The following is a 144179-nucleotide window of genomic DNA, read 5'->3' as shown; positions in this document are numbered from 1 at the left end:
TTTTAAATGTTTTATATATAGGATAACACACACACATAAATAAATAAATAAATAATAAATATATATACATAATTATCATATATATATAATTGTTTATTTTTATTTATTTTAATTATTTAAAACTATATATATAGTTTTATTGTTTTTAAATGTCTTATCCTATTTATAGGATATATTTATAGACATTTAAAACACAATAAAACTTGAATCCCCATTAAAATAAGTTCATAAAAAGCACCATCCCCCTCCCCCCATGTCAGTATAAAAAAGCTTTGCTAAATAAAAAGGTCTTAAGACTCTGTTGAGAGGACTCTAAAGAGGGAGGTGTTCTCAATTCCAGGGGGAGGGGTTTCCACAGACAGAGAGCCACCATGGAGAAGGCCCTCTTTCTTGCTGCCATCCCCATCACATCTGCTGGTGGTGGAACAGTTAGAAGGACTCTCTCTGATGACCTGAGAAGATGGGTTGGATTGTATGGAAGGAGGCAGTTCCTCAAATACTCTGGACTCAAGGGAGGAGGAGCAACCAACAGTGGATGATCAGACATGTCTCCAGGGGCTCCTAAGAGACAGTCTGTTTTCCCCCCAAAACTGCAGGTCTGAAGAGGATCTGAAGATCTTTATCGGGAGAGATAAGATCTTTCCATTGTGCAGGTATATGAGATTTTGAAAGCCTGACCGGGGGTGGGGGGTGGGGCTTTCTTCTTGGAAACCTAATCATCAGGGACAGTACTGGGGGAGGTGCAGTGTCTACAATCAAGCTGCTGGCTCCGTGCTAAGATACCATATGGAAGAAAAAGCATGAAGTGTAAAGTTTAAGTTGGAAATTTAAGAGAAGTATGTGTTAATATTGTCCCTGGCTTTGATTGACTGATTTGGCTAAAAGCCCTGGATACTCTGAAAGCATTAATGAGAAACTTTTTAAGGATGTTGAAAGTGCTCTTCATCTTTGTAGTGGAATAAATTGGTCGTGGATTATAATTATAAATATAATTTGGTGCGTGGACTAAAATCCAGAGTTGCTTGTCGACATAATTTTCATTTAACTTGAAAGAGTTTTGTCTTCTTGAGACTGTTTCTTTCATTTTGTTTTTCTCCATTAACCACACTGTTATCTGTAAGAAAAATTTGAAGAATGCCTGATTGAAAAAACAAGTGGTGGAAGTAAGGAGAATAATATGCTGTGGACATATTGTGGATTAGAGAGAAATTGCAAGATGGAGCCTGTTCCAGATATTTGGACTCAAATGAGACTTAAAAATTTGGAAAAATTGCTCACAATGAGAAGACGGCAGTTGAGTTGGTCCTTGCAGATTCAGGCTTGTTTAAAGACTCTCTCTCAACAGATAGATGTGTGCAAGGAGCAACTGGAAGATGTGAAGAAAACAGAAGATAAACAGAAGGAGAAAGCAGAAAAGATGATGATGAGGGATGAAATCATCATCAGAAGAGTGGATACAGAAATTAGAAGAGTGGAAAATCAACAGGATCTAGAGGGGACGCTAATGGAGATTGAAATAGAGAAGATGGACAGAGTAACATGGGTGCACAAAATACAAAATTTGTTGGAACAAGAAGAAGAAAACATATCCCAGTTAACTGGAAGAATGAACATACCTTATACAAGAAAGTGTGGGCTTATTGGATTCCGTTATGGAGATATATTATTAAAGATATTACAGGAGAAAAAATGGAAAGAAAGAAAAAGAAATCTGAGAGTTAACCTGAGGATTAAAGAAAATTGGAGGATTTTATTTAGTTAATAACTGGTTTAAATTTACTTTAAAAAACACATACGAAACTGATATATATGAATTTGAATGAATTAGAAAAAATAGCTGGAAATGTTAGCGAGTGGATGAATTGTTTTATAGGTGGTTATTATGTTAAATGATAAAAAGTGAATATTTAGATAATACATTATAGGGAATTAGGAAAAATCTATTATATTTGATATAAGAAATATATAAATGAGTAGGAGAGTTAGAAGTAGATGGAAGAATTGTTTTATATTGTTATATTTTGGTAATTAGATTAATTTGTTTTAATATTAATGAGTAATTGAAGTCAGTTTATGTTTGATAGAAAATGAAAATTTAGAAAATATAGTACAGGGCATTAGGGAAAATTTAATATATATTATATATATAAATAAATGGATAAACTAATAAGAGACAGAAGTAGATGAGTAGTAGATTAGGAGATATAGTATGATTAATGAGTAATGGTATATGGTATTTAGCACTCCTAAATGTATGTTATATGTTTGTATGTTTGTGTGTGTTAATTAAAAATAGATAAATAAAAATGGAAAAAAAAAACTCTGGACTCAAATACTCTGGACCCATATTTAGCGTATGGCATATAATACATGGACTTATATCAATTAGACTACATCAAATGTCAGTGTCCAGTTTTCCAGCCATACAAGAACAGAGTTACCTTCTTTGAAAAAGTCAGACCATGGGACAGTATACGTCCTCAGTTTGCAGCCAGACACAATGTGATATACGGTTTGACTGGAGAACCCGCAATCACACTGTGGGGTAGAAACTAGCCCCCATTTAAACACTGAGTCCTGACTAACACCATGTAGGGTACAGATCCTGTTCAAAATTTCCAGTGCTGGTGAGGTAAGTCGAAACCTGGCACCATAAGAGTAGGATCGTCTATATAACTACCCGTTTCTGGGCATTCAACTGCCCATTTAGCTTTCCATTGGGCATTGATGTTAAAATTGTTGTGCAGATGTTGTGCAAGTGCCAGAGAAGTGTTCCTGGATTTGAGCCTACCAATTGATAGATGAGGAAGATCGGCATGTACTGGTAAAAGTGGGTTGTTAGTGATTTTTCTATATTCTTTCACTAAATAATAATAAACTTTATTTATATCCTGCCCTTCTCCCCAAAGGGACCCAGGGCAGCTTACCACATGTTAAAAACAGATTAAAACATAAAGAACCCACAACATATAAGGATAGCATATATCTGTAAAGGGAAGTTATGTTTAGGCTGAATCAGTGAAAGGAAATAAAATACATAGCAAAAGTTTTCTTTACTTACCTCTCCTGGCCAGCCTGGTCCCTGGTGTGTGGGATTTAGGGAAAGCTACTCTGGAGGCCCTAAATCCTGCACACCAGTTGGGCTGGGAAGGTGATAAAGTCATCTGCCTCACTTCTTAACATTGGCATCGATTTTCCTTTGTTTTCTCAGAGAGGCTTCTGTAAAGTCCATTGTTCCATTTTCTACTAATCTTCTTGGGGCCACTATTGCCTCCCCACACTGGATGCAAGAAATCTGCGTACCCCATGGTGCACATTACACTATCCTGTGTGATCTGTAACCATTACCACCATCTCCAGTGCCTATTACTGAGCCAATTTGACATCCAATTGAGTATTTCACCATCAATGCTCTACCTGCTAACCTTATAAATGAATGTGTTATATGGTACCATATTGAAAGTCCTTTCAAGTCCAAGTGAATTATGTCTAGTTCTTCACTCTTGTCCACTCTCATTGCTACTTCCTCAAAGAAATGAATCAAGTTTGTTAAGCATGACGTCCCTTTGGTAAATCCAGGCTGACTATCTCTAACCACTCTATATTAGATTGGTATTAAATCCAGACTCCAAGGAGGCCTGCTACATAAATATGTCCTGAGGATGCTTCACAAGGAGCCAAGACAAGGGAAGTTCAGCAAAAGCAAGCTGTGTTTTTGGTACTCCATAACCTTTTATATTGACTTGGACTATGAGTTATTTTAATTGTACATTAATCAGCCCAAAGCATTTAGGGGCCAATTTCAATCAGCAGAGGAGAAAGTAACATTGTTTTAAAATTACTTTTGAGTTTATTTTGATACCAGTGTGTTACTGCAATAGCCAATACCAGAAAAAATTTTATTTCCCTGCAAAAGTGAATGGTAATTTTCCTTTAAGAAATAGTTTTCTTGCACTTCGTTCAATATCTTTAAAAAATCACTTATTTTGAGCTGTTATTAAGATACAGGCTGAGTGTGACTGACTGAGATCAATTATTTGGTTAAAAGGCAGATGAGTAATTAACTAAACATTTTTGAATCAGTTGGTAGGGCACAAAAGTGGGATATTCGCTGCTCTCAACTAACCCCTTTCTGCCCAGCCCACAGGGGTTCACATTTGATCCTGGTTGCATATATGCAATGTTGGGCAGAAATGGCTTAAGAAAACAAACTGTGATCATCTCCCCCTCCCCTACCTATGTGGCAACACCAAATGGCTATTGATGCTTCCTGTGGGAGGGGGCAGTTGGTAAGGTCTCTTTTGAGTAAGAAAACACTAATTCCCTTACGTGGTGTTAGCCCTTACTTGAGCCTGCATGGTGCAGAGAGGTCTACTTGGACCTGTACAAGCAAAATTGCTGGTGCAGATCCATGTGGTCTTGTGCCACAGGATCAGATTCAGGAAGTAGGATAGGATTTGGCAGCTCCTGCTACCATCAACCCCACTCCTTTCCAGAGCTATTCCACTCTCCCCCCACTCCTGTCACCACCCCGTTTCATGCTCCCTTCCCCATTCCATCTCCCACTGCCCTGTCCTGCCTCCCCCAGCCCACACAGAGTGTTTGTTATGACTTCTGTAAGGCAGTCTATGCTGGCGGAACACAGCAGTCTATGTTGTTGTGACATCATACAGCCCCAATAGGATTGAGTTGTTAATCTTTGATGAAATTGTTATTCTGCCATTTTATTAGTGGTTTTGAATCTATTTTTTAAATATAATATAAAGTTATTTTAATGACTTGATTGCTTGTTTAAATATTTTATATTGAAGTATGGGAGGGGATCTTTAAATAAATCCATACAATATTAGACCAATCAAGCTTATAAGAAATGTGCAAAGAACTTAGTTCTCCTCGTCAAATGTGTAACAGCCAACACAATTCACAGAGAATTTAAGTTCCATACATTTGCATTTCACTTGGAGATGCATTTATGATTATCATTAAAATAATTCTGATTATTTCTTGAATGCTTATTAGGAATGAGCAAGAACTTCACCCGTCGCAATATCTTTTTGCAATGAATTTCTAGTAATGACTCTGCAAACCTAACTTCAGCTTGTAAAATCCTGGCTGGCCACTGATTCATAGCAAGTAATTCTTTTGATTGACAGATGAAACAGCTTTGTAATGTTCAGCCCCATCAATGAATCATCCTTCTTAAGGCCAGAGAGTTTGGTTATTAGACAGTTATGGCAAAGATAATCTAACTGTTAGATTAGGAAGTTTCAGAGTTGATAACCAGAATGATTTTTTAGGAGTTGTAGTAAATATTTCTCTTGTCTAAACCTGATTCTCCAAAACCTAAATGTTCTCCCTGTCTGTGTAAAATTATTTCCACATATTAATTAAGGTGATGGAAAAATCTGTGATACACAGATATAAAAAAAATGAAGCAAGCCTGCAGCCATTTTGTTTTCTAAATAGGTGTTCTTGGACTCCTCTGCCAGAAAGCTTCTTTAGCATATGGTATCATATAAATGTAGCTGCCTAGTGCTGCATTCCCTAGTGTTTCTCAAACTGTGGGTCGGGACCCACTAGGTGGGTCATGAGCAAATTCCAAGTGGGTCCCCATTCATTTCAATATTTTATTTTTAATAGATTAGACTTGATGCTCCCATGGTAGGTGACTGCCTTTAGGAAAATGTTACAGACCTGTACTTTTAACAAGCTCCTATGTATATTTAAAATCCCCACCTTTAAAAGGGGATTGGACAAGTTTCTGGAGGAAAAATCCATTACGGGTTACAAGCCATGATGTGCATGTGCAACCTCCTGATTTTAGAAATGGGCTATGTCAGAATGCCAGATGCAAGGGAGGGCACCAGGATGAGGTCTCTTGTTATCTGGTGTGCTCCCTGGGGGCATTTGGTGGGCTGCTGTGAGATACAGGAAGCTGAACTAGATGGGCCTATGGCCTGATCCAGTGGGGCTGTTCTTATGTTCTTATATTCTTTTAACAATGATAGTCAATGGGACTTACTCCTGGGTAAGTGTGGGTAGGATTGCAGTCTAAGATTGTTAAAAATTTTTCCTGCTTGATGATGTCACTTCCAGTCATGACATCACTTCCAGTGGGTCCTGGGCAGATTCTCATTCTAAAAAGTGGGTCCTGGTGCTTAATGTGTGAGAACCACTGCCCTATAAGAGCCCAGCTGTCTAATCGGACTGAGGGCCCAATCCTATCCAATTTTCCAGTGCTGTTGCAGTTGTGCCAGTGGGGTGTACGCTGCGTTCTGTGGTGGTGGGGCAGTCACTGGAGCCTTCTCAAGGTATGGAAACGTGTTCCCTTACCATGAGCTGCAGTGTGGCTACACCAGACCTGGAAAGTTGGATAGGATTGGGCCCTGGGTCAGTTGCGATGATTTTCAGGCTTCATTAACTAGAACTGTGATTTTCAACCACTGTACTGAGGCACACTGATGTGCTAAAAATGGTCTGCAGGTATACACTGGAAGTTGGGGGAGGGTCATTTTCAGTAGGGCCATTGGGGGATATGAGCTCCTCCTTGGCAGTGCAGTGTGCCTTGTCAATTGCCAAAAAACATGTGCCTTGACAATTTTAGTGGCTTCTCAGTGTGCTGTGAGATGAAAAAGGATGAAAATTGCTAATCTAGAAAATGAAATATATCAGTTTCAGGATGTGCTCCAGTATCATTCAATCTTTCTTTGCAAATCATCTCTCTCTCTTTCTCTCATGAATGCATATCAAAGTGCGCGCATGACTGAACACTCTTGCTGCCCACTTCCTATATCTAATGAAGTAGGTTCTTAACCATGAGACTTTATGCTACCCCCAAAAATGTTCCTGTTTCTTGTGCTTCTCTTCACAAATTTGACAGAATTCAGAGTGCCGTCTGGTTTAACATGGTCGCGCGGAAATCATTTTTCCATAGCATTACTTGGGTGAAGTTTGGAAGGTTGGACTTGCATGGATGGATCTTTGCCACCATATTGCTCAAGTGCCAATGGTGAGAAGAAGATGCTTAATTAGTTTTGCCCGTGCAGATTCTGGTCTTTTGGATTAGAGTGTGGGTGGAAACAATAGCAAAGGGGCTTCCAGGTTGCAGCAGGAATGTAGTGAGGAGCTGTAAGAAAATCCCAAATGAGATCAGTGTGGGTGGGGGTTGGCGGCCTTGACTGGCAGTGTTCGGTTTGTGTATCCATTTAGCATTGTTCCAAAGAGAAGCTGAATGATGCACAGCAAGGAGCACAGAAGAGGTTCTTTTTGGAAGCTCACCATTCCAGCAGTCAGTTGCAGTCCTCCACTAGCTTCTTGACGTTTGTGATTGACATGTAACCCTTTTCTCTCTTAAGCATCATCAAGAACTCTCTAGTGTAAGTGGAAAATAATTTACCCTAAATATGCTGTCTTGAGCTTCTTTGGCAACATATAAATTGCATTGTCTCAGACCTAGAGTAGGTCAAGGATTCTTTGGGCAATACTAGCCTTTGACCTCACAACTCACAATGTACCCTGGCAGCTTACTAATAGGCTCACTGTTGTGGCCTATTCCAACAACAACAGTTTCAATTTCCCTTCTGTTTTGTATTGAGAAATAAGGAAGTGAATGTATTCTTGACATACGTTGCTTTGAAAGATAAAAAAATCAGATGGCTATTTTAATGAGTTCAGCATCACAGACCCTGGAAAGCAGGAAATGATCCACCGGAACAATTTAAGGGGTCCCAAATCTGTTTGACCTGAATTCAAGGCCTCAAACCACTTGAACAATGTATGTGCCCAGAAAATAAGATGATAAACAATGGATGAGTTAAGAAATATGCAATTTAAGTTGAATAAGGATATAGAACAATCCAGAGTCTTCCTTATACTGCATGATTGCTAAAGAAAAGGAAAGGAAAGGATGGTTGCTTTGCTGTCACCATCTTAATTTATGAATGAAGTGGAGCCCTGGTAATTCTGGTAACAAGTGATTAGTCAAGAAAATAAGGAAGTAGAAAAGCAAAGAATAAGTCCAGGCACTAGTCCAGGGAGAAAGAGAAAGAGACACGAGTATCTAAAATACACTGATAGAAGTTTGTTACCACAACCAGTTAATCAGTATCCATTGTCATTATCAGAGTCATTACCAGGAACATACATCCATTATCTGCAAACAGTAATACAGCAAATCAAGGACTCTTCCTGAAAGCTTGGCCCTGTTCAATAAACACTGAAGTTTTCTGGAGCAAATCTGTGATATTTAAAGGTGTTTATTCCTCGAATCATTACATTTTTTGACCTCTATTCAGCGCTCAAGCATGTGATCCATATTTATTGAGACTCAAATTGCTTCAGGTTTTCGGTTTTTAAATGTTTGAGGGTTGGTTGAGCCAGATAGTAGCAGATGAACTGAAACCAGGGCTGACTCATCCATGTGGCCAACTCTTGTGTTCACAGACAGCAGGCAGGGCAAGGACCCACATCCATCCCCCCACTCACCTGTTCCTCCTCAGCCTGCATCCTAATTTGGAAGAAGAAGAAGAAGAAGAAGAAGAAGAAGAAGAAGAAGAAGAAGACGACGACGACGACGACGACGACGACGACGACGACGACGAGGAAGAGGAAGAGGAAGAGGAAGAGGAAGAGGAAGAGGAAGAGGGGAGGAGAGAGGAGTCTAGTGCACCACTCACCTCTTCTCCACTTTCTCATCTGTTCCCAGCCCTCTTGCTTTTCCAATCCAGGGAGTGAAAGCAACAGAATTTAGCACATCACCAAGCACCAGACATGCTGAGTTAGCTCTGCCTGAAAGTTTTGTGCACCCAAAAACACACAAATGAAGCAGTCCTTGTGGAGCCCCTCAACTACTCATGTGACTGTGGACTGTTCAGTCCTCACAGGGTGCCCACAGTAAGAGGCTACCACATGGCTGAACCAGGCTTCAACATATTTGATGTGTAGTTTGCAAATTAAACCGACCCACTCAGTGATAAATTAGAAGCATGGAAGGCTAGGGTATATATAAGCACTGCTCTCTAACCCACCAAACTTTCCCATTCATTTTAATGGATTGAACTGACTGTGTGCCTGCAAGCCTTCATACACAGACTCAGCCCCTCTGTTGAAATAATTGGGCAGAGGTCTCCATGTACAAGAGATCTATGTTTGTGTAGAGAGTCACATAGCATCTTTGGCTTGGGATGGTCTCTTAAACTAAGCCAACGCATTAACAATCAGTTGTTACAAATTATTATTATTATTATTATTATTATTATTATTATTATTATTATTATTATTATTATTAATTTATACCCCGCCTTTTTACCCAACGGGCACACAAGGCGGCTAACAAACAATTTAAAAATACAACATGAAAAACAGTTAAAAACAATTTACAATGATTAAAAAGCTAAAAAACAAAACAAACCCCGTGGATTCATATAAAAAGCAAGAATGCCAGCCAGCCTGTCAACAATTAAAAGCTTTTTGAAATAAAAAGGTCTTCAGTCCACGCCAAAACGTTAGCAACGTTAGCAAATTACTAATTAGAGTTACAAAGAGGATCAACTGATAGCAAATTACATCGTCCGTTCTCAGTAACATTCTTTGGATCTATTGCTAGACATGAGACTAAGGGGAAACTGGCAATTCACTCTCACCTAAATCTGTCAGAAACAGAAGCAGACATTCTTGACTAAATGTTCGGTCTCCCATAGGACAATTAATTTACTGGAAAACACTTCTCAGTTTGTTTCTTCTCAAAATAGTCATATCCCTGCTTCCACTTTCAGGTCGAGAAATCGAAAGGCGTTGATCTAAACTGGATTGGGATACTAAAAGATATAGAATATAGTGTAGGTGCCAAGATCTGTGATAGGCACCAAGAAGACAAATGACGAGGGTGATAATTTAATAATATAATAATGATTCTTGTCTTGCATCTCTGGATGGGGCTTGCCACACAATTTCTTCTGTTCATATATTTTCAGCAAGTTTTTCAGCGATCTACGGAGAAATAGAGATGGGTGGGACACGCTTGGTGAACCTGACCCGGACAATGAAACCGTTTATGAGAAATTATGATCTATGATGAAAATACAAAACCCTGCTGTTAATGGGCTTATTTATTGATTGCAAATAAAATCCATGAAGTGTGAAGTCAAAAAAACACAAAAAACCGGTGCTGCAGGGAATTGGGCCAGAAGGACGTTAGCCAGAGAGTGTGCATTTCACATAAATGAAGTGAAAGGTTGCCTACAGGCATCGGATTCCAGGAGCAAAGCCTCTGAGGATACCACAGGAAAGCCTTTAATGCAGCGAAAGCTCAGTCAAGCCACTATTTGCATATTTTGCCTACAAAAGGGAAATGCGGTATTAATTCGTTTTTATTTACCTTTCCGAGCCGTCCAAAAGAAACCTCACAGGAAACCCATTCATAGTGCAGCTTTATGAGATAATTTTGAGAGAGGCTTTGCAGGGAGTGTCAGGCAGGGAGGGGAACATGTGAGTCAAATTTAGATTATTAACAGCATAATCCTTCAACAGACGGCATCGTGGAATCTAATTCAGCTTCACATTTAAATGTACAAATGATTTGAGCCTTCCCTGTTTCTTTACATGCCCTTCTCTCTCTCTCTCTCTCTCTCTCTCTCTCTCTCTCTCTCACACACACACACACACACACACACACACACACATTTTTTTCTTTTGTTCACAGTTGTGTTGAAGAGGATTTTTAAAACCTGTTGCCTATTTAAAAAAATGAAATGCAACAAAGAACAGCCACTGATTCCAGCAGACCCTGGCTCTGTTACCAATTCATCTGCATCTTACTTGCCATCTGTGAACTAGCAATGCAATTTCTTTCCCCCCCCCCCCGAAGCGGGGGGGGGACGGACTGTGTGGTAAGTAGAGTAGGCACCATGTATTGTATTGGCAACCTTCAGTCTCGAAAGACTCTGGTATCGCGCTCTGAAAGGTGGTTCTGGCACAGCGTCTAGTGTGGCTGAAAAGGCCAATTTGGGAGTGACAATCCCTTCCACACCGGGAGCAAGTGCAGTCTGTCCCTGGTCTGTCTCCCTGGCTATGGGCCTTCCTTCTTTGCCTCTTAGCCTCAGACTGTTGGCCAAGTGTCTCTTCAAACTGGGAAAGGCCATGCTGCACAGCCTGCCTCCAAGCGGGCCGCTCAGAGGCCAGGGTTTCCTACCTGTTGAGGTCCATCCCTAAGGCCTTCAGATCCCTCTTGCAGATGTCCTTGTATCGCAGCTGTGGTCTACCTGTAGGGCGCTTTCCTTGCACGAGTTCTCCATAGAGGAGATCCTTTGGGATCCGGTCATCATCCATTCTCACGACATGACCAAGCCAACGCAGGCGTCTCTGTTTCAGCAGTGAATACATGCTAGGGATTCCAGCACGTTCCAGGACTGTGTCGTTTGGAACTTTGTCCTGCCAGGTGATGCTGAGGATGCGTCGGAGGCAGCGCATGTGGAAAGCGCTCAGTTTCATCTCCTGTTGTGAGCGAAGAGTCCATGACTCGCTGCAGTACAGAAGTGTACTCAGGACGCAAGCTCTGTAGACCTGGATCTTGGTATGTTCCATCAGCTTCTTGTTGGACCAGACTCTCTTTGTGAGTCTGGAAAACGTGGTAGCTGCTTTACCGATGCGCTTGTTTAGCTCGGTATCGAGAGAAAGAGTGTCGGAGATCGTTGAGCCAAGGTACACAAAGTCATGGACAACCTCCAGTTCATGCGCAGAGATTGCAATGCAGGGAGGTGAGTCCACATCCTGAACCATGACCTGTGTTTTCTTCAGGCTGATCGTAAGTCCAAAATCTTGGCAGGCCTTGCTAAAACAATCCATGAGCTGCTTCTTGTTGGACCAGACTCTGTGCGTCTGGAAAACATGGTAGCTGCTTTACCGATGCGTTTGTTTAGCTCGGTATTGAGAGAAAGAGTGTTGGAGATCGTTGAGCCAAGGTACACAAAGTCATGGACAACCTCCAGTTCATGCGCAGAGATTGTAATGCAGGGAGGTGAGTCCACATCCTGAACGATGACCTGTGTTTTCTTCAGGCTGATCGTCAGTCCAAAATCTTGGCAGGCCTTGCTAAAACGATCCATGAGCTGCTGGAGATCTTTGGCAGAGTGGGTAGTGACAGCTGCATCCTCGGCAAAGAGGAAGTCACGCAGACATTTCAGCTGGACTTTGGACTTTGCTCTCAGTCTGGAGAGGTTGAAGAGCTGAGAGAAATAATATACATTATTTATATAATATACATTAAATTTTCCCTAATGCCGTATACTATACTATATTTTCTAAATATTCACTTTCTACCAAGTGTAAACTAACTTCAATTGCTCATTAATATTAAAACAAAATAATCTAATTACCAAAATTATCACCTCAGCTATTTCAACTCCAATCTAATTCTCTAATCTAATTACACTTTTTTTCTTTGACATAATAACCACATATAAAACAATTCTTCCACACGTTTACATTTCCAGCTATATTTTTTAATACATGCTAATTCATATTTATCAATTTCATAGATAGTCTTTTTTTTCCCTTCAAATAAATTTGGACTATTTATTTTGGACTATTTGGACTATTGTTATTAGCTGAATAAATCCTCCAATTTTCTTTAACCCTCAAGATACCCCTCAGGGTTCTCTTTCTTTCTTACTTTCCATTTTTTCTCCTGTAATATCTTTAATAATTTATCTCTATAACAGAATCTGATAAATCCACACTTTCTTATATAGGGTGTGTTCATTCTTCATGCATCATAAGATGCATCCACCAAGAGTTATTAAGGAATTGAAGAATGAAGTTGCTGATCTCTTGACTAAAATATGCAACTTGTCTCTCAAAATGACCACAGTGCCAGAGGATTGGAGGATAGCAAATGTCACGCTGATCTTTAAAAAGAGAAAGAGGGGAGACCCGGGAAACTATAGGCCGGTCAACCTAACATCTATACCGGGTAAGATGGTGGAATGCCTCACCAAAAATAGAATCTCAAATCACATAAACGAACAGTCCTTGCTGAGGGAGAATCAGCATGGGTTCTGTAAGGGTAAGTCTTGCCTCACAAACCTTTTAGAATTCTTTGAAAAGGTCAACAGACATGTGGATGCGGGAGAACCTGTGAACATTATATATCTGAAATTTCAGAAGAGGATCGACATGGTCCCTCACCAAAGGCTACTGAAAAAACTCCACAGTCAGGGAATTAGAGGACAGGTCCTCTCCTGGACTGAGACCTGGTTGAAGACCAGGAAACAGAGAGTTGGTGGCAATGGGCAATTCTCACAATGGAGAGAGGTGAAAAGCGGTGTGCCCCAAGGATCTGTCCTGGGACCGGTGCTCTTCAACCTCTTCATAAATGACCTGGAGACAGGGTTGAGCAGTGAGGTGGCTAAGTTTGCAGATGACACCAAACTTTTCCAAGTGGTGAAGACCAGAAATGATTGTGAGGAGCTCCAGAAGGATCTCTCCAAACTGGCAGAATGGGCAGCAAAATGGCAGATGCATTTCAATGTCAGTAAGTGTAAAGTCATGCACATTGGGGCAAAAAAATCAAAACTTCACATATAGGCTAATGGGTTCTGAGCTGTCTGTGACAGATCAGGAGAGAGATCTTGGGGTGGTGGTGGACAGGTCGATGAAAGTGTCGACCCAATGTGCGGTGGCAGTGAAGAAGGCCAATTCTATGCTTGGGATCATTAGAAAAGGTATTGAGAATAAAACAGCTAATATTATAATGCAGTTGTACTAATCCATGGTAAGGCCACACCTGGAGTATTGTGTCCAGTTCTGGTCTCCACATCTCAAAAAGGATATAGTGGAAATGGAAAAGGTGCAAAAGAGGGCAACTAAGATGATTGCTGGGCTGGGGCACCTTCCTTATGAGGAAAGGCTACGGCGTTTGGGCCTCTTCAGACTAGAAAAGAGGTGCCTGAGGGGGGACATGATTGAGACATACAAAATTATGCAGGGGATGGACAGAGTGGATAGAGAGATGCTCTTTACACTCTCACATAACACCAGAACCAGGGGACAACCACTAAAATTGAGTGTTGGGAGAGTTAGGTCAGACAAAAGAAAATATTTCTTTACTCAGCATGTGGTTGGTCTGTGGAACTCCTTGCCGCAGGATGTGATGACGGTATCTGGCCTAGATGCCTTTAAAAGGGGATTGGACAAGTTTCTGGAGGAAAAATCCATTATGGGTTACAAGCTATGATGTGTATATGCAACCTCCTGATTTTAGAAATGGGCTATGTCAGATGTAAGGAATGCATCAGGATGCACCAGGATGCACCAGGATGCAGGTCTCTTGTTATCTGGTGTGCTCCCTGGGGCATTTGGTGGGGCTGTTGTGAGATACAGGAAGCTGGACTAGCTGGGCCTATGGCCTGATCCAGTGGGGCTGTTCTTATGTTCTTCCAGTTAACTGGGGTATATTTTCTCCTTCTTGTTCTGACAAATTTTGTGATTTGTGCACTCCTGTTACTCTGTCCATCTTATCTTTCTTGATCTCCATCAGCGCCTCTTCTTCGTCCTGTTGATCATCCTGTTGATTTCCCTCCTTGTCTGCTTTTTCAGTCCCTTATTTATCTTCTGCTTGTTTCTTCACATCTTCCAATTGTTCCTGACAGACATCTATCTGTTGGGAAAGAGTTTCCAGACTGGCTTGAATCTGCGAGGAGCAATTCAGCTGTTGTCGCTCCATAACAAGCAACCTATCCGTTTAATCAAGATTTTCCATATCCATATTTCTGGAACGGAGTCCATTTTGCAATTTCTCTCTAGTCCACTAGATGTCCACAGCATATTATTCTCCTCACTTCCACCATGTCATTACTACTCTGCCATCCGCATTCCTTAAATACCTCTTGCAGATAACAGTCCAGTGCAGTTAATAAAAAGAAACGAAAACAGAAAACAGCAGAAAAACAAAAGAAAACAGTCTCACCGTCTCTGGTGCAGAAAAAACAAAGCTCTTTCAAATCTAATGAGAATTATATTTATATCCAATTATGTCCAAGAATAATTCTGGATTTTAGTTCACACCCAAGTTATAGTTGTAATTATAATCCACAGCCAATTTATTCCACGACAGAGAAAAAGAGCACTTTCAAGCTCCTTAAAAAGTCTCTCGTTAACGCCTCCAATATATCCAGGGCTTTTAGCCAAATCAGTCAATCAGAGCCGGGGACAATATTAACACTTGCTTATCTTAAATTTCCAGCTTAAACTTTACACTTCATGTTTCTTTTTCCCTCCATATGGTATCTCAGCACGGAGCCAGCAGCTTGATTGCAGATCACTGCACCTCCCCTAATACTGTCACAAACGGTTAGATTCCTCTAAGAAAGCCCCCCCCCACCTCCGTCAGGCTTTCAGTTTCTCTGATACCTGCACCAATGAAGATCTTGTCTCTCCTAAAAAAGATCTTCAGGTCCTCTTCAGACTTGCAGTATTTGGGGGAAAACAAACTGTCTCCCAAGAGCTCCTGGGGACATGTCTGTTCGTCCACTGTTGGCTCCTCCTCTGCCTCCTTTTGCTTCTTAAAGGAGACTGATCAGGGATGCTTTCAGACAAAGGTTCTTAGCACTAACTAATGATGAAGATGCACCCAGGTACAGCCATGAAGAGGTATGAAGACAGGCAAGTAGTTCATCCTCCCCATTACAGTCCTTTTTTTTTTTTATTCCTTGGGATAACTTGAAGGAGGCAGTTCTCTCATACCCAGAATGCTTTCTTTTATTACCGTCAACCTATGGATATAAAGAGCATGAACATATTAAAAAATAAGTTTCCCGTGGACTCACTTCTGCTTGTGTTTAGGATGGGTCTCTTAGTGTGAAGTATATTCTTGGTGCTTCTTTTTTGAACTCTAACACGGGATAAAGTCTGTCCCATCAAAATGCACAGCGCCCCCTTCATGCTCTTCTTTTTTTTTTTTTATCTTGTGGAATAGAAGCTCTAAGCACATGTCCCAAGGTGATTGCCCTTTCATGTTTCATTCTTTCAACAGAAAAAAAAGAGTTTTTAGGTGTGAAAAGAGTTAGGGGAAAAAATAGGGGAAATATGCACATAGTAACAATGGTGTTTTGATGACATCATGTTTGTATCCTACAAAAAGTGAGTAAACAAAGTGTGGTGATCCTGGAGTAAATGTTAGTATGATATCATTAGTATGGAAAAGTTGGTGTGATGATTATATAGACATATAAACTGTGAAGCTTTTAATTGATCAATTGATGATCTTATGCCCACTTTTCATTAAAACTCAAAGAAGCTTACCAATAAAACTTTTTTTGAAGATCCTGGGATCTTAATTGGGAAGGGTTTGAATCCTGGGAGACTGACCTTGCTAGGTTGGACGTATGAAATAATGTGCTTCTAGTTCTCTCTCTGAAAGGAACCGCGCAACTGAACTGATGGAACAAGGTTACCATCTGTAACTTTCGGGTGATCGTCAGGACATCCTTATCATGTACAGTAATATGTACTTTGCAGTGGTCTTGGTTGGCTTTCAATGTCTTGAATGGCAGGTGCTATAGATGAGAAGGAATTGCTAGCAAATATCAGAATGTCCACTACAGGGGATTCAGAAAATGTCTTTATAGATTTTCATTCTAGATAACTTTAATGTGATTTTTTTTAAAGTACTCTTTTGATATACTTTAATTGCTTTAAAATTCAAACTGACAGTAGATTAACCATTTGCTTGATTGCATAAAGCCTTTGCTAACTCGGCAACTATTTTTTTAAATCCAGTTTAACTTTCTGGAGCACAAATATAAAGAGTCTTTTAATATGTTTCCCTTTTGCATTCTTTAATTGCAAAAGTGAATTAATCTCAACTATATCGAATAGGAACAAAACCTGTTGGTTTGGAGATTTGGGTTGAAAAGCAGCAGACCTCGCCATCTGAATTTCTCCTAAATCGAGATGAGAAGCAAATGTTGAGGGCAGGCAAATCTACCGGGAAGTTCAAGGAAAGAAAATAAAGTTTTGATAAGATTCATGAAATGTCTCAGGGGCAGTGGCATAGCTAGAGGGGGTGCAAAGCACTAAGTCTTCCACGGAGCCCAGTGTGCAAGGGACCCCTCCCCTACGGAGCCAGGATTCCACCACTGTTTTGTTCCCCCCTATGTGGAATGGCTCCGAAGGGGAAGGGACCCTTGCATGCCACAATGAGGCTCCCTGCAAGACTTAGTGCTTTGCACCCCCTCTAGCTATGCCACTGTTTGGGGGAACATTCCTAGGTTGACACTGCATTTCACCAAAATGTGAAGCAAATATTTCAGGAAGCATGAAAACGCATACCCCATAGTTGTAGTTGTCAACCTTCAGTCTCAAAAGACTCTGGTATCGCGCTCTGAAAGGTGGTTCTGGAACAGCGTCTAGTGTGGCTGAAAAGGCCAATTTGGGAGTGACAATCCCTTCCACACCGGGAGCAAGTGCAGTCTGTCCCTGGTCTGTCTCCCTGGCTATGGGCCTTCCTTCTTTGCCTCTTTGCCTCGGTCTGTTGGCAAAGTGTCTCTTCAAACTGGGAAAGGCCATGCTGCACAGCCTGCCTCCAAGCGGGACGCTCAGAGGCCAGGGTTTCCCACTTGTTGAGGTCCACTCCTAAGGCCTTCAGATCCCTCTTGCAGATGTCCTTGTATCGCAGCTGTGGTCTACCTGTAGGGCGCTTTCCCTGCACAAGTTCTCCATAGAGGAGATCCTTTGGGATCCGGCCATCATCCATTCTCACAACATGACCGAGCCAAGGCAGGTGTCTCTGTTTCAGCAGTGCATACATGCTAGGGATTCCAGTACGTTCCAGGACTGTGTTGTTTGGAACTTTGTCCTGCCAGGTGATGCCTGGAAATTGGGGAGGGAGCAGTGGAGAGACAAACGGGATGCAGGGGGGAGGGGGAAGAGAGGGGTTTATGGGTATACCCCATACCAGCGGTATGAATTGGCACCCCCTGCTGGTTGGGTGTCTTGCCTACCTAACCATTGCAATTTTCTATCTACTGTCAGGAAGTGCAGGTGAGCACTCTCTGTGTGTGATATATCCTTTCTTTCTGGTAATAAGGCAGAGAAATAAAATGGCCCTTTATTCACAAATACCTCTTGGAAGCACTGGACACTGCGTGCTGTTTTCGTTCCTGAAGACCTTTTCACCTGTCACCTTTCAGCGGCTTTGCTCAAGGCTTGGGTTACTTTCTGCTGCATTTTTGGCCAAATGATGCCCAGTGGTGACATTAAACAAAGCAGAGGGAGTGCACTCAAGATTTTTATGCTAATAAATGCAAGGCCATTATGCAGACTTAGGTAATGGTTGCCGGGATGCTGGGGTGGTGGTGAGTCTGCTCAGTAGAAGCATCAATTTGGTCCGATTCTCTTGTGTTGACCTTTTATTCCAGCTGTTAACACTCTTATTTATTCAAAGAATCTTGGCTGACATATTTTCCCAGGAATTGGAGGGATCTCCCATCTGGTTGCTTGTTTGCTTTCAGGCTCAGTTCAAAGTGCCGCTTTTAACCTTTAAGGTTCTATACAAGCAGAACCCGAGTCTCTTCTTCAGATCAAAATAGGTGTTCATTTAAGCACCTGACGGGGGTTAGCATGATTATTTTTTTATTTAACGAACAGAAGCCCATTTGAGCAGGCAGTTGCACATCAAGGCTGAGGGGTGAGAGAAGGAGGGTTAAACCCTCTCCCCCGCTCCCGGTCTGCTATTTGACCAGCTTCTTTCTGAGGAAAAATAACAGCTGAAAGCATGGTTTGTGTCAAGAATGTGGTGGGCAAAGGGTTAAATCACACAGAATGCAGTCCCAAACTATGGGGGGAAGGAGGGAATCTGGCTTCTATTTACTTAATAAAAAGCTAGCATGCTAATCCCAATCACATTGTTGAAGTAATGTTTAATTTGATAGAGTAATTAATTTAATGTTTAATTTGATAGAGTACCACTATCTCCTACAAATGTGCCACCTACGCATTGCACTTAATACTAAACACCCTCTTTTGGGTATCTCTGCCAAATGAGGTTTGGTCCTTCATGACTACTAAGAGCAGGGCCTTTTCAGGTATGGCCCCAACTTTGTGGCGTGTCTTCCGCTTTCAGGAAGACTCTGATCTTGGAAGCTAAGCAGGGTCAGGCCTGGTTAGTACTTGGATGGGAGACCGCCTGGGAATACTGGGTGCTGTAGGCTTATACCATAGTCTTTCGAGACTGAAGGTTGCCAACCATTTTTGGCAACTGTGTGATTTGCACAATGTTCCTGTTTTTATTCTCCATTTGTATTTTTAGTTATTGTTTATGGATTTTTGCTGGGGTTAGTGGTTAACCCTGTTCCTTGTCTGTTGGTTTCAGCGCTTTGTGTTTTTATTGGCTTTAAACCTTTTTGATTCACTGCAGAATACAGCAAAAGAGTGGATCTTCCATCTCCCCATCTACATAGTGACAGTAGTGCCAGCATGGTAATTTCAGCTGGCCTTGGTACCTGGGTATGTCTAAGAGCCCAATCCTATCCCCATTTTCCTGGGAGCAAGTCTTATTGAATGCAGTGGGACTTACTTCTGAGTCAGCAAGCATAAGATTGTGCTCTAAATCAGCAGTTTGCCACCTTTTCCATCTCACAGCACATGGACAAGGTGCTAAAATTATCAAGGCACACCATAGTTTTTTGACAATTGACAAAGCACACTGCACTGACAGCAGCTCCTCATATGCCCCAGTGGCCCTACTAACAAATGATTAATAATAATAATAATAACTTTATTTCTACCCCGCCTTTCTCCCCGAAGGGACTCAAGGCGGCTTACAACATATTAAAAACAATTTAAAAACAAATAAAAACATATTAACACATACTAAAAACAGCAGTCAGAGTAAAAAAATAGGTAAAAAGAGCATAGAGCAGCAGCAAGTCATAAAAGAATCAGGCCTGTAAAAAAATATTAAAAGATGTTAAAAAGATGTTAAAAGGCCAAGAACTCAGAAGGCCTGTTTAAACAGAAGGGTCTTCAGGCCTTGCCGAAAGGTCTCAAGAGAGGGAGCCATTCTTAAGTCAAGGGGAAGGGAGTTCCATAGCATTGGTGCCACTACTGAGAAGGCCCTATTTCTTGCAGCCGCCCCACGTACCTCCCTAGGCGGCGGCACTTGTAAAAAGGCCTTCTCAGATGACCTGAGAGGGCGAGCCGGATTGTACGGGAGCAGGCAATCTCTAAGATACCCTGGTCCAGAGCAGTATAGGGCTTTAAAGGTCAATACCAGCACCTTGAATTGGGCCCGGAAACGAATGGGCAGCCAGTGCAGCCGCTGGAGAAGCGGACTGACAGAGTCGAACCGCCTACCTCCAGTAACCACACGGGCCGCCGCATTCTGCACTAGTTGCAGTTTCCGAACCGTCTTCAAGGGCAGCCCCACATAGAGCGCGTTACAGTAATCTAATCTCGATGTCACCGAGGCATGGATCACCGTGGCCAGGTCTGCACGATCCAAGTACGGCCGCAGCTGGCGCACCAGCCGAAGCTGAGCGAAGGCCCCCCTTGCCACAGCTGCCACCTGGGAATCCAGGAGCAGCTGCGAGTCCAGGTGGACCCCCAAGCTGCGGACCTGCTCCTTCAGAGGGAGTGCAACCCCATTCAGCGCAAGCCGATAGTCCAGCACCTGCATCGAGGATCTCCGAACCAGGAGAGCCTCTGTCTTATCTGGATTTAATTTCAGCTTGTTAGCCCCCATCCAGATCCTCACTGCCTCCAGACAGCGCTCCAGGCCCTCAACCGCCACCCTGGAGTCTGGAGGAAAGGAGAGATAGAACTGGGTGTCATCAGCATATTGATGGCACCCCACTCCAAACCCCCGGATGACCTCTCCCAGCGGTTTCATGTAGATGTTAAATAGCATGGGGGACAGAATTGAGCCCAGTGGCACCCCGCATCTCAAGGGCCAGGGTGTCGAACAGGCATCCCCCAGCACCACCATCTGGGACCGACCCTCCAAGTAGGAGCGGAACCACCGCAAAACAGTGCCTCCAGCTCCCAACTCGGCCAAATGATTCTCCCCCAAACTCCTGGGGCACACCTGCAGACCATCCGTGGGCGTTCCAGTGTGCCATGGCACAGTGGTTGAAAATGGCTGGTCTAAATGTCCCAAGGACCCTAGGGCTGAGAGTGTGTATGCAAGCCTCACTGTTCCCCTGCTTTTTTTTTGGCGATAATAGTGCCATTTGGGGTTGATTAGGCACTTCGTGTCTTTTGTTATAGCTAAAAGAGCAACTTAAAAAATCCGACATAATTGCAAATGCTGACCTTGCACTCGGTGTAAAACAAACCATATCAAGCAAGTGTTTTAACTAGCAACAAAAGGAAAGCTGTTTTTTTCCCCAAAGATCTTTTTAATCATTAAATTAAAAGCGACTAACCATTTTATACCACTTGGTGGCAACACTTTCATATTTGATTTATTGAATCCTGTCAATATTGCTGCTGCTGTGATAATTGAAAAAATAAGTGTGAGCCGGAGTCAGGAATACCATATAACTAATTACAGGAGATCTCAATCCCATCACTACCACCAGGGTTCTGTTTTTTTTTCTTCCCCCCTAAGCTTTTTTCTCCCCCTTCAGTTCACCAAGAGCAATAAATAATGTGTTATAAAGCTAGGCTGCCTGGAGTAGTTTAATAAGAATTTTTACGTGCCACAGAAGCATCATTAACCGTCTTGTTAGGCTGCCGTCTCATCATAAACAGGGTCCCAAAAATATTTTCAGGGAATTTAATCTCCTTCTTTGCATACATTCTGCCATGAAGTAAAAAACTGCTGAATAACTTGGGACAAGATCCTCAAATGCTTTGTACAGGACTGTTTGCAAACCAGGTCCCAGTGACCCTGGACAACGGTGGCAATTGCCTTTTCTCTGCGTGACGTTGCTATTCAGAGCAGGAACGTTTTCCTAAACTACACGAGGGGCCTGAACAGCCCCCCACCCACAGCCGCATCTCTCGTCTCAATGTTTCTCTCCTTATGCTGGTGTCGCAGACATGGCTGCGCCCTCTTCCCCATCAATGGCTATACACTTGATACTCGTCATTTAGGGGACATATATTCATCTTGGTGGTAGCCTGTTTTGTAAAACATGTTATGATAAAAAGACAAATAGTATTAATATACAATACAGCAGGGGTGCTCACACTTTTTTGGCTCGAGAGCTACTTTGAAACCCAGCAAGGCCCGGAGATCTACCAGGGGGGAAGGAAGCGTCTGATAGACACCCCCTTTGATGTATGGAGCCCCTGCTGGACCAGGTCAGAGGAAGCCCGCCAAATCCAGCTTCCAGTGCCCCACAGTGGCCCACCAGATGCTTCAGGAAGCACACGGGAGGCCTCTCCTCTCTCCCCACCCCACATACTGGGGGCAGCCACAGGTCCCCCCAAGAGGCACATGCCCAGCCTTGCTGCACTATGGGGTGGAGGAGCTCCCCACTCCCCGCCCCCCAAACTCTTTGTGGCCGCACCCCGAGACCAGCAGGGAGAGGGAGGCGTCGCAGGTCCTCCTCGGAAGGGGAGGGGGGCTTCCCCGTTTCCATGGAGTGGGGCTGCGCTTGTAGGCGGCAGGCGGGGGAGATACTGTTCCCACCGGCCCTCCTCCTGCCCTCCTCCCCTGGGGGGCCAGGGGGGTCGTCTCACCTGTCAGCTCCGACCGAGAGTGGCAGCGGCCGCAGCACTTACCTCTGGGCTCCTACAGGGGCGGCTGGGCCAGGCATGGCTGGGCTGGGTTGGGCCGAATCTGACTGGAAGGGAAGGGGAGGGTCACTCGGGGCCTCCCGCGGCAACCGCCATCAGAGCGACTCCATCTCGGACTCCCGCCCCTCCCCCCTTCCGCTACGGAGCCCCGGGAAGCGCCTCAGTCCAGTGCAGCCCAGCTCCCCCTCCCGCCGCCGCCCACTTTAGCTCCTGCTCTTCTGGCATGCAGCACCAGGAAACTGATGAAACTGACTAGAGTCTAGTCAGTTTTGTCAGTTTTGTTGCTGCATGCCTGAAGAGCAGCTAAAGTGTCAGTTTCAGTGTCAGTTTAGTGTCAGCTAAATATGTCAGTTTCATCTAGTCACTAGACGAAACTGACATATTAACAGTTTGGAGAGACAGGGCTCCGGGATCTACTCATTTTGCCTCGCGATCTACCAGTAGATCGCGATCCACCTATTGAGCACCCCTGCAATACAGCAATACCTGGACTTTCATCGCTTTGCTGTGTTAGCTATTTTGACCTATAACTGCATTTCACACTTCATCCATGCGCTTTCCTCTTTCGTCCTGATTCCATTCAACCTTCCACAATGTTCACTGATGTTCTTATATTTATTTTTCTTATTTCTGTTTTACATGTGCTTTCATGTCTTCCATAGTTATTTATGTCTTTTGCTAGCCAAAATTAAATAAGGCTATGCTTTGACATTCATCCATTTTTTTTTTTACCTTTCATTCATGCTCTGGTCACTAACCAGACAAAAGTGCAAGTATTAATGTAGACACTTTTTGACTTTATTCTGCCAAGGTTGGCTGCTCACACACATTGCTTTTGTATGTGGGCACAGGGGTCTCTCTGAACATATATCCAGACTTGAGATGGGGTTGTAGCTCAGTTGGCTGACATTTTTCCAAGCAAGGTTAGGAAAGACACCCCCATCTGAAACATTGGAAAGGTACTGCCAGTCCATGTAGACCAGGGGTGCCCAAACCCCGGCCCTGGGGCCACTTGCAGCCCCTCAATGCAGCCCTCAGGGAGCCCCCAGTCTCCAATGAGTCTTGCTGGAGTCCACACTGGCCAGACACAACTGCTCTCAGCGTGAGGGCGAATGTTTGACCTCTCACGTGAGCTGTGGGATGAGGGCTTCCTCCACTGCTTACTGTTTCACGTGTGGGATGCAGTAGCAGCAGCAAAGGAAAGGCCAACCTTGCTTTGTGCAAGGCCTTTTATAGGCGTTGAGCTATTGCAAGACCTTCATTAATTCATATAAGTTCATCTTTAATATATTCATTTATGTAAACATATGTAAATTTATTCAAATTTTAAATGTAAATTAATTCTTTTTTTCCCCAGCCCCCGACACAGTGTCAGAGAGACGATGTGGCCCTCCTGCCAAAAACTTTGGACACCCCTGATGTAGACAATACTGAGTCAGATAGGCCAACAATCTGTTTCAGTAGAAGGTAGCTGCTTCTATTCATAGATGCAGTTTTAGGTCAGTTACCGTATATACTTTAATTTTAAAGTGAATTTGAGGATCAGACCCCCCCCCCCAACTAAAGCAAGATTGTACATACTGCTGTGGGTGTGTGACAAACATAGTGTGCATGTACAGATAAGCAATTTGCGCACACTGTAGATAGACTGTACATACATGCAGTGCGGTGAATGTATAATCCTGTGAGTTTCAGTCATTATTCAGGCCAATCACTTCTAAACTAGATGATTGCTTCACCATACCCATTTATTTGCTATGGTTTAGGAGGATTAGGAGTACAAAGAAAATGCTCGTAGGACCCATTCCCATATCCCAAAAGAGCCACTTTTAGGAGAGCCATTCAAGGAAGTACATGTCTGCCAACAGATATGATTCAAAGGCAGGCACACTATGCAAAGGAGCAAACCCCCCATCTGCACTGTGATATTCAACCACCCCTAGTATACTGGTTGGATGCTATCCTAATTTTTGACTACTGGTTGTCACATGATTAGTTGCCCATTACTAGCTCTGGAATCAGGCTCTTGGTGCATACAACATAAGAACATAAGATCAGGCCAAAGGTCCATCTTGTCCAGCTTCCTGGATCTCACTGTGGCCCACCAGGTGCCTCTGGAAGCACACAAGACTACAAGAGACCTGCATCCTGGTGCTCTCCCTTGCATCCGGCCTTCTAGAACCAGGAGGTTGCACATACCCATCATGGCTTGTAACCTGTGATGGACTTTTCCTCCATCAATCTATCCAATCCCCTTTTCAAGGCATCTAGGCCAGTCACCATCACCACAACCAGTGGCAAGGATTAATTACATTATTAGATGTTTTCTTTTGTCTGTTCAAACTCTCCCAACACACAATTTCAGTGATACCCCCTGGTTCTGGTGTTGTGTGAGAGGGAAAAGAACATCCCTCTCTGTCCTTTCTACCCATGCCCTGCACAATTTTATATGTCTCAATCATATCCCCCCTCAAGGGCCTTTTGGTGCCCTACGTATGGTTTGAGTGGGTGCAGAGAAGCATCATAGTGGGCAATTGACCCAAGAGAAAGAAGCAGGTGCAGGTCTTTAGGACAAAGGTATTTAAGGCAAGGAAGGAAAAGAACCATTCATTTGTTCAAGTGGTGAGATGCTAAAACTACCAGCTAGGACTAGTGATACACTTTTGTCTGTAGTTATCAGGCTTAGAATGCACAGTATATAAATTATAAATAGGCTTCACAGCCAAAGTCAGACTTGTTTCTGTCGAAATCTCTCTCCACATATCTACCCTGCTTTATATGATTTTAGACAACCATATACAATCAAGTGATTTGCCTGGCTAATGCCTCAGTCCTGCTGCACTGATGCGACCACACCATAGAGGTGCATATCCAGAGCCATTAGAGCCTGAGGGGCACTCACCCCAGGCACCCACCAAGGAGGGGTATAAGACTGGCTCCAGTGAAAGCAGTCTCTTCCGGGATCTCCCCAGAGGAACAGCGGCCACAGGTTAGCAGATCCAGAGCCTCTTCCTTTGAGGAGCACCTGGAAATGACCTCATGTAACACTGTGAAATCACTGCCCCGGAGTGTGGCAGTGTGGTGTCACAGCCCTGGGTGCTGGGAAAGGACATTATGCCTTTGCACATATCCAATGGTGGGGGAAATTTTGTGCCCTTACTTCCAGGCACTTTGGCAAGGCACCTGGAAAAGACAGCATCCCTGCTGAAGTCCTAAAGTGCTGCAAAGAGATCATCGTCACTGAGCTGCATGAAATCCTCTGTCTTTGCTGGAGAGAAGGTGGAGTACCTCAAGACATGAGGGATGCAAACATCATCACGCTGTACAAGAACAAAGGCGACAGGGTGGACCTCAACAGGTGGGAAACCTTGGCCTCCGAGCATTCTGCTTGGAGGCAGGCTGTGCAGCATGGCCTCTTCCAGTTTGAAGGGACACTTGGCCAACAGTCTGAGGCTAAGAGGCAAAGAAGGAAGGCCCATAGCCAGGGAGACAGAGCAGGGACAGACTCCACTTGCTCCCAGTGTGGAAGGGATTGTCACTCCCGAATCGGCCTTTTCAGCCACACTAGATGCTGTTCCAGAACCACCATTCAGAGCGCGATACCATAGTCTTTCGAGACTGAAGGTTGCCAACAGCCACTTCCAGGTAAGCCCCCTGTTGCCCTATGGGTCTTTACTTGGATCTGTGCCAGCTCTTTGGCTGGCACTAGTCCAAGTGGATTCAAGTGGGTGCAGCAAAGCTGGACAGGCAGCGTAGGATCTACGGCCCCATCTGTTCTTTCCAGTAATGGAGTTCCACACATAGGACAAAGGCTGCCAGCAAAATGAGGCCCCTGCAACTCTTAGCTGCTGAACTTACATAAGAGTTGTGGGGAGTTAAAAGTGCCCCCAAATACCAAAATGTAGGGGGGGGGGAAAATGGGGCCTCCATCACAGACCCTGACTATAGAATTTGCCTTCTTCCTAGGTTCCACATACTGGCTTGACATTTTCACTGAGATATCCATGACGACCCTAAGATCACTTTCCTTGTTTGTTATGGACAGTTCAGACTCCATGAGCAAATATTGAGATTCCCCCCCCCCCATATGCATGATTTGACAATGGACCCACCTTTAGTTGTCCATCTAGTTTGGAGATGTTCTTCACCATTCACAAAGATTTTTCCCCCCACTGAATAGTTTGATGGCATCATCACACTTGGCCAGCTCCCTGTCCAGCCCTGACTCCTGATGACTTATGAAGAAATTTAAGAGCAGCAATCCTCACTTCTTGCTTCCCTGTGCTGTGAAAATGGCTCATTTTATTCCTACTCTCTATTTCCTGTTCTTTAACCAGTTGCCATCCTCTTATACCATTTGTATTGACACTTGTTTTAAAACTAAGGACATAATTACCCTGTTGCCAGCCTGGGCTGCAGAGAAAGCATCTTATTGGGAACTAATTAAAGAATTAGCCAATGTTGAGCTTCTCGTAGATAAAGGAGCCTAAGCCTTGAAGCAGAAGTGTTTGCAGCGAGCTTTCGAAAATTCTCCAAAGACCCAGGAGCTTAAGTCAGTTAAGGCTTTTCCTTTGCCAATTAGACAGCATTTGAACTGTCTTTTAAAAATTGTGATAGAAGCTGCCAGGTCCTCCGAAATGTGAGAAATTTACTTCTTAATCTCTACCCAATGACTCAGTATGCCGGCCTCATCACGGGCTGGGGGGGTGGGTTTGGAAACAACAGCAGCAGAGATCACGCTCCTAACAGCCCAAGAATTGGGCTGCTCTGTGGAGTCAATTCTGGTTCCCACATCTTTCAAAGGAGATAGTGGATCTGGAAAAGGTGCAGAAGGGAGCAACCAAAATGATTACTGGGTTGAGGCACCTCCCTTATGAGGAAAGGCTACAGCATATGAGGCTCTTCAGGATTCCAAAGGATCTCCTCTATGGAGAACTTGTGCAAGGAAAGCGCCCTACAGGTAGACCACAGCTGCGATACAAGGACATCTGCAAGAGGGATCTGAAGGCCTTAGGAGTGGACCTCAACAAGTGGGAAACCCTGGCCTCTGAGTGGCCCGCTTGGAGGCAGGCTGTGCAGCATGGCCTTTCCCAGTTTGAAGAGACACTTGGCCAACAGTCTGAGGCTAAGAGGCAAAGAAGGAAGGCCCATAGCCAGGGAGACAGACCAGGGACAGACTGCACTTGCTCCCGGTGTGGAAGGGATTGTCACTCCCGAATCGGCCTTTTCAGCCACACTAGACGCTGTGCCAGAACCACCTTTCAGAGCGCGATACCAGAGTCTTTCGAGACTGAAGGTTGCCAACAACAGTCTAGAAAAGAGGTGCCTGGGGGGGGGCATGCACTGAAACATACAAAATTATGCAGGGGCTCGACAGAACGGACAACTCTTTTCCCTGTCACACAACACTGGAACCAGGGGACACCCACTAAAATTGAGTGTTGGGAGAGTTAGAACAGACAATAGAAAATATTTTTGCCCAGTGTGTAATTAGTGTGTGGAACTCCTTGCCACAGGATGAGGTGATGGCATGCAGCCTAGATGCCTTTAAACAGGGGTTAGACAGATTTCTGGAGGAAAAGTCCATCACAGGTTACAAGCCATGATGGGTATGCAAAATCTGAGACTAGCTGGTCGCTACTTATGAGAGCCTGGTAGGACTGTTTTTCTGTCATCTGAATTGGTGGTGGGCAGCAGTTTTTTCTCCTACCCCATACTGGCAAGGGAAGGAAGGTATGTTTCAGTAGGTTTCATGCATTAAAAATTGGTCACTGTGTCAATAAAGTGCCCAAGTTAAATCCAAGTGCAGCCTGCTGTCTTAGTAGGGGGGTGCGCAGGTAAATAGAACGTAAGTATCTTGTGGTCTTGTGTGCTCTCGGAGGCAGCTGGCAGGCTGCTGAGAGATACAGGAAGCTGGGCTAGACGGGCCCTGGGCCGGATCCAGGAGGGCTCTTCTTATGTTCTTGTATGTTCTTAGGAGTCTACTATGACAGCTGCAGTAGCGCAGTTAGAGGAGGTGCAAAGCACTAAGTTTTGCAAGCACCCAAATGTGCTCTACAAGGGGCCCTTCCCCTTTGAAGCCATTCCTGATGGTGGGAGAAAAACAGAGATGTTCTCTCTGAAGGGAAGGGGGAAGGGCCCCTTGCAGGGATTTGTACTCCCTCTGGCTAGGTTACTGGACAGCTGAAGTCACTTCCATTGTAAAATGGTTGCAACCATTGCCAGCACTGCCACAAAAGGTGGCCACCCTGGAGCTTTGCTACCTGGCACTGCTGTGCCTGCTGGACCAGGTAAGGCAGTGGGGGAGGGAGTAGGCGGGGAGACTAGGATCAAAACTGGGTGGGGAGGGGGAGGAATGGGGGTGGGCGGTGGGAGGGGTGAATCTGGTGGCAATGGTATGTGCCAGATCTTGTCCCCTCCTTTTTGAAGCTCCCCACTTCTTTCCTTTCCTTGGGCACTAGCAAATGAGGTGGTGTAGGCCAAGGAGACCCACAGGCAGTGCCAGGGCTTACAGGGAGGTAAGTACAAATATTTAGACTATTTCCCTTTTGCCCTGGACGCAGCATGCACTGTTTTTGTGGGGAGGGGGTAGAGGAAATGGTGAAAGAGGCTCTGCTGAAAAAAAACTACCAGTGTTCACGCACTTTCCCAGCTGCTGCTGGTTCCACCTGCCTCTTATGTGGGGTCGTTGCACCTCCTAAAGCTAGTAAGGACTTAGGATGCCTGCTTGTCAGCTCTGACTTAGCAGAATCACTGCTGCATAGACTTGCTTAGCATCTGCTCTGTGGGAAAAAAGAAGAGTGCAATCAATGAGTCTTCAGTGCACACTCTGGCATGCCAAGTTTAGAAATGAGGATAAGCCGAGACGCACCTTAATACCTTTATATCATATACGCCGTTTTATGGTGCCAGTGCGCCTACTGCTGCTTTAATTGTCCCTGGATAAGAAATGTCACACAAAGTGCCTCCCCAACTGGAGCTTACCCTGAAATTTGTTCTGGATGAGAAGTAGGCCATCAACATCCTCTGCACAAGCATGGAGGCCCCCAGTATTTCAAGTGGCACAATGATGCCAGGAACATCTTGTGATGTTCTCTGTCCTTTTGGCCTCTGGCATGGCAAAGTCACTGGCCACATCAGAGTCTCTGTGCTGCAAGTAATTATGAGCTCACTCTGTGAAACTTTCTCCAAAAGCCGATCAGATTATTTACACTGAGGATACGGACCTGAAGAGAACGTTCAGCACGGAAGACGTCCAGAATTTCCCAGAAAGCAATAGCAATATTTCAGTGACAGTTGAAATGTTTCTTCAGCCTGGCTAATCCTCTCCACAGGTTGATGCTCTCCAGTCTTAATCACCATCTGCGCATGGATTCATCCAGATGCAGCATATCGCCCCAGCAACAGGGAGGCAAACCCATCAGGCTCTCATCTCTGACTCCCTTCCAGAGGAATCACACTCCACTGTGTAAAGCCCCTCGGCTGGGATCAAGGGCCGAAGTCTCTTTATCACTCAGCTGTGCTTGGGAGGATTTACCTCTGTCTGAGTCCAGCAGAGGAAGATGTCGGGATTAACTCGGGTTGTCAGCAGGAGAGAATTGGTGCTTGGAGATCTTTTGCTCAGCTGCTGTAGTATCTCTGGAAGGCTCTCCTTTGGCCTCTTCCTTTAAAGCCATTTCTGCCCAACTTTGCATATATGCAACAGGACCAAATGTGTACCCCTGGGGGCTGGCGGAAATGGGTTAAAAGATGTTCTGTCTTCACAAAATGTTTCTACCAGAGAGTCACGGAAGGCATTGCATGTGCCTGGAATGCACAACTCCAATTACTCTCTGGGACTCTTTCAAAGCTTTGCTAACTCAGAAGCGCCCATGTGTCTGCACTTACTATGCTAACTGTGGAAGAGCTTTTCTGTCAGTCAGATTTGTTAGTCTTTCCAGAGCCAGAAGAACTCACTGTTGTTTTTGGCTGACATGGCTACCTTCACGTGGCTACCCTTTGAGAAAGCATTTCAGCTCTGTCTGCTTCTTAGTCCAGCCAGTAGCTTAGCTAGAGGGGGGGGGGGCAAAGTTTTGCAGGGAGCCTCACCATGCAAGCAGCCCTCACCTTTGGAGCCATTCCAGACCTCTGCCTGTTTTGCTCCCCCCCCACCACAGAATGGCTCCTACGGGGAGGGGTACCTCCTTGTTCCTTTTGGTGACCCTAGATTCTCTCTCTCTCTCTCTCTCTGCATGAATGCAGCTCACGGCTGGAATTTTTTCTCTGCACACCAGAATTCATTAGCATTTCATAGCACATGCACTGTTTCCCCTTGCATCTCACCCCACTACAGAGCTCTCTGCAGCATCCTGCCTAAGTTACCCCCCTCTTTTTCTCTGTGCCCACAACACTCTCTCAAGCCTCTTCCTGCTGTCCTAGAGGTCAGTCTCACCACCCCTCTCTCTTGTCCCACTATCTGCTTTTCCCTATAAACAGAGCTCTGGCACCCCCCCTAACCTGCTCTTTCTCTGGTCTCTTCGAGGCACCTCCTGACTTTTCTCATGCAGTCAGTATGCATGTTCAGTGAATGAATATGGGGGGAGGGTGGCAGGCTCTGCCCGTCTGTGCACACATGTGTTGTTGCATACAGGTATACTTGTGGAGGGCAGTGTCCAGGCAATGAAGAAAGCCCACCACCTCCTTCTCTGCAAATGCATTGACCCTGCAACCTGAACAAGTGAACACAACAAAGTCGTCCTGTAGCATCCTGAAGACTGACTGCTGTAGATCGGCACCAGCGTTTGTAGACCACAGGCCACTTCATGAGCTACAACCATGGAAATCCACCAAACAGCATAAAAGTTGATGCTGAAATAAATTGGTTAGTCTTCCAGGCTCTTGGCCGGTCTCATTGCAACAGACTGAGGGCCCAGTCCTATCCAACTTTCCAACACCAGTGCAACCACAATGCAGCTCCAAGATAAGGGAATAAATGTTCCCATACCTGAAGGAGGCCTCTGTGACTGGCTCCCCACCACTGAATGCAGTGCATACCCCATTGGTACTGCTGCACCAGCACTGGAAAATTGGATAGGATTGGGCCCTAACATGGCTACATCTCAAGAAACTGTAAGCATGAGAAAAGGGCTGTTATGACGCATGAATTATCTCATCCTTGCAGCAGCATAGCTAGGAGGAAAAACAGCACTGCAGGTGCCAGAAAGTCCCATGTAAGCAGCCTCTCCCACCAGCCATCGGAGTCATTCCGGGCAGCAATGGCAACATGCAGGCGCTTGCCAAACCAAACAGCTCTGTGTGTTGCTGTCACTGCCCGGAATGGCTCCGATGGCATGTGGGAGGACTGCTTACATGGCATGTTGTGGCTCCTGCAGTACTGATCATTTTGCCCCCTCCAGCTACGCCACTGCATCCTGACTTTTGATGGGGTTGAGTGGACTTTATTGTTCTCAGAGAGGTGACAAAACCTGCAAAAGTTGGCACCCACAGCAGGTGCCACGGTGGCTGCCGAACTTAAGGGCTGCAGGCCTGCTCTATTCTAGCCTCCAGGAATAGTCCAACAAACTTGTAGCAATATGGGAATAAGTTCAAGTTATTAAACTTCACTGTTTTGTGGTTTTCCTTCATCCTCAGCTCATTCAATGAGCTGGAATCCCTAGCATGTATGCACTGCTGAAACAGAGACTCCTGCGTTGGCTCGGTCATGTCGTGAGAACGGATGATGGCAGGACCCCAAAGGATCTCCTCTATGGAGAACTCGTGCAAGGAAAGCACCCTACTGGTAGACCACAGCTGCGATACAAGGACATCTGCAAGAGGGATCAGAAGGCCTTAGGAGTGGACCTCAACAGGTGGGAAACCCTGGCCTCTGAGCAGCCCGCTTGGAGGCAAGCTGTGCAGCATGGCCTTTCCCAGTTTGAAGAGACACTTGGCCAACAGTCTGAGGCAAAGAAGGAAGGCCCATAGCCAGGGAGACAGACCAGGGACAGACTGCACTTGCTCCCAGTGTGGAAGGGATTGTCACTCCCGAATTGGCCTTTTCAGCCACACTAGACGCTGTTCCAGAACCACCTTTCAGAGCGTGATACAAGAGTCTTTCGAGACTGAAGGTTGCCAACATATTGTGGGAAGTGAGCTCCCTGCTCACATGGTGTGTCTTGTCAATTGTCCAAAAACTGGTGGTGCGCCTTGACAGTTTTTGTGCCTTGTCAGTGCGCCATGAGGTGAAAAAGGCTGAAAATCGCTGGCATCGACAAACTAAAAACAACCCAAAATGAGGCATCACCCTACACTGTAGGGCATGGGAACAGAAAATTCCCAGCCTTGTTTAGAACCGGTTTGGAGAGCATTCATTCATTCACTCACATGGGCTAGCATTGTTCCCTTGGTGCTAAGAGGATGTCTTTTCTGAATGTCCTCAAGAGCTTCTTGATCATAGGATCAGCTTAAGAAAACTGAAGATCTATAAATTAGGCAGAATGAAGTGCTAAACTGAGATTCTTGAATTCTGGGCTGTTCCACAAAGGGCTGATTTTTGTATCAAACCAACCAAAAAACCCCAAACCCATCCTCCATTCAGTAGAAAGCCTACAAATCAGGAAGTCATCTGCAAGAAACCTTTCATCTGGTGTGCTTGTTTACTAAATGCAGTGAGATTTCTTGCATGGGGAAGCAGTCAAACTAGATGGGCCATGAGCCAATTTCAGGCAGGTCCCCGTTCATTTCAATGTGCATGTAGTTTTTTTTAATGTATTAGACTTGATGCTACCACGGTACGTAACTTCCTGTTACAGAGCTGTACTTTCAATAGGCTACTATGCATATGCTTTTAAAAATGATAGGCCTATTCCTGTGTAAGTATGGATAGGATTGCAGCCTTTGGAATGATTGGATAATTTTTTTTTTTTAACAGATCAGCAACTGCTTGGGACTAAACACTAAACTTGAGTGTTGGGAGAGTTAGAGCAGACAAAAAAAATATTTCTTTACTCAGCATGTGGTCGGTCTGTGGAACTCTTTGCCACAGGATGTGGTGATGGGATCTGGCCTGGACGCCTTTAAAAGGGGATTGGACAAGTTTCTGGAGGAAAAATCCATTACGGGTTATAAGCCATGATGCGTATTTGCAACCTCCTGATTTTAGAAATGGGCTATGTCAGAATGCCAGATACAAGGGAGGGCACCAGGATGAGGTCTCTTGTGTGCTCCCTGGGGCATTTGGTGGGCCGCTGTGAGATACAGGAAGCTGGACTAGATGGGCCTATGGCCTGATCCAGTGGGGCTGTTCTTATGTTCTTAAACTACAATTCCCAGAAAGCCTTGCAGGTCTCTTGTTACCTGGTGTGCTCCCTGGGGCATTTGGTGGGCCGCTGGGAGATACAGGAAGCTGGATTAGATGGGCCTATGGCCTGATCCAGTGGGGCTGTTCTTATGTTCTTAACTACAATTCCCAGGAGGCCTTGCAGGTCTCTTGTTACCTGGTGTGCTCCCTGGGGCATTTGGTGGGCCGCTGTGAGATACAGGAAGCTGGACTAGATGGGCCTATGGCCTGCTCCAGTGGGGCTGTTCTTATGTAGGAGGGTTCTTTGTTTTAAATAAATTTTTAAACTTAAGAGGAGGGAGGCAGGTCCTGATCTGCCAGCAGAACAGTAAGCCTGCACCAGCCAAGCTTGGCCAGCGTTAGGAATGGGTTACCAAGGGATTAAATTTGATTTTTTTATAGGGCATGTTAAAAAATTTTCTGCTTGATGATGTCACTTCCAGCCATGATGTCACTTCCAGCTTAATGATGTCACTTCTGGTGGGTCCTAGACAGGTTTGAATTCTAAAAAGTGGTCCTGGAGCTAAACGGTTTGAGAACCACTGATCTACAGTACACCAGTGCTTATGAGTGAGAGATTCATATGCCACTAAAATTCCCATTACTATAAATCCAGAGATATTTCCATCCTCTGCTCACTTGTCCGTAGCCACCACCCTGCAAAGAATCATTGAGCCAAGACAGAAGATGCTGTGACCCAGTGTTTTTATTGACTCCTGCAACACTTTATTTCATTCCACTTTTTTATTTTTTTTAAATAACATGAACACAAAATGTGGGCTAATGACAAAATACCACAGTTTGTTTTGGTACCCTCCCTGGCTGCCAGTAAAGACGCCCAGCATGCAACCTGGCAAAAAGGTCTCTTCAACCACCAGTCTGGGAGTAAATTACAAAAATAAGTATAAAGGTATTTGCTAGCAAAAAGATGCCATTGCCGTGCAAGCAGCAGTGAACTCAATGGGTGTTGAAAAAGGTCAGTATGCTCTAATTAGCAGAGTGGATTAAAACATGAGTATCAGATGCACATTTTCCACCCTGCTCCCACCACCCTAATCCTGAAGGGCTCTGCAAGTAGAGGCGGGTTGACTCTCAGTTACATGTGCTGAAGACCACAGGTTTAAGTTTTGAGATGTGCTGTAGTTGATCTTCCTGCAAAACTGTTCTTTTACAATGAACCCAGCACATTTTGAACAGCTATCTTGTAGGGTAGGTTTAGCACGCAACAGAATCTCACTTTAGAAAGAGACCTATTAGGACTGCATTCTTTCTCAACTGAGTCAACCAGGAGCTTCAGCAAGCCCAACAATTTTGGGCTGATCCCAAAATGCACTTACTTGGGAGCAAGTGCAATTGAACAGAGTGGGATTTCTTTTGGAGAGAACATACATGGGATTGAGCTGTGAAGCCTTAACGGAAGCTTATTAAAATAGGTCCCCAATTAATTGGTGGGGCTGGGATTAAAGTGCTCACGGTCTTACAGGCCAGGGGTGCCCAAACCCCGGCCCTGGGGCCACTTGCGGCCCTCAAGGACTCCCAATGTGGCCCTCAGGGAGATAGCACTCTCCAATGAAACTCTGGCCCTCCGGAAACTTGCTGGAGCCCACAATGGCCCAACACAACTGCTCAGCGTGAGGGCAACTGTTTGACCTCTTGCGTTAGCTGTGGGATTAGGGTTCCCTCCACTGCTTGCTGTTTCACATCTGTGATGCAGTAGCAGCAGCAAAGGAAAGCTCAGCCTTGCTTTGTGCAAGTCTTTTTATAGGCATTGAGCTATTGCAAGACCTTCATTCATTCATATAAGTTCCACCTCTAGTATATTAATTTATGTAAACTTATGTAAATTTATTCAAATTTCAAATGTAAATTAATTCTTTTTTCCCCAGCCCCCGGCACAGTGTCAGAGAGGTGATGCAGCCCTCCTGCCAAAAACTTTGGACACCCCTGTTACAGGCCATTAAACAGCACTTTTCCCTGTGCCAAACTTGATGAAAAAGGAATTTAAATATGGGTTTTCCTTCCAAATTTTATTGAATGTCAGCAGATGGTTTGCATTCCAGCCAAGAGGAAACCCACGATAGCTTATTTTCTAACAGTAAGTGCCAAAAGTAACTAAAGTTGATGAAAGCAGCATGAAAACATCTTTTAAATCTGGACTTTCAGCAGTACTGATGGAATTGCAATGGATTTATTTATCTGAAAGCCTTCGGCTCTGACGGATATAATGATGTGTACTCTAAAATTCCTGATTTGTTGAAAAAGCAGATTTTAAGGCAGGCTTTTCTTTTTAATGAGCAGCAGTCTGACATAAAGCCATAAAATTATCCATACACCCAAGGATCTCACACTTCACAGAAACTGTGCCCTGAACCAATATCCTCCAAAAGGCGTTTATTAGAGGAATTTGGCACCAGGTGTTTATTTAAAGTTAAATAGTTACCAGCCAGTTATGAACTAATTAGAAATTAGAATATCACAGTCCTAGAAATTATAGTATTTGAAATTCCCATGAACGTCAACAGTTTCCATATATTGAACCCCTGCCCAACTTAGGAGTTCTTTGCACGAAAGCATACTCACACACCAACATCACCGATTGAACGGGAAACCATGGCAAAAAAATCAAATAGTCTTTATATGTGCCCCAGCAAGGGTATGTTCTCTCTGCCCTGTAGAGCTTTGAACAGGATGTACATACTGATGTGCTTTGAAATGCACATGTATACTCACATTTTCAGGCAACTAGCTGTGTGGAAGCTTCGTGTTTACTGTCACTAGAGCTAGAAGGAGGCTCCATAGATTTAAGTGACATAAAGCACACCATGGTGAACAAAGTGCATAGATGTTTCACCGTTCCTCACAGCCTTAATGTTATCATCCAGCCCAGCAATTTCATACACATGATTTCCTAAAAGCCTGCTATGGAATGGAAATGAAGATGCAAGTGCTTTCCTTTCCCATACCTAGCAAAGGAGGTCCTGTATACAGTATGTGATGCCCGGCCCTAAAGAGGCTGGAAAACATTTATCTCAGGTCTGCAAGAAAAGAAAAAGCCATTGCTTAATGGGCTGGCTGACTGTCTGCACTGGTTTGTACTCCCATCATTCTACTGCTGCTTCATGTCATACTAAACTTCCAATATTTAGGTAGGAGGATTTGCAGGGAAACTAACATGTTTAGGCATCCAACTGCATAGCCATTCCTGCCCAATGCTGCACATATGCAAAAGGGATCAAATGTGTGCTTGTGGGCTAGGCAAAAATGGGTTTAATACTATATGCACCCGATTTCTGCCACTCTCACCAGGTCAATGGCAATCTCCAACTTGCGCCCGTACATGGTGGCAATAAGACGGACAGTGAAAAGGACCGTTTGTCTTCTAGGCTCTGAAAAAGCAAGCATGGCCTTGATGCCATCATTGCACTGGTTGACCACAATTTCCAAAAAGGTCATCTACTGACTGCTCGTTGCTTTTTATTAAAGGGCTCCTGAAACTGGCCTCTAAAACATTCAAAACAGTTCACACTTTTGGGGGTCCTAGTCTGGAAGCTATCACATACTTTGCATAAATATAACTTAGCAACCTATTCAAATACGACTTCACCACTCCTACCATCCTCGCCCTGAAGTGTTTTCACCTGACGAGCATACCTGCCTTTCAAGTTTTGAAGTGCTTAGGGGGTTAAAAGGCATGAACAGGCAGGATGAACAGGCGAGAGATGCACGCAGTAGTTTTAACAGAATGAAATCAACACACACACATGCACAGCCCCGTACTTCCCTTACGTTGGGTGCCATTACACAAACATACACAAACATGGGCAGGAGGTCTGGTCTAGAGGGTAGAGCCTCCGTCTGCCTGAAGATAACATCCACAAGGTCGCCAGTTCGAGGCCACCGGCACCGTGAACGGTGAGACCTTGAAGCAGCTGACAAGCTGAAGTCGAGCAATTCCATCTGCTCAGAGCGTGGGAGGATGGAGGCCAGAATGTGAAACCAGATCAGAATGAAACACCTTGAATGTAGTCGTTCTTGAAAGAAAGAACCTTCTTTGAAATTGTAAAAATCCCTATTTAAATAGGGATTTAGATAAAGCCTGCCTATGTAAACCGCCTGAATAAAGTCTTGAATAAAGACCAAGAAAGGCGGTATATAAATACCTGTTGTTATTATTATTATTATTATACCTGCAGCCCAGCACGTCGTAAAGGAGAGTGGCATGATGCAGGCCTCTCTCCATTTTGATTTGGGCCTAAATTAACTCAGGAAGACAAACACCATGTCTATGGACTCCACTTCACCTTAACATAGCTAGGAAACAAATGCCCACCAGCATCATTGGGTGAAAAGGTAGGCCCACTCTTCTCTTGCCTGCATATGCAATGGGGACTGGACTATGGCTTCCCAACGCACATATGAATACCAAAACACATGTCTACTTGTCACACGTGTGTATGTGTGGGTGCATTATTTTTTTTGCACTCCCTTGTAGGGAAAACAGCCTGCACAGAGCGGATGAGTGTCTTCAGATCCAACCCAATCACTGAAACGCTGTTGGAATGTCCCTGCTTGTCGACAGCTGGCAGTTCTTTAATTTTCTGCAATAAGAAAAACTAAACTGGACCACAGGCCCCCATGACCCCAAGTGTCTCTGGAACACAAACTAAGCTACGGGTTGAATAACCTTGAACACCCGTGTCTATAGTTGAGTATAAGGCAGCTTAAGAATTCTGCCATGAAAAAAACAGGAAATGAGAGGGGCTGAAGCTGAGCAGTGGGACCCATGATTTGCAAGCGGAAGGTGCCGGTTCAATTCCCAATATCTCCAGCTGGGGAAAGAATCTGATACTTGAAAGAGCTACTGCTAGTCACAGAGTTTGATGGTCTGCCTGTGTCCAGTGATGACACACGGTCGCCTGTCTTCTCCTCTGTTGTCCTTCATTGATTGAGAACTTAAAGATAAAATCTACGCATGTATGAATTTTGCTCCAATGTCTGTAGGACTCTGCTAGTGCAGGTACATTTAGAATGTTGTGCTAGGAGTTGGGACATTTTCCACAAGCAAAATAAGGGTTACCACTTTCCAATACAAACGGCGTGAATTGGCTTCTGTGCCTTATCTAGGGAAGTCCAATTTGAGCCAGTCACCTTTCTAGATATGTGGCAGGTTTTGTATCTTGTAGTCACATGGCAAGCTTCCTCATAGGGTAAAAAACCATGTGATCCTACCTGAGTCTTTACAGGAATATTTGATACGAAATGGAGCCACAGTGTGATACCCTCACTTCAGGCTTCAGATGCAGGCAGCAAGAGTCTTGTCTGAAGGTCAACTGCCATGCAGAATGCAATGACACAGGATGTCTCGATGTCTTGTGTTGGGTGAAATACTCTCAAGAAGATTTGTGCTTAGGACTGAACACTTTTTAAATAGTGTTATTTGCTGGTTTAAGTTCTGGGGAGAAGCAACTTACAGCCCAATCCTATCCACACTTTCCTGGGAGTAAGCCCCTTTGACTCAAATTGGACTTGCTTCTGAGTAGACATGCATAGGATTGGGCTGTTATTTGTCCATGAGGGAGGCCTGCAATGACAGCTATTTCAATTTTTGTTGCATTAAAATAAATACTAATAGCAGGAAATGCTGGCTGAAGAAAAAGTTGGCGATTATGAAGAGAAAAATGGCAATGGGCAAAGCCAAGTAAAATTCCAGAAAGAGTATGGAATGTGGAGGAAAAGACAAGTGGAAGAACAAGGCAGATACAAGTTTGACAATGGTGCTCAAAAGTTCAGCGAAGAAAGTGATTTCACACACAGAGGTCATTTACGTTACACATTTTGGTGAAAACAAGCATATCTGTCCTCAATCACAACTGTGCTTCTCTCAGCACAAGTCTGATCTGTGCTAAGTGCTGAGCACCAGGTTTTCACTGCTGAAAATAGAAAAGTTACTCATTAAGGATTTTTTTTAAAGTGACACTGGGATTAGAAAAAAGTGTGCTTGTTAAGTATAATCCGTGGCTCAAATGCAGAAGCTAACCTGCTCACATGCAGGTTATCTGCTATAACCCAACACCTGGGACAAAGTCATTTTTTAACTCTAATCATACAAACACAGGCATAAAACGACACCAACTTCTGCTCTGCACTGGGGCTCTGACGTGGCAGTATAAAGTCTTAGAACCGTGTCCTGAAACATTTTCATTATCTACCTGCTGGGTAATATTTTAGGATGTTGTCGAAGTCCGGCAATTGGCATTTCTCATCTGAACACTTTGCTGGCAAGACAATTCTTAGCACTGGGCTGGTAAAGCTGCAATGCAAAATATTCACACAGACTCACAAACAACAGCGATTAGGTTTGAGATCCAATTGTACAGTCCTAGCCCTGTTAACATCGGGTTCGCACCTTGTGTCTCTTATTCATACACGGGCCAGTTTAACAAACATACAGGTCTATCAGAATTTCATGTTTGACATACAAAGTGTGCCTGGTGGAAGATCATTTTCTTAAAAACAATAATAAAGCTTGACTAGATGAATTCTTGGCATAAATGCATTAAGTCTGTCATCAAAGTTTTCCAAAAGTCTGCAAATTGACATGGGAGTTGAAGGGACTTGATCCTTCATGAAACAAGGTTTAAAAAAATGAAAATTGTATACAGATCATCACACTTCAGCTTCGGGGGGAAAAAACCCTGTTTTTTTCACAAAAGAGAGGACAACTGCACAGCTGCCTCTGTCTCTGTCCTGGGACTCTAAAAGGCAAAGCAATGGAACCACAGCTGCTGCTGGAGGAATGTGGTTAAAATCCAGGCAATTTTATGGCAAGTGAGAGGCTGATCTTTTCAGAAATTAATGACATCGGCCGGTTAAGCCAACTGTCTGTGCAGCAGACTGGGCAGCCGGGCGAAGGCCCCACATCGAACATCACCAAGCTGGCTCTTGACAAATGCATCGTTCCATCTTGCATTTCTGAGTGCTGGTGCAGCCCATCTGCAGTCCACCACGGAGGATCCCTTGTCAAGCTCTTTCCCCTTGAACAAGGACATCTGAATAAAGTGCAAAGACGATGCTGGTTTCCTCAACTCAGGATATTTATTACCAGTATTGCCAAATACCAGTTGGTCTTAACATTAGTGGGAGACTTGGCAAAGCTCTTCACTTTCTAAAAGTCTGGTGGTGGACTTCACTTAAAGGCAGGTTGAGGACACAGGAGTGCTTTATGCCCAAGAAGATGAAGCCATGAGTACCATCAGTGTAATACGCAAACGCTAGATAGTGCCAAAAAACCCGTGCATTTCTGCAGGACAGAAGAGTATCCAGTAGCCTCCTGGAAATAGACTGTGGTGGTCTTTGGATCTTATTGCTTGCAAAGAGTCCCAAAATAATCACGACAAAAGGACTGCACTGGGAAACCACAGCTCAGTCTTCATGGAGAACACCTTCTGTCTTGGCTGTGTCTACAATGGAAAATGGAGAACACAGTTAAATGCCGGAGGAGGCATATTGGGGCAAACCTGCACAAAGTGCTCCTTTCCCTAGAGGAGATGTCGACAGCCTGAATGCGCATGCTTTGTGTTTTGCTTGTGATCTGAACAAAGGGCCCCATTCCGAGCTCCCTTAAAACCCTGCAGGTTACAGACTGCATGTGGAAACAGCGGACCAGGAAGCACATTCCTATAATCTAGGTAAGCAGCTACTTAAATGCAAGTACCTCAAAAATATTTAAGCAACTTAACATTTAAACTGCTGATGTAAGCAAGCACGAGTGCATCCGTCATCAAACATCACCATGTTTTTCTTTCCCTTCCTCCAGTGAATTCATGGCAATCTACAGAATTCCCCCATCTTCTATCCTCACAACAACTCTCTGAGCAAGATTAGTGTTAAGAGGTAAGCCATGTGGATGATCAACCATTTGCACCTGGATCTCTGTGGGTCAAGTCCAACAGTCCAACTGCCGCATCCAAAGCCCGACTTTGCCACTTCTCTGAACTAGCACCTTTCCAGCATTTGAAAGCTAGTCTCCACCTTTCAAATGCTAAATCTAAAGCCAGAACAAATCTAAAGAAAAGCCTGTTAGATGCAAACTACTCAAAACCGCATCTCCCTGGTAATGTTTAATGAAAGGAGATGTGCAGCGTTATGCCCCTGCACTCAGAGTTTCCCATCTCCGCTCAGTGCCTCGGCTGCAAGGTGCAAGAACCTCACAACATCACATCTCCTTTAATCAAACGTTACTGGCTAATGCAAGGAGCAGATGCAGGGCAGTGGCAACTGCATTCCACGTAATACATATTTTGGACTTCCGTTATGGCACCTTCAGGCTGTATTAAAGTCAAAGGAACTGTGGGCACAACTGAATGTTGCACAAATGCTGCTCCTCCGGAAGACAAAGACGAGGTGAGACTGCTGTATGGAGCCACTGCGTGGGGCAAACATGTGCTACATTGAACACATCACCCACTTGCTTACGCAGCACGTCTATGCAGCTCTGCCACTGCTGGCACTAGTGTTCCAGTGGTGATACACACTTTACAGCATTGTAAACACTGATCCAGAGGTGTTCCTAGCAATGCGCTTCAAAGCCAGCCCTGGTCACAGATGGCAGCAAGGAGCTTGCACATAGTGGTACCGAGAAGGAGCCCCATGGATGCTGATAAGCCAATGGAGTAGGTGGAATGGGGTGGGGGATGGATTGGGGTGGTGGGTGGGCCGGGATGTTCTGGAGACAAGAGGGGTGGCATGTGGCAGAGTGACTTCTGCCAGATGCTCTTCCCCCCAAAACCAGCCTAGCAGGTCCAAGGAGACCCACTTGCAATTGTGGGGCTTACAGAGGGGTAAAGGAAAATGTTTTCCATTACTTCTCCCAAGCCTCCTGATTGGTTCCCACCACCAGAGCATGTTTTGCTCCCCCCGCCGGGGATGGCTCTGAAGGGAGGAGCCGCTTGCCCGCCCCACTGAGCCTCGCCGCCGGACTGGCTGCTCTGCCCCCCTCCAGCTACACCACTGCATGTAGTTGAGACTTCTGCTTATCACCAACTGTCTGTCTAATTTTAAGAAAATCAACTGTCTTAATTAACATGCAATTAATTCTGTGGTACTTGTGCTACTGCAACATGGTGTGTGGTGGTGATGTTAATCCAAGTAAAAGATCATACCAATCCAAGTAAAAGATAGAAGTAAAAGATCATACCAACTAAATTCCTGAATTTCTTTTTGGCTTCTGCTCTTTCTTCAGCATCAAAATACCACACAGTCATGGCATACCTGGGAAGGAAAGGAAATTGATTTGCATCTCTGAACGGCCTCCCACGGGGAGCAGAACAAGAGACTTTCCCCTTTGACACGCAAAAATAAACTGATTTTCCATTGCATTAGAAACATATTATTTAGCAACCAATTTGGTCAGTAGGTGACAAGCTAGGCACGCGCATCAGAACAGTTTATTGGCACGTGAGCACAGATGTAGACAAATACTGCAGAGGATTTTTGAATCTTCCTCGAGTTCTAGGCATCTCTTGGGATTAAAGCAGCAAGAAGCAACTTAAGTTGTCGTTAAACCAGTGGCATAGCTAAGGGGAGTTTTTCAGGCAGCCTGACCACAGCATGCAAAGGCCCCCCCCCCCCCGAGCCATTCCAGGTGGTGGGAGCAAAACAGAGGTGTACGCTTAGTGCTGTGACCTGATGCCTGGTTTGCATGAGCTTCTGATTTGCGTCCACTGCCTGGAATGGTTCCAAAGAGGAGGGGGGCCTTTGCATGCTGTGGTCAGCCTCCTTGCAAATCTTTACATGTGCCTGGATAAGAGCAAGAGGAACTGCAGAGGTGCCCGCAAACATGCTGCGTGGACAGGTACATCTAGAAGGGGACATGATCCACACAAACAGGTAATGCAAATCCTTCTCAGGGCTTGCATTACCACAGTGATAGCTTTTGCACTGACATAAGCCACTACCTATGAACGGTGCTAGTCTCTGGCTTCCCCCTACTTCTCACTTTCAATGTATTGGTCTCCTACCATCCTCTTTCTCAGTGTGCTCCTCCTCAGATCTTCTTGGCCCGCAGGTGCACATCAGTCCAAGATGGCCTTCTCTGTTCTCAGCCAGCTTCCCATTCCTCATGCAGCTCACCATCACTCCAATACCACCTAATTCTCCTAAATTGACATGCAATCACCCTCTCTTATCCCTTATTTTACTTTTCCTTTCCTAGTGTATCCAGCTTTTATTCTTAGATTGTCAGCTTGAGGATAGGATCAGTTTGTTGCTTCATTTTTTGGAGAGTATGTAGGAATTTCAGACACTTTCTAAATACAGGTCCAGCCTTTTTTTTCTACAGATCTGGGATTTGCAGATTCAACTCTGATAAGTATTTTGCAAATACAAAAAAAATAAAATCAAAACTTCACGTATGATATAGGCTGGCTAATAGGTTCTGAGCTGTCTGTAACAGATAGGAAAGGGATTTGCGGTGCTGGTAGACAGCTCGATGAAAGCGTTACCCAGTGTGTGGCGGTGGTGAAGCTTGGGTTCATTAGAAAAGGTATTGAGAATGAAACACCTAATATTATAATGCCGTTGTACAAGTCGATGGTAAGGCCACACCTGGAGTATTGCGTTCAGTTCGGGTCACCACATCTCAAAAAGGACATGGTGGAAATGGAAAACGTGCAGAAGAGAGCAACCAAAATGATTACTTGGCCCAGGACTCCTCATTTACAAGGAAAGGCTACAGCGTTTGGGCCTCTTCAGCCTGGAAAAGAGGTGCCTGAGGGGGGACATGATTGAGACATACAAAATTATGCAGGGGATGGACAGAGTGGATAGGGAGATGCTCTTTACATTCTCACATAACACCAGAACCAGGGGACATCCACTCAAACTGAGTGTTGGGAGAGTTAGAACAGACAAAATATTTCTTTACTCAGCATGTGGTCGGTCTGTGGAACTCCTTGCCACAGGATGTGGTGACGGCATCTGGCCTGGATGCCTTTAAAACGGGACTGGACAAGTTTCTGGAGGAAAAAATGCATTACGGGTTACAAGCCATGATGTGTATGTGCAACCTCCTGATTTTAGAAATGGGCTGTGTAAGAATGCCAGATGTAAGGGAGGGCACCAGAATGAGGTCTCTTGTTATCTGGTGTGCTCCCTGGGGCATTTGGTGGGCCGCTGTGAGATACAGGAAGCTGGACTAGATGGGCCTATGGCCTGATCCAGTGGGGCTGTTCTTATGACTAGATAGCCCCCCTTTGGCTTGACCCAGCAGGGCTCTTATGATGTTCACTCACCACAGGTTCTGAGCATGTGGTGGAGGATTAGACCTGAGGTCTCGAACATGAGCAGAGAAATCTCTGGTTGCATCTGGAGGGCCTATGGACTATACCCATGGATTTGCTTATCCATGGGTTTTGGAATTCACAGGGGGTCCAGGAACAGATCCCACAAGGATACCAAGATCCAACTGTAACCAAATATTTCCTGAAGCAACCTTTTGTGGGGTTGCAGCTCAAGTATCTATCATGCCACTGCTTGTTTGCAGATACGCAGCCTAGGGTGGTTGTACAAACTTTCCATCTGTAGGGGCCTTTCTGAATGGGGTGGGTCCCCAGGTTCAGCATCCAGAGCCACAATAGAAACATGTCAAGCCAGCAGGGCAACATCTGTTTGCATATGCTCTTAAAGCAATGCACACTCACACCATTTGTGTGAGAACAGTGAATGCCAATCAGTAGCTGCCAATCAGCACAGTAGTTTTCCTGTGCTGGTTTCATTCTGAATTTAACCTCAAATGTGCATTGCCCTCAAAATAACATATTATTAGAAAATGTAAAAAATTTTTTTAAAGCAAAGAGGACTCAAAACTGCCCTTACACCAGTTCCATAAGTACAGTCTCACTGCTGATATGCTCAACATTTTCTCCAACTCAATCCTATCTAGACTAATGAGCCCCAAACGCTTTAGCCTTCCCCCAGAAAGGAAATACCCCAGTCCATCATTTCAGTTGCTCTTTTCTGCACCTTTTCCAGTTCCACTATGTCCTTTTTGGGATGTGGCAACCAGAACTGGACGCAATACTTCATCATTTTGTATAACGGCACAGTAATATTTGTTATTTTCAATCCTTTTTAAAATTGTTCTGAGCATCGAATTGGCCTTCTTCACTGTCACTGCACACTGGGTTGATAGACATCAAGCTGTCCACCACCCCAAGATCTCTCTCCTGATCTGTCAAAGACAGCTCAGAACCCATCAGCCTACAAGTGAAGTTTTGATTTTTTGCCCCAATGTGCATGACGTTACACTGACTTACACTGAAACGCATCTGCCATTTTGCTGCCCATTCTGCCAGTCTGGAGAGATCCTTCTGGAGCTCCTCAGAATCACTTCTGGTTTTCACCACTCAGAAAAGTTTGGTGTCGTCTGCAAACTTAGCCACCTCACTGCTCACCCTTGTCTCCAGGTCATTTATGAACAAGTTGAAAAGCAACCGTCCCAGAACAGATCCTTGGGGCACACCGCTTTCCATCTCTCTCCATTGTGAAAATTGTCCACTGACACCCACTGTCTGTTTCCTGGTCCTCAACCCTAATCCATGAGACAATCTACCCTCTAATTCCCTGACTGTGGAGTTCTCAGCAGCCTTTGGCGCGGGGCCATGTCAAATGCCTTCTGAAAATTCAGATATACGATATCAATTGGTTCACCCTTTGTTGACTTTTTCAAAGAAGTGTAAGATTATTGGCCTACTTAACCCAGGTTTGTTTATTCTGACTGGCAGTAGCTCTCCAGGGTTATACACAGAGGTGTTTATTGGCTACCTGAAATCCTTTAACTGGCAATGCCAAGGAGTAACCACAACCCCTTACACATGCAAATCATGCAGGCCGACAGTGAGAAATGGGCTCATCTCATTGGACACATGAAAACAAGATCTCTTGTTTCTTTACCTTGTTGCATAGGAAGGCTGTACTTCATGTGGGTTCCTTCGGTCTGACCAGAAAAAAAGCAGTCTATCAAATATGGGTTCAACATCCGCTACGTAGGATTTTCCCTCTGGGAATATTCGCAGAATCCCTCCATGCAGCTGAAATGAGAGATATTTTCTTTTTATGCTTCTACAGAACTGTTCAGAAGCATGACTTAAAATGGCTTGCTTTCTTCTTCAGGTACAAGAAGTAGAGCAGAAGGGAATATTTAATATAAAGTAAAAGCAAAAACATTACTAGAAAACTGATGGGGAAAACTGCTCTTAGTACTGATAATATTTTTTTCCTCACTGGAGTAATATTAGTGGAGTGAGATGAAAACTATGAAGGCTGTCAATAGAATCAACAGAGAACTCTTTTTCCTTCAACGAACAGCTGCATTTGAGGGTCCGACAGATTCAGGAGACTCACAGAAATGAGGCTGTAGAAAAGGCTTTTTCTGATATATCAAGAATGCTGTTATGGCTCCTATGCTTGCTTTTTCATCTATTTGTTATGTCCTTTAACTTCACTTGCTTTATTGCAGCTAATGTGCTTAACAACAATTTATGTTTTTCATAAAATCGATATACTCTGAACAGGGGGAAAGAGAAGGCCTCGTTTGTCAAGCTTTCTTAAAACCTCATCTGGTTCCTCAGAGAAATGACATATTTTGCACAGTACACTTCTATGTACCATGTTCTCCTGTGCTATGACAGGTGTGCTTTTTATACCTAGTACATTAAAATTTGATTTATTTACAGCACATCTCTGCTGCTCTTGTGGCCCCCGCTATTGCCCTTGGCACGGACACAAATGCCCAATTAGAAGCCTGTGATGTTGATTCCACAAGTGACAAGAGGTGTGGCAAGCACCAGTGCAGAGCGTGGCCTTCTTCTGGGAAATGCCAGACACATGACACTGGCACCATGAATCAAGTCCTGTAGCTCGAGTCCCACAATCCCCACAGTCAACTGTGGTCAGTAATGTGTCCAGTTCTGGTCGCTGCATCTCAAAAAAGACATCGTGGAAATGGAAAAGGTGCAAAAGAGAGTGACTAAGATGATTACGGGGCTGGGCCACCTTCCTTACAAGGAAAGGCTACAGCATTTGGGCCTTTTCAGCCTAGAAAAGAGACGCCTGAGGGGGGACATGATTGAGACATACAAAATTATGCAGGGCATGGACAGAGTGGATAGGGAGATGCTCTTTACACTCTCACATAACACCAGAACCAGGGGACATCCACTAAAATTGAGTGTTGGGAGAATTAGAAGAGATAAAAGAAAATATTTCTTTACTCAGCGTGTGGTCGGTCTGTGAAACTCCTAGCCACAGGATGTGGTGATGGCGTCTGGCCTGGACGCCTTTAAAAGGGGATTGGACAAGCTTCTGGAGAAAAAATCCATTATGGGGTACAAGCCATGATGTGTATGCGCAACCTCCTGATTTTAGAAATGGGTTATGTCAGAAGGCCAGATGCAAGGGAGAGCACCAGGATGCAGGTCTCTTGTTATCTGGTGTGCTCCCTGGGGCATTTGGTGGGCCGCTGTGAGATCCAGGAAGCTGGACTAGATGGGCCTATGGCCTGATCCAGTGGGGCTGTTCTTATGTTCTTATGTGGTGATAACTGGGGGAGGACAAATCCTGGCTGAGACCTCTGATTCCTGCAGGGCATTTCCTAGCATTTTCCTGTGCTTGATGGACCAGCTATTGGTCTTTGAGAAGCCTTGTACAACTGTGCCCTTATAGTTTACCTGGGGGGTAGCTGTTGCCCCCCTCCCAGTAACTTCACATTACATGTGGTAAATATAAGGAGATGCATGACTACAGCACACCACCGACAACAATTCTGGGGCCACCGCTGCACATGGCATCTGTCTGAAGGCCTGCTGCCACAGTTGGGTACCTCTAGCAACGAAGTTGGCAGCAGGGGTGGGCAGAACAAGGTACAAGCAGGAAACTCCTGGGTGGGGAGGGGATGGGCAGGAGGCAGAATGGGGGACGGAGTGGTGGATCTGTGCATCAGGATCCTAGTCCTGCCCTCCTTCTCCTGCTCTCTTCAGACTCGCACCATCCAACTAGCTAGCGCAGATCCAAGGACACGCAATGCGGCAGAGGAGGCTTACGCTAAAGTAAGGGAACAACATTCCCTTACCTTGAGGAGGTCTCCAGTCTCCACAGAACACAGCATGTGCTCTGTTGGCACAGCCGCACTGCCCAAGGGGAGGGGTTAGTTGGCTATTCCCTTAACAGCCAGAAAATACATTCTTTTCCGTGAGCTGCTTGGACCAACCCCCACCCCACAAACCGGCACAAGTGTTTTAACGGTCCTTTAAAGGTTGTTTGGTGGCAAATAGTTCAAAGGATGAGAGGACCATAAACCATCTTGTCGTTCTTTATTTAACTTACTTCAGCTGTCAGTGTCCGTTCATTACGTTGGGGGTGTCATTTGTTATCATTAAGCTAAAATGTGACTTAAACGACCAGGCCAGGAGCACAAAACTTCTGGACATCCACATGCCTAACCAGGGGACATCCACTAAAATTGAGTGTTGGAGAGTTAGGACAGACAAAAGAAAATATTTCTTTACTCAGCGTGTGGTCGGTCTGTGGAACTCCTTGCCACAGGATGTGGTGATAGCGTCTAGCCTGGACGCCTTTAAAAGGGGATTGGACAAGTTTCTGGAGGAAAAATCCATTACGGGGTATAAGCCATGATGTGTATGTGCAACCTCCTGATTTTAGAAATGGGCTATGTCAGATGCAAGGGAGGGCATCAGGATGAGGTCTCTTGTTATCTGGTGTGCTCCCTGGGGCATTTGGTGGGCCACTGTGAGATACAGGAAGCTGGACTAGATGGGCCTATGGCCTGATCCAGTGGGGATGTTCTTATGTTCTTATGTAACAGGGTGGCAAATGGAAACAAAAAGAATGCAGCAAGTACACAATTTTTCACTGCAGTTTCCGAAGCGTTGACTGTATAAACAGTGATGGTGTATCCAGCAGAAAATCATCTCATAATCCACTGTTCAGACACACTATAAGCATATATGAGGTGTAAGAAAACGGCTCCGTGGAGAAGACAAGGCTTTTGGGAGAGCCTGCTTTGGGGATGCACTGCAAACTGTCATAGCCTTCCTACCTTTGAGTCCCAGTTCTTGTTCAGGTAGTAAATGCAGGTGATGCAGCGCCCATCTCCGTTGGGATTGTCTACATGACGCACGTAGCCAGTTCCATTCCCAGGGTAGCAGGCAACCATGGCCTAAGTAGGGAAATCACAAGAAAAGAGACACCGGTTAGCTTTCAGAACTTTCAGAACTTCCTCTTAATTTCTAATTACTAATTGGGGGGGGGGGAGAATTCAAGGTACAGTTCCAAGCCCCCTCCCCATCAGTCACTGGTTACTGTAGATCAGTGATTTTCAACCTTTTTCCTCTCGTGGCACACTGGCAAGGCACTAAAATGGTCAAGGCACACCATCGGCTTTGTGACAATTGACAAGGCACACTGTGCTGTCAGTGGGGGCTCGCATCCCCTAATGGTCCTAGTGATGAATGACCTTCTCCCAAATTCCCGCAGCACACTTGGGGACCATTTGCGGCACACCAGTGTGCCACGGCACAGTGGTTGAAAATGGTTGCTGTAGATCAGGGGTGCCCAAACCCCAGCCCTGGGGCCACTTGTGACCCTCAAGGCCTCTCAATGCAGCCCTCAGGGAGCCCCCAGTCTCCAATGAGCCTCTGGCCCTCCAGAGATTTGTTGGAGCCCACACTGGAGATTTGTTGGAGCCCACACAACTGCTCTCAGCGTGAGGGCGACTGTTTGACCTCTCGCGTGAGCTGTGGGACGAGGGCTCCCTCCACTGCTTGCTGTTTCACATCTGTGATGCAGTAGCGGCAGCAAAGGAAAGGCCAGTCTTGCTTTGTGCAAGGCCTTTTATAGGCCTTGAGCTATTGCAAGACCTTCATTCATTCATATAAGTCCATCTTTAATATATTCATTTATGTAAACTTATGTAAATTTATTCAAATTTTAAATGTAAATTAATTTTTTTCCCTGGCCCCCGACACAGTGTCTGAGAGACAGTGTGGCCCTCCTGCCAAAAACTTTGGACACCCCTGCTGTAGATGATAACCAAATTACTCAAACACCATTTTCCCAAGAAATTATATTCCTCTTAAATGCTCCAAAGCAGTTTTTTCTTCTCAGATCACACTGATCACTACAACCTTCTCTACGGTTGCCTCTTGTGATGTCACTTCCAGCTTCAGGAAGAGCCATCCGGGTTCTGCATCTCTATTTCTAGGGCAACTGCAGGCAATTTATAACTTATGCCTTTTACTGTGTGCTTTTAATCTGCTGCTATGTATTTTATCTTGTTTTAATTGTTTTTAAGTGTTTTGTATTTTTAATGTTTATTTGCATCTTTGTTTGTCTTTTAAATTGATTGTTAGCTGCCTTGGGTGCCCTTTGGGGAGAAAGGCGGAATACAAATCTAATAAATAAATAAATAGTCTGCAGTAACAAATTGTCTGCTTTGCTGGTGGAAGAAAAGAGACAGACAATTTGTTACTACAGACAGTTGGCCTAGAAACAGAGGTGTGGAACCCAAACAAGTTTTCCAGCGATTTTTAACCACTGCGCTTCCATCTCAGCCACAAAGCTTCTTGGGTGACCTTGGGCCAGTCACTTTCTCTCAGCCTCACCTACCTCACAGGGTTGTTGTGAAGACAAAAAGAGGGGAGCAGCCGTGCACACCGCCCTGAGCTCTTTCGAGGAAGGGCGGTATAAAAATGTGAAAAATAAATAAAACTCCATCAGCACATCTGCGGATCTTTCGTGTCACACTAATGTTGAAAACAGCTCCCTCTAAATAGTAAAGCTACCAGTGAAGAATGTGAAATAAGAGTTACTTCAATGGGTTCGTTTCTACCCAACCTTGCACATATGCAATAGGGATCAAATGTGTACACTTGTGGGCTGGGCAAAAAGGGGTTAAGCTGGCAGGTGAAACTCAGGAGTAGTCTCTGAGACGGATGCAAAGAATTTAATATGGTTATATTTTGAAAATTATTTGATTTAGGAAGAATCAATACAATTCAGGGTAATTTATGCAAACATCACTGAAATGAACGAGGGCCTGATCATACGTTGTGATTGGATGCTGTGGGTTTGGCAGGTGGATTAACCTGATTTAATTAAGATCCTGATCTACTGTCCTTCCAAAACGCCTTCCAAAAATAAAGAATTATAAAAGTACAGCAGCCAACAAAAAACACAGTCAACACAGCAAAGACAGCACAGGAAGGAAAAACTTGGGCTCTGCTACTGTTCTGGAACTTTTTTTATCGTGGGTTGTGGGAGGAGGGGCGTAAAGGTCCACTTTGTTAGCTACATGCATTTGACTACAACATCTAAATTGGCCCCCTGGGTTACTGACTTTTAATCCACCAGGAAGGCACAGACACCACTGAATGAAATAGTGGCAGGACCAAAGCATTCCAAAGACTCGCTTTCATTGCACTGAGGCTTGAGCAGGACAACTTCCCAGGTGACTGCAGCAGAACACTTCAATGCAAGCTGACCCAGGAGCAAACAGTTCCAGTTTATGCTTTATTACTTGAAGAGAGACTAATCTTGATGCTCCAAAGTTAAGGTTTATTGCCAGTCTCCAGGGCCTCCTTTGTTTGCCTGATGTCCTCAATCTGGAGGATCAACCCTAATTTTGGAATATCGTTTCTCCATGGGGTATTATTGTGCATGACACTTATTTCAAGAACCAGAATGTCAGATTTTGTCTCTCCTGCACAGTTTTCCAGCAGAACTCAGGCAATCCAGTGTCTGTCCCTTAGTTTGATTTGTAGCCAATGCCGAGAGGGGTGTAAAACTCCACAGCCTCAGGTCCCGGCCCTTCTGTTCAGATATGCAAATCTCTCACACTGTGTCCACATGGAACAGTCCCTGACTGTAGGCACGTACTGAGCCCACGCAGTCAACCAAAACACATTGCAGAATTTGTGCTCTGAGCATTTGCAGCCCTGCCAGTGTGGCCAATCCTTCTTGGTTTGTTTAGTGCACCAGAAAGCCAAGCTGAAACACCTCCAAAACCACAAGGCACAACGGAAGATGACACAGCGCGCGCACGTTCAGGACTGCAAAGGGAGTGGTGGGCGGAGAAGCTCTTCCTCACAGCACGTACGCAGTGAGCCTGTTGACTGAAACGCAGCGTCATATCAGAGGGTTAAAGCTGCCATCCCAGGGCGTCACCACCACTAGGTCCACCACTTGCCAGGGCCCTGACCTGTCTGGTGCAAGGTGCCAGGAATCGCAAGGACGTATTTCCGCCTCCATTCTCCTTAGGTGGGTGTGTATATCGCTGCTGCTGCTCACCTGGAATCTCCCGGGTCTGCAGCAAGTGGCATTTCCAAGCTTTTGCCACCATATGGCAGTGCTGAAGGCAATAAAGTCTCCACACACACACACACACACACACTGTGTGCAGCCTTGATCCATGCTACTGAACAAATCCTCTCCATACTAGGCAACAGTAGTGGTGGCACCTGCAATGCTTACCACACCACCCCCTGCTTAGGCTGGAAGCATGGAAGACTGACTGACATGGGAGGTTTGGTAACCGACTCAACAAGCAAAGTATGGTTGGCAACCTTCAGTCTCGAAAGACTACGGTATAAGCCTACAGCACCTGGTATTCCCTGGTGGTCTCCCATCCAAATATTAACCAGGCCTGACCCTGCTTAGCTTCTGAGATCAGATGAGATCAGGCATGTGCAAGGTAACAGTTGGGTCTTAACCTCATGGTCTACATCATTCCTTAGAAGCACTTGGTCTTCACTGAAGGGTGGCAGTCATCCTGAATCCAAGACTGCAGGACAATTTGGCCCAGGACTGGGGAACACACGAGCCACTAGCTATCCAAAGGAGTTGGTCTTGACAGGTTGCGTGTTCATGTCAGTACTACAGTGAGAAGGGGTGGTGGTGCAGAGAGTACAGCAGGTGCCGCAATGTGGCATGTAAGCAGCCCTTCCCACTCGCTGTCAGAACCATTTGGGGGCAGTGACAGCAATGCACAGGCACTCAGAGCCTGCACATTACCGTTGCTGCCCCCGAATGGCTCTGACAGCTAGTGGAGGGGCTGCTTACATGGCACATTGCGGCACCTGCTGTACTCTCTGCACCACCCCCATGCTATACTACTGGTTTGTGCAATATAGTTCATAGCCCTGCCCAAAGAGAGATCTCCTCTATGGACATTGCTCAGAGTTTGCTAGAGGTCCTTCACTTTTTGTCACTGATGCCTTCTCAATTTCCTTTCTTCATGAAAGTTATATCCTTGCTTATTACTGGAAAGGCAAAATATCACTTCCTTCCCTCCCCACCATCAAATTTCTCTTTTCCCCCCAAAAAGGACTGGTTTAATTACAGTAAGCAAGTCTCTTATTTCCAAGCTACTGGAAGTCACTGAAGAACATCTGTAATGCAGAGAACAGAAACATACCGTAATGGATATTCAATATCTTGTTTCCTGGACATCAACATGCAGAAATTCAACAAATTAAGCATCCCAAATCACTTGCTATACACCTGGTGCATCACCACAAGGCACAATGCCACTGACTACTATAACAAATGACGAGGCAGGAATTCTACAAGAGCAGCAGCCATTTAGACTGTTATCACTCCTCCAGCAAATCTGTCTTCCTTCCTCCTCCTTTTAAACTGATGGCAACACAAGGAGTTTCACAGCCAGTTTTAATCAGAGCTGGCTCCTCAATCTGCTTTCTTCTTAAAAGTGATCAAGAGTTATATCCTTGTCACCGAGTTCCACAGACCAAATGACTAAACAGATCATGACGACTATGGAATCTTTTCCACTTGCAAACATGTTATCAACATAACGCTTTTCCAGACCTGAAAGATGTTTTTCTTAAATGCTGTGGAGGTATCACAGAGTTGATCCAGCGCTTTGCAATTACTCCAATTGCTGACACCACTTTTCGCTGTGGTACAAACAGGTGGTGTTGAACTGGACAACTTTTCAGAGCTGAAAGTGCTTCTAAAATCCCATGTCGGTTAGCAGAGTACAACAGTTGGATTTTTCAGAGACATACAGGGTCATTCTCTTGGCACTCTATTTGTGGCCAGTGATTGAGAATGCTACCTGGACAACTACTACTGTAGCCAGGTTGGAGGAAAGCTTCACCTTTTGCCTTTTATCAACTATCTGGCAGGTAGACATTCAAAGAAACCTGATTGTAATCTTATGCAGCTTCCCCTGGGAAAATTTTTTCAAAGTGCTGTGTTTAGTTCATTTCACAACAGATCTGTACCACAATTTGAGAGGTGTGGGAGTCTGACATCTAGTTGCTCTGAATCAGATTTCAGAGGATTGGAATAGCAATTTTCTCACAAAAGTTTAGGTCAAGGATATGTTGCATCTAGTTCATTCCTCTGCAGATGTGAACCACATCTGGGAAAAGGTAGAGCGTGACCTAGTTAGGTCAAACAAATAGGGTTGATTTTATTAAGAAAATAACATAGCAGATGGTGGCCATGTTTGTGAAAGGTAAACAAAAGCCCTCAGCTTCCCCAAATGGCCATTTCATGGATGCCAATACAACTAGCAACTGAGAACCATGAGGTTTTAAAGGTCAGTTTCTCAAAAATTGCTTGATGAATTTTCTTCAAACAATAGTAAAGTACTTTTAAACAAGTGTGAATTTTTGAAGACAATTTCAGGGTCATAAAACGCCAAGGATTTGAGTTTTCCTTTTTGGAAAAAACAAAGTTTGCAAATGTTTCCACAGTACTCAAGATTTCAAGTACAATTTTGAACTCTCGTACCTCTCAATTTTCAATGGATGTGCACCAAATCTGGTGAGTGCTGGAGCCAGTGCCCCAATTTCTCCATGCCAGATTTCAGAGTGCTTGCATGGAGGGTTGAGATTTTATGACCAATAGAATTTTCACAGCTTAAAAGCCTATTTTATTGGGATGGTGGACAAACAATCTTGTATAAGTAGAACCTCAAATGCTTGAAAAACAGCAGCTTAAAAGAGCAAATAAACTGCTTGTCAAAGGAAAAGAGAATCTGAAATACAAACACCAGTTCTTGAAGGGTTAAATATCAACAGAGAGGAACAGATCATCATAATCTTCTCCACCTGCATTCACATCCAGAGCAGAATCTACTAATGCCTACGTGTCCCTACCTAAAGAAAGATGTAACACTGTGTGCTTTGACCATGCTAATTATCCCCTGGAGGAAGATTCCCCACTCCAGAACCAGTGATGCGCATGTCCAGAACTGGCCATCTACAGGCCTGTAGCACACGGAGATCTGAGCCAGCAAGAATCATCCTGTATCAGTTCCTGGATTCTGGAACTGAAGCGTCAACTCTGTGTGAGTGACTAATCCAGAAGGTGATTCACCTGGGAAAACCTGCTTTAGTGCATGGACAAAATGCACAGTATGCATGTAACATAGCTGGGGGGGGGCAAAATGGTAAGTACTGCAGGGGTCACACCGTGCAAGCATCAAAGACATTCCAGGCAACAGCAGCAAGTGCAGGCACTCACTGAACCAAAAGGCATCTCCTTCCTGTTGGCATCGCAAACTGGAATGGCTCTGATAGCAAGAGGGAGGGGTGTTGCAGTGCCTGCTGTACTTACCCGTGCTACCCCACTCTGGATATGCTACTGGCAAAAGCTAAGCACTTTGACATGCCTCTAATGCTTAATGCTGATAATTTTGTTCTTATTTATTCATCGTACACAATAAGCAGGTTGCATCACACTGTTACCCTGCGCATGCCTGATCTCATCTGATCTTGGAAGCTAAGCAGGGTCAGGCCTGGTTAGTACTTGGATGAGAGACCGCCTCAGAATACCAGCTCTTTACACTCTCACATAACTCCAGAACCAGGGGACATCCACTAAAATTGAGTGTTGGGCGAGTTAGAACAGACAAAAGAAAATATTTCTTTACTCAGTGTGTGGTTGGTCTGTGGAACTCTTTGCCACAGGATGTGGTGATGGTGACTGGCCTGGATGCCTTTAAAAGAGGATTGGACAAGTTTCTGGAGGAAAAATCCATTCCGGGGTACAAGCCATGATGTGTACGCGCAACCTCCTGATTTTAGAAATGGGTGATGTCAGAATGCCAGATGCAAGGGAGGGCACCAGGATGAGGTCTCCTGTTATCTGGTGTGCTCCCTGGGGCATTTGGTGGGCCGCTGTGAGATACAGGAAGCTGGACTAGGTGGGCCTATGGCCTGATCCAGTGGGGCTGTTCTTATGTTCTTACACCATAGTCTTTCGAGACTGAAGGTTGCCAACCACAAGCAGGTCCTTGGCTTTCCACAACTACAGAAATTGAACATCTTTGGTAAAGACACCTGCCAAGTAGTTTTGGAAGGCTGCAGTTAAGTGTGGAATTTTAGCATCTTTATTTAGTGTAAGCTTTGAATTTAGAGTAGAATTGCAATAGGAAGTTTCAGATTTACCCTCTAACCAGATTGTTACCCACCCTGAGCTTAAAGGGAAAGGTGGGCTATACATTAAAATACATGAACAAATGCCCTACATGCAAAATATACAGCTCTCCAAAGGCCGAATAGAACAGTCACCTGGGGGTCTTCATGTGAAGAAACAGCCTTGGCAGCAGAATAGGGGCTTGGAGGAAGTGCTGAAACATGATAGACTTTCCCCAACCACTGGCACTGCTTGGATGAAAGCTGAACAATGAAGAGAAATCATTGCAGCCCTTGTAGAGCATGTTGAAACAATATCCAGCTTTATCCGAGTTCTGGCTGGAAAGCTTCCAGCCCAAATGAAGCTGGCCACAGCAGTGGAGCTTCTGGATGTTAGTGCTGCTTTTGGAGTAATCAACAGCATACAAGAAGGGGGGGAGCAAACTAGCACAGCTGAGAGACCCAATTGTAAAGTTGGCAACGGCTACCCATTAGGGTTAGCACTGAGGATGACTGCAAATACTGAACACGATGGAGCAGGCATCTCTCACACCCTCCAAACCCAGCCACGGTGTCAAGCCTGCAGCCAGCCCCAGAGACACCAATGAAGCACTTTGTCCTGTGACAAGCTGTGCAATCAAACTGGTGCTATTTGGAAGAGAAGGGGATAACCTTATTCCAACTCACGTCGATTGTATGTCTTCTTTTTTTTTTTTAAAGTGTGCCTGTATGTGTGGGTATTTGGAACAAGTGATAGCTATGCTCTGTAGATCAATACAGTTAATGGCAGCTAAATCTCAGCAAAATGCTTCATTTTGAATGAAGTCCAGGAGAAATGTCCAGGAGTCTGCACTTACTTAACACTTATAGTTGCAGCAGCTCAACAGGGCCAAGCAGCACAGCCTTATCAAAAGTTTTAAAAGCAGAATGTGTGCTTTGAAGGTGGCAAGTCCTGGTTTCAAATCCTGGCACCTCCAAGTAATGCTGGAAAATACCCCTCTCCTACACTCTAGATAAGCCTTTGTTCAGTATACAGAAGTTTTGTTTGTTTCCACCAATCCAGCAAGCCAGAAAAGCAAATGGACCTATGGCCTCACTCAGTCCAGGTCAGCCTCTTAGTGATACTCACTCAGATCAAGGCATTTTAGGTAGACAGTGGCAGACCTCCCATTCACTCTATGGGGCAAATGCCCCTGGTGCGGATCCTTGCACACCTTTAAGATCCTGCGGAAGCCTCTCTAAGGCTCCCAATACGGTTGGAAACTGCGCTTCCGGTTTTCCAGAAGCACAGTTTAAAGCGTTGGGGAACCTTCAGGAGGATTCCCCAACATGTCCTGGAGTCACAAGAGGCACCGTGCGCTCCAGGTAAGTGGGGAGGGCAGATTTGCACGTGGGGGTGGTGACATCCCACGGGGGTGCCATCGTGGACTTTTGCCCCAGGGCACGGGGAGGTCCGCCACTGCCCCAGGAGTTCAAGGAAGCACAAAAGGAATTGTAAAAAAAATAAATAAAATTGGGGAATAGTTGTCGTTGATTAAAGTCTAATGCACACCTGGCAGAGAGCCTGCCCAGGGAGATGGCAAGGGCTCAGTTGACTGCCTATAAGAACCTCCTCCTGCCGCCTCCAAGGACAAAACATGTTTGGCTAAGGGCTGTGGAGAGGGAAGGGAGAAAATGTGTGTCCTGAAGTCAAAAGGGCACCAATGACACAAAGGGAAATCCTACTGGTTAGAATGCGGGAGATCTGGACGCATGTTTGAACTCGTCCCTGAAATCCATGGAGATTATACGCGTTGACTTTGGGCTGCATCCCTTTCTAAAATATGTGGCCCGCCCCCCTTTTTTCCCAGGCTATCAATAAGTTAAATAAGACAAATAAATCTAGTCTGCACCCCAGCTGGAGAGGAAAACCCCTCCCTTCAAGTGGGTGCATCTTTGCATCTTCAGCACAGAGCAAAACAGCTAACGGCTAAGAAAATTAAGGGGAGGGCGAGAGCAGTGCTCCTGCCACAGAAGCAAGATCTTGCTTGCAATGAGAGCCTGGTCTCTCCTAATTATCCAAACAATTAATCTCTTGTGCAAGAAGGGTGTTGTCTTGCTCTTGCTCCCAAATCCAGCAATGAATATTGATTGCCAGGCGTCCTGCTATTCTGAATGTGAAACTTCTTTGTTTTTTAAATGTTTTAAAAGAGCAGGCAGTGGAGGTTCCCCTTTTACTTCCACAGAAGTGCACACAATTTTAAAAGTGGTGCGCCGCATGCGGAGAGCCGGGCAAGGAGCAGTGGCAGAGGCTGCTGAAAATTAATTATTTTCCGGCGGGACCATCCGAGCTGGCCGCCAATTAGCAGAAGTAAACACACTAGGCGCATCACGTACGTGGATCAGGGGAAGCTCTTTCGGTTTAGGAAGACTTCCTCAGAACTGGTGTGGGATCTGGCTCCGCGCCAGGCCGATGATGGCTTAATGACAGTGCTACGTGCAGCGCGTGAGGCTATCAGCAATCAGACACACAACTTCACTCCAGAGTACACTTCGCAGAGAAACTGTGGAGGGAAGGAAAAGCACACACAAAACATGCACTTCTGATGCTTGCTGAAAGCTCCCTCTTTTGCTGCCCCCTCCCCTCCTCAAGCGTGTGCGCGCACACACAGAGAGAGGAAAACCCCTTTAGCTCCTTTGTGTCTCTCACACATTCTTTTAGAGTCGAGGAAAAAAGAAAAAATACAAATGCAAAAAGCAGCAAGTATTTAAAAAGCAACAGACTCCAAGAACCGCTTGACAATCTCTACTCTTAATGTTTTAAGCATTCAAATTCAGGACTGCCCCTTCTTATTTTTCCTAGCAAGATGCCTGAATCTTTAGCAACAGAGAACAGCTTTCTCCCCCATCTCTGCCTCTCCTTGGTGGGGAAAAATAACTGCGCCTGTCGAAGTTCTGCCTGTCATGCAGCTGCTAAAGTCACAGAAAGTTTGCCAGAAAAATGCAGCACAATGTTCAGCCAAACACAAAATGCTGCTTCCAAAATTGCCAGAACATGTATGTTTGTTTTGTTTATAATGCTTTTTAGCTGCCTTTCAACAAAGATGTTCACAAGGAGGCTTACAAAATATTTGATAAAAATGCTGAACAACGAATACATCCCATTAAACCACTATAAAACATTGAATCAAAAAATCATTTGTAAAACTCAAATTAATTCTCCAATGAATAGGCAAAATAAAAATGTCTTCATTTGCCTCTGAAATAGATCAAGGAAGCGCGCACATGCGCACACACACACACACACACACACACACACACACAGAGTGGCATACCCAGGGGTGGCAACGAAGTAAGTAACACAGGTATCACGACCCTGTTACCCTGCACATGCCTGATCTCGTCTGATCTCGGAAGCTAAGCAGGGTCAGACCTGGTTGGTACTTGGATGGGAGACCGCCTGGGAATACTGGGTGCTGTAGGCTTATACCATGATCTCGGAAGCTAAGCAGGGTCAGGCCTGGTTGGTACTTGGATGGGAGACTGCCTGGGAATACCGGGTGCTGTAGGCTTATACCATGATCTCGGAAGCTAAGCAGGGTCAGGCCTGGTTAGTACTTGGATGGGAGACCTCCTGGGAATACTGGGTGCTGTAGGCTTCTGCCATGATCTCGGAAGCTAAGCAGGGTCAGGCCTGGTTGGTACTTGGATGGGAGACTGCCTGGGAATACCGGGTGCTGTAGGCTTCTGCCATGATCTCGGAAGCTAAGCAGGGTCAGGCTTGGTTAGTACTTGGATGGGAGACTGCCTGGGAATACCGGGTGCTGTAGGCTTATACCATAGTCTTTCGAGACTGAAGGTTGCCAACCACAATTTTTATCACAACTCGCATGTTAAGAGGCCCTACCCAGTCACCATTAGAGTCCCTTCTGGCCATCTTCCTGCGCACGCTTTCCAGATAAAGACATTCCATGGCCGTGAGCCCACCAAGAAAAGACCCTGCTCCAGGTGGAAGACACCTCCCGAAAGGGTGGAGACTGGGAAGCCTAGAGGACTCATAAAGCTAGGGCACAGAGTGAAGACCGCCACACCCCAATCTAACCATCTTTTATAACAAAAGGGAGATATGAGGCTAATGATGATGGCATTACTAATTATTATTGGAGTGAGCGAGTTAATTCATAACCATCATCTCATCTAGCCATCGCTGCCAGGAGGGCTGATGGGGAGATTTCTATTTCTCACCTATGCATAGTTTAGCTGCAATGCAGCCAACATACATACAGTTGAGCTTGGGGTGGAAAGGGAGCGGTTTCTCTCCCAATACCAGACCGAGGAGTCATCCAGTGAAAGTGAATGGCAGGAGATTTAGGATGGGCCAAAGGAGGTCTTTCTTCACTTGGCAGTCAGTCTGTGGAATTTCTTGTCACAAGACATGGTGATGATCACTTGCTTGGATGGCTTTGGAAGGGGACTGGACAGTTACATGGAGCGCAGGTCTATCAATGACTGCTAGTTGGGACGACCATGCGCCACCTCCAAGTTGAGCAGCAGATTCTCTCTGCAGGGAGAAATGGCCATTTCTCTCCCATTTGGGGGCTTCCTAGGGGCAGCTGGTGGGTCATTGTGGAGAACAGTGGACTCCACAACAGGCTCCAAAACAGGCTCTCTGGGCTGATGGATGGGACTCTGGACTCTAGATGGGCTCACTGGACTGATCCAGCAGAGCTTTTTCTTATGTTCTTAAGAACATTTCTAGGTGGGTTGCACCTAATGTAGTCTGTCACAAGTATGTCTGTAGTAAGTATTTGATGCAGACAGTATTCTGCAATGAGGTACATGAAATGTAGTGTCCAAAATCTCAGCCTTGCCAGAAAACAAGCATATAATAAGTATCTGCTCACTGAAGAAGCCCAAGACTGATATTTGTCTCTGTTTGAGGTTCCATTGGGTAGCAGATGCATGATAGACCCATTGCAGGGTAGGTGGCTTGTTGTTGGCATCCTTCAGTCTCGAAAGACTATGGTGTCACGCTCTGAATGGTGGTTCTGGAACAGAGTGTCCTCTCCAGTGCGCAAAGCCTGGGTAAAGTAGATATGGAGGATAGACTGTTTCCCATGCAGCAAATCCCCCCTCTCCACGTCACTGAAATGGTCCAATGGAAAGGCAGAGGCCAGTACAGTTGGTTCCAGCGGCGTCGCAGGAGTTGCCAGAAAGTGACTGTGTTCAGCCATGAACTGCCTCAGGGACTCCGGCTCTGGATTTTGCCTCGAGGTTGACTCCTGAAGCCTTTTCCATAACTGGATGTAGCCACAAGGCAGTGGAGTTTTGGGATCAGAGTTTTCCTTCTCAGGCAGGTGGCTTACAGAAGGCAAAAGGAGATTTAAATCTCCTTTTCCTTCCAAGGCCTCCCGCTCCAAGCCCCCCCTGGATACAGCGCATGCCTTTTTGAAGTGGCTGCACTGGCAGGGGTGGGGAAGGAAAGAACTGAGCAACAAATGAGGGAGAGAAACAGAATGAGGTAGAGAACACACTGACTATGCCTAGGATATTTACTGAGGAAAACAGACTATACAAAGCTGACAAGATGGGCTGGGGGGGGTGATATCACTCATTGAATAAAAAAAGCAGATCAAAAAATTACTACATTTTAAGAACCATATATTATCCATCCACCCACAATGAAGGTACGGAAACAATGTGCGGTTGAGGATCAGATGGGAGGGGAAGAGGCACCCACTGATTCCTCGTCCAAGCATGGCCTTTGTGGGAAGGGAGGGATCATGTCCACAGTCCTACTAATTCAGTTGTAGGGGAAGTCAGCACAAACACACTGATGTCTGGTGGGGACGACGACCAATCTGCACAACAAAATGACAACCCAGCCGATGTGCTTTGTACTTGTATTGCATCCTGAACCTGAAGATTTCAAAGCGATTCCCAAAGGTTGTTCATGATTGATCATTAATCACTTCATCAGAGAAGAGAAAGCCCAGGGAATGGAAGGGATTTTTCAACAACCTGGTACCAGAGCCAAAATAGCAAACCAAGACTGGCTGATTCCTGAAACGGTACTTTAGCCAATGGCCCCAGATTACAGATTCTAATAAAAATGTAACAGATTCTGCAGATAGCAAAGTGTAAAACAAACAACAAAACAAATAATTTTTTAAAAAGTTATCACCAAACATTCATATATGCAGCATTCACAAATATTCTAGAAATGAACCCTTTCCAACAACTACCCAATAAGGCATGTAGCAGCCATTTCATATTTAACCCTTAAAAGGCTGAATACAAGTGCCTGCATTTCAAACAAAATATACCTGTGCTGTGACTTGCAATTATGGATGACCAAACTTGTAATTAAACATGGAAACAGACACTGGGCAAAGATGGGAGAGCCTCACGGCTGCCTTTCTTGCAAAGAAACCTGGCCATTTAAGATGGGTAAATGCCATTTGCAATTGACGGGGCTGTGGGTTTCTTTTTCTCTGTTATACTAAAGGTTCTTAAATAGCAAGCATGAAGTCCTCTCTAACTTGCTTCCCTCAAGTGACTTGCCTGTACTGTATATACTTATTGGTCTGGAGATAGATGAACGCTTTCCACATGCGCTGCCTCCGACGCATCCTCGGCATCACCTAGCAGGACAAAGTTCCAAACAACACAGTCCTGAAACGAGCTGGAATCCCTAGCATGTATGCACTGCTGAAACAGAGACGCCTGCGTTGGCTCGGTCATGTTGTGAGAATGGACGATGGCCGGATCCCAAAGGATCTCCTCTATGGAGAACTCGGGCAAGGAAAGCCTACAGGTAGACCACAGGCCTACAGGTAGACCACAGCTGCGATACAAGGACATCTGCAAGAGGGATCTGAAGGCCTTAGGAGTGGACCTCAACAGTTGGGAAACCCTGGCCTCTGAGTGGCCCGCTTGGAGGCAGGCTGTGCAGCATGGCCTTTCCCAGTTTGAAGAGACACTTTGCCAGCAGTCTGAGGCAAAGAGACAAAGAAGGAAGGCCCATAGCCAGGGAGACAGACCAGGGAAGACTGCACTTGCTCCCAGTGTGGAAGGGATTGTCACTCCCGAATCGGCCTTCTCAGCCACACTAGATGCTGTTCCAAAACCCCCATTCAGAGCGCGATACCATAGTCTTTCGAGACTGAAGGTTGCCAACAATAATATACTTATTGAGAACTACAGATTTGCACATTTTGTACTTTCTGCTACCACTTTCCTCATCTTTATCCAACCCAGACATCTGCCTTTGTTCTCATCCACATTCATTCTTAAGGTCTGATCCTTTTGATAAATGTTCAAGTTCATTTGAAAGCAAGTTCTATTGCTTTCCGTGAAATTGTTTGTTGTCTGACCATATACAGGAAAGATCACAGCACATTGTGTAATGCTACAGCTCAATAAAAAATGTTAAAACTGCAAAAGCAAAAACACAAAAACCAGCATCACACAGAACCCAGGGCGAGGCTATGGAGACAAAAAGCGTTGTGGCTACTCAAACGGAGGCAGGCCCAGCCCTCACTGACCAGGGCCATTCAAAGGGGGATCCTGGTAAGCTATACAAGACCGTCCTCCACACTTCAACACTCCCATCATAATAGCAGGCATATTGCTAGTTAATAATAAACTTCTGCTCTTTAAATGACACACTGCGTTAAAGCCACGCTATAAAATCCTGCTCCAGACTAGATAGGAGGTCAAGTCTGTTGCTAATGCAATGAGATTTATATCAATGGCTCATTGGTGCTACCTGTGTAATCAATGAGAAATAAATGTCTTAAGATGTACAACCTACCATGAAGGAACCCTGATTATTTCCTAGTTCATCGATCACACTGGAAACCGGTACATGGAGAAAGCAGGAGTATTAATCTCCCAGCCCAAGCAGCAAGGCGTTCTCCCCTTTCTGTTCAACAGAGAGGTTTTTTCCAGTGGATATATATACATGCTTTGACCCTGGAGAGCTGCTGCCCCCACCCGACAACAAAGACTGTGTTTTGTGTTACCTCTACACTCAAGAACAAGACCTCACCCTAGCAAAAACAAGACAGCTGTGGTTCCAGTTGAGCAGACCACTCACACAATCCCAAATTTGGGGTGAGAAAGGTGGGGGAATCCAACTGAACGTGGCAAGGTCAGCTCCCACCCTCCCTTCTGACTTCAACGCATTTTGGCAGCAATTCAAATTTATTTTTTACGTTTGTATTCCACCTTTTCCCACTACAGCACTGAACGCAGCATTCCCAAGCACTAACTAGTTCCATCTAGGCACTAACTAGACCTACGGCTGCTGCGGTTCAGCAGTGTCATGCTGACAGGCTATGTCATCATGGATTTCAACTTGGCGTGGTACACTCTGTGCTAACCGGTGTTTCTCAACTATACAAGGGATTTTGCCCACACATCAGAAAGACTGCAGTGCCCTGTCCTCTGGTGGAAACTGACCCTGCAAAGAGACCAGACTTTCCCACCATTGGGAGGTCATTTGTGCTGTTCAGCTTTGGATCTATGGGTCACTTAAGCCCACCCTTCACAGAAGGGCTCCCTGAATGCTGAGGAAAGATTTGAGAAAGCTCCTCCGATATCAAGGAAGCAGGCAGAGGCTTCCCCCAAGGCAGAGCAGCTTATCACATCAAGGTCTTGTTTCATTCTTAAGCGCCTGACGCTTACAGAACCAGATAGCATGTGCAAGCCATCTCTGCCTATCTCTTTGTGTGTGACTTCCTACAGTGTAAGTTCACCCACATTGCATCCCAAGTGCGACTGCAACACAACCAGCAGCATTTTCAAGCAATGAAAGTAGTCTTTGGTCTACATCCGTGGCAAAGCTAGAGGGGGTGCAAAGCACCATGTTTTGCAGGGAGCCTCAATGCAGCATGCAAGCAGCCCCTCTCCTTTGGGAGCAAATAGTGGGAGCAAATAGAGGCATGCGCAGACCATCATCCGGTTGCAGCACTAAGTGTATGCCTCTGTTTTGCTCCCCCTGCCTGGAATGGCTCCAGAGGGGATGGGGAGAGACTGCTTGCACACTGCAGGGAGGCTCTCTGTAAAACCCAGTGCTCTGCACCCCCTCTAGCCACACCACTAGTCTACATCAAATACCATCAAACTCTGTACATAAACATAATGAGAGAATCTTATTTTTATAAAAAGTTAGCAATGGTTGGTGGCTGTCGCCCAGATCTTACAAAAGGCCTCAAACCCTGTGTGCATTAAGTTCCACTTACAGGAAAGTAAGTAACTCTGGTTTCAGAGAACGTTATTACAAAATAACAGCTGTAACTGAGCATTGCTCTTTGAAAACATGGCACTGGACCCACTTCAGAGTTGTCCTCACTTTCCCAAAAAGCAGCAGCTCCTCTCCCCTTGCCAACCACAAGAAATAATCAGGTTCCGCACAACTAATGCCAGATGCTGGTATAGAATGGCACTTTTCTGGATCACGGTCTGTGGGCTTAGTATGTGCCAGAACATTTCTGCTGCCAAGTCAATCAAGACAAAAAATCGAGACCAGAAATTCCATAATATGAAATAATATTTTTGTGCTTTAGACCAAAATGCATATTTTAAAAATGCTAAAAATATAAAGTTGTTATAAGCATCAAAATACATATAGTGATCTGGATATCTGTGATTTATTCCACTGGGAGTGAGGCTGCAATCCTTGCCTGGGAGTAAGTCCCATTGAACTCAATGGGACTTATTTCTGAATAGACATGCCTAGGATTGTGCTGTGAGTGAGTTTAGGATTAAGTCTTCACTTCTAGATATACAGGTTGAGACTCATTATTGGAGTGGGTTCTGTTCTAAGCACTCAAGTGGATGGCAAAAAAAAACAATATAGCAAATCAATTTAAAGAACAAAGTTTCTTTTTGATTTAAAAACAGACTTGCTGACCTTTGTGATGTAAGATAAGAGTCATTAATCAATCAATCCATCCATCATCCCCTTCACTCAGCCCCTCCCTTCACCAATGCAGTGATCACCTTTCTTTCAGTGCTCAGGGGGAAGGGAGGGGTCGCCTGGACAGAGAAGGATTGATAGATTGTCAGCCAGCTGCCCTCTCTCTCTCTCATTAAGGAGGCTATTGTTAAAGGACTGTTCAGTTTTTTAAACTGATTTTAAAGGGGTGCATTTTTCCCCTTCTCCAGGGATCAGCACATTCCTTCTCATTTGCAGGGGCCATTCGTGTTGAGTCAAATCCTGTATAAAAAAATCTGTGTATAAATAGGCTGGACCTGTATTGTGGAGAAATACATATATGATAAGGTATAAGAGAGATATGATGTCTAAAAAGCCAAATAGCAGATAGTTAAACATCTCCTAGCTTTCAGAAGGCCGAGTTTATGAACACTTCTTTTTAATTTAATGACCAGGGAAAGAGGCAAATAAGACCTAAGAATATATACTTTTTGTATCCGTGCCAATGGGATGTGCACTGCATCCTGTGGTGATGGGGCAGTCACTGAGGTTACCTCAAGATAAAAGAACATTTGTTCACTTACCTTGCAGCTGCATCATGGCTGCATCAGCGCTGGAAATTTGGAGAGGATTGGGCCCCGAGGGCCATAGTGCACAAACAGTCAGGGATCCTTAGAACAGGACCGCTCAAACCCCAGCGCATGAGCCGGATCTGGGGTTTGGATAAACTCGTCTTGAGCAGACCTTACCATTCCACCCCTGTGCGGCTCATCCTCTGGGTAGACCTGGGCACCAGGATGCTCTGGGTAGTTGCATCTGCCAAGACATCCTGTCGTGCAGCCTTCTGGGATGCCATGCAAGAGATACGACTTCCCAGAGCATTGTGGTGCCCAGGTCTACCCAGATGATGAGCTGTGGTCTGGACAGGGACTACATTTCAGGTGCACAGTAGTTGCAAGTTTGGGGACTGCTGCCTTCAAATGTTAGCACACTAGGCTATTTTAGAAATGGGTTATGTCAGAATGCCAGATGCAAGGGAGGGCACCAGGATGAGGTCTCTTGTTATCAGGTGTGCTCCCTGGGGCATTTGGTGGGCCGCTGTGAGATACAGGAAGCTGGACTAGATGGGCCTATGGCCTGATCCAGTGGGGCAGTTCTTATGTTCTTAACTACAATTCCCAGGAAGCCTTGCAGGTCTCTTGTTATCCGGTGTGCTCCCTGGGGCATTTGGTGGGCCGCTGTGAGATACAGGAAGCTGGACTAGATGGGCCTATGGCCTGATCCAGTGGGGCAGTTCTTATGTTCTTAACTACAATTCCCAGGATGCCTTGCAGGTCTCTTGTTATCCGGTGTGCTCCCTGGGGCATTTGGTGGGCTGCTGTGAGATACAGGAAGCTGGACTAGATGGGCCTGTGGCCTGATCCAGTGGGGCTGTTCTTATGTTCTTAACTACAATTCCCAGGAGGCCTTGCAGGTCTCTTGTTATCAGGTGTGCTCCCTGGGGCATTTGGTGGGCCGCTGTGAGATACAGGAAGCTGGACTAGATGGGCCTATGGCCTGATCCAGTGGGGCTGTTCTTATGTTAGGTTAGGATGTGCATTATAAGGAGGTAGCAGGGATGGCAGTCCAAAGGCACCAGCGCAGACTGTGTTGCTCCAGCTTTCCTCTGAAGTTGCCAGCAACATCTATTGCTGCGCAACACCAGCTGTAAAATCAGAACTTAAAGAGAAGAACTATTAATTAATTTCACCTGCAACTGGTGTTCAATTAATTCCTGTCTGACCCAAGATGAAAGACCTACGCAGAAATTGGTGCCCCCAGCAAGCCCTGGTTCTCACTCCCTCCTGCGCATACGCTTGTGAAGAAAGAATGACATTTACCAAAGCAGCTGATTCTAGAAGGAAATAAAGATACCAAAGTAAATTGTTAACTCAATTAGACACCTGGAATTCCTTCTGCAAACAAACAGGTTTGCCTCTCAGCGTACGCACTTGCCTGCATCAATCAGTGTAATGAACATCAGTGCCTTTCAGTTCATTAGGGACATTTTTAATGCATTATTCATGCCAAAAACATTTCTGGGGGGATATTGCATTAAAATATATATGCAAAGCCAAATCACCTAATTTGGGGGAGGCTTTGGGGGAGCTTAGTGTTGTGACAAAAACATACATTGCGAGATACAGAAGACTTCGGTTCAAACCTCCTGTAGGGCACATCTCCCACAAAGTTTCCGTAGTTTCGTGCTTTAACAAAACTCTAGAGCAGCTGTCACCAGTTGCAGAAGAGGTCACATTAAGAAGGGGATTGCATGAATGTATTTACCTGCTTTTTTAATCTGCTTTTAAATTATGTTTTTAACTGTTTTAACCTTGTTTTGTAAGCCGCCTTGAGTCCCTTCGGGGAGAAAGGCGGGGTAAAAATAAAGTATAATAATAATAATAATAATAATAATAATAATAATAATATTGTAGGTAGGTACAATCTGGTGTAATGTGTAAAAATAATGTCAGTGCTATATATTCAGGCCTCACAGCCAAAGAGAGAACATAAGAACAGCCCCAGTGGATCAGGCCATAGGCCCATCTAGTCCAGCTTCCTGTATCTCACAGCGGCCCACCAAATGCCCCAGGGAGCACACCAGATAACAAGAGACCTCATCCTGGTGCCCTCCCTTGCACCTGCCATTCTGACATAGCCCATTTCTAAAATCAGGAGGTTGCACATACACATCATGGCTTGTAACCCGTAATGCATTTTTCCTCCAGAAACTTGTCCAATCCCCTTTTAAAGATGCCCAGGCCAGATGCCATCACCACATCCTGTGGCAAGGAGTTCCACAGACCAACCACACGCTGAGAAAGAAATATTTTCTCTTGTAAATAAAAGAGCAGGAAGCCTGCAATTTTCCTTTCTTAAGAGATTTGACAGATTTATGGCGAGTACATCTCTCAGTCATTATGCCTCTACGGGGCCTCCAGGATCAGAGTTTGAGAGCATTTTGCACTTGTGTAGTTACATCTGATGCAAGACCTTATTGTTTAAATGTTGGAAAAGAGCGGCCACCCTTAACCATCAGAAACAGGCAGTCTGTTTTGGAGACTGCTGCAATAGATTAGCAGACCACATTCTAGAGCAGGGCTCTCCAGACTCTGGCACAGGGGTCAGATCCGGCGCCCTGCCTAATCCCTCCCCTGTATGAACAGCGCTTACTGTTCCCTAGAGAAGCCTCCTTTTCATTTTGCAGATCTCCCTCTGCTCCAGCCAGACACTTCTGGGTTCTGTTGCCCCAGCAGGCATTGCACCTGAATTTCCAGGCAGACACGACGAGCCAGGGTGCAGATCAGGGAAGACTGGGGCTGAGATCGGTGCCATGAACAGGATGCTCCCTCACCAAACAGGAAGTAGTGTTTGCACTGCAGAAGCCTTTCCCAGCGCACAGCAGTCTTCAGTTTGGAGACCACTGTTTGGGAGGAACTGGATCCAGAATGTCCCCACCTTGCCCGACTGAACTTGATGAACGTTTTCCTGTATACTGCAATTTGTATTGTAAGAATGCAGGATTGGGTAGGGGGGATAAGGGTGCAATTTCCACTCCCCCCCCAAAAAAACTAAAAATTCACCTGTGTGATCCTACCACTGTAAATACCTGTCAGGTCAACCTTTTCCTGTACGGAGGACCACTGTATCCCCAAATCCTGTATCTGTGGATTGGTTCCATGGGGCCCCTCTGGGAATGCACTGGCACACAACGCCTCCCCTCCAGAGGGTCCTTCTAGTCCAGCAGAGGCTGTGGACATCTGTCCGTAGCCTCTGCCAGGCTCAAACTGAGCCCCAGAAAGAAAACAAAAGTCACAGCTTTGTCATAAAACTGGAAGTGTCTTTTTTCATTCTAGGGCTCAGACTGAGCCTGGCAAAGGCCGCAAACAGATGTCCACAGCCTCTGCTGGATTCATAAGAACATAAGAACAGCCCCACTGGATCAGGCCATAGGCCCATCTAATCCAGCTTCCTGTATCTCACAGCGGCCCACCAAATGCCCCAGGGAGCACACCAGATAACAAGAGACCTGCATCCTGGTGCCCTCCCTTGCATCTGGCATTCTGACATAGCCCATTTCTAAAATCAGGACGTTGCCCATACACATCATGGCTTGTAACCCATAATGGATTTTTCCTCCAGAAACTTGTCCAATCCCCTTTCAAAGGCATCCAGGCCAGATTCCGTCACCACATCCTGTGGCAAGGAGTTCCACAGACCGACCACACGCTGAGTAAAGAAATATTTTCTCTTGTCTGTTCTAACTCTCCCAACACTCAATTTTAGTGGATGTCCCCTGGTTCTGGTGTTATGTGAGAGTGTTAAGAGCCTCCAGAGGGTGGCAGGGCGTTCGCCAGTATCTGCAGTTTCAGTCAATCACAAAAGGTTCAGCAATGGAACCCCTGCGGATATAGAGGCACGTCTGAACGTCCTCCCTTCATTATCTGAAAACTTGTTCTAGGTATGCTGGTCAGCAGATGTACAGTTGGCATGTACTAGGAATGGGGCCTTTTTGGCGGTGACACTGAATCTGCAGCATGCCCTCCCTGTAGAGGTTATGCAAACCCCTACACAGTTATCTTTTTGGTACCAAGTGATAACTTGACGCTTCCAGAAGTTCTTTGAATTAGTTTATTCCTTGTTGCACCTCTTAATGCAGCTAACACTGAAAATGCTATTGTTTCTGGTTTCTTGAGCTTTATACATACAAATTGGAGGCATGGTGTTATTTTTGCTCCTGCTGGTTGCTGTTAATTTTGTGTGTTGTAATTTTGGTTTGTGGCACGTCAACTGCTTTGAGTTGAGAAAAGTGGGATGAAAGTTTTTAAACCAAATGAAGTCACTGTAACTCTAATATTAGATAGGGCAGGGGTGCCCAAACCCCGGCCCTGGGGCCACTTGCGGCCCTCAAGGCCTCTCAATGCGGTCCTCAGGGAGCTCCCAGTCTCCAATGAGCCTCTGGCCCTCCAGAGATTTGTTGGAGCCCACACTGGCCCGACGCAACTGCTCTCAGCATGAGGGCAACTGTTTGACCTCTCGCGTGAGCTGTGGGATAAGGGCTCCCTCCACTGCTTGCTGTTTCATGTCTGTGATGCAGCAGCGGCAGCAAAGGAAAGGCCAGCCTTGCTTTGTGCAAGGCCTTTTATAGGCCTTGAGCTATTGCAAGACCTTCATTCATTCATATAAGTTCATCTTTAATATATTCATTTATGTGAACGTATGTAAATTTGTTCAAATTTTAAATGTAAATTAATTCTTCCCCCCCCCCCCGCCCCGACACAGTGTCAGAGAGACGATGTGGCCCTCCTGCCAAAAACTTTGGACACCCCTGAGATAGGGGGTCAGGGGACTACTAGAGTGGAAGACTGGCGGGTGGAGTGAGGGGTCCTTAATCCTCACCCTGCTCATCAAACGTCTTCCGCAACTCCTTCTCAAGTCTATTTTGCACCTCTGTTTCCCCCAGCCAGGCTGGAAATGAGTCAAGGTGTACAAAAATAATGGCTTGGGGGGGGGGGGGAGACTGGTTGTGAGGATAAATCTGCTGTGTGACTGGAAGAACAGCCACTCAGCCATTGATTCTCCCCATTATAAACCACCCTGCAGGCAAATGTGTTATTGCCATCCTCCTACTGGAGTCATCCTGAAAATCTGGCTTCCCAGACTATTCAGGAGCCCATTAAAGCTTCCCTTCCTTTTGAATTTCAAATTGTCCTCCACAATGACTAAGAGTAAGAGGCATGTCTCCAGTTCAGCCCTAGTTTGTAGGAAAGGTCATCCAGAGTTTACACCATTCCTTTTCACAGGAAGGAGAAAAGAAGAATTGTAAATGGGAACTTAACTGATTAGCAACCTGATTAAAAACAAAACATTGAAGTCAATGGAAATTGTCCAATGAGTTTTGCTTAGGCCTGGGGCAACCCACAGTTTGGATCCAGCAGAGGCAGGAAAAAAAAAATAGATGCATATTTCTGAAGCTTTTAATAACCCAGATCAAAGCTGAGAGAGCATTTTCAACACTATTTGAGAGTAGAATCAAATGGAATGATAGTTAAAGAACATTTATTAAATCACAGAAAACACTTGGCTGATCAGTGAGCAAGCCCTCTTTAAACAACAAGTGTTGTGCCTAGAGCTACTTAGACAAAAATCTGGACATTGGTAATTGATATCCATGCAAATGTGTACGCACTGTTGAAACAGAGACGCCTGCCTTGGCTCAGTCATGTCGTGAGAATGGATGATGGCCGGATCCCAAAGGATCTCCTCTATGGAGAACTCGTGCAAGGAAAGCGCTCTACAGGCAGACCACAGCTGCGATACAAGGACATCTGCAAGAGGGATCTGAAGGCCTTAGGAGTGGACCTCAAAAGGTGGGAAACCCTGGCCTCTGAGCGGCCCGCTTGGAGGCAGGCTGTGCAGCATGGCCTTTCCCAGTTTGAAGAGACACTTGGCCAACAGTCTGAGGCTAAGAGGCAAAGAAGGAAGGCCCATAGCCAGGGAGACAGACCAGGGACAGACTGCACTTGCTCCCAGTGTGGAAGGGACTGTGACTCCCGAATCGGCCTTTTCAGCCACACTAGACGCTGTTCCAGAACCACCATTCAGAGCGCGATACCATAGTCTTCTGAGACTGAAGGTTGCCAACAGGTGAGTGGTTGACTTGTGTTCCATCACAGTTATTATCAGTTCTGGAACAACACTCTCCATCAAACACTGGACACTACAAATTATTTAAATAAAACTAATAATAATAATAAATGCATTATATAGCGAGTGTCACTGTAGGCATTCCTTGACCATTCTACTGTAATCTATATCTTTACAACAACCCAGTGAGGTGGACAAATCACCATCTTCCAGCCTAAGTTAAGAAGTTGTGTGCCTGGAATTCCCTTCCTCTCTCTCCTCAAACCTCTCCTCCAAACTCTTGCTGTGAAGGTTTCAGCTTAACCCTGTAATCCTCACTCCCTGGAGAGCCTAAGCGTAAGCACACAAAATCGCCTATGTTCTCCCCAGTTGCTTGGACTGGTGCCTGCTCTTTCTTTTCCTGCCATCCCTGCATCTGTCAAACTAAGACTGCAGTCTCCATGGGGCAGGGACTTGTCTGTTTGCTTATGACTCTGAAAAAACGAACAACCACCCCGAGAACCCAAGAACATTGCCTGAGCGAGAAAAATAGAAGTGCACTGAATTGCACACAAGTTTTAAAGCCTCAGTTGTCACTGCTACAACATATATTTTAGGAAATAAATTACTATAACAACAGCAAAACTATTTCTGCACAAAATTGACCTGGCTAACTAATCTGGCTCGACAAACACCGATTCTGACACAGAGCCACGGCAACTGCTCTCGGAGCTCTGCCAATGCTGAATTCCTCCGCCTGATATCATAAAGTGACTTGTCTATTGTATTTACAGTTCCAGGGGCTCTGGACCCAGGCTGATGAGCAATGGGCAGCCTGGCAGCGCGCCAGGAGAACAGATTTGAGCCCAACCATTTTGCAAGAACATGTGCATTTGATTAGAAAAAAGAAAGACAAATTATGCGTATTTCTCCGGGATGGCAGTTCTCATCAGACCTTCTATTGTAAACTAATTGCAAAGCATGCAGCTAGGAGAGTATCATCAAAATCCTTTGAAATCTATAATAAACAATTATATTTCCATAGGCAGTGCTCTGCAGCAACCCAATCATAAATCTCCCCCACGCTGCTGCTCAAGTTGCACGCCTGGAACCGGAACAGGGTTGCACTTCTTCAGCTTATATTTTTAAAGGACTAGAAGAGGAACAATCAGCCTAAAGAAAACACAGGTCATGGTTCAGGATGTGGACTCATCTCCCTGCATTACAATCTCTGCGCATGAACTGGAGGTTGTCCATGACTTTGTGTACCTTGGCTCAATGATCTCTGACACTCTTTCTCTCGATACCGAGCTAAACAAACGCATCGGTAAAGCAGCAACCACGTTTTCCAGACTCACAAAGAGAGTCTGGTCCAACAAGAAGCTGACGGAACATACCAAGATCCAGGTCTACAGAGCTTGCGTCCTGAGTACACTTCTGTACTGCAGCGAGTCATGGACTCTCCGCTCACAACAGGAGAGGAAACTGAACGCTTTCCATATGCGCTGCCTCCGACGCATCCTTGGCATCACCTGGCAGGACAAAGTTCCTAACAACACAGTCCTGGAACGAGCTGGAATCCCTAGCATGTATGCACTGCTGAAACAGAGATGCCTGCGTTGGCTCGGTCATGTCGTGAGAATGGATGATGGCCGGATCCCAAAGAATCTCCTCTATGGAGAACTCGTGCAAGGAAAGCGCCCTACAGGTAGACCACAGCTGCGATACAAGGACATTTGCAAGAGGGATCTGAAGGCCTTAGGAGTGGACCTCAACAAGTGGGAAACCCTGGCCTCTGAGCGGTCCGCTTGGAGGCAGGCTCTGCAGCATGGCCTTTCCCAGTTTGAAGAGACACTTGGCCAACAGTCTGAGGCTAAGAGGCAAAGAAGGAAGGCCCATAGCCAGGGAGACAGACCAGGGACAGACTGCACTTGCTCCCGGTGTGGAAGGGATTGTCACTCCCGGATTGGCCTTTTCAGCCACACTAGACGCTGTGCCAGAACCACCTTTCAGAGCGCGATACCATAGTCTTTCGAGACTGAAGGTTGCCAGTTGTATTGTAGAAGAGGGTGTCAAACTCTTTTCATACAGCAAGCTGAACAGCATTCATTAGACCTGCTGAGGGCCATAAGTGATGTCATTAGGCAGGAAGTGATGTCATTAAGCAGATCATAACCAGAAATAAGAAAAAAAAGCACTTAGGAACTCATTAGCTGCAAATGACAGAAGAGAAAATAAGCAAATCTCGACCATATCTTCAAGATATAGGACAGTCTATCATCATGCAGGCTGTCCTTCCAGCAGTGATAACTCAGCACAGCTCAGGAGCTGAGAGCATCTGATGATGGTGCTGGGAAAGCCCAAGGGCCAGATAAAGAGATTTTGCTGGCCACATCCAGCCCTTGGGCCTTATGTTTGACACCCCTGGACTAGAACAGTCATTCCTTGTCTCCATAATTTAGTGTGGTGACCTACTCTAGTTATGCAACTGTTTCCACTCATTTCCCTGTGACTGCCTTGACTGCAGCCCAAGAGTAGTGCCAGCAGTGAGGAAAGTCAGGCAAATTTTAAGCCATGCACCAACACCAAACTGGACCTCACCAGCAGCACCTCCACTGTGTCCATCCTACACTTGCCTGCACTGCTGGCAGGGTTTGGCACCAAGTAAAGCAGAGTGAAACCGCTGTGCAGTGTAGGTGCAGCTTCCAAGTTGCGCATATGTTCGGCATGCCATTTTGCAAAGTGTGGATAATCACAGATGCGCATAAAGGGACTGCTTGTTTGAAAGCGTCACAATGGCCAATCTGAACCCTATGCCAGAAGCTCAGCATGGGAATGGCTCCAGGTTCCGTTCCAGGCACCTCCAAAGAAAACCAGAAAGACCCCCCTTGTCCAAAATTCTGGAAAGCCATTAACGCGAAGGTCACACGTTAGGGAGAAAGCTGCCACTCAGAAATGTTCCACCTTCCCTGCGTTGTAGTCAAGTTGCTTCCATTTACAGAAAGTTTTGAAGTCTTGCATAGCTCTCCTCATCTACCCATCTGAAACCGAATGCTTGCATGGAGGAGTCTGCCAAGTGCTCCCATTCTTTAGCTTTCAGACTTGCTATGCTTTGGAAGTTTCCGTTGAAAGGTAGTCTAAAAAATCTTGTAAGTAGAGACAAACACACTAGCACATATGTATGTATGTATTGGCAACCTTCAGTCTCGAAAGACTATGGTATCGCGCTCTGAAAGGTGGTTCTGGCACAGCGTCTAGTGTGGCTGAAAAGGCCAATCCGGGAGTGACAATCCCTTCCACACCGGGAGCAAGTGCAGTCTGTCCCTGGTCTGTCTCCCTGGCTATGGGCCTTCCTTCTTTGCCTCTTAGCCTCAGACTGTTGGCAAAGTGTCTCTTCAAACTGGGAAAGACCATGCTGCACAGCCTGCCTCCAAGCGAGCCGCTCAGAGGCCAGGGTCTCCCACTTGTTGAGGTCCATCCCTAAACACCACATAAATGATGTATACCCAGCACTATGCAGGGCAATGGAAGAGAAGCTTATGTTACCATGGTTGCAATAATGCACCCTTGCAATAATGTTGCATAAAAGAATCCAGACCATTGCAACAAGACAGTTTGTTTGAAACAGCCTGAAGCCATCAGCCGGGACAGAGATATAACCCACCAAGTTTCTAAAACTACGCAACCACAAAGAGGATTCTACAGTCTTGGATAAGATTATCTGCCCATCAGGGTAGCCCTCACACACTTTTTAAAAAAATAAAAACCTAGAATCCAAACTTTTATACAGAATTCAGAAATTTCATTCAGTTGTTCAGAAGCATGTTTCAAGCATGATTTTCTCACAAAGACACATTAAACTAACTGAAAGCATGGTAGCGAACATGCAAGACTATCTTACTAGTCCATTGGCTCCTCTAGCCCAGTAACTCTCCAGGGTCTCAGGCAAAGGAGCTACCCAGTGCTACAAGACCTTTTGAATGGAGATAGAACCTGGGACCTTCTGTATGCAAAACATGCACATGACAACTACTGTTAAAAGTACCTTACAAATCATGGTTTGCAAACCCATTTCAAAGTATGGTTCTGCATTATGGACAACACCAACCATAGCTTGTGGAATATGGATATCATGGCTAACTATGGTTATAGCAACCTGGATATAGAGGTGGGAATCAGCACCCAACAGAGGGAAAGAAATGGACTGTGAGGAAGAGGGTATGCGTAAGCCTTCAGTACATTCCTGATTTTCCAAACCATGGACTGAAGAATTGTTCTAAACCAGCCAGTGCATTAGAGTTGGGAATCTTTGGTGTAGCAAAGGCTAATTATGTATACTGGTGTGGCACCACTAGGACTATGCGCAAAAAGGAACAGCATACATAATGGAAAGCATTATACAGAGAAGCAGATACAAGGACACAGCTAAAATATTCTACTGTTTTTAGTGTTAAAATCCACTTTACACAGTTTCTTTATGAGTCTCCCCTCCACATGAAGTACTCAGCACTTTTATTTGTAGTCCTGAACCTTGGCAATGCTTAATTTTGCAGTACACTGTTCAAAATTTGCTGCCTTCCGGCTTTTTGACAGCTGAAAAAATACCAGTGTGTAAGTTGTTTTATTTTTTGAATTCTTGGAGTGGCAGATAGTCCCATAAAGTTTTGTTGCTAGAACTACTCTTAAACAAACACTCCAATTTGGTATTTCAAAATTTAATGATCCACTTTGACTGCCTTCAACCTGGCTGGATTTGGCTCTTTATTGCATAAAACACTGACATAGTATCATTTCTGGAATGTATAGACCAAGTTTAAATTTAACCTACAGAGAACTACTGTCACTCTGAAATTGCCAAATACATCTACAATGAGAGATATTCATACAATAAAATATTTCTGGACTAACCAATGCTAGTATAGCCTTATCTTTTTGATGGTCTCAAACTTGCATAGTTTCTAGAGTCTAGATCTGACCCCATTTCCTAACTGTGCTCACATGTAGCAACTGTAAAACGCAAACCTACATATGCCTACTGGAAGTAAGTCCCATGCTTTCAAATGGACATGCTCCAGGTGAGTATTCTTAGGGTGGGCATTTGCAGAAGTGAGACTCAGAACAACTCTGTTTTAAACAGGCAAAATCTACCTTGGCTACAACATACATTTTATTATGCTTTAAAATTTACTTCTAATCTACAACCACCCCTATGTGACCCAAAAGTCTAGGAAAGACTCAAGTGTATTTCTTTAATTAAAACATATTAAACATATTAATAGTGTTTAATAATAGTGTAACATTAAAAAAAATTTAAATCCAGGAGATCTGAAGGAGACATCACTAAAGTCATGCTCTACTGTATTTTACAGTCAGGTTCAGTGAGACCCTGACGCTAAGGCCTACCCAAAACATAACAATACCCTACCTATGCTAAGGGGATTGGACACACTCCACTCAGGTGTGTTCCTTCCCCCTCTCCCACCTTCCATTTTTAAGTGTGAATTCCCCTTCCATTGCACTTTCAAAGCTAACCACAATACAACATTACATCTGCACTGAAATGCTCACTAATCATGGTTAACATCAGTCAGAAGTGGATTTGCAAACTGTGGTTTGAGCTTGTAACAGTGAAAACATTACTGCAGCCAAAGTGCTGTACCACAAAGTGCTGTTAGCTCTAAAAAGAGAAGGGGCCTGATTTATTATAATAATTAGTTCTGAAACAGATTGGAAGAACATAAGGACGTGAGACTGATGACTATAGTTGCATTATGCAACTCAGATTTGGCTATTTGTACTCCGTAATTGTTCACACACTCCACCTATCCAAACACAATGATCTGCAGAAAACTGTCATACACAGCACATTTCATGACAACGGAATTGAACAGAAACAGCTGATCAGCAACTAGTTGGAACAGACAGAAGCAGTAGCGTAGCTAGAGGGGGTGCAAGGCACTAAGTTTTGCAGGTAGCCTTTCCAAGCGATGGGAGCAAAACAGAGGCAAACACCTGGCTCCAAAGGGGGGGGCACTTGCACAACGCAGGGAGGCTCCCTGGAAAACTTAGTGCTTTGCACACCCTCTAGCTATGATGTTGGATGGAAGTACTGTTGCAAACAACCAAATCAATCAAGTATATTTGAGTAGTGGGTGTGTACAAATAATTGTAGATCAGCCTTGTGTTAGCAACTTAGCCATTCACAGAGTACTTAACAAGTTCTTCCAGGCAAGCAGATTACCCAAGCTACCCAGTGTGACACACAGGTATGCATATGGACTCCTACAACTTTTCATGACCTCAAAAAAAATTGAACTTATGATGCTCATAGAAATGGAGCAAACTAGCCTGAGGGCTTCAACTCAGTTTAACTTCAATTCTATCTACTACTAAACTTGATGTCAGGGGTTTTCAACCTTTTTCATTTCATGGCACACTAAAATTTAGTGCACACAAGGCACTAAAATTGTCAATGCACACTATCAGTTTTTGGACAACTGACAAGGCACACCACACTGCTGGCCAGGGATTCACATCCCCCAATGGCTCTGCTAATATATGACCCTCCAACAAACTCCTGCTGCACACCTGTGTATCATCAGTGGCACAACAATGTGCCCTGGCACACTGGTTGAAAACCACTGATCTAAGTAGTGAAAGCAACAAATGAATCAAATAATTACACCTAAAGAAACGCAGGGTCCATAACTGTGTCCATTCATTAAGGTAGATTCCTGTAGGGATGGAGGACCCGGATGTGACTGTGTCACCAGAGGTAGAACACCTTGAACTTTTTACCGTTTGTGGGGAAAAGGATCAGAAGGTTGATTAGATCAGAAGTTTGCTTCTCTCTTCTAGATGTGATTATCTACAGTCCCAGGTACACTGACTTAGGGAGGTGGACAAGCCTTACTGAGCTCTCGTTCCTGACAAAACAAGGACTGAGTGGAGAGAGGCAAACCAATTGATAGATAACCCAAGTCTGAAGTCAAACAATAGTTGCACCATTCAGGAAAACTTCAGACTCGAGGGGGAACTCCGCTTCTGTCACTTTTCCTTAGAAGTTCGTTTATTAACCACTATGAATGTCGCTTATTTATTCAGCTGCGAACTGCTCTCTGCCTGGTATAATCATGAATAAATTAGAGATTAACTTTATTACCTCACAAACTAAGCTGCTCAGGAGCACTAAAGACTCCTCAGCACTGTAGAAAGTGACAGGAAAGGAAACCTGTTGATCTAATTATGCAAAGACTTTGACAAACTTTTGACAACCTTCAGAGACATTTTGTCCTCCAAAAGAAGTTCTAGAAACACATCTACTACTGTACTTTGTTATTTATCAACTTCTATACCACCTTTCTCCCCCCCCCCCCAATAACGTGGCACCCAAGGCAGTTTATCAGTTCTGTTGTAATTCCTATTATGGAGGGAGATAAAGGTTTTGGTGCACTTCTGGTCCTTCCAAAAACCAATATCCTGAATTTTTGCTTCTGGGACACAAATTGCCAGCCACCTGAATCCCATTGAAAACAATCAGGTTACAGCAGGCAGTATAACCAAGTTATGAACAAAGGTTGCAATTCTAACCACACGATCCTGAGAGTAAGCCCCACTGAACAAACTAGGACTTACTTTTGAGTAGCCTTGGTTAGGATTGTGCCCTTAGTTCATTCATATGAAGATGGAAAATACTCCGCTTAGAAGTGAAAGAGTCTTGGAAAGCACATGCACTGTGCTTTCCAAGTTCCTTGTTTTGGTTACAATGGGGCTTACTTACAAGAAACTCTCTGGACTGGGGTTTTGGAGGGGGAGGAGAAAAGGATCTTTATTAAGGTTCCTGGACTCCCAATTATCAGCAGTTTGGGACAGAAGGGTTAACTCCAGCAGTAACGTTAACGCTCATCAGTCTTTAACATCAAACACTCAGGAGTGAGACCTAAGTCAGAGGCGCCGCTGCCTGCGAAAAGTTGGGAGCTCTTTTATTCCGGGATGTGCGGCGGGTGGGAAGGCAGGTGAGGCAGAGCCTCCCCTCTGGAGCCCTTGGAAAAGCGCCACTGCCATATGAGGCACCCACGCGCCCGTGTGTGGTGGGTGCCCGGGCACCTCGTGGCGGCAGCGCTGTTCCGAGAACTCCGGGGGAGGCCCTGCCTCACCTGCCCCACCGGCGCCCGCCCGCCTGCAGGGCTCACCTTGGAGCGCTCCTTGACGTAGTACTTGCCCAGCCGGCTCCCGCAGCACATCACCAGCCGGTCGAGGAGCGAGAGGAGGAGGCGGATGGCCTCGCAGCCCTCCTCGGTGCCGGCGATCCACTTGATCTGGTCCCCGCGCAGGTGCCGCTTGGCGATGCCCTGGCGCTGCCCGGCCTGCAGCTGCCCGTCCTGCAGCTCGCCGGCGCGGTGCATCTGCTGGACGCGCTCCAGGACGCGCTCGCCCGCCGGCTGGCCCAGGAAGTTGTCCAGGTAGCAGAAGCCCAGGTCGCGCAGGCAGGGCGCCACGTAGTCCAGCGCCAGCCGCTCCAGGTCCAGCATCTCCGAAGGCATCGGGCGCCCGGCAGGCGCTTTCCGCGGAGGCAGCGGGCCCCACTGCCGCACTCGCCCTCCGCGCAGCGCCCCGCCTGCCTTTAAGCGCCGGCCGGCCGGCCGCAGACGCCTGCTACGTGCGGGATGTGTCCTCGCTGCGCGCGGCGGCGGCCCGGGGACAATGGCTCGCGCCTGCCCGCCCGTCCGCCCGCCCGCGCGTCGCAGCCAATCCCGCGCCGGCCCCGGGGCGGGGGCGTGGCCGGGGAGCGGCCCCCGCCGGGGAGGGGTTCTCTCCCGGCAGGGTCGCGGGGCGGCGGAGCCTGCGAGGGAGCCCAGCTGGGCGCGGCGGCACTTGCTCCCGAGTAGACCCCTGACCACACTTCCCTGCGAGTAAGCCCCGCTGACTCTCACGGGGCTTACTTCCGAGTAGGCATGCAGAGGCTCGGGCTCAAGGCTGCAGTCCTATGCACACTTTCCTGGGAGTAAGTAAGCCCCACTGACTACAGTGGTATTTACTTCCGAGTAGACATGGCTGGGATTGGGCTCTCTGTACACTCCTGTGCACTTTCCTGGGAGGAGGTCCCACTGACTACAGTGGCATTTACTTCCGTACTAGAGGGTGGGGGGGCCAGGCTGAGCACAGGCGCTTCCCCTCCTCTGCCAAGAGCGTCCAAGCGCCCCTCGATGCCAGGCTGGAAGGAATCTGCCCCCCCCCATTGCAGGCACGTGCCCGAAAGCAGCGCTTGCAGTGGGTGCAGGAAGGCCACGGTTCCTCTGTTGTCATCACACTGCAGTCTGCACATGCACAAAGACACTCTCCTTCCAGGGTTGCCACCACCCTGGGCTCACCACTGCTCCCACGCCCATCCCAACCAGCTGCTCCTGCAGTGGGAAAATGGCATCACTCCACCCCTGCCCTGCTTTGACCTGTTCAGGGTGACCAGATCCAATCTACCCTGTTCAGGGTGACCAGATCCAGACACAGGCCTGCACCTTGAACTGTTGTCCAGAAGAGGGAATTGGGGCAGGTGCAGCTTTTAAAACCCTTCCATGTTGAGCAGCACCTTCCCCAAGTCCCCCTTCTAAACAATGGTTCACGGTATAGGCATGTAGGCCTCCATTGGATCTGCTCACCCTAGGCCTAGTGCTCTTTTCAAATCGCAGAAGGGGCAGGAGAAAGTGGCCCAGAAGTAGAAGAAGCAGCAGCACCACTGCAAGGGGGGGGTGAACTACGCATGTCCCCCCCAAATGAGGGGGGCTGCACCAGGCTAGGCTGGCTTAAGGTGCCACTGAGGCTTGGATCAAGCCTCTATAACCTCACACGTGTTCATGAGAATCCTAGACTTCTCTTGACCTTCAGGCCCCCAACATGATCAAATGAGCATCTCACTTTAGTGATACTGCTTCACTAAAAGCAGATCCAACTTCTTGATACCTTCTGATACTCACTCTCTCTCTCACTCACTCACTCACTCACACACACACTCCACCCCCTGTGGAACAGTTGCATAACTAGAGTAGGTCACCACACTAAGTTTTTGCAAGAGCCTGAATGCAGTGTGCAAGGGACCCCTCCTCTTCAGAGCCATTCCTGGCAGTGAGAACAAAGCAGAGGCATCTTCTCCAGGAAGGGAGAGGGGCTGCTTGCACAGTGCAAAAACTTAGTGTCCTGACCCCCGCTATGTGGAATACAGCAGCATTTGGGGTGAGAGCCTTGAACTCAACTACATACCTTACAGTATAGGAAATCCTGCTCTATAAAATGCCAGTCACGATAAATGCAAAATAAGGTAAACAAAAGATTTTACCAAGTTCAGGATTTTCTTTTTTCTTTCTTTTTTTGTTCCAGTGTGGAACAATTTTTGAGATGGGTTCATGATTTGAAGTCCAGATCCTATCTACAGTTATTTTGGAGTAATATTTATTGAACTCAGTTGAGCTCATTTCTACATAAGCGCATATAACATCGGGCTGCATGATTGCAATCCTGTGGATCTTTATTATGGACGTTACTGCATTGTTCAGCATAGGCTTACTTCTGTGTAAACATGCACAGATCTATATGTATTGTACCACTTTTAAAATAAGCAAATTCTTTTAAAAATCTTTATTAGTAAACTTGTGCCCCAATCCCTAACCCTGGCCACTACACCAATGTAACCATGCCATTGACATGTGTGCTGCATCCTATGGGGAGGTACAAAGTAGAGAAAAATGATCTGTGGTGTGTTTGGAGAGACTATTTCTTCTGTTACTCTCCTAATGCCTTCTAGATCCATTGTACCCTGCTCTCATTTCAGAACACTGTGATCTTGGCACACAGGCATATCTCATAACTGCTAGTGTGTGTATTCGTGTTCTTGCTTGGAATGGTGTCTTCCAGATTTGAAAACTACACAGGCCTACAAAATTAAGGGTCAGAAAAGTTTTTCCCAAACTTTGTGGTGGTTTGATATGAATTTGGGGTGCTGATTTCAAAAATGGCATCTGTTTTGCCCGAGCACATCTAGTTTTGGAGATATAGTATAGTCTCATTAGTGAATGGTTCAAGCAGCTTCCTCATGAGGAAGCCATGGTGTAGACTTCCTCATGAGGAAGCTGCTTGAACCATTAACTAAAGAGACTATACCATGTCTCCAAAACTAGACGTGCTAGGGCAAAATGGATGCCATTTTTGGAATTGCCACCCCAAATATACCCAGGAATTGGTGTAACATTTAAGGAAGCAAAATGTGTGTTGGCATGTGCTATTGACACATTCAGGAGGGAAAAACGAATACAAAAAAACCATGTCTTGTATGTAAATAGAATTAGTTTGGAACCTGAGCAACTGAAGTTCAATAAATATATTTCCTTGACTTGGAGCAGTTTTGCCTGCATCTTGATCTGCATCTTGCCTGCAGATTTTGCCTGCATCTTGATCTGCATCTTGCCTGCAGATTTTGCCTGCATCTTGATCTGCATCTGCAGCAACACAAAAAATAGCTCCCAGTGCCAGTGTTTAAATTTGAAAAGAAAGAAGTGAAAGCACTGCAGCCACCTGTCCACTTACATCTGAGGAGGCTGTCCTTACACCCAAGAAAGCAGGTATAAGGGGAGCCTCCTCCGGTGTAAGCAGGTGGGGCAGCCGCACTGCTTTTCCATGGACTATGATGGGCAGTTCTGCCTCACCTTCCGCCCCCACACTGCATGTTCCTGAAGCAGTGCATTACTATAAATCACATCTGAGTGTGTTAAAACCTAGATTTGTTTTTAAATACCGTATTTTTCGCTCCATAAGATGCACCTGACCATAAGATGCACCTAGTTTTTAGAGGAGGTAAACAGGAAAAAAATATTCTGAACCAAATAGTGTAATAAAATATTTAATAAACTATAACAGAACAACATTTGAACCATGTAAAGTGAACAGCAGTCAACAATGGCATTAAGAACCATTATCACTGTCATTAACAAATGGAGAGACTTAAAGGTTTGAGTACTCTAGTTTTCTGGAAACCCCAAGAACTCATCATCGCTAGAGTCAGAATTTATGAAGCTCACAAAAGCAGGTGCACACAAATAGGGGATCACATTATCTTTCTGCTACAATGATGTTCTGCCAAATTCCAATCCACTGGGCCTTGTGCCCGCTTAAGGCTGATCAGTCCCCCTTGTGCAACTCACCAGTGCAGCAAGCAAAAGTGAGTCCAGTTCTAGTCCACAGATGCCAAGTAAATCAGTCCCATCAATCAGAGTTGCCAAATCAGAGTCCAGAGCCAATAAGCCAAATTACAGTCCAAGGTCAGGTTCCAGGTAGGTCAGTCAAATCCGTCAGGGTATCCAAGTCCAGTCACAATCCACAGGCAGATTCCAAATTCAATAAACCCAGTCAGTCAGTCAGTCTCCTCCCCTACCTCCAACCTGCATTCCTTCTCCAACCCGCACCCCCTTCCTGCCTCAGGTGCTCCTTACATCCTTGAGGGCCCTATTGCCTTCCAGTGGCTGCAGCTGTGCAGCACACTCTGCTGGATGCCCAGGCCTTACCCTTAAAGGGGCCACTGCTGACACCACATCTACCTCCTTGCCAGTTCTTCCCTGATTCCAATACAAATGAACAAGTGGAAAGTCCAACCACAACTTGAATTCTCAAGACACAACAAACCTCTGGATTTATGGTGATTTACCTGAGGCTTGTGCAATAAGCAAACACTGGCATTCTGACCAAGGAGACAGTTTTTTCTTTGTGATGGGGGGGGGCTTACATTCAGATGCTGGATGAGGTGAGTGAAAGCGCCCCTTCCCTGCTGTGTGAGTGTGTGTGTGGGGGGGGGGCAGAGCATCTGTGTGTGTAAGAGAAGGGGGCAGCCTGTGTGTGTGAGAGAGGGGGGAAAGTGTTTGTGTTGCAGAGAAGTTGTGATGCTCCAGGCTTGGGGTGGGGGGAAAGAAAGGCTGTGATGCTCCAGGCTTGGGGGGGGGGGGAAGAGAGAAGCTGTGATGCTCCAGGCTTGGGGGGGAGCAAGAGTCTGTGATGCTCCAGGCTTGGGGGGGGGAAGAGAGAAGCTGTGATGCTCCAGTCTTGGGGGGGAGAGAGAGAGAGGCTGTGATGCTCCAGGTTTGGGGGGGGCGGAAGGGAGAATCTGTGATGCTCCAGGCTTGGGGGGAGAGAGGATGTGATGCACCAGGCTGGGGGGGGGGAGAGAGAGGCTTTCCTGGGAGTAAGCCCCCCTGACTCTAATGGGACTTACTTCAGAGTAGGCATGCACAGGATTGGGCAGCGAGACTGCCACCCCACCCACACTTTCCTGGGAGTGAGCCCCAGTGACTCTGAGACTTACTTCTAAGTAGACACGCGGGCTTGGGCTCCCTCCAGCGCTGCCACAGTCCGCGCAGGCGCTGAGGGAACGCAGGAGTCCCCCAGCCAGCTCAGCCTCTGACTGCCCAGGGAAGCCGAGCAGAGCAGCAGAGCGAGCGGGCAGGGGGCGGGGCCAGGGCCGGGGCGGAGTTTGTTTGTTTGTTTGTTTTTTTGCAGTATTCGCTCCATAAGACGCACACACTTTTCCCCTCACTTTTTGGGGCAGAAAAAGTGCGTCTTATGGAGCGAAAAATACGGTATGTTTTTCTTCCACCACCTCCTCTCCTATATTGTGCTCTGGCATTTCAAAAACTGAACATTGACCCCTACCAATATAGGGCATAATATGCAGCCCCTCAGCAGACCCTCGTCCTTCTCCAAAGGAAGCCTGTATTTATACAGATGATGTTGTGGGACATGTATTTATAAGTGCTAGAAAAAGGGTGGAGAAGATGAAGACCACTGGAGGCACCAAAGCCAAATCATTATAATTTTGGGGTATGGATGTTTAAAAATGTTATGCTTTTATGACCATCTTCAAAATTCCTTTTTAAAGATCAAATGACATCAAATGACCACAAAACATATTGTATATTTAGCATGAACATTTGATGTATTTAATTTTTTTTAATATATGTCTATCAAGGTTGAAATTAAGACCACCTACTGTTCTGATATAAATGAAGTTGCTAGATCCCTTTAAATGAGAATTGGACAGATTTGTGGATGAAAAGTCCATTTGCAGCGTACAACTCATGATGACTGTACACAACTTCTGGGTTTTACAGGTAGCCCATCTCTGAATGCCAGATGCAAGAGAGTGGCAACAGGATGCAAGTTATCTTCTTGTCTGATGTGCTCAGATTGTGGGTCATTGCGAGATACAGGTAAGCTGGACTAGGTGAGCCCTCGGCCTTATCAGAAAAGGCTCTTCTTATGGATATATGTGAGAAGAACATTTAAAGCCTAATCCTAAGGGCTCTAGCGCCAGTGATACTCTCCAACTGCTGGTGCTGGGTGTTGCAAACATGCTGTAAAGCATGTTTCCAGCACCCAGAGAGGAGGTGCCAGCACTGGGACTTAGCGCTAGGAGGATGACGAGCCGCCAGTGGTAAGTAGGATTGGCAGGCTGTGCTGCAGCTTTTTGGGTTGGGGGGGCAAGGAGAGTGTGGAACAGGGAATGGACCAGCCCAGGAGAGGGGCGGGACTGGGGGAGGCCTCCTCCTTCAGATCCTATCCACCACATGAGACTGCAAAGCCCAACACAGGGCTTCCCTTATCTTGCCCTCTCATCAAGGGAGGACACCAGGACGCAGCTCTCTTGTTATCTGGTGTGCTTGTTATTTGGTGGGCCGCTGTGAGATACAGGAAGCTGGACTAGATGGGCATGTGGCCTGATCCAGTGGGGCTGTTTTTATGTTCTTAACTACAATTCCCAGGAGGCCTTGCAGGTCTCTTGTTATCTGGTGTGCTCCCTGGGGCATTTGGTGGGCCGCTGTGAGATACAGGAAGCTGGACTAGATGGGCCTGTGGCCTGATCCAGTGGGGCTGTTCTTATGTTCTTAACTACAATTCTCAGGAAGCGTTGCAGGTCTCTTGTTATCTGGTGTGCTCCCTGGGGCATTTGGTGGGCCGCTGTGAGATACAGGAAGCTGGACTAGATGGGCCTATGGCCTGATCCAGTGGGGCTGTTCTTATGTTCTTAACTACAATTCTCAGGAAGCGTTGCAGGTCTCTTGTTATCTGGTGTGCTCCCTGGGGCATTTGGTGGGCCGCTGTGAGATACAGGAAGCAGGACTAGATGGGCCTATGGCCTGATCCAGCGGGGCTGTTCTTATGTTCTTAACTACAATTCCCAGGAAGCGTTGCAGGTCTCTTGTTATCTGGTGTGCTCCCTGGGGCATTTGGTGGGCCGCTGTGAGATACAGGAAGCTGGACTAGATGGGCCTGTGGCCTGATCCAGTGGGGCTGTTCTTATGTTCTTAACTACAATTCTCAGGAGGCCTTGCAGGTCTCTTGTTATCTGGTGTGCTCCCTGGGGCATTTGATGGGCTGCTGTGAGATACAGGAAGCTGGACTAGATGGGCCTATGGCCTGATCCAGTGGGGCTGTTCTTATGTTCTTAACTACAATTCTCAGGAAGCGTTGCAGGTCTCTTGTTATCTGGTGTGCTCCCTGGGCATTTGATGGGCCGCTGTGAGATACAGGAAGCTGGACTAGATGGGCATGTGGCCTGATCCAGTGGGGCTGTTCTTATGTTCTTATGTGCCGGCTAAATAACTGGCACAGACGCGAGTAGCTCCCTTGCAGGGCCTGGGGATTTCCTCGGGGGAAGGGGATGAAAGTCTTCTTCTCCCAAGGAGACCTCCAGTGGCCTCCCTAACCCTGCTGCATGCAGCGGTAGTCATTTTGGCACGACTGTACCTGGCGGTGCCAAGGAGCTTGGGATTGGGCTGTCCACTAGCTCTGTTCATTCTTGCCCAGAGAATATGGGACACAAACTAAAGGTGTGCTTGAAATTGTCTGAAGAGACTGCAAAAGAAAAGAAAAAAAAAGGAAAAATTCATGAGAAGCCTGCGGGCTCCTATTATTTCCCCAGCAGTAGAGTGTAAGTTTTAACACAGGGAACTCCATCTTTCATTGCTCACTGTCAAAGCAATGCCGTCAGTTCTCTGCAGTCCCTTTTCTGCTACACAAGAGTTCCAGCGGAGGGTCACGTGATGATCTGTTCTGCAGCAGCCTGATGCATGTCTGTCTTTGGCCTCATCATCACAGCCTGCATAATTGCTCTCTCCCCATGTCAAATCACAACAATTAAAGACACTGTACAGTCGCCCAGACACATGCTCCTCTGTACACAGAGTTCTGGGGGTGGAAAAAAAATGTGGTGTCATAAATATTTCCTTTGGCATCCTTAAAAGATACTGTGGTTTCTTCCACCCCTTGGAGTTTACACTACCAGAGAGGTCAGTGTAGCAATTTGACTGCTCTCGGTTCCTCCTGGGGCCGCTGCAGAGCTTTGCTGCAGTGAGAAATGAAGAGGGATACAGTATATTGTCAAAACAATGGCTGGAAGAACGATGTTGGCTTTTAGAAAACTTGGTAGTATGGCAGCCCAGTCCTGTCCTCCTCCCCTGCTACAGCACGCAGGTACACCAAGTCAGGTAGCACAGTATGCTATGGTGGGAGGGGGCAATTGGGAAAGGCAAGGAGAAATATTCTCCCCTACCCATCCTTAAGCCCCTTGATTGCCTATGGATATTCTCAGATCTGCACCAGCTATATAGCTGATGCATATCCAAGGAAATAAAAGGGGCATGTCGAAAGGCCCAGGCACACATTGCTCACTCCAGGATACACCTCCTCCTGCTTCTGACACACCTCCTGTTTTTCCCCAATCCACCCAGGCATGACCTCCCCACTCACAAAATGCCCCCCACCAACACACCAGAACCCTTGGAGTCTCTGCCGGCTACTACTGGGCATGGGGTGCCACTCACCCTCTCTGTTGGCAGTGCAGTAGCATGCAGCAACATGTCCCATCAGGATGGCCTTTGCCACACCATAAAGTGTGTTCCACTGCCAGAACGTGAGATTGGGCAGTAAGCCACCCAAGTCTCCAGACTGTGTGGATGGGTTTAAGAGGCAGCAATGAAAGGAGCAGCTTGAGGGTGCAGCCCTAACCCACTTGCCAGCACTGACAGAAGGGCAATACAGATTCTAGGTAAGGAAACAAAGCATTTCCTTACCTTGAGGAGGCCTCCACGAGTGCCACCCAACGGCAGGATGCAGCACATGTCCCATTGGCACAGCTATGCCAGTACTGGAAAGTTGGTTAGGATTTGGGTCTGAGTGTGGTTGCTATGACTGCAAAGCAGTTGTATCCCTTGCCCGTGCAGAAGGGCCAGTTGTGCCACTGGACTGTATTCCAATTCCTTATATCGGATTCTCTAAGCTGCTGCTTTCACTGCTACGCACCCTGCCGAACATGGTGGTGAAGAGGCGGCAGAAGGAACTGTGCCCCTTCCATACCACTGAGGGATAGTACGTTGGAAGGCTTTCCTCACATCAAATACTCCCTGCAGACAGAAATCATGACAATCAAGGAGAAGTCTAGCCTACCCCTTTTCCTTCTGCGCTTGTTGTCTGTTTGCAGGGAGCTTTCACATAGGGGAGCATTCAAAAAGGTGCTTTGCTTTCTCCACTCTCCCTGGCACCTCATTCTGCTGCAGGGGCGGAAGAGGCCTCAGGCCTGCGACATCACGCACCAGGCCTGTTACACTTTTCCTCTGCTGCAAGTGGAAGCCAGTTGGAGGGCAGGAGCTGCCCCTAATCATCTTGTACAGTCTAAATGGTGCTCACTGTGCCGGGATGACAGCAGAGCGGTTTCAAAATTAAGTCGTATCGATTCCACTTAATGAAATGCCTTCTGCCTACTCCTTCACAGTAGCTGTTACTCTGTGGTGTGTCCAAGTATCCTGGTTTGAGAAAAAGGCTTCATTTCTGCACTTCAGAAAATTGTGCTCTTGGCCTCCCCACTGCTCATAAATGTGATCCTCTGATAGCCAAAGGCTCATTGCCCTCCTTTTAATCTTTCCTGTCTCAAGAGCTTTAAACAAATTGCCCTATTAGCAACAGAAATCAATTGGTTATTAGTAATTACCATAAGCAAAAATGTTCACAGCCAGCACTCACGGCAGCGATCACGCTTATGCAGCACTCAACTCACGCTGGGCAAATATTGCACTTTTTAAAGAACCCTCAAAGTTCTTATCCTCGTGTTTAAACTGTTTGGAAACAGCATTAGAGTTTCTGACATTTGGTTCACAGGCTGTTGACTTTCCCAATGGTGTCACCTTTCAGCGCACAGTACAGTCAGAAAACATATTGATGCTAATCACAGCCTGGCTTCTCTCAAATAAATTCCATGCCTCATAAGTACTAAGAAATGCCACACTCGAGAGCGCCTTCCAGAAAGAAAATCCACTCAGGGTAATGCGGATCATTAAACTGGCGAGATGGGTCTTAATTCCTTATTTAATTTGTCACCATCAAGTTGGCTTTTGTAAGTGTCAAAATTAGTTATTTATTGGGCTCCTTCGCAACTTAAAGGAAATCTGAAGTGGTAACTACATGCAAGGATTGTGACGACGGTGACATAAAAATGAGGTTTGAAGAGAAAAGAGGTTCTTGAACAGCTAATTAGCAGCAGTATTAAGAGAAGTATGTTATAGTAGAAATAACAGAATAGCTAATTTATTTGATGATGCCTTTATTCAAGTAAGCTCTGACCCCTTATTATTCTTGGTTAGACTAATTTAGTGGTACAGAAGATAAGAAAAGAGTAAAACATTCAGATCAGAAGTAGTTTAGAGCGCAATCCTAACCGGCAGTTATGCCGGCATAGGAGGCCCTGGAGGGTGGCAAATGTGCCGTAAAGCACATTTGCGCCTCTGTGGGTGGGAGCCATGTTGGCGCATTCAGATGTGCCAATGCGCAGAGGCAGGCAGAAGCCTCCATGGTGGCTCCCACACTGCTGCTTGTGCTGCAAGCGGCAAAAGTAGGCGGGGGGGCATTGCGGGGGCAGAGGGGCGTTTCTGGGTGGGGGGAGGGCGGGCAATGGGCAGCCCCAGGGGCGGGCGCGTGGGGAGCCGGGGGCGGGGCTGGGACCCGGCGGTTATGCCAGGTCCCAACCCCATCCCCGGAGAGAACGGAGCGGCTTCCAGTCACTTCACTCTTCTCGGACTTGTGCCACCTCCAGAGGTGGCGCAGGTCCAAGGAGACCCACAGGGGCATGCAGCCCTTACCCAGGGGTAAGGGGAAGAGCTTCCCCTTGCCTGTGGCTGAGCCGCTGCACCCAACGAACCTGCTTGCCTCCTGGCTTGCCTGCTCCAGCGCAGGTTTGGATTGCGCCCTTAGTTGCGCAAGTGATTTTAAAAGCATGCTTCTTAAGGATTCAGAATATATTTACAATGTGCAGGTTAGAAGAGGCAAAAGTTCTGATAGTTGAGGAAGATCAACCAGTTGAAGGGAGGCTGTGTCCATACTTCCAATGCATGTCTCTGTGGGCACAGTCCTGAAGCACCCTTGGGCTGACACAAGTCCCTTGTGCCGGCTCGGGAGTGTCGCAAAAATGCCGCCCAGCACTTTTGCGCCACACTGAGGGGAGATAGGCCTGTGCACAGGTGTACACCAGCCTCCCTGGGCCCAGTAAGTATGTGTCGGCTGAGCTCAGCTGGTGCAGGGGTCTGGGGGGGTTCATGGGAAGGTGGAGAGGAGGTGGGAGGAAGATGTTTTGGGGCCAGGGGAGGGTGGGAGGTTGGCATTCCTGGGGCAGGCGGGCAGGAAGCAGTTATGCCAGATCCTGACCCTGTTCCTGGGTGGCCCAGGGCAGTCCCAAGCTGCTGGGATTTGCACCACCTCGTCAGGTGGCACAGGACTAAGTAGACCCATTGGGGCTGCTGCAGCTCTCCCAGGGATAAGGGGAAAAGCTTCCCCTTGCCTCGGGCCAAGCCTTAGACAGCCCGAAACTTGCACTGCCTATTCCAGCGCGAGTTAGGATTGGGCTGCCTGTCTATTTATTTATTTCTACCTCCTCCAAAATTCAAGACAGCACTGATAATTCCAAGGAACCGAGGGTAGACATGTAGAGCAGTGTAGGTGGGGCACAAAAAAATAAGCAGTAGGATATTTTGGTTTTTAAAATAAACCTGTGTTTGTTGCTGAAATGTGTGTGCTTTACAAAGCAGATAAAAGCAATATTAAAATATAGTATTATAGAAAAACAAAACTGGCATCCCTTCAGGTCCTTCCTTGAAGCTCCCAGAACACAGTGACCAAACAGATAAGCAAACAGTCAAAGTTTGTTTGGTGAGTGGGCTGTTTGAGCAGTAACCTCCATAAGACGAACGCAGTTCAAACCAACTTTCTCCAACAAGAAGCAAATGGCCACTGTGTCTTTGACTTTGTTTGCGTGTCTGTTTGGCCACAGTGTTCTGGGACCCTAAAGGATGACAATCACCTGGGAGGCTGGAGAGCGATTAGGAACAAAAGGAGAGGCTGCTTCTTCTGCATGACAACACACAGACACACACCTGCAGAGTGAGTTACCAGCTGGCTGAGCCTGGCCGGAATGTTCTTCATGCAGGGAAAAAGAAGCTTGTCCCAGGACATGACAGTTGCCTCAGTTCAGATGGAGATTGCATGGAGAAGTAATGTGGCCATGGAATTTAACTTCTGAGCTGTATTGTTTCCTTAAGTCTTGTTCTTTTCACATCAAGTGGCACTTAGTTTCAGAATAGCCCTCATATTTTTCAATGAAGGTGAATGTTTTCCCCCAAAGGCAATTTACTTGCAGAGGGATCTGACAGCCCAATCCTAAGCTGCCCAGTGCTCAGAGGAGGCTACCGTTGCATCCTGTGGGTGCCGTGGCAGATGCCAGAATCTCTTCAGAGGAAGGGGACATTCTTCCACTTCCCCTGAGTAAGAGCTCAGGCCCAGCAATGTGTCTCCTTCAGCCCGCACCAGCTATTTTGCTGGCGCAGACTGACGAGCTCTGTGTCGGACTTTTCATCTGAGATGGAGCAAAGGATCTGGCAAAGGCCTCCACCGCCATTCCCACCCCCCACCCAGGCCCAATCCTCCCCTCCCCCCACCCAGTTCCACCCTCACCACACCCTCCCCCCACCTTGCCACTTCATCACCTGGCAGTCTTACTTGGCTCCAGCGGCTGTGAGGAACCATGAGGCCCGGTGCCAACTGGCGCGGACCCAGCATCAGTGCTGATTACTTTGAGGGTGCTATAAACATGCACGTTTATGGCACCCAGCATCGGTGCTTGAGCTCAGCACCAGTGCTAGGCCCACATAGAATTTGGCCCTGAGACCTATGCTCTCTCTCTCTCTCTCTCTCTCTCTCTCTCTGTATGTGTGTGTGTGTGTGTGTGTGTGAGAGAGAGAGAGAGGTTGGGCTTTTAGAGGGGGAAAGACCTCTTCAGTTGGTCTCTTGGGGGGGTACGATCACAGCCCAATTCAATTTCCTAACTGAAAGCACAGGTGAAACCCACAACTTGCAGATTCAGATGTAATGACAAATTTTGAATTGGTCATTCCAGGACGTAATTGGCATGGAGCAGAGGACAGCAGGAGGGAGCCTGCATGCACAGGATTCTTTCCTGGAACTCCAAACTGAGCCATCATCTCTGAACAGCCACACCAGGTTGTATACCTCATCTGTTTTTAAGTACCTGTGCAATTAACCCAAACTGCTCAGTCATCAACACATCCAAAATGCCATTCCAGACAGTGAAGATGTTGCTCCTCCTACCATTCTGGGTGACTGCAGCTTGACTAAGTTGAGAACAGTTGCCGTGATAACATGTTCTGACCAAGGACCTCTTTGGCAAGGTTCATGAGATGTTCATAGTTGCCGTTTCCTGCTTCCTTGGTGCTGGGTGGAAATCTGGGAAAACCAAGGAAAGTTTTGCATCTCTTCTTGGCTGTTCTGACTTGTATGAGAGATCAAAGTGTCTTTTATTGCACTTCCAGAACAGACTGAGTCTGGAGATGGCTTTGCCTGGAGGGCCTGCGGTGAGGGCAGCTTGCCATGTGGTTATCAGAAGACACAGGTATGCATCACCTTCTCTGAAGATGTGTAGAGAAGCAAATGGGGAAATGTCTGTTGACAAGTACAAGGAAGTCCTTTAGAAGTGGAAGCAAGGGGTCTCCTCTGAAAAATAGACACATTGTGTTACCTTTTCTAAGGCACTTTCTTGCATGTTCAAATGTCGGTGTGTGATGGCCAGTTGATCCACCTCTTTCCTTTTGCACAGGTTTGTTTCTCTTGTTAGTTTTGTGCCACTTTGGTTTAACAGAGTAGCATAGCTGGGGAGCGGCACAGTTAAGTATTGCAGGAGCCACAATGTGCCGTGTAAGAGGCCCCTCCCACTCGCCGTTAGAGCCATTGGGGCAGTGACAGCAATGGCAATGGTGAATGGTGAGCACCTGCACATTACCATCACTGCCCCAATGGCTCCAACGGCAAGTGAGAGGAGCCACTTGCACGGCATATTGCAGCACCCACAGTACTTACCACGCCACCCTCCCCCTCTGGCTACATTACTGGTTTAATTCATTAGAAGTTCAGTAATAACAACCTTCTTAGTACTGAATGCCTGCATGCAAAACAGCATTGATGACAACAACCCTGATCACATTTCAGTCCACTAGAACAGAGATGAGTGAAAGACCTAAAGTGGCCAGACAATCTAGCAGAGGGCTGTCCTGTTTCTCATGTAATATATACACCAGAGTGTAGAAAAGAAATTTAGCCGTGTTTCGTATGAACCAGAGGAAAATTCCTTCCTGATTCCAAAAAAGGAGACATCTGGTTGCATCGTGATCTTGCAAACCACAGCTCCCCTACCACCCGATGAGAAAGTATTCTTATTACCTTTAGTACAGGATTCACTATTCTGCATCTGCTTGTCATATCAAAAGCAATGGAATGGTTGGCAACCTTCAGTCTCGAAAGACTATGGTATAAGCCTACAGCACCCGGTATTCCCAGGCGGTCTCCCATCCAAGAACTAACCAGGCCTGACCCTGCTTAGCTTCCGAGATCAGACAAGATCGGGAGATAGTGTTCAGTATAGGGAGATGGCTGGCAACCTTCAGTCTCGAAAGACTATGGTCTAAGCCTACAGCACCCGGTATTCCCAGGCGGTCTCCCATCCAAGTACTAACCAGGCCTGACCCTGCTTAGCTTCCAAGATTAGAGGAGATCAGGCATCTGCAGGGTCAGTTTAAGTCTGTTCAGATCAACGGCTCAGGATGAACTTCATTTTAAGGCCAAGTCCTATGGATTTCAGTGATTGACTTACACTGGGCTTGAGTCTTGCACTGAAACAGATGAATGCAAACACCCTGATGAATAAGTCACACCCTTACTAGTTCATCATTGTTGTATGAATCAAATATGTTACCTTTGGCATGTAAAGCTGGATTCAAAGGCATATAAAATTAATATTTAGTTGGTTATTTGAAAAAAAAGTATTTATAATATTCACAATGCTACTTATGCTATAGACATCAAATCATTGCAATGAATTAGAACAGTGAATCACACACATTTAGCACCGGGACCCACTTTAAAATGAGAATCTGTCAGGACCCACCAGAAGTGATGTCATGACTGGAAGTGTCATCATCAAGCAGGAAAATTTTTTAACAATCCTAGGCTGCAATCCTACCCACATTTTCCCAGGAGTAAGTCCCATTTACTATAATTGTTAAAAACCTGTACAGAGCACCCTGTTAAAAGTACTGCTCTGTAATGGTACCCAACTGAAATCGTCTCGTGATCCACCTAGTGGGTCCCGACCCACAGTTTGAGAAACAATGAATTAGAATGTTGGCAAGCCGTATAGAAATACATACAGTCCTCTGTTTAGTATAACTATAAAAGAAGGAAACAAATCAACTCTATGACATGACAAGGACCAGGAAGAATCTGTAACCAGGACCATAGTTTCATAATTTTTCCATATACACCAACGCTGACTATGTATGTATTTTGCAAACAAATCAGCACTTGTTTCTTTATTAGAACACAAATTCTTTGGGCTCCAAAGATAGTTCATTGTGAAACTGAATTTGCTCCTAGAACAGAATGGTTCTTGTAAGATTGAAAATAAGTGTAATGAACCTTTAATTATTACCTAGGGCTTCTGACACACTGAGCCTGCACCTGGCCAGTGCTGGTGGCACCAGGTTTATGTAGGTCTTTGCTCCTTGCGCACAGCTCAAGTCGCATGAGGATAACACCGGCCTAATCAAGACAGAATTATTCATGCCACTTCTTTGCTTATTTATAGAGGTTGTTCACCCAGTCAGGCTTGACGGCATTAGAATGGCTGGATTTACAAATTCCATACGAGACACGTTGAGTCAACAAAGCGCGTTGTTTCATCTGTAATATTAGTTCTTGAATTATAAAAGCAGCAAATTCAAATACGATGGCAGAACTTCATAAACTGGGCAGTGGGGATTCCTCTAGTAATCAAATTTCATCATCTCTAGAAATCCATAATTAAAAAGTTATTGCCTGTTGCTTTCTTACACTCTTGACACTTCTCCCAGTTGTCCTTTCTTGTTGCATACCTACATCAGGAAAAAAAGATACATTTGTTATTTGACTCATAGCTTTGTTCTAGGCAAGTTTACTCAGAAGCAAGTCTGAGTTCAGTTAGGCCCAGTTCTAAGTTCAGGATTGCTAGCCAGCTTGAGCTAAAATACTGGTACTGGCAAGGTGATTGCACACTTAACTTGAGAGGTTGTGATGTGAATATGGAGATATGGCACCAGAGCCATAACTAAAGCGGAGTCCGAGGGGACCTGCCTGGGTGCTGTGCCAAGGGGGGCACATTACTGCCCCTCAGGCTCCACCATAGTTATGGAGGAGACACTGGTGGTTCCACACCTCCCTTCTCCTGTGGAGGCTCTCCTCTACACAAAGCTGCTACAGCCAGTGCTCCTCCTCTGGAGAGAACCTGGAAGTGACATCACTTGACACAACGTCACATGACAGCGTGACATCACTATCCTGGGAGCTGGGGCAGCATGGCATTGTTGTTTCTTCAAGTAACCAACCAAACAGTAATTTCAGAGGAATCAGTCAAAATCAGTTCACTGAAACTGATCAGTCAAATCAGTTTTGATCCAAGATGTCTTCCTGACCTACCGAACTGGCCAGGTACTGTACTTCTGAAAGTCACAAAGAGAAGCCACAGCTTAAATCCCAAGGTTACACTCGCAGAATTCAGGCACCATCTTCGATGAGAGAAGAGGGAACTTGTCATGGTCCAGCCAGGTTGGGCGTGGGCCAGAAGGGCCACACCTGTTGAAGAGCTCATGCATGACCAGAGCAACTCCTGAAGCACCTGTAGCTGCTGCTGCCCACCTCTGCCTTGTAAGCATCCCTGTTGGGCCCTGGTTCACCAGAGATGATGGGCAGAACAACTGTGGCAGGGGGCACTCCTCTCTGTGGTACAGCCATGTAAATTTTCCGTGCCCTGTCTATTGGGACACAGGCAATATAAAATGGTGCTGTCACTGCCATCTGGTTTTTTTGCTCTGAGAAAGGCAAGTTGTTGGCAACGTTCAGTCTCCAGAGACTATGGTATCGCGCTCTGAAAGGTGGTTCTGGAACAGCGTCTAGTGTGGCTGAAAAGGCCGATTCGGGAGTGACAATCCCTTCCACATTGGGAGCAAGTGCAGTCTGTCCCTGGTCTGTCTCCCTGGCTGTGGGCCTTCCTTCTTTGCCTCTTAGCCTCAGACTGTTGGCAAAGTGTCTCTTCAAACTGGGAAAGGCCATGCTGCACAGCCTGCCTCCAAGCGGGCCGCTCAGAGGCCAGGGTTTCCCACTTGTTGAGGTCCATCCCTAAGGCCTTCAGATCCCTCTTGCAGATGTCCTTGTATCGCAGCTGTGGTCTACCTGTAGGGCGCTTTCCTTGCACGAGTTCTCCATAGAGGAAATCCTTTGGGATCCAGCCATCATCCATCATTGTCCTTACGTTCCAGGTGCCCAGCTTTAGGGCAGGAGTTTTCTGTTTTCTGTTGCATGCTGCAGAGTTGTCGATCCGCTTGTCGGTTTTCACCCTAAGCCCCACGCACCCCGTGAGGTTAACGGACCGTGGCGAGGCAACACCTTACTGGCTGGGGACTGCCCAGCTTAAGGCGGGCGGTAGCTGCCCAATGAGATGCAATGATCTCTCCCACCGTCAGAAGCCAAAAGGCAAGAGGGGACCATATAGACAGTGTGAGCCCATTTATCTTTTCTAGGAGCACCGTGTGGGAAGTTCATGTTACCACCCTCCCATGCACACATGGTGGGGAGGGGGGAGTACAGGGACACAGCAGGCCATGGAGGCTCAGTGCAGAATTGGCATTACTCATATGCAAGTGTGTACAGATTAAATTAGTTAATTGGCTGAGATGGTGTTAATCAGGTGAGAGCCATAATTCAAACCTATACTTAGGTTGCACTCCCTTAGAATGTTCTTGTAGCCATCATCCCTAATGATTATTTCATCACGTGGGGGTGGGGAAAAGTGTTGGCTAAGGGCTGCTATTCAACTACCACATTCAGAACTGGTCCTGAAAATCGAGTCCTTCAGAATACAGGCATGTAAGTGCCCAGGGCAGCCTCTGTAACCACCATGCCCCAAATATCTGACAGCTGAGCCAGAAAGTCTCTGCAGACATCATCTCTCTGTTCAGCCTGGAAGGGAAGGACTGAGAGGTTACTCATTCCCCAGACTGATGCTCCTAAACATCCAGCACTTGTATGCAAAGGCAAGCACTGAGCAAATGGAGAGTTCTTCCCCATCTAGGGGAATCCAGGGTTGGTTGAAAATGCAGTCGGTTCAACAAAACTATTGTTCTTGCTAAGAACAGTCTATGGTCAGATCATTCCTATAAGAATCCTCCTTGGACCCCAGGAATTCTGTCATTACCTGTTGGACAGTTTCAAATATCCCTTTGGAGAACTAGTTGCTCTAGGGGGTGCTTGGAGTACGCTGATTTTTTGGATTCATTTTGAATTTACTTCAGACATAGTTTTGGCATGGAGACTGCTATGGCTGTCCTGATACATGACAAAAGGAGAAGGGGGTGTGAAGCCCTGCCCTTTCTTCTAGGCCTCTCAGTATCAAAAACCATAAATCACACTATTTTTCTGGAGAGGATCAGGGACATGGTACTTCATGACACCATCTTAGTTGAAAGGCCAAATCTAGAAGGTGTTGCTGGGGGACTGCCTTGTGGCACGTACATGATGGGATACTATGAAGCCTTTTCTTATCCCCCAAATCAAATCAGGGATTTGAAACTATCATCAATTGCTCTGTCAATCATTTGCATCTGGTTGTGCAGCAGGGATCTGTCCTAGGAACAGTGCTTTTCAACTTGTTCATAAATGACCTGGAGATGGAGATAAGCACTGAGGTGGCCAAGTCTGCAGATGGCACTAAACGTTTCCAGGCGGTGAAGACCAAAAGGGATTGCGAATGGGATCTCTCTAAAATGAGAAAACGGGCAGGAAAATGGCAGATGCACTTCAATGTCAGTAAGTGTAAGGTCATGCACATTAGGGCAAAAAATCAATACTTCACATATAGGCTAATGGGTTCTGGGCTGTCTGTGACAGATCAGATCTTGGGGGGGTGGTGGACAGGTCGATGAAAGTGTCGACCCAATGTGCGGCGGCAGTGAAGAAGGCCAATTCTATGCTTGGGATCATTAGATAAGGTACTGAGAACAAAACAGCTAATATTATAATGCTAATTATAATAATGCTGTAATAATAACATTATTATAATAATGCTAATTATAATGCTAAACGGCTAATATTATAATATGGTAAGGCCACACCTGGAGTATTGTGTCCAGTTCTGGTTGCCGCATCTCAAAAAAGACATAGTGGAAATGGAAAAGGTGCAGATGAGTGCATCCAGAATGATTACTGGGGCACCTCCCTTATGAGGATAGGCTGCAGCATTTGAGGCTCTTCAGTCTAGAAAAGGGGCACCTGAAGGGAGGGACATGATTGAGATATACAAAATTGTGCAGGGGATGGATGCAGTGGATAGAGAAATGCTGTTTTCCCTCTCACACAACACTAGAACCAGGGGGCATCCATTAAGATTGAGTGTCAGGAGGGTTAGAACAGACCAAACATTTCTTTACCCGGCATATAATTACTCGTAGTTTGTGGAACTCCACAGGATATGGTGATGGCATCCAGCCTAGATGCCTTTAAAAGGGGATTGGAAAGATTTATGGAGGAAAACTTCATCACAGGTTACAAGCCATGATGGGTATGTGCAATCTGACATTAGCTGGTGGCTCATTATGAGGGCCAGGTAGGAATTTTTTTCTGTCATCTGAATTGGCCATGGATGGCAGTTTTTTCACCTACACCAGACTGGCGAGGGAGGGAAGGTATATTCAGTAGGTTTCATACTTTAAAAATTGGTCACAGTGTTTAATAAAGTAGCACAAGTTCAACTCAGTTGCAATCTGGTGTCTTTGCTGGGGTGTGTGAATGTAAATAGAATGCTAGACATTCTAGCAAGCAAGGTGGCAGCAAGTATCTTGTGGTCTTGTGTGCTCCCTGAGGCATTTGGTGGGCCACTGTGAGATACAGGAAGCTGGAATAGATGGGCTCTGGGCCTGATCCAACAGGGCTCTTTTTGTGTTCTTATCTGCTTGAAAATCAGTATCTGGGTCCAGTAATGGACCAGCAGCATCGGTGACATTGAGCACCTCTTGTCAGTTGAGACTGGAGCACCAGCTGCAGCCCCTCCTGGATAGTGATGGCCTGGCCATGCTCGGATGAGCTCTGGATTAGACCACTGCAATGTGTTGCATGTGGGGCTGCCTTTGAAGACTGCAAACTGCAGTTAGTTTAGAATGCAGTTGGTAGCTGGGATTAGGCATTGAGGCCATATCTTGCCAGTGTTGAAGCACCTTCAGGGGGTTCTGGTCCACTTCCAAGCACAAATGAAAGGGCTGAAACCTTCAGAGCTTTATACGGTGGTCAGCATCAGCAGCTCTCCTCTGGATGTCCCTTCAGAGGTGAGGGAGGACACTGGAAACGATGTCGTGCATTGCAGAATCCTGTCTATGGAACCTTCTCTCCAGGGACTCTCACCTGGTATCTGATGCCATTCCTGTGCCAGGAATTCCTGTGCCAGGTCAAGATTGGTTAAAAATTATATTTCCAGATCTTTCTAGCCTTTTAAACCTTTTTAACTGCTGTATTGCTGCTGTTCTCTCTTACTGTGTTTTATTGTTGTTGATTTTAGATTTCATGTTGCTTTTGCTGTTGTGTTGCTTGTTATTATTTTATGTACACAGTACAATACAATAAACCATTGAGTCCCAAACTTTTTCGGCTGGCAGCTCCCTTGACCTACTGGACCATTGTCTGCACATCCCCATTAGGGCTATAGGGCCCAGTCCTATCCAACCTTCCAGGACCAGTGAAGCTGCAATGCAGCCCTGAGGTCAGGGAACAAATGTTCCCTGACCTTGGGGAGCCCTCTATGACTGCCTTCCCACCACAGGATGCAGCACACGCCCCATGGGTATGGCTGCACTGGCACTGGCAAATAGGATAGGATTTGGCCCATAGTCTTTTATACTGCATATGGTGGTGAGTTTTTCGTGAAGATTCTGCAGCTCCCCTAGCTGGTTTCCATGGGTCCCCAGGGAGCCATGGCACACAGTTTGGGTACCACTGCAATAAACAATAAAATGCCTGAAGAGCATTTGTGTGTTGAAGGGCAGTATATAAACCTAAGTATGAATGAATGAATGAATGAGTAAACACACACACACACAGAGAGAGAGAGAGAGAGAGAGAGAGAGAGAGTACATTATGGGGTACAAGCCATGATGTGTATGCGCAACCTCCTGATTTTAGAAATGGGTTATGTCAGAATGCCAGATGCAAGGGAGGGCACCAGGATGAGGTCTCTTGTTATCTGGTGTGCTCCCTGGGGCATTTGGTGGGCCGCTGTGAGATACAGGAAGCTGGACTAGATGGGCCTGTGGCCTGATCCAGTGGGCTGTTCTTATGAGAGAGAGAGAGAGAGAGAGAGAGAGAGATGAGGTGCCAGCCCTCATCACCTTTATTTTCTCCATCCATTTTCTGTCTCTTATTCTATTTTCCTTGTCTTTAAATCACTCCATACACCTTTCTGCTCTTGTTTTCTATCTTGGTTTCAGGAATAACAAACACATTTCCAGTCTCACTTACTGAGAAATCATCAGAGAAATGAACCAGAATTTCAGTTTTAAATCATACCTGTCAAACATTCCCATTTACCATTCCCTTGCCCCCTAAAGAAGAAAACCTGGGTTTGGTTTACATGTAACTCCCCAAAAGACAGCTCATATTGTTAAACAAATATTATTGAGATCTTGCTTCAAAGCCTGACAGAAATCTTGTTCAGTTGTCCACAGTAGATGCACACCATGAGAGGCAGATATGCCCTGTTGCCAACTTGCTACATAGACAATGGGGCTGGTGGGCAAAAAAGATGCTTCCTTCTTCATTAAGCAGAACCTGTCACCATCCCCCATGCTAAAGCAACAGCAGTTTTTGATGATTATGCTCTGGTGCTGTTGCAAAATCCCCATGCAATCCAAGGAGTTTTTTTTCCCCCAAACATAGGAAGCAAAGGCCTAGGAAAGGGAGGGAATGAGGGCTGACTAGCGACTGCTAAGCCCTTTGCACCTCATCATAAGGGTTGGCAGAATCTTCCCTCAGCTGAATGGGGCTTCCCTCTTCCGTTTAACAACTTCCAGAACGGAAACCACGTCAGTTTATTGCAGCCAAAGCAACAGAGAGCCAACAAAGAGACAAGTGTTTGTCTCTTTGCTGTTTAGGTTGCAACATGACCAGGAGGCCATCAGCTCCCTCACCAGCAGAGTGGTACTGCATGCTGCCAGTGCTAGAATCAGGCTACTGCTTGTGAGTGCACAAACAGTTTTAATCACCTTTCAGCACCCCCCCTCCGTCCCCTCAGATGTACAATTTCCTGCAAAGTTGGCAAGTAGCTGGCAGTGCGAACTCATGCACACCAACTAGGAATAAGCTCCATTGAACAAAACTGGACTTACTTCTGAGTAAACACACATAGACTTGTTGCAGTTAGACTGAGATGTAAAACAATTGTTTGCCAATGGTGCAGAGTCATCACTTCCTGCACCTCTGCAATCCGTCACCTACCATCGCAATCATTGCTCTGGGTAGCACCCCCTCTTTTGGTACGATGGTGATTTTTGTGGTCAGCCTCTGTTCCCAAGGCAGGGATGCTTTTGGAGATCTCTCTAAGGCTGGGTTCCTTGTCAGGATAGAGGAGTGATGATGTGTAATGTGTCTGGAGAGATCAGCTGACATTTTGAAACCAGGGTGCCTAGAGCAGCCATTTTCAACCACTGTGCCGTGGCACACTGGTGTGCCGCGAATGTTCTGCAGGTGTGCCGCAAGAGTTTGGGGGGGGGTTCATTTGTTAATAGGGCCAATGGGGATGTGAGCTCCCCACCAACAGCATGGTGTGCCTTGTCAATTGTCAAAAAACTGATGGTGTGCCTTGACAATTTTAGTACCTTGTCAGTGTGCCTTGAGATGAAAAAGGTTGAAAATCACTGGCCTAGAGTGTCCCCACTCACCTCAAAAAGTGGTCTTCTAGTTCTGTCTTTGTCTGGAAGCCCCCCGCCCCCATGATGAGGCTCCATCCAGGGTATATGTTATGTGCTGCTCTGATGCACAATGGGACCTTCCCCTCTGTTAGTTCCTCTAGAGCAGATGCAGCCCGTGGCGAGCCTCTGTCAGGGTATTGAGACACAGCCTGAGGAAATTTGCTGCCTGAACATGGCAAGGCCTGAAAGCCTGGGGCCGGTATCTAGATGGAAGCCCATGGCCAAAGTAAGGCAGAAGGAAAGTGTGCCATGTGACCCTGGACTGACCAAAAGTGACTGGGTCACAGTGACTTTGCAGCCCCAATTCAAGTCAATGGGAAAGGGGCCAAGGCATCCTGGGAGGATGAGGTAATGCAGTCACGAGAGGATGAGGTAATGGGGATGAGGTCATCCCTTACCTGATTGGTCAGAGGAAGTACCGCGTGGGTCATTGTGAGGAGTTTTTTTGGAAGAGTGTGAATCTGTGTTGGAGTTGCTGAAGATCTGTAATTGCTGTTTCGCTGCTGTGAGACCGGCTGCTGCTTATATATTTGTAAATGCAGCTTGGTGGTGGACATCTGCCTGGCTCGTGTTTTCATTCCATCTCTTCGCTATCTTGGGTCGCTTCGGGTGCCAGCATTTCACTGCACTTTATCTTACTCAGCAGGCTTTGCTCATCGCCTAACCCAACAGCCTCTGTCTAGTCATCGGCCAACCTCTGATCCCCTGAGAGCCTCTGGCCCACTTGAACAAACACAACCAGAGTTGTGCTTGTTAGGAGGGGGGATAGGAGTCCATTTAAGCGTGTGCTTTATTTCTTGGGCTATGTTCATGCTTGGAGAAGTCCTGGACATTTGAGCCATTCATTTATTCATTTGTCTAAGTTCCATCTCCAAAGTAATTATTTAAATTTTATATTTAATTTTGTTTTCCCGCCCTCGACACTGTGCCAGATATTTGATGCGGCCCTTCCACCAAAAGGTTTAGAGACCTCTGCTCTAGAGGCCTCTCAGTTATGCAGTGCATGATTCTAAATATGCCCAAGACTGTGTTTGAGGAAGAGGCCCTCAGAAACCCTTTCTCCCCCACAGAAAGTGACGACATACATACATACATATGAGGGTCGTAATGCACCACATTTTTTTTCTCAGCCTATAGTAATGGTACGAATGCGAAACTTTATAGATATACATTATTTGAATTTTCAGGAGTGCGCACACAAATTTTTGGTTTCTTTTGGCGTCTGTAAGTGATGTATGTTACAAGCAGCGTGTCGTCATTGAATTTCTCACTGCGGAGAAAGAAACTGTTGGGAACATTCACAAACGTTTGTGTACAGTTTATGGAGAATCTGCAGTCGACAGAAGTACGGTTAGTCGCTGGGCACAGAGGGTGAGGCCATTAGAAGGCGGTTCGGCAGAGCTCCAAGATTTGCAGCGTTCGGGGCGGCCATCCATGGCTGTCACACCTGACAAGACACAGCTTGCTGATGTGCTCATTCGCGAGGACCGACGCATAACGACTAGGCAGTTGGCGCTGAAGCTGTCAATCAGCAAAGGAAGTGTGGATGCAATCATCCGTGCTCTTGATTACTCAAAAGTGTGTGCACGATGGGTTCCACGCTGTCTTACAGTGGACCACAAATCTCTCAGAAAAAACATTTCTTCTGAGTTGCTGAAACATTTTGAAGATGAGGGGGAAGCGTTCTTGTCCAGGTTTGTGACAAGTGATGAAACCTGGGTTCACCATTTTGAGCCCGAAACAAAACGACAGTCGATGGAATGGCGTCATCCTCAATCTCCACAGAAGAAAAAATTCAAAGCAACTGCTTCCGCCGGTAAGGTCATGATCACTGTGTTTTGGGACTGTGAGGGCGTCAAACTCATTGATGTGATGCCAAGAGGCAGCACCATTAATTCTGAAGCTTATGTGATGACATTAACCAAACTCAAGAAGCGCTTCCAGCGACTTAGGCGCCATAACAACCCAGGTGAATGTTTGATTCAACATGATAACGCTCGGCCTCACACAAGTTTGAGGACTTCGGAACACATCACTAAACAGGGTTGGACTGTGTTACCCCATCCACCCTACAGCCCTGACCTAGCTCCCTCGGACTCCCACTTGTTTGGGCCATTAAAGGATGCCATTCGCGGAAGACATTTTGAGGATGACGAAGAGGTGATTCGCACAGTGCAGAAATGGCTTCGAGACCAGAACAAGGAGCGGTACCAACAGGGCATACATGCCCTTGTGTCTCGCTGGAGGAAGGCCATAGAACTGGACAGAGATTACGTGGAAAAATAGGGAGTGTAGAAGAAACATCATTCTTTCTTGTGTGTAAGTTTCATTGTGCTCAATAAATAATTGTTGAAGAAAAAAAATGTGGTGCATTACTTTCTGGGCGACCCTCATACATATATATATATATATATATATATATATATATATATATATATATATATATATATATATATATATATATACACACACACATATACATAGGTGGTTTCTGGTTTTTCTTTTCCCCCAGATTGCTTCCTTTCTTGCTTACGTCACAGCTGTCTGTGACAGATCAGGAGAGAGTTCTTGGGCTGATGGTGGACAGGTCTATAAAAGTGTCGACCCAATGTGCAGGGGCAGTAAAGAAGGCCAATTCTATCCTTGGCATCATTAGAAAAGGTATTGAGAACAATCAGCTAATATTATAATGCCATTATACAAATCGATGGTAAGGCCACACCTGGAGTATTGCGTCCAGTTCTGGTCACCACGTCTTAAAAAGGACATAGTGGAGATGGAAAAGGTGCAAAAGAGAGCGACTAAGATGATTACTGGGCTGGGGCACCTTCCTTATGAGGAAAGACTATGGCGTTTGGGCCACTTCAGCAAAGAAAAGAGGCGCCTGACGGGGGACATGGTTGAGACATAAAAAATTATACATGGGAAGGATAAAGTGGATAAAGAGATGCTCTTTACACTCTCACATAACACCAGAACCAGGGGACATCCACTAAAATTGAGTGTTGGGAGAGTTAGGACAGACAAAAGAAAATATTTCTTTACTCAGCTTGAGGTTGATCTGTGGAACTCCTTGCCACAGGATGTGGTGACAGCATCTGGCCTGGATGCCTTTTAAACGGGGATTGGACAAGATTCTGGAGGAAAAATCCATTACGGGTTACAAGCCATGATGTGTATGTGCAGCCTCCTGATTTTAGAAATGGGCTATGTCAGATGCAAGGGAGGGCACCAGGATGCAGGTCTCTTGTTATCAGGTGTGCTCCCTGGGGCATTTGGTGGGGCCGCTGTGAGATACAGGAAGCTGGACTAGATGGGCCTATGGCCTGATCCAGTGGGGATGTTCTTATGTTCTTGCGTGAATCTCTCTGTGTCCTTGAAGGAATGACAGTGGTTTCTACATCTTAAACTCAACTTTAGTAGCAAACCCCAAAGCCATATACATGAACTGCTTTATATAGTCTCTTGGTCCACCTCACAGGGGCCTGCCCTTCCTAATACAGATTGTTTCTCCTGCTTCTATTTGGGAGAAAACAAAACTCAAGTGCATCAGCTCTGGAACATGTTGGTACATGTTGGCAACCTTCAGTCTCGAAAGACTCTGGTATCGCGCTCTGAATGGTGGTTATGGAACAGCGTCTAGTGTGGCTGAAAACGCCGATTCAGGAGTGACAATCCTTTCCACACCAGGAGCAAGTGCAGTCTGTCCCTGGTCTGTCTCCCTGGCTATGGGCCTTCCTTCTTTGCCTCTTAGCCTCAGACTGTTGGCCAAGTGTCTCTTCAAACTGGGAAAGGCCATGCTGCACAGCCTGCCTCCAAGCGGGCCGCTCAGAGGCCAGGATTTCCCACCTGTTGAGGTCCACTCCTAAGGCCTTCAGATCCCTCTTGCAGATGTCCTTGTATCACAGCTGTGGTCTACCTGTAGGGCGCTTTCCTTGCACGAGTTCTCCATAGAGGAGATCCTTTGGGATCCGGCCATCATCCATTCTCACGACATGACCGAGCCAATGCAGGCATCTCTGTTTCAGCAGTGCATACATGCTAGGGATTCCAGCATGTTCCAGGACTGTGTTGTTTGGAACTTTGTCCTGCCAGGTGATGCCGAAGATGCGTCGGAGGCATCAGTTCTATGCGTCAATGCATGCGTCGATGCATCAGCTCCAATGAACCGCTTACTGATATGTGACATTTTAGCTATGGAATTTCCAGGGAAGGAAGGTCTGTCTCTCCCCTCCCTCCTCTTTAGTGAAGCTTTGGCCTGTGGAGTGGTCCCTACTGCCCAATCCTTTTGGGCTGCTCTTCCTGTGGAAAGCATGTTTTGCTGGTGTAAGTAGCTGTAAAATGCAGTCCAGCAATGTTAGCTGCCAGAGTGCTGGCTGGAAGGTCAGAACCCTCCCTCTTTATTTTTATCCCACCTTTCTCCCAGAAGGGATCCAAGGCGGCTCACATCAATGAATAAAAATACAAAGACATAAAAACACAATTAAAAACACTAAAGCAAATCAAAACATCAAAAACCTTTCCCAATGAGTAGCATCTTAAAAAACAGCAATCAGACATTAAATAGAATAAAAAGAGCAACAGCAGTAATTTTATAAAAGTCCGAAGCCTGTAAAAAAACCAAATGTAACATTAAAAGATGTTAAAAGAAAGATGTTAAAAAAGCTGAGAACTCCCTCTTGCATTGGCAGACATGCAAGGCCCACTGGAGCAGGGGGTGAAACCAAGTGGGGAGAGGGGTAATGGAGGCAAAGGGTCAAATGTCCCCTTACTCTGAGCAGTCTTCCAGCAACCAAAACTCTGCTGTAGGATACAGTGGAGGCAACACTGCCATCATCACTGTGCAGGAAACTGGTTAGGATTTGGATACTGGTTAGGATGTCCGGTCAGCTGTGGTTTGTTCTTTTAATGGTTTTATCATTAAATAGCTTGGTCTGCTACCTATGTCCTTGTTTTATGTCTTCATTTAGCTGCTATTTTTATTGTTATTTTGTAGTCTTTTAATGATGAGCAAAGCCCTGAACATTTTTTAATGGAAAAGTGGAATGTAAACCCTTTTAATAAATAAATCATTTTCATACATAGATCATGCACGTAGGAAAGAATTAAGAACATAAGAACAGCTCCACTGGATCAGGCCATAGGCCCATCTAGTCCAGCTTCCTGTATCTCACAGCGGCCGACCAAATGCCCCAGGGAGCACACCAGATAACAAGAGACCTCATCCTGGTGCCCTCCTTTGCAACGCAATTCTGACATAGCCCATTTCTAAAATCAGGAGGTTGCGCATACACATCATGGCTTGTACCCCATAAAGGATTTTTCCTCCAGAAACTTGTCAAATCCCCTTTTAAAGGCGTCCAGGCTAGACGCCATCACCACATCCTGTGGCAAGGAGTTCCACAGACCGACCACACGCTGAGTAAAGAAATATTTTCTTTTGTCTGTCCTAACCCGCCCAACACTCAATTTTAGTGGATGTCCCCTGGTTCTGGTATTATGTGAGAGTGTAAAGAGCATCTCCCTATCCACTCTGTCCATCCCCTGCATAATTTTGTATGTCTCAATCATGTCCCCCCTCAGGCGTCTCTTTTCTAGGTTGAAGAGGCCCAAACGCTGTAGCCTTTCCTCGAAAGGAAGGTGCCCCAGCCCCGTAATCATCTTAGTCACTCTCTTTTGCACCTTTTCCATTTCCACTATGTCTTTTTTGAGATGCAGCGACCAGAACTGGACACAATACTCCAGGTGTGGCCTTACCATCGATTTGTACAACGGCATTATAATACTAGCCATTTTGTTCTCAATACCCTTCCTAATGATCCCAAGCATAGAATTGGCCTTCTTCATTGCCGCCGCACATTGGGTCAACACTTTCATCGACCTGTACACCACCACCCCAAGATCTCTCTCCTGATCTGTCACAGACAGCTCAGAACCCATCAGCCTATATCTAAAGTTTTGATTTTTTGCCCCAATGTGCATGACTTTACACTTACTGACATTGAAGCGCATCTGCCATTTTGCTGCCCATTCTGCCAGTCTGGAGAGATCCTTCTGGAGCTCCTCACAATCACTTCTGGTCTTCACCACTCAGAAAAGTTTGGTGTCGTCTGCAAACTTAGCCACTTCACTGCTCACCCCTGTCTCCAGGTCATTTATGAAGAGGTTGAAAAGCACCGGTCCCAGGACAGATCCTTGGGGCACACCGCTTTTCACTTCTCTCCATTGTGAAAATTGCCCATTGACACCCACTCTCTGCTTCCTGGCCTCCAACCAGTTCTCAATCCACGAGAGGACCTGCCCTCTAATTCCCTGACTGTGGAGTTTTTTCAGTAGCCTTTGGATAGATTCAGTAGATTCTTCTGGAGCTCCTCACAATCACTTCTGGTGTTCACCACTCGGAAAAGTTTGGTGTCGTCTGCAAACTTAGCCACCTCACTGTTCAACCTTGTCTCCAGGTCATTTATAAAGTGGTTGAAAAGCACCGGTCCCAGGACAGATCCTTGGGGCACAGCGCTTTTCACCTCTCTCCATTGTGAAAATTGCCCATTGACACCCACTCTCTGCTTCCTGGCCTCCAACCAGTTCTCCGTCCATGAGAGGACCTGTCCTCTAATTCCTTGACTGTGTAGTTTTTTCAATAGCCTTTGGTGAGGGACCGTGTCGAAAGTCTTCTGAAAGTCCAGATAGATAATGTCCACGGGTTCTCCCACATCCACATGCCTGTTGACCTTTTCAAAGAATTCTATAAGGTTCGTGAGGCAAGACTTACCCTTACAGAAGCCATGCTGACTCTCCCTCAGCAAGGCCTGTTCGTCTATGTGTTTTGAGATCCTATCTTTGATGAGGCATTCCACCATCTTACCCGGTATGAATGTTAGGCTGACCGGCCTATAGTTTCCCAGGTCCCCCCTCTTTCCCTTTTTAAAAATAGGCGTGACATTTGCTATCCTCCAATCTTCTGGCACTGTGGCCATTTTGAGGGACAAGTTGCATACCTTAGTCAAGAGATCTGCAACTTCATTCTTCAATTCCTTAATAACCCTTGGGTGTATGCCATCAGGGCCCGGTGACTTATTGATCTTTAACTTATCAATGAGGTCTGAAACATCTTCTCTTTTAACCTCTATCTGACTTAACTCAGATATTGGTGGCAATGAGTAGCACTCCTCTGCAGCAGCTACTAAATCACTCAGATTCGGATCTACTTCTTGGATTTCACACTCATACTCCCAGCCTGTTTCTGAGGCTAGGAAACCAGTCTGAATACAGCATAATTCAAAGAGGGGAGAAAAGGTTCAAAAAGGTATTTTCAATTACAGCGCATGCGCAAAATGGGGCAGCTCACACCAGAACCATCATTTCACATGCTGCTGTGTACAAGAGAACAGAGAAACACATGTGGTTCCTGCCCTTCATGCGCTCTGTTGAGCTGAAGGGGCCAAGGCTGGCAGTGGCCAAGCAAGAAGGTGGTCAGCAGCACTGGTGAGAATTGTTTGGATACCTGCTTCCTTGCATGGTCTGCCCCAGTGCCTCCCCCTGGCCCTGCCCACATTCTAGGATGCTTGAAATCAAAAGGTGGCAGCTGTCACCAGTGTGCCTCCCTCCACTGATCCCCATTCAGCTCTACTAATCTACCTCCAAATGGAATACGGCAGGGGTGTCAAACATAAGGCCTGGGGGCCGGATGTGGCCCGTGGAAGCTTTTTATCCGGTCCTCAGGCTCTCAGCTGCTGAGCAGTGCTGAGGTGTTACTGCTGCTGAAAGGGCAGCCCGCATGAAAATTGGGCTCTCCCATATCTTGAAATATAAGAACATAAGAACATAAGAACAGCCCCACTGGATCAGGCCATAGGCCCATCTAGTCCAGCTTCCTGTATCTCACAGCGGCCCACCAAATGCCCCAGGGAGCACACCAGATAACAAGAGACCTCATCCTGGTGCCCTCCCCTACATCTGGCATTCTGACTTAACCCATTCCTATAATCAGGAGGTTGCGCATACACATCATGGCTTGTACCCCATAATGGATTTTTCCTCCAGAAACTCGTCCAATCCCCTTTTAAAGGCGTCTAGGCTAGACGCCAGCACCACATCCTGTGGCAAGGAGTTCCACAGACCGACCACGCGCTGAGTAAAGAAATATTTTCTTTTGTCTGTCCTAACCCGCCCAACACTCAATTTTAGTGGATGTCCCCTGGTTCTGGTATTATGTGAGAATGTAAAGAGCATCTCCCTATCCACTCTGTCCATCCCCTGCATAATTTTGTATGTCTCAATCATGTCCCCCCTCAAGCGTCTCTTTTCTAGGCTGAAGAGGCCCAAACGCCGTAGCCTTTCCTCATAAGGAAGGTGCCCCAGCCCCGTAATCATCTTAGTCGCTCTCTTTTGCACCTTTTCCATTTCCACTATGTCTTTTTTGAGATGCGGCGACCAGAACTGGACACAATACTCCAGGTGTGGCCTTACCATCGATTTGTACAACGGCATTATAATACTAACCGTTTTGTTCTCAATACCCTTCCTAATGATCCCAAGCATAGAATTGGCCTTCTTCACTGCCGCCGCACATTGGGTCGACACTTTCATCGACCTGTCCACCACCACCCCAAGATCTCTCTCCTGATCTGTCACAGACAGCTCAGAACCCATCAGCCTATATCTAAAGTTTTGATTTTTTGCCCCAATGTGCATGACTTTACACTTACTGACATTGAAGCGCATCTGCCATTTTGCTGCCCATTCTGCCAGTCTGGAGAGATCCTTCTGGAGCTCCTCACAATCACTTCTGGTCTTTACCACTCGGAAAAGTTTGGTGTCGTCTGCAAACTTAGCCACTTCACTGCTCACCCCTGTCTCCAGGTCATTTATGAAGAGGTTGAAAAGCACCGGTCCCAGGACAGATCCTTGGGGCACACCGCTTTTCACCTCTCTCCATTGTGAAAATTGCCCATTGACACCCACTCTCTGCTTCCTGGCCTCCAACCAGTTCTCAATCCACGAGAGGACCTGTCCTCTAATTCCCTGACTGTGGAGTTTTTTCAGTAGCCTTTGGTGAGGGACCGTGTCAAACGCCTTCTGAAAGTCCAGATATATAATGTCCACGGGTTCTCCCGCATCCACATGCCTGTTGACCTTTTCAAAGAATTCTATAAGGTTCGTGAGGCAAGACTTACCCTTACAGAAGCCATGCTGACTCTCCCTCAGCAAGGCCTGTTCGTCTATGTGTTTTGAGATCCTATCTTTGATGAGGCATTCCACCATCTTACCCGGTATAGATGTTAGGCTGACCGGCCTATAGTTTCCCGGGTCCCCCCTCTTTCCCTTTTTAAAAATAGGCGTGACATTTGCTATCCTCCAATCTTCTGGCACCATGGCTGTTTTGAGGGACAAGTTGCATACCTTAGTCAAGAGATCTGCAACTTCATTCTTCAATTCCTTAATAACCCTTGGGTGTATGCCATCAGGGCCCGGTGACTTATTGATCTTTAATTTATCAATGAGGTCTGAAACATCTTCTCTTTTAACCTCTATCTGACTTAACTCCTCGGTTAGGAGGGGCCGTTCGGGCAGCGGTATCTGCCCGAGGTCTTCTGCCTTGAAGACAGATGCAAAGAACTCATTTAATTTCTCTGCCATCTCTAAGTCTCCTTTTATCTCCCCTTTCCCTCCCTCACCATCCAGAGGGCCAACCGCTTCTCTGGCGGGTTTCCTGCTTCTAACATATTTGAAGAAGCTTTTATTATTCCCCTTAATGTTGCTGGCCATGCGTTCCTCATAGTCTCGCTTGGCCTCCCCTATCACCTTCTTACATTTCTTTTGCCACAGTTTATGTTCCTTTTTATTCTCTTCATTAGGGCAAGACTTCCATTTACGGAAGGAAGCTTCCTTGCCCTTCACAGCCTCTCTAACTTGGCTGGTTAGCCATGCGGGCACTCTCCTGGATTTAGTAGAACCCTTCTTTCTTTGCGGTATACAACTCTGCTGGGCCTCTATTACTGTTGTTTTAAGCAGCCTCCAATATGATCAAGATTTGTGTATTTTCTCTTCTGTCGTTTGCAGTTAATGAGTTCCTAAGTGAGAAAAAGTGCTTATTTTTGGTGATGACCTGTTTAATGAAATTTCCTGCCTAATGACATCATTTCCGGCCCTCAGCAGGCACCATGAATGCTATTCAGCCCTTGGTATGAAACGAGTTTGACACCCCTGGAATAAAGGCCATCTGAGCTGGCCCATGAAGCCTCGATGCTGGCCATTCTCCACAACTGTGCTTTCAGCAAACCCTCCTCACCTCTTTTCTCTGGGATGCTGGGCCAGTAGAACTTCTAGTGAAATCACCCATTCAAGTAAGTACAGCATACCTTACCTGTTGCCTTTTTTACCTACAGTCTTTTCTCCTGAGGCCAAAACTAAAGATGCACTTATTTCTAATAATAACATTGATACCACACCTCCTAGGTAATCGTTCTTTTCCTGGAAATACAAGTGAGTCCTGCCTGCCCTTTGGTATGGTGTGTGAACTGGCAAAATTGCCAGCAACTCTTCAGTGAGCTGCCTATCAGGAAGAGCTTCAGAATTTCAGTTTTCTGATTCTGAAGTAGTCTAAGAAACAAACAAACAAAACGAGCAAACAATCAAATAGTGGTTAATCTGTAAGGTCTTTTTGGGACAGCCCATAAAGTAAGTATGTATGTATGTATTTACTTCAGATATTTTTATCATACCTTTCCCTAATGGCACTCAAGATGGCCAATGATATTACAAAATACAATGAACATAAAGAAAATCAATAATAAAGAACTCCAGCAACAAAACTAAGAGGTTATGTGTTTTTAACTAAGAGGTTAAAACTAAGCCATGATGTGTATGTTCCACCTCCTGATTTTAGAAATGGGCTATGTCAGATGCAAGGGAGGGCACCAGGATGCAGGTCTCTTGCTGTCTTGTGTGCTCCCTGGGGCATTTGGTGGGCCGCTGTGAGATACAGGAAGCTGGACTAGATGGGCCTATGGCCTGATCCAGTGGGGCTGTTCTTATGTTCTTACGTTAAAGCTAAAATAGACAAATCATCTAGGACATAGCATGGCCCACATAATCCACTGCTCATAAAACCCCCAGACAAAATGGCAGAAGAAATCATTGATATACAGCAGCCTAAAACCAGTGTTAAGAACGGTAAAGAGACTCTTAACTCTTATTGGTTAAGAGTGGCCAATAAGCATACAACAAATGTGATAAAATGTAAAACACTCAAACAACCACCCACCCACCCACCCATTCAACATACTAAAAAGTCAATCTAAACAAAAAAAAAGTCTTCAATCCCTGCCAGAACATCTCTAGGGATGGGGCAACTCTTCAGGCAAAAGTGAAGGTGTTCCACAACTTCAGCACCACCACAGACAAGGCCCTGTGCCTTGTTACCACCCCTATAACTCCCATCAAGGGCAGCTCTCACAACAGGCCCCTCTCAGAAAAGGGACAGGACAGAATGTATGGAACTAGGTAGTCTCTCAGGAACCTTGGTCTTGAACTGTAAAGGACTTTAACGGTTAAAGAAACCTGTGTCCAGAAACAATTCAGCAGCCATTGCAGACCTCAGAGCAGTGGTCTGATAGAGTCAAACTGACAAGCCCCAGCAGCCACCCAAGCCACCACATTCTGCATTAAGTGAAGTTTCTGAACAGTCTTCAAGGGCAGCCCTACAAAGAGTGCTTTACAGTAATGTAACCAAGATGTCACCAAAGCATGGACCACCATGGTGCAATCCAACTGTCTCAGGAATGGCCCACGTTGGCGCACCAGGCAAAGTTGGGCAAAAGCCCTCCCGGCCACAGCTTACATCTGGTGATCCAGGAGGACTCCCAAACACACACCTGTTCCTGCCAAGGGAATGCAACCCATTCGGAACAGGTCAATAACCAAGCACCTGCATCATGGATTTCTTGACCAGGAGGAGCTCTGTTTTGCCTGGATTTAATTCTAATTTCTTAACCCTAATTTAGTTCCCAACCACCTATAGGCAGCCCTCCAAACCTCACCAGGCTCATCAAGATTTGGTGGAAAAGACAGATAGAGCTGGGTGTGATCAGCATATTGATGGGATCCCACTCCAAGTCCCTAGGTGACCTCTCCCAGTCATTTTATGCAGATATCAAACAGCATGGGGGACAATATACACCGGTGGCACCCCACATCCAGGATGTTCAGGATGCTGAACAGCTGTTACCCCAGCATTATCTTCTGGGACATGTTGGACAAGAAGAAATGGACCCACTGCAAAACATGGCCTCCAAGCCCCAACTCAGCCAATTGCCCCAGAAGGACACTGATGGCTGATGGTGTTGAAAATACGTCATACATTCACATAAAGGAGGAGTTATGACAAAGAAGGATTATTATTATTATTATTATTAACAGTATTTATATACCGCTTTTCAACTAAAAGTTCCCAAAGCGGTTTACAGAGAAAAATCAAATAACTAAATGGCTCCCTGTCCCAAAAGGGCTCACAATCTAAAAAGATGCAAAGGAATACCAGCAGACAGCCACTAGAACAGACAGTGCTGGGGTGAGGTGGGCCAGTTACTCTCCCCCTGCTAAAAAAAGGAGCACCCACTTGAAAAAGTGCCTCTTACCCAATTAGCAGGGGTTTGAGCTATTTGATTGGGATGAGCTATTGCAGTGGTTCCCAAACATCAGCACAATGAATAAGGGCCCAATCCTATCCAACTTTCCAGCCCTGGTGCAGCTCTGCCAATGGGGTTTGCACTGCATCCTGTGGTGGGAGGGTAATTATGGAGGCCTCCACAAGGTAAGGGAACATCTGTTCCTTCGTCTAGGACGGGGGTCGGCAACCCGCAGCTCTGGAGCCGCATGCGGCTCTTTCAGCTGTCTGCTGCGGCTCCTCTGGGTGAAAGTGGCAAAGGGGAAGACAGGAGGCACCTGTGTTGGGAGGGCAGGCTGCTTCCCTCCGCCCCCTGAGCTCACTACCCTCCTCTCCTTTCACCCCCACCTGCTCCACATTGGTTTCCCTTTTCAATTTTGCCAGCTCTGCAGGCTTAAGCTCCCTGTTTTTCCCTTCCCCAACAGGATGCCCTCCTCTTCAGCCCTTGCAGCCTGCCTTTCCCTGAGCAGTCCCCACTCAGTGCAAGGAGAGGCTTTTCCTCCACAGCAGAGGGGACATCCTGTGTGTCTACTCAGTAGTAAGCCCCATTACATCTGATGAAGCTTACTCCCAGGAAAGGGTGCCTGGGATTGCAGCCTTGGAGCCTGCTCCTATGCGTGTCTACTCAGTTGTAAGCCCCATTACAGTGGATGAGGCTTACTTCCAGGAAAGGGTGCTTGGGATGGCAGCCTTGGAGCCTGCTGCTATGCGTGTCTACTCAGTTGTAAGCCCCATTACAGTGGATGAGGCTTACTTCCAGGAAAGGGTGCTTGGGATGGCAGCCTTGGAGCCTGCTGCTATGCGTGTCTACTCAGTTGTAAGCCCCATTACAGCGGATGAGGCTTACTCCGAGGAAAGGGTGCCTGGGACTGCAGTCTTGGAGCCTGCTCAAGGCCAAGCGCAAGGACGGGTGAGTGGGAGCCCATGCGCAGCAGGTCTGTTTGAGAGCAAGCCCCACTGTAGTCCCTGGGCTACTCCCAGGAAGGTATGGAGGGCTGTAGCCTCAGCCCCCTCCTGTGCAGGTCTACTCACAAGTAAGCTCCACTGTAGTCAGTGGGGCTTCCTCCCAGGAAGGTGTGGAGGGCTGCAGCCTCAGCCCCCTCCTATGCAGGTGTACTCACAAGTAGTCAGTGAGGCTTCCTCCCAGAGAAGTGTGGCGAGGACTGCAACCTGAGAGCTCCAACCAACTTGTCTGCTCAGAAGTCCCATTGTAGTCAATGGGGCTTACAACCAGGATAGTGTGGAGAGGGTTGCAGCCTGAGTGAGGGAGGGCAGGCAGGGCAGAAGCTGGCCTGTGGCTGCCCCCCCACCTTCTCCCCCCAGCTCTGGCTTCTTCTCTTCCCCACCTCTGTGTCCTTTCTTCCTTTCAGCAGGGTGCCTCTGAAAGGTGGGGGGAGTTCTTTAGTATCCATGTAAGATAAACAGATGTCATAACCGCCATATGTATTGGAATCCTGGAAGATCTGGTGAGGAGGTAGATGTGGTGTCAGGAGTGGCCCCTTTAAGGGTAAGGCCTGGGCATCCAGCAGAGTGTGCTGCACAGCTGCAGCCACTTGAATAGGGCCCTCAGGGATATAAGGAGCACCTGAGGCAGGAAGGGGGTGCGGGTTGGAGAAGGAGTGCAGGCTGGAGAGGAGGCTGACTGGGCTTATTGACCTTGACTTGGATACTCTGACTGATTTGACTGACTTACTTTGGAATCTGACATTGGACTGTGACTTGGCTTATTGACTTTGGACTCTGCCCTGGATACTCTGACTGACTTTGTGACTGCTTGAGACACTGGAGTTTGGTGTGTGGCTGCTGTGCCCAAGACCTGCTGATGACCCAGGGTCTGCTGTAGTGGCTGGAGGCTGCTGGCAGGAGAGAGGACCTCTGCAGGTTGAACAGGCAAGCTACCCTGGAGGTGGGGTCCAGCAGGGCTGCAGGGCAGAACCAGGGTCATTTGTTGGGGGAACGAAGGGGAGCTAATTTGCTTAAAGTGGGCCTAATTCTCCAGGCAGAGAATGGCCTTGGAATCAGGCAAAACACCATAGAGGACCAGGTGTCTGAAAATACAGGACAAGAATGTATGACAAAACTAACTAAAAGCTACAAGAGGGGGCTACATTATAAAAATGGGACCTATAACAGCATAAAGGTTAAAAAAAAAAAACTATATGCAGTGTTATCTTCATTTTAGATGTCAAAAGGGTTTTGTGGCTCCCAAGGTTTTATTTTCCTCTGGAAAACGGGTCCAAATGGCTCTTTGAGTGTTTAAGGTTGCCGACCCCTGGTCTAGGGGCTGCATTGCAGCTGCACTGGAGTTGGAAAGTTGGATAGGATTGGGCCCTAAGAGACTCATGGAATTTGTTCAAAATTTGCAAATGTATTTTCCAGAAAAGAAAGAGAGAGAATATGGTTTGCATCTCTTTCATTGGTGCTAACTGTTGCATGGAGAGAGAGAAAAAAGTTGTAGGTAATTTGATAAGACTGCCAAAGTGTGTTGGAATGTACCAGGGGTATTATAAATGCAGTATTGCGGGACAAAGAGGAGATCGTTCAAACTGTATCACACTTTTCTTTTGAGGAGTTCACGGTGATACACTGAATCAGGGATTGTCCCACTTCATCAGCACAACCACCTTGACAGATCAGACGGAGGGATGGTAGCTTGTCAAAGGCCTCTCGGTGAGGTTCAAGTCATCACACCACGTGCAGAGCTCTCAGGCAGCTGAATTCTGCAATTACTGTTTGCTTAATAAACCAGGATGCTAATTCAAGGAAACAAATACCATCATTTAAAAGACAAACAAAACCTACTGGATTTCACCGTTGTCTGGATGTTAACCAGGATTAACTTTCAGGCCAAACAATTAATTTCAGTCTCATGTGCAACTGTGTGGAAGGCATCCATAGATACAGGGAACCACCAGGGCAGATTTATGCTGAGGAAAGGCCTGGGCTATGTGCAGCAAGGGTTAATGTCAGCTTCCATCCAGGCAGGTTGAAGGATCTATGGATCCAGCAGAAAGGCCACTGTCGCTCAAAGAGCATCTGAACTTTGGAGCAGAGGCTGCTCTGACAGGGCAAGAAGTCCTGCATGTTGAGCGTGGCAACTGCCTTCCGTTGCTCGCTCTGGGTTGCACAATGCAGTCCACCAGCTCATTCTGACTCTGCTGACTGTCAGGCTGAAAACTGTCTGCCCTTTGGTGGAGGCAGCTTGGTGGGGGGGAGCTTCTTCAGTTGTGCTATAGGTGTTAAGAAAGGAAAGGTTTATTTTTTCTAGGAACATATTTGAACTGGGTGAAACTCACCCTTGGTGAATATTCATGCAGCCCAGGCTTCTCTGTTTGCTAGCACAGGGCACCCTTTTATAAACTTCTATGAGGAAGTGATTTTTTCCCCTTTCCTCCAAAGGTTAATGCAAGGCAGTAGCATAGCTAGAGGGGATGCACAGCACTAAGTTTTGCAGGTGCCTGAATGCACTGTGCAAAGGGCCCCTCCCCTTTGGAGTCAGGCGTCTCCCTCCATTTAAGAACATAAGAACAGCCCCATTGGATCAGGCCATAGGCCCATCTAGTCCAGCTTCCTGTATCTCACAGCGGCCCGCCAAATGCCCCAGGGAGCACACCAGATAACAAGAAACCTGCAAGGCTTCCTGGGAATTGTAGTTAAGAACATAAGAACAGCCCCACTGGATCAGGCCATAGGCCCAACTAGTCCAGCTTCCTGTATCTCACAGCGGCCCACCAAATGCCCCAGGGAGCACACCAGACAACAAGAGATCTCATCCTGGTTCCCCCCCTTGCATCTGACATAGCCTATTTCTAAAATCAGGAGGTGGCACATTCACATCATGACTTGTAATCCGTAATGGATTTTTCCTCCAGAAACTTGTCCAATCCCCTTTTAAAGGCATCCAGGCCAGATGCCGTCACCACATTCTGCGGCAAGGAGTTCCACAGACCAACCCCACGCTGAGTAAAGAAGTATTTTCTTTTGTTTGTTCTAACTCTCCCAACACTCAACTTTTGTGGATGTCCCCCGGTTCTGGTGTTGTGTGAGAGGGAAAAGAGCATCTCTCTATCCACTCTGTCCATCCCCTGCATAATTTTGTATGTCTCAAATCTTGGGAATTGTGTCAGTGCATTTCACATGTGTGCGTGTGTGGCTGTTTTTCTGTCTATGCTTGTGGGTCTGCTTGCAGCAAATATGAACGTGTAGCCTGAAGCCACATGCAAAGTTCAGTCAAGTGTGAAGCAATCTGGGATGCTGTCTCTGCCGTCGCGCAGTCATGGGGTGGGGAGCCACAGACCATGCTCCCCGTGTGGTTTTTGCAACATGAGTCTAAGCCCGCACTTAGTGTACCAGGCCTACTCAGACCTACTCCAGCAATTTCCCTGGCACAAGCCTACAAGTCCACGTGGACCAGGTTGGGAGACTGAGGCAGGGAAGGAGTATCGGGTATTGGTGGTGGTGCTGCCACCAATTTGCACCCTCGATCTTTCCTTTCTCACCCCATCTCTGCCCCATTCTTCACGCTCCCCGCCCTGTTCCCCCCTCCTACCTCCTGTGCTGACTTAACAGTGCCAACAGGCGTCCTCTGGCCAGTCACCACTTGCACAGCAGCTGGGTCATGTTGAATAGGATGTCACATTTTGTGACAGTCTAAAAGGGCCTTATGTTCGTTCTAGGCCTTAAGGCAACTGGGCCAAAATGCTTGTAATTGTAGGCTGGTAGCCCATTTCTCAGAACATAAGAAGAGCCCTGCAGGATCTGGCCAAAGGCCCATATAGTCCAGCTTCCTGTAACTCACAGTGGCCCACCAGATGCCTCCGGGAGCACACAAGACAACAAATGACCTGCATCCTTGTGCTTTCCCTTGCATCTGGCATTTTGAGGTTGCCTACTTCTGAAATCAGGAGGTTTCATATACCCATCCTGTCTTGCAACCTGCAATGGACTTTTGCTCCAGGAATCTGTGCAATATCCTTTTAAAGCAGCATGCAGGTGGCTTCAGGATAGGAGATGGAGAATGGAGAACTGGTGCAGGAGGGAGCACTGAACCCCTCCTATTGTTTCCCATCTCCCAGTCACTGCTCCAAGCAGCTTCCACCCACCCAGCTGTCATATAAGAACATAAGAACAGCCCCACTGGATCAGGCCATAGGCCCATCTAGTCCAGCTTCCTGTATCTCACAGCGGCCCACCAAATGCCCCAGGGAGCACACCAGATAACAAGAGACCTGCAAGGCCTCCAGGGAATTGTAGTTTAAGAACATAAGAACAGCCCCACTGGACCAGGCCATAGGCCCATCTAGTCTAGCTTCCTGTATCTCACAGCGGCCCACCAAATGCCCCAGGGAGCACACCAGATAACAAGAGACCTCATCCTGGTGCCCTCCCTTGCATCTGGCATTCTGACATAACCCATTTCTAAAATCTAAAATGTACAAGCTAAAATCTAAAATATACAAGTCATAAACTCCCTTCCCCCTCACATCCTTGCTCTCAGTCCCTCCTGTGTGGCTCTGCCAGCTCAGAAAGAGCAACTGGGCTGCTGCGGCATGCGGTTCTGTGTCTGTGAACTTTTTCGTTGGAAAGCTTTTTTGCTGTTTTGTGTTGATAGTGATGATGATGTCAAAGTGGTTTACAGACAAAAGCAAAAACTAAATGGCTCCCTGTCCCAAAAGGGCTCACGCAGCGCAATCCTAACCCACTTTCCAGCACAGCCGCAATGCAGTCCCAAGTTAAGGCAACCAACATGCCCTTACCTTGAGGGGGTCTCTTGACTGCCTCCCCACTGCAGGACGCAGCGCATGCCACGTTGGCCCAGCTACATCAATGCTGGAAAGTGGGTTAGGATTGCGCCCACAGTCTAAAAAGCTGCAGAAGGAACACCAGCAAACAGCCACTAGGAAAAAGCAGAAACGACAACAACCACACTGTGCTGGGCTGAAAGGGGACTTCACACGAATTAGTTTGTACTCTATTTTCAAAACATAAAACCAAATAAGACATTATGGTGAGGGATTTTTCAGAGTTCTCCAGCAATCATTTCCACAGGGCTTGCACAGGAGAGCTTCCTGGTGCATGAACCAAGCAAAACGTTAGAGACTACATTTAAGAAGCAGATTAAACGTGACATTATTCCTACAGAATGTGTCGGGCACTTGGAAAAAACACCAAGCGGCATCAGGAGAAATGATTCAGTAACTGGTTATACATCAAAGCTCATATTTAGACCTGCTCTGCCTAAGTGTTCCAGTAGCACTTTGTACAGTTTATTGCTGTTTTCTATTTTTTCACTACACAGGAACAGGCTTCACTCTGCAAAAATGTCTCTGCTAAGCAGATTTCTAACCCAGAGTCTTCCATCCAGAGTTATCTACTTTGTGCAAGGTGAGAAAGAGACAGGGAGGCAAAGAAACTGTGGCCAGTGCTTCCCCCTACCCTCAGACTGTGACATTTCAGAGTACAAATCAGAATCTGACTCAGAGCCTCCCTATTTAACTTCTATCCAGACCAGTTCATTAACAAGCCTCTAACAGGATTGAAACCAAGCTGACTCTTCCACAAACTCTTCCACAGGTTCAGGATCAGCCCAGTTCAAGGACACTGGAAAAATCAAACAGAATACTTTGGACCTGGTGAAATGAATTATTCTTCCAGTCAATACATCCCATGTCAAAAGAAAGGACCAGCTCTCTGCATTCACCCTTTCCAGTGCTCTTTTCGTCTCCCTGAGGAATCTCAGTCTGCCTCAACACTTTTGGAATTAGAAGACCCAGATTCCAGCTCAGAGGACTTGGCACCTCTTAGAAATTAGCCACTAATAAACACTTCTGTGCTACAAACCATCTAAACTAGTCTCACAAGAAAAGTTGTATGTGGACTTGTAGACTCATATCTTTAATTGCAGGTTGTGTCAATAGCAGTGGATAATAATTTTGGCCGCAAAGCAGATGCTAACAACCTACAGAAAGCATGCATACTTCTAAGCATGCCATTCCTGTACATGTAGGATGTGCGTAGAATAGAAATGCATGAAAATGCACGAACACCACTTACAGAGTCACTACACCTATATGTTGTTGGCAATCTTCAGTCTTGAAAGACTCTGGTATCGCGCTCTGAATGGTGGTTCTGGAACAGCGTCTAGTGTGGCTGAAAAGTCCAATTCAGGAGTGGCAATCCCTTCCACACTGAGAGCAAGTGCAGTCTGTCCCTGGTCTGTCTCCCTGGCTATGGGCCTTCCTTCTTTGCCTCTTTGCCTCAGTCTGTTGGCCAAGTGTCTCTTCAAACTGGAAGAGGCCATGCTGCACAGCCTGCCTCCAAGCGGGCCGCTCAGAGGCCAGGGTTTCCCACCTGTTGAGGTCCACTCCTAAGGCCTTCAGATCCCTCTTGCAGATGTCCTTGTATCACAGCTGCGGTCTACCTGTAGGGCGCTTTCCCTGCAAGAGTTCTCTATACAGGTGATCCTTTGGGATCCGGCCATCATCCATTCTCACAACATGACTGAGCCAACACAGGTGTCTCTGTTTCAGCAGTGCATACATGCTAGAAATGTCTACTTCCTATTTGCCGACGATGCAGCTGTCATTGCCCAAAGATCTCCAGCAGCTCATGGATCATTTTAGCAAGGTCTGCCAAGATTTTGGACTGACGATCAGCCTTAAGAAAACACAGGTCATGGTTCAGGATGTGGACTCACCTCCCTGCATTACAATCTCTGCGCATGAACTGGAGGTTGTCCATGACTTTGTGTACCTTGGCTCAACGATCTCCGACACTCTTTCTCTCGATACCAAGCTAAATAAACGCGTTGGTAAAGCAGCTACCACGTTTTCCAGACTCACAAAGAGTCTGGTCCAACAAGAAGCTGACGGAACATACCAAGATCCAGGTCTACAGAGCTTGCGTCCTGAGTACACTTCTGTACTGCAGCGAGTCATGGACTCTTCGCTCACAACAGGAGAGGAAACTGAACGCTTTCCACATGCGCTGCCTCTGACGCAATCTTGGCATCACTTGGCAGGACAAAGTTCCAAACAGCACAGTCCTGGAACGTGCTGGAATCCCTAGCATGTATTCACTGCTGAAACAGAGACGCCTGCGTTGGCTCGGTCATGTCGTGAGAATGGATGATGGCCGGATCCCAAAGGATCTCCTCTATGGAGAACTTGTGCAAGGAAAGCGCCCTATAGGTAGACCACAGCTGCGATACAAGGACATCTGCAAGAGGGATCTGAAGGCCTTAGGACTGGACCTCATCAGGTGGGAAACCCTGGCCTCTGAGCGGCCCGCTTGGAGGCAGGCTGTGCAGCATGGCCTTTCTCAGTTTGAAGAGACACTTGGCCAACAGACTGAGGCAAAGAGGCAAAGAAGGAAGGCCCACAGCCAGGGAGACAGACCAGGGACAGACTGCACTTGCTCCCAGTGTGGAAGGGATTGTCACTCCTGAATCGGCCTTTTCAGCCACACTAGGCACTGTGCCAGAACCACCATTCAGAGCGCGATACCATAGTCTTTCAAGACTGAAGGTTGCCAACATAATAATGCAAATAGATTGGTCTTAATTGTAAGTTCAGCCATAATTCCATCTTCAAGAGTAGCCAGGGGGGTTACTATGATTTTGACTTTTGGGGTCACTTCAGCTTTGCACAGGTGTAAGCGTTTGTTCATATATTAATGGCAAGCAGAGTTGTTATTTGTTTATCCTGGAGAGCACCAACCACACACGTCTCCTGGTGAACACCTTGATGTTTGCAGGAGAGATTCATATCTGTTAACACATAAAGACATGCTGCATGTGCGTGACAGTGAACTGTGACTGGTTGTACGTGTCCAGGTTTCTTGGGCAAACACAACATGGTAGGAAAAAATGCAGATTGGACCTACATGTTTACCAGCTTCTGAGAAGTTGTGTTCCATGCAAGCTTAAAATTATGGTGAGGTCAGTGCCAAGCTGGACATCTCAAGGTCAGCTTTGACTGATAAATTCTTGGGGCCTCTTTTACAGAGGTGACCTCAAAAAACAATGGAAAGCACCAAATTGAATGTTACTGAAGCGAAAGCCCTCTACTGTGCAAGAGTCAGAAAACTAAGTCCTAATTATACAAACAAACAAAATCCAAAGTCCATTGTTAGCAGAGAGGGGCAGGCACAAACAGCAGTTGGCAAATGCTCAATGGGACATGCAAAAACAGTTCTGTCTTGTAAACAGGGATAATTACACGGTTACTGACAATTCCTACAGAGTAACAGACAATTTCTGAAAGTCACATTAGTACCAAAATGACAGCCTGTGTTGAGAGAGGATTCACCTTGATACTAAACTGAAGAGTAGGGAAACTGGAAGCTCAGCAGAAATTTCTAGAAAACACACACCATTACTTTTCCAAAGATGGCAAAAGGGGAGCAAAGCTAAGGGGATGTTCTAGCAAGGACATGCAGCAGGTGGGGAGGCAGTTCAGGCACAGTGACCCCACCAGAGCCCTTTGAAAATCGCCACCACCGTGGGCAGCGCACAAGTACTCTCAACCCACGGACACCCTCCCACGGCAGCAGCACTTTTCAAAGGACACTGGCAAGGAGGCTCTGCCTCCCCACCCACTGCGCATCCCTGCGCTCTAGGATATTATGGCCAAGTGAGCCACAATATCTTTTATACTTAAAATTATATAAATCAACAGCCAGCCTTATGGGCTCTTTAAGATGGCCAAACTCACGTTCAGCCCCCATAAATGGCGTACTGCTGCCAATTGCATTGGAGCCACCATCACAAATGGCCAACAGCTCTGTGTGCCCACCGCTGACCTGGCTCACACCAGAGCAGAAAAGGTGGTGATGAAGGCAGATATGGGAGGTGGGGGGTAGGGGGCACTTCAGAGGGTGGGAGGTGGTCGATCTTGAGGTCTATTAGGCTTACTGGATCTTATCCCTGTTTCCTGGCCTGGATCCCGTTCCGCTCCTCAGATTTATGCCAGCAAGAGAGTTAGCATAGATCCAAGAAGACCCATTGGGGATCAGGTGATCTACCAGGAGGTAAGTAAAAGTTATTTTTATTTATCTCTTGCTGGCAGTCTGTTCACACACACACACACACACACACACACACACACACACCCCAATGGCACATAGCACATGTTCTGTAAGCATAGCTGGCAGGTGCATGAGGGTGATCTTCGTGTCACCTTGCCTACATTGGAACATCACAGCTGTAATCACATCCTGTCTGAAAGCATCCCAAGTTTATGTCTTCATTCCATGCTATATCTTGTCATTCTTCAATATCTTTTTCATGATCTTTTTCAAAAAAGGTGGTGTTTTCAGTGGCCTGATTCTTGGTAAAATGAATTTTAAGATTCTCATTGGATGGGTGCTGATGGCATACAAACATCCTGCTGATTGTAAGAAACTCTGCCAAACTTCCAGTGGGTTGAGTCACTTGGCCACTGCTGAGCTGCAGCCAATGGGAGGCTGAGGCTGCTGGTCAGATGGTCAGTGGCAGAAGTTAGGCCCGGCCACTAAGAGTTCTGTTGTGTGAAGTCTTGAAAAGTCCACGTGAGCAGGAACAGATGACATTGTCAATTTGCACAGGTCTCTGAAGAGTCACCAGAATACCTGGACATCATGCAGCAATACCTGACTTTTGCACCTGACCCTGGCACCATTATGCAGCAACAGTCACTTCAGGTTTGAACACAAGCCCCTCCCCTCTCAGTTGTCACTGGTCTCCCATCTCCACGTTGCAATTCTAAAACACTGGTGGCAGCGCCGGAAATAATCCCAGAACGTGGGAAAATAATAACATGCTGAAGCTTGATTATGAAGCAGGACTAGCCGGAAGAATGGGAAGAGGGGGCAGTAGCATATTTCAAGGTGTAGGATTCATCATGACCAGGATGGCCAGATGTTCTTTTCCCAGGTTGTCCTCTTTTTTAGCGTTGTGTCCTGGAAAAGAACTTAAATGTCCTCCTTTTCCCTATGAACAGGCCTCTGCAGGCAGCACATAGTCCTCTTGTAATTAATAAATTATATGTAATAAATTTTACATAATACAGTTTAAAATTTAAAAATAAGTAATATAGTGTTTAAATTAACCACATGAAATCAATATACGAGTGCTTTTAGCTTTTATTTTGCCATGTCCTATATTTTTCTTAGATGTCCTACATTCTGGGGTGCCCTGTCCTCTTTTGTGGTTATGACATCTTGTCACCCTGATCATGACACCTCCTCCTACCCACAGTCAACTATACAACAGCAGTAACAAAATCAATGACCTTGGGCACCAATGGGCCATTGATCTCCATCAGTTCCCTCTCCTAGGAGAGATAACAAGAAATGACTTGATTCACAACATGAACAGGTGCAAAGAATAGCTAAAACAAGCACAAGACTACAGTATTTCATCAGCAGAGATTAAAATAGTAATAAGAACATGTTCTTATAAGAACATTGGGAAAGCCCTGCTGGATCAGGTCACAGGCCCATCTAGTCCAGCTTCCTGTATCTCAAGGTGGCCACCAGATGCCTCAGGCAGCACACAAGACAACAAAAGACTTGCATCCTGGTGCCCTCCCTGGCACCTGGCAGTCTGAGGTAGCGTACTTCTAAAACCAGGTGGTTGCACAGACTCCTCACAGTCTAACACCTGTGATGGACTTTTCTTCTACAAGTCTGTCCAATCCCCTTTTAAAGGCATCTAGACCAGACGTCATCACCACATCCTGTGGCAAGGAGTTGCACAGACAAATTGCCCACTGGGTAATGAAATATTTTCTTTTGTCTGTTCTATCTCTCCTGATACTCCATTTTAGTAGATGTCCCCGGGTTCTAGTGTTGTGTGAGAGGGAAAAGAACATCCCTCTATCCGCTCTTATCTAGTCTGATTTGTCCTGTTTAGTTCAGAAAGAAAGAAGGTGGAGAAGATACACAGCAGTGGTTTTAAGGCAACATTAGAGAGGTAAATCTGCAAGAGGGAAATAATAATAACAACAACAACTACTACTACTACTTGGTATTTATATACCGCCTTTCTGGTCATCGGATTACTCCTCTGACTTTATTCAAGGCGGTTTACATGGGCAGGCGTATCTAAATCCCTCAAGGGGATTTTTACAAGCATAGAGGTTCTCTCTTTCAAGAACCAACAACATTTCAGAATGGATCTTCCTGGTTTGAATGGATCGCCGCTGGAACCAACCGTATTGGCTTCTGCCTTTCCATTGGACCATTCCAGCGACGTGGAGAGGGGGGATTTGCTGCATGGGTAACAGCCTATCCTCCATACCTTCTTTACCCAGGCTTCGCGCACTGGAGAGGACACTCCAACTTCGCCATACGGCGTCGGCACAACACGGGAAGCAGCAGTTTACCGGTTATAAGTCTTTGCTCGTTTGGCGTAGAGCATGACGCCAGGGGCTGCTTCCGACGGTGGGAGAGATCATTGCATGCCAACAGTCTGAGGCTAAGAGGCAAAGAAGGAAGGCCCATAGCCAGGGAGACAGACCAGGGACAGACTGCACTTGCTCCCGGTGTGGAAGGGATTGTCACTCCCGGATTGGCCTTTTCAGCCACACTAGACGCTGTGCCAGAACCACCTTTCAGAGCGCGATACCATAGTCTTTCGAGACTGAAGGTTGCCAATACTTCCTGGTTTGGTCTCACTTCTGGCCTCCAGTTCTCCCATGCAGGCTGGCAAGCAGCTCCATCTCTCACATGGAGCGCAACCAAGACGCTTCTTGCTCACTCCAAGAGCAGGTGGAATCACTCAGCTCAGCTTATCAGCTGCTTCAAGGTCTCGCCATTCTCCGCTGTTCAGGGAGCTGCTGGTGTCCTCGAACTGGCGACCTTCTGATGTTATCTTCGGGCTAACAGAGGCTCTACCCTCTAGACCAGACCTCCTGCCCAGCTGAGGCCTGCTGGAATGATGGCTGCTTTAGGTTAACTATGGTTGCATGTGTGCTCTGGGAACCAACTGCTACAAGATTAGAAATCAAAGACGGCGCAAGTTTTGGGATATTTTCCCTGAAACAGTTACAGGAGCAGGAATACAGTTCAAGACAGAAATACAGAGCAGCCATCTATGTGTTTACTCAAAAGTAAGTTCTATTCATGTCAGTGGAGCTTGCATAGAATTGCAACTTTAGATATGTTTAAAATACAATTCCTTTGCATCTATAATATAACAGCGTTAAGAAAAGTGGACTTTTCCCCCCATCCCCTTTCGACCACTGGGAACTGCTGGTTTATAGTACGTTCTAGCCTAGGACACAGGATGTTTGGTGGCAGAGATATGCCTGGACACATTTCCTTTGGGTAACCTGATCAATAGGTTTGCTTGTGCTCAGGGTCTGACTAATCTCTACACTTGGGGTCAGGAAGGAAATTCCAATGTGTCAGTGTGGCAGCAACCAGCAACCCCAGAAGGAAGGTGGCTAAAAATGGATAGTCTTTGCCTGGCAGCAGAGACACACTGGTGGCAATTTTGGTCTGAATCTATTGGATCAACAGTGGCTTAAACAATCCTTAGACCTGAATATTTGAAAAGTTTTTAACAAAGGATAACAACCTGAATGAAATCCTTAACCTGACCTTAATTTTTTTCCTTAAAAAAAAAAATCAGCATTCAACATCAGATTTACACATAAGAACATAAGAACAGCCCCACTGGATCAGGCCATAGGCCCATTTATCCAGCTTCCTGTATCTCACAGCGGCCCACCAAATGCCCCAGGGAGCACACCAGATAACAAGAAGACCTGCAAGGCCTCCTGGGAATTGTAGTTTAAGAACATAAGAACAGCCCCACTGGATCAGGTCATAGGCCCATCTAGACCAGCTTCCTGTATCTCACAGCGGCCCACCAAATGCCCCAGGGAGCACACCAGATACACAGATATCTTGCGTCCACCAGGCACATGTGACAATCATTGCTAATTTTCATATCTCCAATCACAGCAGCACTTTCAGCAGTAAATGGACACCTCACTGGGACTTCCTAGTCTTTGTTTTAAACTTCACAGAGCTCTTTCATTGAATGCTATATCTAGCAAGTTGCATATATATGGTGCATCCTGGATGATTACGTCCTGGTCAAATGCATCCTGGTCATTGGGCTTCTGTGGACATTCATGTCTGGTTTTTTGCAGTCCGGTCATTTGCATCCCACTATAACTTGGCCACAAACTTCATGTTATATATCCGAAGCCTCTTAGCCCAAAACTAATCTAGGATGAACAGACGTCCTCTTTTTCCAGGACATGTCCTCTTTTTTAGCCATGTGTCTTGGAAAAGAACTTAGGTATCCTCCTTTTCAGTGCAAGCAAGCCCCTGCAGGCAGCACATAACCTTCTTGTAATTAATAAATTATATGTAATAAGTCATACATAACATAGTTTTAAAGTTAATAATAAGTTATATAGTGTTTAAATTAACCAGATGAAATCAATATATGAGTGTTTTTAGCTTTTATTTTGGCATGCCCTACATTTTTCTTGGATGTCCTACTTTTTGGGGTGCCTGATCCTATTTTACAGTTATGATATCTGGTCACCCTGCCCTAACCCTAACTCGATCTTTGCATTTTAAAACTAAAGAAGTATATCTAATATAAATGTACATATTTTGGACACAAATGTTTGGGATGCAAAAAGAATGGGCGCCAGTGTCCAGTAACGGGACAAATTTGACTGGGACACAGTTGTCCAGGATGCAATGGTCCTGTCACTCAAATATACATCTAACCCCCCTCAGGGCAGAGGTCCATGGGATGCCTTTGTGAATCCATGATAACAAATCCTTGGCCGGCAACTTCAGGCAATCAGTGTGAGCACGGGATCGCCTCACAGCTGTTGGAGGCTATTCATAAAACAAATTATAACTGCTTAGAATCAAGTGCTATGATCAGGCAGAAACACTGCAGGCATTAAGGCAGATTGATGTGCTTAGCTCATAAACTGGCAAGAAAACCTGGCACGTATAAATATATATGAAAGTCGTATATACATGGAAGGTTCATGTACAACCATTTCCTGTGTGTCCTTAAAACCATGGGGGGAAATGGCTTTTGGGGAATGTCCCTTAACTCAGTTATCCACATTCCTTTCGTCTGACTGATGCATGACTAAAGGGAATGAAATGCTTGAAGTGGCTATTATTCTTTTACAGCACTACAATTTAAAGTGCTTTTAATTGTTTTAATTAATCTCCCCCCTCCCCCCTCACCTTCGCAGATGATGTAAGAGAAATGGAAAACAATTCCCCACAGGCCAGACTACGTTTGGTAAGAGAAGTTCAGTTAGGGAGGCAAAGGGGAAGAAAGAACAGAAATGTCCTGTAATTAGCTGATGATATCTCTGTTCGGTTGTCCCAACCCTTTTCATTCCCAGAATCCAAAAAGCAGCCGTGAGATCTCCGATAACTCAGGTTTAATTAAAAGACAAAGAAAGGTGTATTTTTACAGTGTTATCTACATGAGGATGTATTCAGCAAAGAAGTCTAAAATTCTGTACTGAGTAAATGTGATTCTTACAAGAGATGACATCATTCAATCCTCAGCTAAAATAGCCACAGAAAATGAATTTAAAAAACAAGCGGAAATTCAATCATATGCCCAATCAAAACAGAGCCCTGTGCAGGTCACCTTCCATGTATATACGACTTTCATATATATTTATACGTGCCAGGTTTTCTTGCCAGTTTATGAGCTAAGCACATCAATCTGCCTTAATGCCTGCAGTGTTTCTGCCTGATCATAGCACTTGATTCTAAGCGGTCATAATTTGTTTTATGAATAGCCTCCAACAGCTATGAGGCGATAAAGTAAACTAATTTACACTCCGGCGTTCCTTGTTATAACTTGCAGGTCAAAGCCAGGACCATTTTTGACAGCCAGACGTCGACTCCAGGCCTCACGAAACTGCCACATCTTGTTTGTGTCGCAGCAGGGCAGGCACGTAGCAAGTGTGGTGACTCAGCAGGTCCTACCACAAGTGTGAAGCGGGATAGGATTTCCTTCAGCTCTTGATACGTTTATGCACGTATTCACCTCCTGACTCAGGGCGCTTATCAGTACGTGAAACTCCCTCTGGGTCACAAGATGCCATCCCTTTGATCGCTTCTGCTTTCGTCCTGAAAAACATTCAACACTTTTGTTCTGCTTTTAATAACATGCTGTCTGTAAGGGGCAGGTTTCAAAGGGCATTAGTAGAACTGCTCATAATTATAACTTCCTCACTATTTAATGTTTGCATAATTTGGCTCCATCCATGCCCCTTTGGGTGCTGTGATTCAAAAACACTCAGTGAGCCACAGCGTTTAATGTTTGAGTGACAACTTTGGATGGACTTTTCTCCCTGAAATAAAGTAGATCTCACATTTTATTTGTATATCCCAACTTTCTTCCATGAGACACACACTAATAATAAAAACACTCAAATACTACTAATCATTACAAAACATCAAGTCATCAGGAGCCGAGAACACAAACAAAAACTACTCACCCCTCAAAGCTAAAGAAAACAGATGGGTTTTCCAGACACCACTGGAAAAAGAGACAGAGAGGAAGCCAACCTGATCTCTAGTGGCAGGGAGTTCCATGCACGGGTGCTGCCACAGAGAAGGCCCTTTCTCAGTTCACTGGCCACTGGGCTTCCACTGGTGGAAGAACCCACAACACGGCCCTTCCAGTTAACTTCTGGGGATGGGCTGTTTTAGAAGGGATGAGGTAGCCTTCTAGTCCCTTGGAAGTTGGCAACCTTCAGTCTTGAAAGACTACGGTATCGCGCTCTGAATGGTGGTTCTGGAACCACCTAGTGCCTTGGTCCAAAGCCATTTGGGGCTTTACAGCCCAATCCTAAACTCCACTGGGATGGGCAGGTCAATTGGCCTGTGCCATATCTAGCACAGGTTAGGCTGTGGCTGTGACACAACTCAGAGTAAGGGGACGTTTATCCCCTTACCCTGAAATGTGCCCCAGCCAGCACCATGGGGCTACTTGGATCTGCGCTAGCAAAATCACCGGTGCAAATCCAAGCAGCCCAGTGTAATGCTGGGCTGACTGAGAGAGGCGTTAGGCCTAAGTTGCCGAGGCTGGTCCCATCTCCTTCCCAGGCCCAGTCCGCCCTCTGCTCTCCCCCACCCAAAAAGGCCCTCACTCCACTCTCCCACCACCCCCTCCAACCCCATGTGCTGGCTTGCCTCAGCTGGTGCTTATTTACCAACCCAGGGCCTGGATCCGGCACAGAGACACCAGCACACATCCTTGCACTGGCCCAGCTTCCTCCAGAGTAGTCACAAATGTGCTTTACAGCACATTTACACACTTACCCTGGGCCAGCGCAAGGGATTTGGACCAGCAAAAGACAAGGATTGTGCTCTTAAAAGTGCACAGTTGAAAATTAGCACAGTTGAATTATATGTGGAAAGAGAACTGGCAGCCAGTGAAACTGGTAGCTTAGTGATGCAGTGAAACCTCAGCCACCAGTCAAAATCTACATAGCTGTGGATTATGCACTAGCAGACACTTCCAGATGGTCTTTAAGAACAGGCCCAAATAAAGTGCTTTACAATAATCCAACCTTCATGCAATTGGAACATGGATAACCATTGCCAGGTCAGGCTGATCCAAGAAAGGACAGAGTTGGCATGCCAGTCTCAGCTGGGCAAAGACAGTCTGGGCCACAGCTACTACCTGAGCATCCAAGAGTGAAGCTGGGTTGAGAAGCATTCCCAGACTGTGAATCTGACCCACAAGGGGTGTGTAATCCAATTCAAAACAGGTTGACAACCCATTACTGGGGTCACAGGCCTCTGATCTAATAGCTCTTCTGTCTAATCTGGACTTAATTTCAACGTTTGTCCTCACCCAGCCCATTACAGGCTCCAGACTGTGGTTCGGGACTTCCAGAGCTTCCCAGTACTAGAGGGCATGGAGACAAAGAGCTGGGTGACAACCCAAATCCCTGATGACCCCCCTCCAGCAGTTTCATGTAGATGTTAAACAATATGGGGGACAATATTGAACATTGTAGGACACCAAAACCCAAAGACTATGGCAGGGCTGGCCTTAGGAGCTGTGGGGCACAACTTGAAACATTTTTGGCGGGGCCACAGGTTCACAGCCAAGGTCTGTAGAATCTTGGAGAAGCAAATAAATTTATTATATTTCTATCTCTATGGTAGAATGGAAAGCAATCAAAATGAGTGCTAAAAATTGGTTTTATCGGGAGTTACCCAAAAGCACCTTCTGTAACTCCCCCACCCCCAGAATGACTGGCTGCATCCTAAAATAGTGCCCTTGAGTTCCATCCCAGCCAGGTGGTCCAGAAGGAAACTATGGTTAATGGTATGGAGAGAGACTGAGAAGTCCAGAAGAACCAACAGGGAGGCATTCCCCCATTCCCATTTCAAGTGTAAATCAATTAGTGACCAAAGCTGCCTGTTTGAAGCCCTAGCTGAAAACCAGGTCGAAATGGGTTAAGAAACGGTTTCATCCAGTAATTCTTGCAGCTGAGTTGCCACTACTTGCTCAACCACTTTGCCTCCCAAAAGTAACTGGCTGGTAAGTATTGAATATAGTAGGATCCATAGAGGGTCCTGCTTTCCAGTCACAATCCTCCCCCCAAAGATCTTTAAAATGTACAATATACATAAAATACAACGAAGCAAGATAAAACAAGAAGAAAAACAGCAACAGATGCAACAAAATGCTACTCCATATAGTTGTGATACAAATCTTCAGCTCTCACCTTCTTTCCAAATTCAGCAAACTAAAGGGAAAACCATGAAGACCAGCAAGTTATTCTTACCTGCTGTTTATTAATTCAATTCATTTATGTAAAATGTTTATAAATTGCTTTTCTACAATTCAAAGTGGTGTAAAAAACCAGCAAATCAGCAGCATGCACACCAAACCAAATGGAGCCCACTAATGACATATGAGAGACCACCAGAAAAGTGCTAACCACATGTGTTCCCTGTCTTCCTATGATTGCAGAAACAGGAAGGTCACTGAATCCATGATGAGAACATAAGAAAAGCCCTGGTGGATCAGGCCAAAGGTCCATCTAGTCCAGCTTCCTGTATCCCAGTGCTTCCCAAACGGTGGGTTGGGACCCGACAGTGTGTTGTGAGTTAATTTTTGGTGGATTGTGAAAAGTTTTTGTAACATTAAAAAAAAAAAATTGCAACAATTTTACAATGGCCTGGTTTGCAGAAGAAAATTGTTAGCTAGAATGCTAATCTGTGGTATGAGGTCTTCTTCATACCCCCAAATTAAAATGTCACATTTTCTGTAGTAATTGGCATTGCCGTAGAGATCAAGTGCGAACCCAGCTTCAGCCTTTTGTTTGGTCTGAAAGTTCCTAACTAAGAACATAAGAACAGCCCCACTGGATCAGGCCATAGGCCCATCTAGTCCAGCTTCCTGTATCTCACAGCGGCCCACCAAATGCCCCAGGGAGCACACCAGATAACAAGAGACCTGCAAGGCCTCCTGGGAATTGTAGTTAAGAACATAAGAACAGCCCCACTGGATCAGGCCACAGGCCCATCTAATCCAGCTTCCTGTATCTCACAGCAGCCCACCAAATGCCCCAGGGAGCACACCAGATAACAAGAGACCTCATCCTGGTGCCCTCCCTTGCATCTGACATAACCCATTTCTAAAATCAGGAGGTTGCACATACGCATCATGGCTTGTAACCCGTCATGGATTTTTCCTCCAGAAACTTGTCCAATCCCCTTTTAAAGGTGTCCAGGCCAGACGCCATCACCACATCCTGCAGCAAGGAGTTCCATAGACTGACCACACGCTGAGTAAAGAAATATTTTCTTTTGTCTGTCCTAACTCTCCCAACAATCAATTTTGGTGGATGTCCCCTGGTTCTGGTGTTATGTGAAAGTGTAAAGAGCATCTCCCTATCCACTCTGTCCATCCCCTGCATAATTTTGTATGTCTCAATCATGTCCCCCCTCAGGCGACTCTTTTCTAGGCTGAAGAGGCCCAAACGCCGTAGCCTTTCCTCATAAGGGAGAGGCCTCAACCCAGTAATCATCTTAGTCACTCTCTTTTGACCTTTTCCATTTCCACTATGTCCTTTTTGAGATGTGGCGACCAGAACTGGACGCAATAATCCAGTTGTGGCCTTACCATCGATTTGTACAATGGCATTATAATATTAGTCGTTTTGTTACTGCACATTTTGCTCTCAGTTCAGCCTTCTGCGTACCCTGGAATGACTGTAAAGGTTTGGGGAAACTGTTCTTGAACTCCCATTTGTAGGAAGAGTCTAGCAAATGTCTGCACACTCATATTATGTGCAAGGTCTCTAGCAGCTTCAGGAGTACTAATTATTATTAATGAATGATGAATTAATTATTCTTAATTAATAAAATATTATTTCTAGATTTTTTTTGGTCTAGTGGATTGTGACAGATTGCTGTTTTTAAAAGTAGATCCCAGTTCTAAAACATTTGGGAAACATTGCTGTATCTCACAGTGAGATACATCTAGTGAGTCACACTAGATGCTTCAGGGAATGCACAAGACAACAAAATACCTGTCTATTCCAGCCGTTTTCAACCACAGTGCCATGGCACACTAGTGTTCCATAAGTGGTCCACAAGTGTGTCACAGGAATATGGGGGATGATGATTTATTAGTAGGGCCAACGGGGATGTGAGCCCCCCACTGGCAGCATGGTGTGCCTTGTCAATTGTCAAAAACCTGATGGAGTGCCTTGACAATTTTGATGCCTTGTCAGTGTGCCACAAGTTGAAAAAGGTTGAAAATCACTGCTCTATTCTCTTGCATCTGGCATTGAGACATAATGGACAGTCACACATAGCCATTGGGCTGTATCTTGTTTGTGTCTAGATCTAAAGTCTACAACCCAAGCCTGAAACTCAACTTCATTATAAAACTAGTTTCAGGAAGGTGTTGGGATGGCGGCTTTTTTGCACTTCCTTCTGAAAAAGGTTATTCATGTGTTGTGTATTTCACCATTGTGAAATTGCGTGCTTGCCTTCAGAGATCTTCTTTTGCACTGAGATCATCATTGGCTGAAACTTGCAGATTTCCTTCTATGGTTCATTTGTTTCAGAGTTGGTGAACAACCTCCTTATCCCTTACGTGCCAGGGGGCAAATGCCAACCTTAAAAATAGGTTGGCATTTAATGAATGCCTCGAAAGAAAAGAAAGAGAACCAAGTGTTCTTTGCTTTTGTTTGCTTGTTCATCACAGAACCCTAAATTAACTTCAAGACTTCTCTATGATGAAGAGCAATAAGGAACAAAGGAAGCAAACAAACACAGAGAGGAGATAGGAATCTCAAAAAGTAAGTTCAGGGCAGAGCCATTTTCAAGGCTGGAGTTGTTGAGATGTTTGAAATTGAGGGATCTGAATTATTTGTCAAAGTTGAAAAGAAGTGGAAGCGGTCAGGAAAAGTCTGTGCCGGCTACCTAAATGACTTGAGCCTGAAATCCATAAGAAGTCAGCCCTAGCTAGTTTTGAACTAGATGTGGGCTTGATATCCAACAGTTCAAGGAGGGAAGGTCCACATTTTTCCACTGTACATTACAGTAATTAGCTGTCACTTTTATCACAGCTATCACTTCTTCTGCCATAACCTGGTGCCATACAAAGACGCCACAGTCAACAATTAAGAGGAACAGGCACCCGCATCCAAGTGAAAAGTACTACTTGTCCCCCACCTACTTCCACTAATGAGCCAATCTTATTCAAACCACATGCTGCCCAAAAGATGCAAGCCAGTCTGTGTGGCCTGCCTGCAAGAAATGAGCAGCCAGCTCCATGCACCAGCAGATCAAGGATACCTGCCAGTGCTGGTGCAAAAACGGGGAGGCAAGAAGGGCGCAGAACAGGGCAGGAAGGGAAGTGGGCAGACCAGGGCTGGAAAGGGGGCAGTAACAGTGGCACATGCCAGTATCCGAGCCCCCTTCCTGGCTTCAATCCCTCAACCCAGATCCATATGGACATGCAACAGTTCTATAGCTGGCCCAGCATGCCATGGGTCTATAGACCCAGCATGCTGGTGTGAGCAATGTTCCTTTACCCTTAGGAGGCTTCCAGAGGTCAACACTCCCCTGCGGGATTCAGCGTACGCCACGCTGGGGCAGCTGCATTGTCACAAGGGGAGTTAAAGAGGATTGGGCTGCTAGATATCCTATCTTCTCAGGCCCCTTTATGGTATCAACCAATTCAAAGGTCAAATTTTGATATGCAGGATGACTTTCAGAGGGATTCCTACAAGTATATGTAAGCGCAATCATTTCATTCACAAAGGCTGTCTGTAGATCATGCTTAGAGTCAGACCTATAACAATGACCTGGATTTATGGTTTGTGTGTTGCTGTTGTTCAGTTGTTAAGTCGTGTCCGACTGTTTGTGACCCCATGGACCACAACATGCCAGGTCTCCCTGTCTACCACTAACTTCTGGAGTTTGTCCAAAGTGGTTTGCGTAGTTCATGAAATTGTGGGTGCAGTTGAGTGACGATGGGCACAATCCTAACCAGGTCTACTCAGAAGTAGAATTTTGTTCTAGAAGAACAAAGTAGAACAAGAATTTTGTTCAATGGGGCTTACTCTCAGGAAAGGGTGGTTAGGATTGCAGCCTAAGTTGAACAAAATGTCTTCATACTTACACACCCACAGATTTGTTTGTAAATCTAGCTGGCTCCGAGGAGATCCGATTCATAAGACTATATGCTTCCAGGTTCCTTTTCTCTAATAAGAAATCATTATGGCCACACAAACCATGAATTTACTGGCCGTGGTGTGACCAACAGCAGAATCCTGAGAAGTAAGCCCCACTGAGGACAAGAGTACGTGTGTCTAGACAAGGATTGCAGTCCTCGGCTTCTCGGAATCACGTCGGCAAATCTAGATGTCAAACTTTTTCTCTGGAGAGATAATAAAAGCTCGTTGAACTGCATCTTGCCCTGTCTCCACCCTGAGAGCGAGAGGCAGGGTGTTTCTGAGACGTGCAAAAAGTCAGGGAGCTGTGAAGAAGTGTTGTGTTCAGGAAGCCAGTGATCTGACTAATGAGGGGGAACAAGAGGTGTGGTCATATCATGCAATGATTATTTCTCTTCAGAGGCTTTGGGAGAAGAAGTGAGACTGCAAATCTCTCCTCTCTGGGGAACGTTTGCCCAATGGAACTAAACCACCCACAGTTGTTTGTGAAAGCTTTTCAGGTACTTTTTGTCAGGAGAAATGGAGACCTTGGCAGCTGGTGACTGTTCCAGGCAGGGAGGATGCAGTTTTAAAACACTCATCTTGTGCCACACCCTGGAGCACTGAAAAAAAAGGATGCCTTCAAACATGTGCAGAGTGCTGCAGTCTTTCCTTGGAGAAGCTGTAACAGTAAAAGGGATCAGGAAGAAATTCCTGACAGTCAGGGAGATTCAGCAGTGGAACAGATTGCTGGGCGGGGGGGGGGGGAGAATGGATTCTCCCCCACTGGAGATCTTCAAGCAAAGGCTCAACAGGCACCTCTAGGAGGATTTCATGCTACAGCCCGGGGGTTAGACTAGATTACCTTGTAGGTTCCCTCCAACTCTATGATTCTATGAACTATTCTTCACATATACCCCTGAATAGAGAAAATGGCTTGAACATGAGAAAGCACAAACATGGCCTTCCAGACAAAAATTGAACCCCAGTGCCTCTGATTCAGAAGCTAAGCCATACCACACGCATAAATTCTCAAACTCGTACATTTGTAGGGAAACACACGATGACCACCTGCCACAGATGACCACCTCCCACAGATCACTGTGCAGTCATTAATGTGGGGGATGCAGGACTGCACCTACTGGTCACACCTTCACCAGCCGTGCACCTACATTAGTGCAAAAGGAGCTGTATGTACATCAGGGACGTGCAGTGAGGGGGCAGTGAGGTGAGACAGAACTGCCCTGTTGTTTGTGGAAAAGCACCGCAGCTGCCCTGCCTATTTACTCCTGAGGTGGTTCTCCATACACCCACTTTCTGGGGTGTAAGGAGAGCCTCCTCAGGTGTAAGTAGGTGGGGTGACTGCAGTGCTTTTCCATGAACTACAATGCGGTGGTTCTGCCTCACCTGCCTCCCCCACACCGCACATCCCTGATGTACATACATTTGCGGGCACATAAGGGTTCTCTCTCTACACCAGTGATTGTCAACCTTTTTCAACTCAGGGCAGACTGACAAGGCACTAAAATGGTCAAGGCTAAAACACCACCAGTATTGTGACAATTGACAAGGCACACCATGGTGTTGGTGGAGGGGCTCACATCCCCCAATGGCCCTACTAATAAATGACCACCACCCCCCAAACTCCTGCGGCACATCTGCGGACCATTTGCAGCACACCAGTGTGCCACAGCACAGTGGTTGAAAATGGCTACTCCACACAGTCTGTAACCCTGGCTGATTAGGTTTCTGATCACCCCCAAAAAAGACATGTTGGCAAACTAAAAAACAGAGGGATATTATTTCGAAGGAAGTTTCCTTCCAACAGCAGTCTGGAAAAAAAACAAAAAATGAAACACTTCTTTGTTGCAAGCACCTATTTCACAGGCTATCTGGGCTTTCTTTCTTCTTTAATGAAGTTTACTACCAAATGTTCACATATTTGAGAGATTAGATGTGCTGCAGAATTCCTGGGCATGTGGTCAAGCAAATATTTAAAGTATGCTGTGGATGATATAGTCTAACCCACATCAAAAACAAACTACCTCCTAGCCAGAGAATGGAGGTTATTCAAGGGCTATCTCGAAGGCCATGGTTCACATGCTATTTTTAGATGACTTCTGTCTTCATGGGGGTTGGCCAATTGTGTGAGCCGCAGGTCATAGTTCTTGAGGGAAGCAATCTCTGAAATGTATGTCCCAGATTGTGGAAGTCATTGTGACTAAAATCCATGTGCTCCTAACTCATTGGTTTTACAACTCATGTGGAGTAGACGATACCTGTTGAGAGAAAAGTGGCTAAGGGCATAATCCTATCCTGCACTAGAACAGGCAAGCCAAGAGGCTTGCGCTGCATCCAGTGCAGGATAGGGGCCAGAATCGGCTCAGCCAGAGGCAAGGGGAAACTTTTCCCCTTATCCCTGAGCATGATGCCCTGGCCCCTAGGGGTCTCCTTGGACCTTCACCACCTCTGGAGGTGGCAAAAGTCTGAGGACAGCGAAACGGCTTGAAGCCACTCCGACCTCCCCGGGAACGGGGGTTCGGATCTGGCATAACTGCCGGATCCCAGCCCCGCCTCCCACTCCCCGTCAGCCTGCCCCTGGGGCCGCCCACCACCCACCCTGTCTCACCCAGGAACACCTCCCTCCTGTCTCCTCCCTGCCTCCTCCCCGCCCACCATAAGAACATAAAAACAGCCCTGCTGGATCAGACCATAGGCCCATCTACTCCAGCTTCCTGTATCTCACAGCGGCCCACCAAATGCCCCAGGGAGCACACCAGATAACAAGAGACCTGCAAGGCTTCCTGGGAATTGTAGTTAAGAACATAAGAACAGTCCCACTGGATCAGGCCATAGGCCCATCTAGTCCAGCTTCCTGTATCTCACAGCGGCCCACCAAATGCCCCAGGGAGCACACCAGATAACAAGAGACCTGCAAGTCTTCCTGGGAATTGTAGTTAAGAACATAAGAACAGCCCCACTGGATCAGGCCATAGGCCCATCTAGTCCAGCTTCCTGTATCTCACAGCGGCCCACCAAATGCCCCAGGGAGCACACAAGACAACAAGAGACCTGCATCCTGGTGCCTTCCC

General features: G+C 46.1%; 1 protein-coding gene, 1 long non-coding RNA gene and 1 pseudogene across 3 annotated transcripts; 2 read left to right on the top strand and 1 right to left on the bottom strand.

Annotated features, from left to right (window-relative positions):
- Window positions 1–34745: 34745 nt before the first annotated feature.
- EGLN3 (egl-9 family hypoxia inducible factor 3) lies at window positions 34746–82765 on the bottom strand. The gene is made up of 5 exons (XM_066637756.1): window positions 82300–82765; window positions 50172–50291; window positions 47009–47145; window positions 43254–43327; window positions 34746–41517 (listed from the first exon to the last, which is right to left on the bottom strand). Exons 1-5 carry the CDS (start codon window positions 82648–82650, stop codon window positions 41480–41482), a joined length of 720 nt encoding a protein of 239 aa, XP_066493853.1. The 5' UTR covers window positions 82651–82765; the 3' UTR covers window positions 34746–41479.
- On the top strand, window positions 60865–60983 carry LOC136637389 (5S ribosomal RNA; annotated as a pseudogene).
- A 138-nt stretch (window positions 82766–82903) lies between the features above and the next one.
- Window positions 82904–125238, top strand: LOC136634265 (uncharacterized). Of its 2 annotated transcripts, none has more exons than XR_010793291.1 (7): window positions 82904–83111; window positions 88252–88350; window positions 95577–95680; window positions 96010–96089; window positions 115891–116078; window positions 124698–124783; window positions 124973–125238. It is a non-coding gene; the product is annotated as an uncharacterized lncRNA (long non-coding RNA). The 2 variants fall into 2 exon arrangements; XR_010793290.1 differs by having other exon boundaries at window positions 115888–116078.
- The last annotated feature ends 18941 nt before the right edge of the window (window positions 125239–144179 follow it).

Source organism: Tiliqua scincoides, chromosome 1 (genome assembly GCF_035046505.1).
Source record: "Tiliqua scincoides isolate rTilSci1 chromosome 1, rTilSci1.hap2, whole genome shotgun sequence".
NCBI classification, from domain to species: Eukaryota; Metazoa; Chordata; class Lepidosauria; order Squamata; family Scincidae; genus Tiliqua; species Tiliqua scincoides.
This window is presented reverse-complemented; position numbering and strand designations above follow the sequence as displayed.

Excerpts from the sequence above, each read along its gene's own strand:
- EGLN3 (XM_066637756.1), bottom strand. The coding sequence starts at position 82,650 with ATGCCTTCGGAGATGCTGGACCTGGAGCGGCTGGCGCTGGACTACGTG. Across the intron at positions 47,146-50,171 it reads ACAAGAACTGGGACTCAAAG|CTGCATGGAGGGATTCTGCG; the intron begins GTAGGAAGGCTA and ends CTCTCATTTCAG. Across the intron at positions 41,518-43,253 it reads GAAATTCAGGAATTTAGTTG|ACACAGCCAAGACAGAAGGT; the intron begins GTATGATCTTTT and ends TTTCCATTGTAG.